The following is a 144179-nucleotide window of genomic DNA, read 5'->3' as shown; positions in this document are numbered from 1 at the left end:
CTATGATTTGCTATGCAGTTGCCACAAGTGCTCTACAAGGTTTGATAGGAGTTGAGAATGAGTTCCTCTGTTTCTAATTAATGAGATCAATGAACTCCATAAATTTAGGCATATGATCATGTGACACTAGGTCATGGGTAGTTCCATCAAATTGCTCATAATCAAGCCTTCAGCTCCATTGAGATGACGTTCATCTTCAATAATCATGTTATGCAATATTATGCATGCCATCATAATGTCTTGTAAGAATTTCAAGTTTGAACAAACGTGCAGCTCCATGAATAATTGCAAAGCGTGCTTGAAGCACCTCAAAAGTAATTTTAACTTGTCAAACACTGCCTCATTCCCCTTCTCTCCTTCCAATCTCTGATCTCTACGACTTTTCAAGATATCATGGGATCAAAAATCACTACTAGTACTTTTTAACAAAGGACTACCAAAATAATATCTATCCTCTTGTCAAAATTTTGTGTAGCACTTACCGACACTTTATAAACAAATATTCATCCAGGAATACCTTATGCATTGACAATTACTATCTAGCAAGCCAAACAAGTAAAAATGATTATAGATATGCTTGACATGACACTCCAATGTCCCATTCTAACACCATCATTACTGCCCCTCCTACACAGGTGGCTGAAATTAGCTTCTACCCTAAGTAGTGGCTTAAAATACTTTTTCCATATGTTGGACTATGAGCAAATATTACATGAACTGAGAATAGCCTTGCACAGGGGTTTGATGCAGGACAAGGTAGAAAAATAAAAATAATCAGGAAATAAAAAAGAACAAGATAAATCCTAGGCTTCTATTGTCTAGGATTTATCTTGTTTTGCAAATTGTTATGCAGGAAATAAAGAGAAGAACAAGATATATCTCTCTAATTAGAAAATTGCAAATCTCTCTGACCAGTACTCTTTATTGTCTACTATATATTTTTGTTAAGTTTGTCAAGAGAGAGCTTAGTTTTAGACAAACTTGAAGTTATGTGGTCTTTATTTATAACTAGTCAATAACTCATGCGATGCACGAGAATAACTATTGGATAAGTTTAAAAATATATATATATATATATATATCAAAAGGTGCCTATTGAAAGGTTATAACCCTTCATATTGGATATATATTAAAGGTACCTATTAATTGAAATGTACCTATTGAACGAAAAGTTGCCTATTGACTGAAAATGTGCGTATTGAATGAAAAAGTGTCTATTGACCGAAAATGTGCCTATTGAACGAAAATGTTTTTGTTGACCGAAAATGTGCTTATTAAATGAAAATGTGCCTATTGACCGAAAATATGTATATTAAACGAAAAGATGCCTATTAACCAAAAAAGGTACCTATTGAATGAAAATGTGTCTAACCGAAAAAAGTGTCTATTGAATTAAAAAGGTGCCTATTAACTGAAAAAATGTCTATTGAATGAAAAGATGCCTGTTGAAGGGTCATAATCATTTGGGTATAAATAATGGTTCATATTCATTTAGTAATTTCTTATCTTTCATCTTTTTTAGAAACACAAAAATTTAGATTAAGATCTTATAAAGTTTTTAGGGTACTCTACTACATAGAGTTATTAAAATCTTGGTCTTTTATTTTGTAATAGATGGTTCAGATTATGCCATATTATTATTCCACTAACAAAATTATTAAAATAATGGTGCCATTGACACATAAGATTTTTTTTTTTTTGGATAGAATTGACACATAAGATTTTATTAATTCATTATAGTATTTTTAAAACTTAGAAAACCCAGATTTAAAGTTATGCATGCAATTCCCTCAACACTAGAGGGTATTTGAATTTTTTTTTGTACATAATTCTTGATCCAATCTTGGATTTTTTGATCGAAAGCCTAGATTTGCAAATTAAAAAAAAAGCCAGGCAAGGGGTCGGATCAAGCAATAAAGAATTGTTTTTTCTTTCAGAGATCTAATAACTAATATTTGATAAATATCCAAATTTAAAACATTGAGTCCTTATAATTTTTTAAAAGATTCTCATCATAATATTTTATAAATGGATTGTCCATTATTTTTCTTCTATTACTGTGGAGATCAACATTGATTTGCTTACTAAATCTTCAGGGAATCAAAGGGATATAGCAATGTAGGATGAATCTTAGCATTTGGTGTTGCCGTAGTTCAATTTGAAAGCAAATCAACTTTGTTTGTACCTCCGCAAATGGCCACCGATTTTTTAGATCTAAAACCTAAAAAACCCATAATTTACAAAACTTGAATGTCTTCTCCTCTGTTCTCATTGCCATGACATCACCGACCAACCTCTGCATATGTTTACACATCAACCCTTGCTCTCCTCCTTTGTTCTCACTGCTGGTGGAAATCTCTAGAAACCTTCTCATAGTAAGTGAAACTGCACATTTAGCAATTTTTGAAACTTAGGCTGTGTTTGTTTCGCCTGAAAAGCATTTCAGGAAATCATTTTACATCCTACAATGTGTTTGGTTGCTTATGAAATTTGGTCAAATGGAAAATCATTTCCATTGATTGTAAAATATGGCTGGCTGAAGTGTAAAATAGATTTCACCAATCCACAAACACCTAAGACCCACCTCTCCAATCGCCAGCCATGCACTGACGAGTACAGGTTGAGCTCCGATCTTGACAATTGACCGCAAGCCATGCTCCAATGTCGCCACCATCTAGATCGGAGCCTTGCATCTCGTTCTTGCCGTCACCACTCAAGACTGATCTCGTTCTCAACCCACCCAAGACTGATCTCGTCACTGCCGTTGAAGATCATCGCCGCCGCTGAACACCGATCTCTCTTTCCCAATCAATCTCTCTTTCCCTCAATCTCTCAATCTTTCTCTCTTTGATCTCTTATTTTTTTGTTGTTATTGTGGTGGTGTGGGTGGTGTTTTGTTGGTTTTTGTGTTGTGTGGTGGTGGGTTTTGTGTGGATAGTGGTGGATTTTCTGTGGGTGTTGGTATGTGAGTGGTGGTGGATTTTCTGATATAAAATTTGTTTAGAAACTAAGAAAATGTTAAAAATTTGTAGGAAAATAGCATTTTCAGAATGTTACCAAACACTGGAAATTATTTTCCGGACTATTTTCCATTGTACACCCAAACGCCTGGATTTTAATTTCCTTACGGGAATTCATTTTCCCCTACATTCATTTTACACTCAGAATTCGATTTATAGTGAACCAAACGCAGCCTTAACAAGAAAAAATGAAAAGACACAATTATTTAGTGTTTTTAAATGTATATGTGGCATAAATTTATATAACCACATGGTGCAATAAGGAGTGATTAACAAAAAGTCAAAAGTTTCGCTTTTATATTATATATAGATATAGATATAAATTGATTTATATAACTATGTGTTGTAATAAGGAGCGGTTAACAAAAAGTTAAAATGGTTAACGAAAAGGTGCCTATTGGCCAAAAAGGTGTCTATTGGATGAAAATGTGCTTATGAACTGAAAAGGCGCCTATTGAAAAATGAAAAGTCACAACTGTTCGTGTTTTTAAATGTATACGTGACATTAATTTATGTAGCCACATGACGTAATGAGAAGTGGTCAACAAAAAGTCAAACGTTTCGGCTATTAGTTATTATTATTATATAGATCACTAAACTACATTGCACCACACCACACCCAATATTCGATGCAATTCTACTCAGATTTTATTCACAGGAAAATAGTAAGAATGACTGATTGATCATGGGCATATATTATTGAGACATATGACCTTGTGAAAAATCACATCCTTAATTAATACATTAATCCTCTAAGTTATACCCACCACTCCCCTCCCTTCCTTTCTACACATTCAAATCATGCCAAGTTGCTAATTTTACATCCTCTCAGTTACACCATTGTTAACCAGTACTCTTTATTGTCTACTATATATTGTTGGATCTTATATCCAAAAAAAGAACTTCACTGATTTATGATCTTGCTTGCTCAACCTGTATGCCATACTCCTAAACAAACTGAAGAAGTCTGATGTACCATTTGAGCTTTTTTGAATCCTCCTCCCCGCCACTGACCAGACATCTATTGCGAGGGGGCATTCTCATAACACATGGCATGAGGTCTCAGGTTGTTGACAGCAGATTTCGCACATTGGGTCAATTTGTACCTTGCGTCGCTGACAGAAACGCTAAATACATCCATACACAAAGCCTAAAGAGAAAAATCAAACCGAGGCTGCCCTTAGTCTCTCACCGTGAATTTGGAGTCATCCAAAAGGGTGGTGGATCGATCTTCTCCAAATCAGAATCATAAAAATGCGTAATAATTTGATCATCTAAATTGAACAATCCAACATCATGGCCACCATACGAGAACTTCGTATCATACTCATCATTCCATTTATCATCCGTGAAATAAATGGAATTTGGTTTGCACCGATTGAAAACATCAAGACCGGAGAATGATATGGACTGATTTCCACCCAAGAACAGAACCTGATCGTTCAAAGATTTCACCTTTTCCCATCTTTGCTCTCTCAAATTTAACTCGAAGACACAAAACATCTTTGTACTAAATGAACAAACCACAGTCTGTGTGCCGTCTTTGGTACTATGTTCCTTAAAAGATTTTCGAATGAACCGTTCGATGAACAAGAGCTCACTTGAGGTCTTCACCAGATAGATCTGCGTTGAAACACAAATGTCTCTAGAAGACTTTCGAGTACTATCAACATCTTTTAGTAGTGTCAAAGGTGGAATGGTCATGATTTCATTGGCAGAGGGACCTTGAAAACCCCATACTTTCACTGAAAGATTGCCATCCAATGCGTAAAGCTGATTATTGTAGCATATAATGTCACGGTAGACTTGATCAGCTGCACCGCTGAGGTTGGTCCATGTTGTGTCTCCATGCTTAACAAATGCAAGCCTTGACAGAAAACCATAGATCACTACCACCACAAAGTTTTTGCAACGTGATGGGTCTGCCAACAAGACAGCTTTGGTGATGAGTTTCTTCCGCAAAAATTGGATCATGATTGGATTGAATTCATTGGGAAACAATGGGATTATGGGAGTTCAATCTGAACTCTAGAGAAGGGATTAAAGACTAAGTGGGTTGGCTTCATCGTCCAAAATCACCAACCAACTGTGGGAAGAGCCCACACACCAAGGGTCATTACCAAGTCCCTCAAACTCAAATGCATTCTCGAACTTGTAAACTTGTTTTCTGCGAGATGAAGGAAGCAGCGAGATGTATAGTCATCTTCTTGGTCATTGGGAAGCATGAGCCATGGAGTAATTTGAATGGAATGATATTGTAATTGTAATTGTGCAGCTGCGGATCTCCAAGAAGAACAAAGAGCTTTGAAGGGAATAACGTCAACGAAGGAAAGCTTTTTGAGGATAAGTTCCAAGAATTCGGTAGGGAGGTCTGACCATGAAGATGATGAGTACTTTGGTTTCCCTTTGGTCGTAGAAATTCTTCTTCTTTTACTGCTTTCAGCCATGATCCAAATGCCTCTTTGTTTTTCTTGTTTTTTTAGAGAGAGACTGAAACTTGCAAAGTAATCGTTGAGGACCTAAAACCAGCCAAAATGGGAAATTAACCCTGATTTTCAAATATTATAATTAGTAGACCATGTTTTCAAACTATATTTTTTACTAGCATCTCATGGTTAAGAGCCTCGATTCGTGGCGTCCACTTGTAAATCAAGTCTCTAAGACTCGATTTACATCTATATTACATTTACAATAAAAAGAAAAGATTTTGGCCTTTACACCTTCTCACCTTAACAACAAAGAAAATATTATTTTCGACAACAACAACAACAACCACAACAGCCACAACCACAACAGCAATGATTCCATCGACTTCTTCGAGTTCTTCAGCAACCTCAGTTACTCTGAAAATATGTGTTCATGAGAGAGAGAGAGAGAGAGAGAGAGAGAGAGAGAGAGAGAGAGAGAGAGAGAGAGAGGAAAAATAAAACAGAAACATGGGTTGCAATGAGAGAGGCTTGGGTTGCGCTACGGCCTAGGTCGCACTGCGACCTGGGTCTGGCGCGGCTTGGGTCGCGCTGCGGCCTGGGTCTCACGCGGTGGTGCGATGGTGGCATGGTACTTTAGTCACCATTCATCCATTTTAAGAGATTAAACAATAAACAAGCATTTGTAGGAAGCAGTAGTGCAAAAGCAACACATAAGATCAAAGCCAAGAGGACTTTGTAAATTACTCTAGCCAAAAATTGCTTTATAAAATTTCAGAACTTATAAATTGAGTCTCTAATATTTGATTTTCAGATGGTCGCCACGTGGAAAAAAGGCCACATCAGACATGATCAAACCATGGAAATCGAGTCTTTGACACTCGATTTATAGACCTTAAATTGAGTCTTTTAGACTCGAGATGGTAGTAAAAAATATAATTTGAAAACGTGGCCTACTAATTATGATGTTTGAAAATCAGGATTAATTTCCCATTTTGACCCTTAAAACCCCACATGATATATATATATATATATATATATATAAAATATTCGTTGTCAACTTAAAAAAGAAAAAGAAAAAAGAAACAAGTATTCGTTAGGGTATGTGAAAACTGACTTCAAGTCGGTTTGGAGTTGAAAAAAGTCCTAGACGACTTCGGATTTGAACTTGAATCCGATATAGGGTCCATTTGGATACAGCTGAAAACTGAAAACTGAAAACACTGTAACAAAATAATTTTTAAATGTGTGAATAGTACTGAGACCCATTTTTAATGAAAAAGTTGCTGAAAAGTGAAATTTGTGGGTCCTGTGAATAGTGCACAGGATTCATTGGTATGTTGAAAGGTGGCTGAAAAGTCAAATATTACAGCTACTGTTCACTCTTTTTTATTATTTATAGTCTTAAAAAAAAAAAAAAAAAAAAAAAAGGGAGAGAAAACGCACAAACGTGAATGCACAAAACGTAAAAACGCTGAATCCAAACCGCACCATAGTGTTAGATTATCCTTGGCGATCTATGTAGTGGACAAACTTTTATCTTTTTATTTTGATTTAATTTCCCCATTTTTATAAATCCTTTTTTTTTTTAATGAGAAAAATCTAATTCCCTTTGATTGTTTATAGTGGATTAAAATTCTTATATTGTTATGTTTTATCATGGTATTATTATCATTATTATATACAAAGGGAAAAAGTCTATTTTTGGCCAATTTTTTTTTTTTTTAAATTTTAATAACAGCCAATTAGTTTCTATTAAAAACCTCTTATTTGTGGGAAATGAAATTGGTTTATTTTAATTTAAATTTTTGAAGTTTTAAATAAAACTAATTGATTTCTTGGTATAATGATAAAGTGCAATCAACTAAAAGAGATCTTTATAAAATTCTTTATGTGCATTTAAATACTTAATGCTCTTTTTCTCAATATATATATATATATATATATACACACTTAATGCTCTGTGCTAATTCAGTTTCTGAAGAATATTTGAATCATTACATGTAATATACCAAGTACTTGCTTCAGGATCAATTGAGTGGATTTTCACTTTAATTAGGATTTCATCTTGTAAGTTTTTAGGTGCAAGTCCATGCCATCTTGCAAGTAGCTGGAAGAAACCCCAATTCAAATTTTTTTTTTTTTTTTTTTGGGTATAATATTAAAGTGTTTTCTCGGGGTGAACAGTGCATATTTATCTGGAAGCAGATTGAGAAGATTCCAATGAATGAGATAAAGAAAGAATTGAAATCTGTTAAAAATTTATACTTATCGGCTGAGGTACTGTTTTTTAGAACTTTTCTACATGCCTTTAATTTGATATTCAAAGCCATTTCTGTGTTTAGCTTGGTCATTTCTTTTCACAGGAACTTTCAATTTCCTTGAAATCCATATAAAAGTACCAAAAAAATATTGCATCGGACGATGGTACTATATTGTATGCAATCTTGCCATCAACTGGCATTGGATCACTTTCTGCTGATGATTATACTATATTGTATGCAATCTTGCCATCAACTGGCTTTTTTTTTTTTTTTTTTTTTTGATAAGCTGCAATTTCATTCAAAACAGAAAAGGATGGGCACTCTGCCTTACAGATAGAGGCTAATTGTCCTTACTGAAATAGAAAAACTCAAGAGAACTAGGGGAAAGCTTTGCTGCTGCATGGGCAGCTGCATTGCAATCCCTTTTGACCCAACAAAAGCGACAAAATGAAAATAAATGCTTAAGACATAACGCATTATTGATAACATTGCTAATGGTCCATGCTGGGGAGATGTTTTCAGAGGTTAGCGGATCAAAACAGCTCTTGGCGTCTCCCTCAAGGATAATACGGTTCCAACCTTCCTCTCGAGCTAGCTGGACACCCCAGAGAATTGCGTGGGCTTCAGCTAGGATAGGGGAACTTTTTCCAAATGTTTTTGCCCAGATTTTTAGCACATCATTGGATCGCTTTCACCATTTTCTATTGTGAAGTGCTGGTATTTATCAGTTCAAGAGAAGACTTTAGTGGTGTGATTTTGATTCTTGAATTGAATATTTTTCCCACTGGATTTCAGGAAGCCCATAAGTTACTTTAACCAGAAGACAAAATTTTAAAGACAATGACCATTCAATTTTCTGAATATCAGGTTAAGTCCAATTTCATCTTACCGGAATGTGATAGAGATTTGATAATAAATTTTACCAACTGATACATATTAGTGGCCATAGTAGCTAGTGAGCATAATTTAACGGGGCTAACTGTTCTTATAATGATGTGTATCAGGCCTGTGCTATTGTATTTATTACTACCCAAAGTTATGTAGACATTGCTTCTATCTCTGTTGGCCCAAGAACTTCTGGAGGACAGGTATCAAAGTATTTCAGGTCCCTGCATTAATCTTTATGTATGTGTGTGTTGTTTGTGTGTGTGTGAGAGAGAGAGAGCTTGATGTGAACCGTTAGCCCTTGCAGTTTCAATTTTCTGTCCTAACAGAAATTTAGGAGCACTTCCTGTTGCATCTCTAAAATCAGAAGATACTGGTGAAGCCACTTGATTTTAAAGTTGGATGGGGTTTGTTTGATGCAACCATAAAGGATTGTATCACATGAAACCATTGAAAAAGTAATATGGATTTGGAAATAAAGTAGAGGAATTTTTTCGTATATTTTTTTCCTTACACCTAAGGTTCTTAATTTGGAGAGGGAAAAAAAAAAAAAAAAAGATGATGAAAATGCTGGTGAGCCAGAGAGGAACATAGTAGACAAAAAAATAAATAAATAAATCTAACATTCACAGTTCCTTTCCTTTTCTATTCCCCTTGACAAATTACAACCATTTCCATGTATATGCATGTAGACAGACCATAACAAGGAACTAAAAGCTAGGCAAAAGCTTTCAGGAATACCATATTCAATCCCTGGGGTCTTGCTCATATTGAACTATTGAAGTCAAAACTATTTAATAGGCTAATTTGTAAGGTATAGCTCTCCATAACTATTACTAAATTAACTACACAATCATTGTTATATGGCTTGTCCCAAAGAGTATCAATTTATCTGTAACTTTAAAACCTTCTGCCATAGTATTTTAGATTTAAATTGAGTTGTAGCATGACTAGTCAGAATATATGCTAGATTGGGTCAAGGAATATAATATCTCAGTGCTTGAGTTTTTCTGAATCTGGTGCTGTTCTTGATCCAAATAAAGTTTCTGCTTGAATTATTCAAAATGGGATTTGACAGCAGGAATATAGAGGTCTACTTGTATAATTTTAATATAATTGGAAGGGTGAGAGGTCAGTTTCAAAAAAAAAGGAAGGGTGAGAACTGAGAACTGAGAACTGAACATTGTATTCTTTACCTGTGATTATTTTTTGTGTATTCATATTTGCACAGTAAGCTACAACGATGCTCTGGTGATTCTATTTCTTGTCCTAACCAACTTCTGGCTAAACTTCAGCTAGAATACTTGCATTTATTTAATGCTGGCTTAAATTAGACACTGGGATCTGCTCCAAGGATGTAATGGCTGAGTCTGATGTTTGTGGGAATTATGGTTTTCCTTCGATAAAGTTACAACTGTAAATATTATTTTGGTTTTTTTTTAATGGAAATTATTTTGGTTTTTCGATTTTGCATGACTAGAAATAAGCAGGAATACATGTATCAACTTCGTAATATACCAACCAAGTATCAACAATTTATAGTTATTGATTCCAAACCCAGTAATTAATTAAGTTGATGTTTCATCATGAATCATGATATTGCCATGTTCTAGAATAGGGACAACATTTCTAACCCCCTCCCCACAATGTAGTTGATAAATAATAACCATAATACTCAAAAGGCATGCTTTTTCTATTCAGTATAATTTACTCTCCCACATCAAAGCAATACTTTCATGTCTACAATAAAAGGTAAGAAGTCTGAAGTCACTGAACACAATAACAGCTTCATTTAACCACAAATTACATAGCGAACACACCTCCTAACAGCTTCATATGATACAAACAACTGTGATACGACAATGTGAATTTCATAGAGATAGGCACCTCATTAGAAACTCCAACCTACTAATCTTCCTATTCGAGTAAAACCAAACTCTCCATAAAATTACTTGTGAAACCTACCCATGTAGGAAATTGAAATCCAAGACTATTCTTTTTCAGACTCTCAGGATCAAATGAAAGAAGGAGCCCATTGCGCTTCTCAATGAGAAGTTCACCATCATCAGTGCAGCCATAGAAGCTGTCAACCCAACCCACAGCTACACTCTTTTGAGTCCAAGACTTAACAACACCATACTCCTTCATCACCCATATGTGACACTTATTACTATTTCGAACTCGAGCCTTACCGAAAACAATCAATGCCAATGATCCCTTAAACACTGTAAGATTTTGAGAAAATCCATCTAAATATCCATCAAGTTCATCTAAGTAATTCTGTGGCAGCATTATCTCTCGAAATTTTTCATCATTGACATCAAATGACAAAATGAATTTGTGAGCACTATATGCTATACAGTGCAGAGCTCCATTAAAAAATACACAGGGTGAATCATCAATACCATCAATAGATCCATTACGTCCCTCCACCGATATGACAACCCTTCTCCATGAATCCGTACTCAATGTATAAACTTCGGCCTCAGCCAGCTCCAATTTTTCTCCAATTCTCAAAATCTTGAAGTCATTGTTTTCAGAATGATATGCAAGTCCAAGAGCAATACGAGTGTAAGAGATGATAGTAGCATCGAGCATCTTAAATTTCCTAATGCTCGGGTTCCACAAATATATTAAATCTTTACAATTGCTCAGATAACTAGCAAAGCAGAACATGCCATTACAGAAGCCCGCTATCCGAGAATGACAAAAGGGTATTTCAATGCTAGAAATTTGGGTCAATTTGCCATCACTATTGCGAACACCAGTAAATAATTTTCTGCAATTGGGAGGACCCATGGGTACTAGGGAGTATAAAAGATAACCATTATGATTGTTACTGTTATAATTGAATAGTGATATTGCTCGGTCGAGGTGCATGTTGATGAAAATGCGGCTGGTGATGGTAGAGTACCAAGATTTGGAAACGCATCTAAATCGGATTAAGGATTTCACAGGCAGCCAAGTGAGGATTTCGTGGATAATGTGGTCAGGGAGAGACTCTGATGGGAATTTAGGCTGAGACATTGGTGATTCATTCATTCGATTATGTTTATGTGGAGGAGTGTTCATTTGAGTTTCTGTCTTTCCAATAGCCTCTCTAAACCCAAAATCCTCGTAAACCCACAAAACGTTTTGCTCTAAACTCAATCGCAATCAAAATACAAACTCAAAACTTGATTTTAAAACTAATCATATCAGAACAAAAAAAAAAGGAAGGAAAAAAAAAAAGAAAAAGAAAAAGAAGACAGAAGCCGATCACTGACCCATGGGGATGAGGAAGACACGGCTTAGCACTGTGAACGCCGATTATCCGCTTGGCACTGTGAGCGATGGTGAAGCGGCGACCTCTCTCTCGTTCTTTCTCTTTCTGCCTTCGGACTTTCAACTTTGTCGTTCTCTCTGTCCCATAACTCCAACCCTTACCCCTAAACCCCAAGCAGCACTTCTTTGTGCATGGAAAGGCGTTAATTCAAACAGTGGTTTGATTTTCACTATTTTGGGTTAATTATTGGGGGTAATGGATTTATTTATTTAAAAAATAAATAAAAGGGATAACGTGTAATTATCTTTTTATTATTATTATAAATTAATGAATATATTTAAAAAAAAAAAACTATTAAGAGACTATAATTTATATATATATATATATATATATATATACATACACATACACATACAAGATAGAAATTCTACTATAATCTAATCTAAATGTATATATATGTGAAGGTCATTCTTGAAAACTTAAATCCCGGTTCTTACCTTTCACACCTTACAAGTACTTGTACTTGTTAAATAACCATTGCACAAAGAGCATTTTAAAAAGAATATTTAGATGGGATAAAGAAAATAGATAATTTGTTAGTTGAGAGGTGTATTTTAAAAAGTAGGTAGATAAAATGTAAAACTAATAGTTTACTCTCCAAACAATGTAAAAGTTTAGGGAGATTAGCTGTGATTCTTAGGTAGGTTTGTCATACATTTTTTGTCCTTTTATGTGAAGAAGTAAGACCTAACTACCTTCTTTTTTTTCTTTTTCTTTTTTTTTTCTTTTTTTAAACCATCAATGATTTCAAACAAATAAATAATTTTTTAGAAAAAAAGTATATTTCATGAGCTGATGGATAAAGACTGATATAATACATCTTTGTTTCCAAAAATTACTTTTATAACCTAGATAGTTCATTAATTCAAAGTGTATTTAATGTATTTCATAAAAATAGAAAAATTTATAAATTATTAATGCACTTTATTTGTCCTCTAATTACTATTATACCATAATAATAGCTCATTGAACCAAATAATATTTAGAAGACATCCTAGAAATAAATAAGTAAATATTTTTATATAAATTTTTCTTTATTTATTTATTTTAATGTTTTTAAAAAATTAGAGATACTGATTTTTTCCCCCTTAGAAGAAACCATAAGGTCACCAAATAGTCAATTACCCACGCCCTGACCCAGTAGCCTAATGGCTCATCGGGCTAATGGGCAGCTTAACCCATTGTTATTAAGGCCCATGGATAGTCTAGTGAGTTAGGCCATGGGCTATTTTTTATGCCCATGAGCGCCTAATAGGTTAGTCCAGTAGCTTAGCCCATTGGCCAACCCGTTACCCAGCCCCATAACTCAGAATTCATAACAAAAATATATTGAAGGAGAATGCAGAATTGATCTTAAGACATTATACAAAGAATTTCTTAAGAAAACTCCCCTAACCACTAAGATATTTAAAATGATTGTATTAAACTTAGTTTACTAAATATATATTTTTCTAGTAGTCTAGCAACTTTGAATTAATTATTTAAATTTTTTTTATTAAAAGATAAAATTAAAAAAAAATTTAAAACTTTAATAATAAAAAAAAAAAAAAACTTAAGTAGATTTGACCATGTGTGAGAGGCCGTGCTCCCAGCTTATTTTTTTGGTGTTGGGCCTAACCCACATGAATGGGTAGAGTCATGTTATTGCCTCTCAAAATGGAGATTCGACTAATTATATTTTCCCCTTTAGATTAAGGGTTTTACAATGGGGTCGCCATTTATTTAATTATTGGAATAAATAAAAAAACTAAAATTGAAAAATTCATCATTTTATTGATTTGCAAAAGAATTTACATTGATCATAAGAAATTACATGGCTTTGGTCTTAGATACAATCTAAGATAAAGTACATGACTTTGTTTCCTAGTTACAATCTAGAAATTGAAAATTACATGGATGAGCATTGATCTATCAACCCTTGATCTAAGCTCAGAAGCTATGTTACAAGATGGGAAGGTGTTAGGCACCCATCTTGCCTGGTAAAACCGGTCTTCTAGACTATGATGGCCAACATTCATATCATATCATCCAATATGTTATCAATCAATTTGCATATTGAATTCAATATGTGTGCATGTGCAAAGTGCTTAGGGGTCTAAGAGGGAAAAGATTCGAGTTGCGGGGTTAATAGTATGTTGTAATTATCTCTAAAAAAAATGTGTGCATGTGATAAATCCTAATTCAATTTATCAAGCGTTGCATTTTGATTAAAATTAATAAATTCTAGTGAATGTGTGTGGATGGTAATATCCTAGATTCAAGAATTTGAAAGAATTATGAAACAAATATATTTTTCATATTTTTTATGTGGATTTAAGATGCATAAACATGTGATGAACCACCAAGAATATATGAAGAACACATATGAACATTTAAGAATATTCAAACATATTCAAGGACTTTAAATAAATACTAGCATGCTCTAATCTTAAATTAACATTATAGCAACATGAAAATCGAGTTAGGGATAGAGATTATACTTGCATGCAAAATCCACACGATGGAGGAGGAGGTTCTTGGTGGAATTTCTAAGGGTGGAGTAGAAAAGAAGAACTAGGAGAGGGAAAGTAAGTCTCACTCAATACCTTGAACCTCAGAAAGACTAAGATATGATAAGACTACTCAATTTCACTAGAACTCAAGAGAGGAGAAGAGAAGATATTTCTCTGTGTGCTCTAGAATGAAGGAGAGAAGGGTTTATATAGTGGTAGTAAAAGATAATTTAATGAAGGTTGACAAAGGATCAAAAAGAATCATGAACTTAGACCTTATTTCAGACTTTGGGGAAAGTTGGTGCATTAAATGTAGAGATTGGTGGGAGTGATGAGCAAGCAAAATTCTGTTTTCCCGTAATTATTGTAACAGCCCGCAGAGACAAATTCAAAAAATCATATCTTACTCAATTCTGATCGGAATTGTCTCGTTCTTGTACTCAATTGAAGCCACATATGTCTAGTTTCTGGAAAAATTAACCTTACTCATAGATTCAAAATATTCTGAGAGATATCAACGAAATAGTGGGCAGAAGTCATTTGTTAAAAAATAATTTCAACACAATTAGCATTAATAGGCCCAAATTAGTTTCCAATTAACATTAATAGGCTCCAATTACTTCCATTTTAGACTTAATTAATTCCAAATTTACCCTAATTAAAAAGATAATTACACAAATTACTCATTAAATAATTAATGTTTGATTATTTATTTAATCAAATACGTGCAACCTTACCATAAGATGTAGTCCTATCCAATCAAATTATAACACATCATTAATCTCAAATTGATTATAATTATAACTAATTGGAATCAATTCTTCATAATCAAATATAGTCGGAGTCAATTTGTGATAATGCATCTCGGCCATTAAAACTTGATTTGATAATAACATTCAATCTAATGGTCTAATTAAGGCTTATGACTAGTCAATCTAATCATTACAACATCAAGGTCATTTTGATGAAATGAAATGAAATGAAGGATATAATGGCCACAATTAAGATGCCTATTTGCAAGGTGAAATTAGCCTTTTACCCTCCATGTGAGATTAAATGCGAGTTGCAAAATGGGATGTCAACACAATGAAATAATTTGGAATAAGTTTTAAATTCTTTAATTCTTACCTTAAAAAAAGATTGATTCTTCCATTATTTAAAAAAAAATGATTCTTTCCTTATAAAAAATAATAATAAGATGCTAACACAAGCTCATGGTAGCCCATTAGGCCTAAACTAGTAGTCCAGCCCGCTAAAGACAAAATAGGCATTACCCATGGGATAAGGTTTTCTCTTTCGACCCAGCCCAACCCAACCTATTAACTTGTTAAACAGTTCGCTATGCCCAGCCCATTTTGCCCATGGGCCAAGTAAAAATGGGTCAGGCCGACCCTACCTAGCCCATTTACAACCCCTCTAGAGTTAAGAATCCTTTCATTTTTATTAATGATATAAATATATATATATATATATTATTCTTTATAGGTTCTAGTTAGCTCAACTGATAAAATCTCTAATGGTAGAATAAGAGATCTAAGGTTCAATCTCCGCTCAGCTAGTAAAATCTCTGATGATTAAATAAAAGATCTTGGGTTCAATCCCCACATACACAAAAAACTAATTAGTGTCTTGGTCTGATAATAAAAATCTATTGTTAGAAGCAGACGACATAGGTTATATATATATATATATATATATATATATAAATTATAGGGGGTGGGCCAAGAACAAAACCGCTATTAGGATAGGCTCAAGGACCACGTAGGCCCAACAGGTGAACTATTAGGCCAAACAAGGGAGATAGCCTTGCATTCTGACAAAGGTGAGATGAGCTACCACCATACCAAGGGACATAGGTCGAAGTTGACAGCAACAAGAAGACCTTAATGGAAAAAAGTGTGAGGTGTGTTGGGGAAGCGTCTATCACCTCCACATTAAATGCCTTGCACCAATCAGAACAGTCGCATTAATGATGGAAGTGATGCTTGAATAATGCCTAGACAACCTGTAACCTACCCAACACTTCCACTAAGGGGGAGGATAGGACAAGTATCTGATGGACGATTACAACCCTACAACTAGAGAGCCAGGATTGAGTGCAGACTGCTATAAAAGAATGGGATTACCCCATTAGATGGGGGAGAACAAAAGAATAGAAGGAGAGAGAGAGAGAGAAAGAGAGAGAGAATTACCCATACTTGTGTGGTTGTTTGCTCTATAACACTTTCCTCGATCAACTGATGGGGCATTAATATCAGACTTCCTTCACGTAATCCTTTTGTGTTCGATTTACTTACCCCATTTTAGTCTATATGGCCAAGAATCCGCAAGCTGGCCTATCTTTCCAATCTCTAAACAATTAGTTGTAGTGGGCTTGTCCATAAGGCCCAATCTTCAAGCCTTTGGGCCTTAAGCGTGTTGGGGAAGTGTCTGTCACCTTTGTATTAAATGTTCTACACCAACCAAGATAGTTGCATTAATGAAGGAAGTATTGCCTGAACAGTGCCTGGATAGTTTGTAGCCTACCTAGCACTTCCACCAGGGGGAGGATGAGACAAGTATCTGATGGACAACCACCACCCTACAATTAGAGGGCCAGGATTGAGCACAAACTATTATAAAAGAAGGGAGAATCCCATTAGATGGGAGAGAACAGAAAAATAGCAGGAGAGAGAGAAAGAGAGAGTTACCCATACTTGTGTGGTTGTTTGCTCTGTAACACCTTCCTCAATCAACCAAAGGGGCATTAATAATAGACTTCATTTGCGTAATCCATATATGTTAGATTCATTTACCCCATTTCAGACAATATGGCCAGGAATCCATAAGTTGGTTTACCTTTCCCATCTCTAAACAATTATTTGTTATGGGCTTGTCCATAAGGCCTAATCTTCAAGCCCTTGGGCCTTAGTGGATCATTTCACGCCCACACAATTGGCACCATATATGGGAAAGACAGCCTTGGATTCCAAAAAAATGTAGTCAAGATCATGGGAAGACGACCTCTAAGGATAGATCCAGAACGCTGGAGCAAAGTGAAGGTATAGAGTTGGTGGGATCTAGGCAAAGGCTAGACTGGGTGAATCAAGAGCCTAGAAGAGAAGTAAGAGATAGGACCCCATCTGTCAAAAGCGATCGGAGTACACCAGCCCGGTTTAATAGGAGAAGCTAAGGGAGCCCAGCACCCTCAAGGCCAGATCCTCAAGACTGTGGGCGCATCGAGTCATTTCGAGGAGAGTACGCCTTGACCGAGTGGACTGGGGTGGAGAAAATAAATTAAGTCACCATCTAGATTAGGTCTAAGAATCATAAATATAGCACCCTTCGTGGAAGGTCTGATCTACTACCAGAGCATGTTTTTGGAGTTTAGGTATGGGGATGGGAAGATGTTAGGCACCCAACCCCACCCGACCCGTGGATTGACTTCCACTCATTATGTCTTATGTCTTAATCTCATTAAAGTCATATTCAACATTCATCATTCTAGACTCTCTCACACATACACTAACATACATTTAGCAATCAACATAGCATTTTCATCCCAAACCCTAACATACATCTATCATGCATCTCATCACATCATATCCAAGGCAGAAACATAGGCATGTTAAAATCAAACAAAAATGTTATCATATCCAAGGCAAAGCATTTGCAAATATCATTCATGCTCATCAAAGTAAGATCAAGATCATATTTCAAACAAATGCATGTTCATATGAATGCATGACTTAACTCACTTACCTTATTGCACCACAACACATATGCATCAATGCATGGTCATATCATATGTATGTTCATGACATATCAAAGTAATAATTGGAAAGATACCCTAATCTAACATATAAAGGATAAACACCAAACGAAACATGGAGGCAGAGACTCATAAGCATAAGACACAACAAAGCAAAGGCATGTTACATAAGAGAAATAAAGAAATAGAAGTAGAAAATTGTCAAATTAGGGTTTCTAGGCATTAGTATGCGTGCGCATACATAAGGCTATGTGTGTAGCCCTATTGTATGTGTACACATACTTCAAGTATGCGTGTGCGTGCTAGAAGCATGTGTATGCATTCACACCCTAAAACCCTAATCTAGAAAACATAGAACACAGTAGAACATAAACTAACAATCTAACATGCATAAAATGGTAAAGCAAAGAAAACCTATGCTAAGCAAACATGTTATAAAATAAACAAACAAGTAGAACAAAGGAAAAGAGGATTAAAACAAAGAAAAGAAAAGGAAAAGGGACTAGAACTTATACTTCAAAACACAAAACTCCTTAACTTGATTTTGACTGTTCCCCTCAGTCAATCTATTCATAATCAAATAAAAGAAGTGATTAGTAAACTTGAACTCGAAGATCAAGGCCAGAAAAGGCCTCAATCAGAAAATATTGACTTAAGGATGTTTTGTGAAAAACTCCCTCTTTGATTCACTATTTCTAGTGAATCTTGTGTTTTCCCTAGGATTTTCTATGTGTTTTGAAAAGGTACCATGTATGGTATTTTATAGTTCGAAAATGGGGTTTAAATAGCTCCTAGATGATGCGTACGCATGCCCTAGGGTTTCTGTGGCCTTTATTTTCCAAAAAATAGCTTATTTAATTAATAAAAAAGTTATATTTTCCAAAAATATTTTCCTCAAGTCAATATCAATCTGATTGGGCCCTAAACCAACCTTGGGCTTTAGAATTCCAACATTGTTGGGAAATAGAGGTCTGAGTTGTAAGGGGTATAAAATACGGTGTCTATAAGGACCAGGAGGTAAATGGTCTCAGGGAGCAAGTCCACCTCCTCCGGAGGCAGGTTCAAGAAGGTATGAACTTGAGGGAAAGGAGAAGAAGCCTTTCCTCCAGCTCTAGATCGGAGGTGGAGCAGAGTCGTCAAAAGAGGAGAACCAAGAGCCTAAGAAGGAGCCCCCACCAGATGTCAGATTCGCTAGGGGAAGGGAGGCGATGGCCACCGTGAAATGGGTGCCACCTAGAAACATGGGGCCGGATGCCATGAGTAAGGCCCTGCAATAGATGTCCCCTAACCTCTTCTCCAACTACATACAGGACGTTGAGCTCCCCTGTCGCTTTACCCAACCCATGTTCATTACATACAATGGAAAAACTGATCTAATGGAACACGTCAACCACTTTAATCAAAGAATGGTCATTCATTCTCAAAATGAGGCCCCCGATATGTAAAATGTACCCCTCAAGCCTCAGTCCAATGGCTATAAGGTGGTTCGATGGTCTAAAAGAAGGTTCCATCAAGATGTTCGAGGAGCTGACTAAAGCCTTTGGAGCCAGGTTCATCGCTTGCAATAAAGTCCCCCAGCCTATCGACTCCTTGCTATCCATGGCAATAAAGGAGGGAGAATCCTTGAGGGCATATACTGACTAGTATCGGGAGCTTTACAATGAGATAAGAGGAGACTATGGCGGTGTGGCTGCCAACACCTTCAAACTAAGGCTACCCATGGACTTCTATCTAAGGAAGTCCCTCACCATGAACCCAGCTTGGGGCATGCACTGCCTGATGGATAGAATTGAAGAGCATAAGCTAGTCGAGGATGACCAAATACAAGGTAAAGGCAAGCTGAAGGTGCAGGCACAAGAGCTCAAAGATCCTTGGCCGGACCAGTATGCGCCACAAGGACCAAGAAGGAATTCTTTGACCAAGCTCCTCGGCAGGCGGTGGGAGTGAACTCAATATTTAAGGAGCCAGTATACAAGGTGTTAGAAAAGATAAAAAGCGAGCTCTATTTCAATTGGCACAATAAGATGAGGGGGACCCCATTAAAAGAAACCAAAATCTCTACTACCACTACCACAAGGACCAAGGGCATACAACTGAAGAGTGCAGAACTCTACAGGACTTCTTAAGCCAGTTGGTCAAGGCCAGAAAGCTAAAGCGATTTCTACACCCGTCGAGTGGGTAGAGCAGCCAACCTACCTGGGCCCCCCGGAGCGAGGCTGCACCTCGACCACCCCTGGGGATAATCGATGTGATTCTCGTTGCACCAACAGGTAGGGGGTCAGGAGAACCCTTGACGAGAGTTCTAACCATTATGCCAAGAAACCCCAGAAAGGAGGAACCCCAGCCCGACAAGAGAAGAAAAAGGGGGGGGGGGGAGATGGTAATGGATTTCTCCGACCAAGACAAAGTCAAGACCACTCAGCCCCACAATGATGCCTTCGTAGTGACCTTGCTAATTGAAGGCTACCAGGTGAAGTGGGTAATGGTGGATTAGGGAAGTGGAGCCGAGATAATGCACCCTAACTTGTACAAGGGGTTGGGGCTGGCCTCCAAAGACCTTTCCAACTATGATACCCTTCTCATCGGATTCGATGAGAAGATGGCGATCCCCAAAGGAATGATCAGGTTGCCCATCCAAACGAATAATGAGGTAGTGTAAGGAGATTTTATAGTTATAGACGCCTACTCCCTTACACTGTGATCCTAGCGAGGCCCTTACTACATTCCATGGGGCCAGTTCCATCTACCCTCTACCAAAAAATAAAGTACCCTTCTAAGGAAATAGTTGCCAAACTGCGAGGATGCCAAACTATGGCTAGACAATGCTTGGTAGCAATAATAAGGCATAAGACCATGCTCCTTAAGGGAACACCTCCTAACAAGCCTTTATAGCAATTATAAGATCTCAGAACCGTGGCAGGAATTTGAGAGGCACTAGAGCCGGGCCACCAGTACGAGAGTGTGGAAAAGGTAACTATTGAATTCGATGAGGAGAAATTCTTCCAATTTGGGACCGATCTCCCAATCGAGGAAAAGGCGAGGCTTGCCAACTTTTTGAGAAAAAATGTGGATGTGTTCGCTTGGAGTGCATACGAGGCACCAAGTGTAGACCCCAACTTTGTCTACCACCACCTGAACATCGATCCATCAACTATCCTGAAAAGGCAGAGACCACAGAAATCCTCGGACCCCCATACTGAGGCCTTGAAGGAAGATTTGACAAGTTCAAAAAGGATAGAGCCATTAAGGAGGTTTTTTACCTAGAATGGCTAGCCAACACAATGGTTTTGAAGAAAATGATGGGCAAGTGGAGGGTGTGCGTAGATTTCACCGACCTAAATAGGGCCTGCTTGAAGTACTCCTTTCTAGTACCAAAGATTGATTAATTGGTGGAAGCCACCTTCAGGCACCCTTGGATGAGTTTCTTGGTTGCAATCCAAGGCTACCGCCAAATACCTTTGCCATTGACCAACCAAGAGAAAACGACTTTCGTCACTCCTACGTGCAACTATCACTACTAAGTAATGTCATTTGAGTTGAAAAACACAAGGTCCACCTATTAAAGAATGGTGTCCTGAATGTTTGAAGCCTAGTTGGGTCAGAACGTGGAGGCATACATAGACGATATAGTGGTCAAGAGAAAGAGGGTAACTAATCATCTGACTGATTTGAGTGAGGTCTTCACCATTCTGAGGAAATTTAAATTGCAGTTGGACGCTTGAAAGTGTGCCTTCGGGGTGGGATTTGGGAAATTCTTGGGATACATGATCACTCACTGAGGGATAAAGGTAAACCCTGAATAGATTAAGGCCATCCAAGACCTCCATCCCCCTAGGAATCCTAAAGAGGTGCAGCGTCTGACCTGGATGGCAACTGCCCTGAATTGTTTTATTTTAAGGTCGACGGACCGATGCAGGCCGTTCTTTCAGCTATTGCTCAAGTGGAAGGATTTCTCCTAAACCAAGGAATGCAATAAGGCATTTGAGGAGCTCAAAGCCTATCTAGCCAACCCACCTATATTGTTTCAGTCAAAGAAGGAAGAGGTCATGTATGCATACAAAGCAGTCTCCGACCACATGGTGAGCTTGGTCTTGATTCGTATGGCCAAAGGCGTCCAACGACCAATTTATTATGTGAGTGAATCTCTCCTAGAGGCTGAGGCGCAATACCTACCCTTGGAAAAGGCCATCCTGGCCATCATCCATGCTACAAAGAAGCTCTCCCACTATTTCCAAGCTCACATAGTGATAGTTCTAACCCAACTGCCACTTCAAGCCTTACTTCGAAAGTCGGACTTTACGGGGAGGGTGGCAAAATAAGGGACCATCCTAGGGTCATTTGAAATCAAGTACCTCCCTCAAATAGCAATCAAGGGACAAGTACTTGCAAACCTCTTGGCAAAGTTTACTAAGGGTGAAGAAAGAGGCAGAGCCGATGAGGCTCTCTATTAAGAATTTAGAATTTTTAGCATCGCGGTCCCTCTACCTTACTCTTGGAAGTTGTACGTTGACGGGGCTTCCAATCAAAGGGGTTCCAAAGTGGGTGTAGCTATGATATCACCAAAGAAGTTCATCATAGAGAAATCTCTAAGATTAGGCTTTCCAGCTACCAATAATGAGGCTGAGTACAAGGCACTACTAGCAGGCTTAAACGTAGTGCAGAGGTTGGGATGCAAATCGGTGGATGTTTTTTGCAACTCAAGGTTAGTGACGAGCCAAGTCTAGGGAGAATTTAAGGCCAAGGACTAGAGAATGCTGTGGTTAGGGGTGTTCGCAGTGTGGTGCGGTGCGGTTTTAGGCCATTTTTAGCACCTCATTTTGCGATGCAATTTAGCTAAAATCATAACTGCACCGCACCTTATTTTTGCGGTCACATGTGCGATGTGGTGCGGTTTAAAGTTTAACCAAAATCATAACCGCACCGCACCTCATTTTTGCGGTTACATGTGCGGTGCTATATATAAGATGAGGTTTGAAGTTGGTATATTTTTCAAATTTTGGGCATTTCCTACCCATCCCAAAATGAATTTTTCCCCTTTTTTGGCCAAGTTTTAAATTATTTAGCTAGTTTTTCTTTATTTTGGGTTGGCTTTTCTAGTTAACACTTGCTAGGATTATCAAACTTTTTTTTTTTTTTGGAAAACTAAGGTTATTAAACTATTAATAATATATTTAATATTAAAAATAAATAAATATATTAATATATAGAGAGGGTGTGGTGCAGTGCGGTTTGTGTGGTTTTCTTATTATAAAACCGCAAACCGCACTGCACCATGTGGTGCGGTGCGGTGTATTGTTACTTGCGGTGCAGTGCAGTGCAGTTATGCTATTTTGTAGGCGGTTTTGGTGCGGTTCATGCAATTTGGTGAACACCCCTAACTGTGGTACTTGGGCAAGGTAAGGAGTTGCAAGCCCTTTTTGACTATTTCACAATCAATCAAATCTCCCGTGGGCAGAATAGACATGCTAATAGGGATGGCAAAATGTACCCGACCCGACCCTAATATGTGGGGTTTTACTCGACCCATTTAATGTCAGGTCTGGGTTTTCATTAAAAAACTCAAAGCGGGTTTGAGTTGGGTCCGGGTATTAGGCATACCCAGCCCAAACCCGACCTATATATGTATTAATATATAATTTTTTTTTAAACCCTAAGTTCCTAGTATAAATATTGTGGGGGCCCAAGAATCTACGGGCCCGGCTCGCTCACTTATAGGGAATCCACAGGCCCCCAAACTAAAGGAGGCCAGGTCCCAAGCCCGAAAGTAGTGAGCTCGATATGGCCAAAAGACACGTCCGAGGACCACTCCGTCCTCGGAAAGCCCAGGACCCCACTGACGAAAATGGGATACAGGCGAGCTTGAGAGGTCAGAAAATATCTCATGGAAATAGTCCTTAATACCCTTCCTTGACATAACACTGCCCCTAACAAAGCCGGGATCTTAGGCTTTATGGATCATCTACAGCAAATTTGGGACTAGACTGATGGGACATATATCTGTCCCGGAAAGATCGACCCTACACGTGGACGAAGGACAACTAACGTAGGCTAGTATAAAAGAGAATGTTATGTGACCAAGGAGGGGGGCTCCCATCTGGCTTCTTGAGAAAGACTTGATGAAAGTGAGTGTCTGGATAAGACACGCCGGACATCACCTAAAATCCCACCGATGGGTGACCGGGAACAGCGCCCTCACGCCTCGGATCATATCCGAGGAGCCAAATCCTCCTAGATACAAGATTGAAGGGCCTGAATATCCAGCCCGAAGCTCTTCCTCATGTCGGTATGCCTGTAGTCCGGCCCGAGATGCCGCCCCGCGACCCAACGCTGGCCTTTTTTAAGCCCACTCTCTACAAATATCATTGTGAGGGATTTTCCTTGCGCGAGCCCAACAACGTTGATGGGCCGCTGAAGATTTTGTGTCCCTACAATTGGCGCCGTCTGTGGGAAAGGGCTTGCGCGTTGGCACGGGTGGCGCACGAGTCAGCTCTCCAGCAAACAGAGGCTCACGGGTTTTTCCCATTCCCGGCGACGTACGGTTGTTACTCCGCCATGAGCCACCGCTAGGAGCTGCGCCGTGCACTGCCAACGGAGTGGACAGCTCTAGGGGCTTGCGGCCTCGAGCCAACTCTTCCCTCTCTGGTCTAGGGGCTGACCTTCAAGGAATAAGTCAGTATAGAGAAAAGACTATCAACAACGAAGAACTCTTATAAGTAATGGACAGAACCAAGGCCTTGCATGGTCCTCGGACCCAAGCCTGTGGGGAAACCAAGTACAAAGAGGACATCTTATAAGTAATGGACAGAACCAAGGCCTTGCATGGTCCTCGGACCCAAGCCTGTGGGGAAACCAAGTACAACGAAGAACTCTTATAAGTAATGGACAGAACCAAGGCCTTGCATGGTCCTCGGACCCAAGCCTGTGGGGAAACCAAGTACAAAGAGGACATCTTATAAGTAATGGACAGAACCAAGGCCTTGCATGGTCCTCGGACCCAAGCCTGTGGGGAAACCAAGTACAACGAAGAACTCTTATAAGTAATGGACAGAACCAAGGCCTTGCATGGTCCTCGGACCCAAGCCTGTGGGGAAACCAAGTACAAAGAGGACATCTTATAAGTAATGGACAGAACCAAGGCCTTGCATGGTCCTCGGACCCAAGCCTGTGGGGAAACCAAGTACAACGAAGAACTCTTATAAGTAATGGACAGAACCAAGGCCTTGCATGGTCCTCGGACCCAAGCCTGTGGGGAAACCAAGTACAAAGAGGACATCTTATAAGTAATGGACAGAACCAAGGCCTTGCATGGTCCTCGGACCCAAGCCTGTGGGGAAACCAAGTACAACGAAGAACTCTTACAAGTAACGGACAGAACCAAGGCCTTGCATGGTCCTCGGACCCAAGCCTGTGGGGAAACCAAGTACAACGAAGAACTCTTACAAGTAACGGACAGAACCAGGGCCTTGCATGGTCCTCGGACCGAAGCCTATGGGGAAACCGAATACAAGAAAGCGTCATCGGAGTCCCCTATGTCCCAGTCAATTGCTCAGATGGATTGCTTAGAAATCATCAGCCTTGGACGATATTCATGCGCTCATCACAGAATATACAACTGATATCTCGGTCAGTTTCCTAAGTTCGATTTATTACAAATTATCGATATAATGCCTGATAGTGCTGGTAGATGAGAGTTGGTTAGATTATACTTCAAAATAGCTTTGTTACAAATATTTTCAAAACAACACATACATAGAGCACATTCGTTCACAAAGTGGTATTGCCCAATAGATCAACGCTTAAAACATGTAAGTCAATTTCCATTTTTATTACAACGAAGAAATAGTACAGAGTACAATGAAAAGCTGGAATCAGCCTACGTCAAAGCTTACTACAGAAGCAAGAAAAAGAAAAATACAAGAAAGCTGGAGAAAGCCGAGGAGGTATGTCGGAGGAAAGGTTGGCTACAGCTCCGAGACCTTATTCTTCCCCCGCGCTCCTACATGCCCATAACTCAGGCAGCCAAAGAAACCCAACTTGAGCCTGGCACCGTTGAAGGAAAGATGCAGGGAGTGGGAAACTGAGGGGCTTTCTCTAAATATTCGCCTGCTGCTAAGCAGAGGCGCTGATGGCGGAGAATCTTTCTTCTGACATACCGAAGTGCTGGCATGAACAGAGCCTGCTTCGGATTTTGACTAAAAGAGGGAGAGACGCCGTTCCCCCTCGGTGGAGATGGAGTACTCTTCTGAACTTGTGCTTCCTGTGCCCATACCTTACTGTTATAAGCCTCATGAGGACACGGCGCTTCTGCGGCGGAGAAGGTTCTTTCTTCCCAACCCTCGCTTTCCACATGTTATGCCAAGAAAGGAGAGCTACGGATATGGGGAGCGTGATACGAGAGAAAAATAAAAGGATGGGTGTATATATAAAGCAACCCTCTCTCCCTCCTATTTATTTGAAAAGACAAGATGATGGCAGTCAACTCACGCGGTGTCCCAAGGAACACTACAGACAAAGTGGCTTTGGCTCAACTTCCAACGTCAACTGCAGTCTAGAGACTCAAGAAGCCTCGTGAAGGCGCGCCTCGATCCCTGGGGCGTCAGAGAAGTACTGCGTGGCCAGAGTTTGCAGAAATGTATCTTGATCCGCGGGTTCTTGGCGTGAAGGCCTAGGGACACCCTGTTTGGCACCTCGGGAAATGCTCAATGAAAGGGAAGATCTGAACTCAAAGTCTTGGACAGAACCTAAGGCTTGCATGGTCCTCGGACTCAAGCTAAAAGGGAAAACCAAGTACTGATGCAGACATCGGTCTCGGACAGAACCTAAGGCTTGCATGGTCCTCGGACTCAAGCTAAAAGGGAAAACCAAGTACTGATGCAGACATTGGTCTCGGACAGAACCTAAGGCTTGCATGGTCCTCGGACTCAAGCTAAAAGGGAAAACCAAGTGCTGATGCAGACATTGGTCTCGGACAGAACCTAAGGCTTGCATGTTCCTCGGACTCAAGCTAAAAGGGAAAACCAAGTGCTGATGCAGACATTGGTCTCGGACAGAATCTAAGGCTTGCATGGTCCTCGGACTCAAGCTAAAAGGGAAAACCAAGTACCGATAAAGACACAAGTATCGGACTCAAGCTAAAGGGAAAAATCAAGCACATAAGATAAAACGCATAAGTCATGGACAAAACCCAGGTCTTGCAAAGTCCTCGGACTCAGGCTTCGCGGGAAATCGACTGCCCGAATGAAGAAATTTCTCGGTTTAAACACTGGAAAAGGTTAAGGCTCGCATGTCAGGAAGATGGCAGGCCAACCTAATGATCGTCAACCTAAGGGGGCCATTCATCCGATGGGTAACATGTCCTCGGAAAAATACTTCTCACACTTTATCGAGCATTCAACACCCATCACTGCTAACTTTAAGATAAGTCTCATTCTTCGCTGGTTGGATTGTTATGATGAATAGTAATCTCTTTAAAGTTATCGTGGCATCTTTTTATCAAGGATTGCTTTGGCCTTAGTTATTATAGATTGAAATGCTATACTATTATGCCGAGCAGCGCTTTCACACTTGTTAAAATATACAAATAAGACATAAGAAATAGAGTAACACTAACTTTTATTACTATGAAAATTTGTTACAACGTACAAAGAAGGGCTCAAACAAGCCTATATAAAAAATTTTTTACTGTTAAAACAGTAACAATATCCGTAATACAAATAAGTAAACCATCAGGTGCCTTCTGCATTCGTCTTCAAAGTCTTTCTGAAATCTATGCCTCGGTACTGCTCCTATCAGGGGAAGATCCTTATACAAAAATAATGAAGGAGAAGGAAGAAGAATTGGAACACATGGAAGCACTTCAGCAAGCTCTTGTTACTGAAGAATGCAAGGGCAAAAGAAAATGGAGGATATGAGCGGGAAGGAGGAGAAGAAGAGTGAAGCAATGAAAAGAAAATAAAAGGAGCAAAAGAGGGAGAAGGGGAGCCTTATTAGGTATGCTCGTGAGAGAGCAGATGGAGATGACAAGGGAAGTTTTCGACTCAGTCACACCAGAACTGGGGTGTGACGAGTCCCTGCTTCGGATTTTGGCTAAAAGAATAGGGAAGCCAGTCTTAAGCCTCCGCCATCCTTGCCCAGACCGAGCCATCTCGAGTTTTGTTGGGATATGGCGTTTCTGGGAAAAGAAGGATTTGTTCATGGTGGATTACTGAGAAATAAGTATTATAGAAGAGGGAGCAACCAGAAGGAGGAAATGGACTCTGGGAAGAACGTGAGGGATTCTGATATGAAAAGGTCACCCCCTGTTTTCTCTCTTTATATAGAGGACGAAGAAGAGGGTATGTGACACATTCGGACCCTCAAGGAAATCCAGAGCACGACGCGTCGCTTCGTTCTCCCACACCATCAGTAACCGTTACATCTGGAAGGTCTCGTAAATGGCAAGGGATTAAAGGCACGTTGCGGATAACCACGCGGCATAACGGCAGCGTACGTAAATCTAGGAAAAACGACTCGTAGACCGGCGCATTCCTCGGGGAGGTGAAGAGTCACCAACGTTGATCAAGGGCCGAAATTAAATGAGCCGCAGTTAAGGCTCGGAATTACCGAAACCCACCTCTCCAACCAGGACGTTGGACAGCAGGGTTTCGAGGGGCTATTGTGGGGGCCCAAGAATCTACGGGCCCGGCTCGCTCACTTATAGGGAATCCACAGGCCCCCAAACTAAAGGAGGCCAGGTCCCAAGCCCGAAAGTAGTGAGCTCGATATGGCCAAAAGACACGTCCGAGGACCACTCCGTCCTCGGAAAGCCCAGGACCCCACTGACGAAAATGGGATACAGGCGAGCTTGAGAGGTCAGAAAATATCTCATGGAAATAGTCCTTAATACCCTTCCTTGACATAACACTGCCCCTAACAAAGCCGGGATCTTAGGCTTTATGGATCATCTACAGCAAATTTGGGACTAGACTGATGGGACATATATCTGTCCCGGAAAGATCGACCCTACACGTGGACGAAGGACAACTAACGTAGGCTAGTATAAAAGAGAATGTTATGTGACCAAGGAGGGGGGCTCCCATCTGGCTTCTTGAGAAAGACTTGATGAAAGTGAGTGTCTGGATAAGACACGCCGGACATCACCTAAAATCCCACCGATGGGTGACCGGGAACAGCGCCCTCACGCCTCGGATCATATCCGAGGAGCCAAATCCTCCTAGATACAAGATTGAAGGGCCTGAATATCCAGCCCGAAGCTCTTCCTCATGTCGGTATGCCTGTAGTCCGGCCCGAGATGCCGCCCCGCGACCCAGCGCTGGCCTTTTTTAAGCCCACTCTCTACAAATATCATTGTGAGGGATTTTCCTTGCGCGAGCCCAACAACGTTGATGGGCCGCTGAAGATTTTGTGTCCCTACAAATATCTTATTTTCTCTCAAACCCTAATCTCACCTCTCTATCTGCCTCTCCCTTACTCTTCACACTCACAACCACACTCTCACTCTCACTCTCACTCTCAGCTGCTGAGTCAGCCCAACTCTTCCTTGCCGTCAACGTCACACACTGCTCCTCCCCCTTTCACGCCCTGACTTGGTTATTTCCCTTTATCCTTTATTTTTTTACTTTTTTTTTTTTTTGGGTTTCATTTCTCTCTTATTGCAAAAATATTTAGGATTTTGAATTGCGAACTTGTGTAGTTGTGTTTGTGGTTGAAAATCAAAAAAATAATATCTTATTTGCTAAAATTACTTGGTTTTCTTATTGTGTTTGTGTTTTTCTTATTATCAAATGTGATATTATTTAGGGTTTTAATTTTTTATTTATTATTTCATCCTGAAAATTATTTAGGATTTTTGTATTGTGGTTTTTATTTTGAAAGGGAAATCTGAAATTATGTTCTATTTGTGTGATATAAATATTATTAGGATTTTAAAGTTTGGTATCAAAAGTGGAAATTATGGGTAAAAGCATGAACTTGATTTTCTTGATATTAAATCCTATAAAATGACATGTTTCATTTTTGAGTTTGCCGGTAGCCGTGAGAAAATAATCTAATATTATGGGAGTGATGTGTTAACATAAAAAGGGTATGTGGGAAAATTGCAATCTGTTTCTTTGAAATCATATGATGAGGTGTGAAGATGCAGAAATGATGGAATTTTTCTGATGGTAGAGTCTAGAGCAGCTATATTGAAAGTTTGAATGATGTATGTTAATATAATTATACTGGTTTTTAATTGATTAGATTACCATCGAGAATAAATCTTGTTTGACAAAATTTTATGTCTAGTGTAATGTTTCATAATATTTTTGGCCTTATTTGTCAATAATCTATGACTGTTAAGTGTTTCTTACAGGTAAAGCCTGCATAAAAATAGTACTGCTAATTAACTGTCTTCAAGAACTGATGGAGCTACACCAAGTAGATTTTGTTTGTCCTAAGCTTCTTGTTTCATAACTGAACTATCTCTATTACATAGACATTATGTGTGCCTTTTATGTTTAGTTCCGTATCTATTTTTGGTGAGAAATTGGAAATTGAACCATCTCTATTACATGATATAATGCAAGCAAGCTGCATTGACGTTTTCATTATTCTTTCATGTTGATTAATATAAACAGAAATTCTTCCTGGATAATTTCTTTTTGTTTCTGGAGAAGAAGTATATACATGAGCTAGAAGTGTGCTGAACCACGTTTTAGTTCCCTTAGACATTGATTTGAAATTGAAGCTGATTATATCTTCTTAAATTTTACCAATTTTAGGAAAGTGAGGAAGAAGTCACTAACACTGAACAAGCTGAAAACTGGTTCTCTTAGCAATTGTATAATTTTTATTTATAAAATGAAATCAAAATTGTATTTTTATATTTGCTAGTTATAATTTGATGAAGTTTATTCCATTTTTTAATCCATTGTTGTTATAGGTTCTTCAATTATGCTAGGAGATTGTACACTTCAATCAATTCTTGATGATAGGGAGACTAATGAAGAGGATGGGAGTTGTGTCATAGCTGTGGAGGATTAGACTTGTTGTATTAATTTTGTAGCTTTTTAATTTCTTGGACTTGTTGGACTTGTGATACTTATTTCTTGGACTTGTTGGACTTATTTCTTGGACTTGTTGGATTTATTTTATTTTTATGTTTAGCATGTGATCTTAGCTATGATTTATTGATTTATGATTAAATTGTTATCTTAGCTAGGTGATTTATTGATTTATGATCTTAGCTATGATTTATTGATTTATAGATTTATAATTAATAGGTGATTTATTGATTTATGATATTAGTTATGATTTATTGATTTATAGATTTATAATTAACAGGTGATTTATTGATTTATGATTAATAGATTTGCAATGGCCCTATGATTTGGACTGATTTGGCATTTGGGCCACGTTATATGGGCTTGAATCTGAAAGTTATAGGCTTGAATATAGGCAAAAATGAATTATTATTTTTTTCTGCATAAGCCACAGGGCTTCAAATTTTTTTTTTTTTTTTTTTTTTTTTTTTTTTTTTTTTTTTGGGATTGGGCCACGAATTGGGCCCAAATTTGGCATGGCTAAACAGGGCCCGACTGGGTAGGCATAAAAAAAACTTGTTTATTAAACAGGCCGAGTATGGGCCCGTGGGGTGGGTTCAGGCATAAAGAAACCTGGCCCGAACCTGGCCCTTTGCCATTCCTAAATGCTAATTCTTTTGCCACCCTAACTATCTTGATAACAAGGAGCCTGCCACAGATCATCCTAGTTGAGACTCTCACCTTCCCCGTTCATGATTGCGGGATACCCATCGGGGTTTGCAACATACACATCGAGCCTAGTTGGATGGACCCCACCATATCCTTTATCAAAAGTGGCACCCTTCCCACTAACAAAACGAATGCTAAAAAAATCCAAAGGAAGGCCCCGAGATACCAGCTATCTGGGGAGCTCAAGTTGTATAAACATTTATACTCGGGGCCATACTTATTGTGTGTACACCCTAAGGTAGGGGAGCCTTTCCTAGAAGAGATTCATGAGGGAATCTGCAATAATCATACTGGTGGAAGGTCCCTCATAGAGCCCTAATCTAGAGATACTAGTGGCCCAGCATGCAAAAAGAGGCCCAAGACTACGTCAGGAAGTGCAATCAATGCCAGAGATGGGGAGTCCTTAACCACATAAGCAACTCGTGACCTTTTGCTCAATGGAGGCTAGACATAGTTGGGCCATTTCCGAAGGCCACGGGGAACCAAAGGTGGCTCATTATGGGAACTGACGACATCATGAAATGGCTGGAAGCGGAGTCCTTCTCCAACATCCAGGATCAAGACATTAAGTACTTCATGTGAAGAAATATAGTCACAAGTTTCGGTATCCTTCACACCCTCATCTCGAACAATGGCCTTCAATTTGATAGCAAAGCCTTCCAAAGATACTACAGTGAGTTGGGAATAAGGAATAGGTACTCCACACCTGCTTACCTCTAGAGCAACAACCAGGCCGAAGCAACCAACAAGGTTATATAGATGGTTTGAAGTAAAGGCTGGACAAAGCCAAAGGGAGATGGATAGATGAACAACCCAATGTTCTATGGGCATACGGAACCAACCAACACAAGGAGGTCAACCGGGGAAACCCCATTTTCCATGACATATGGGTCTGAGACAGTTATCCCATTAGAGTCTAGCTTCACAAGAACTAGCCTTTTGGGCAGTTCGAGAAACGAACAATTGTTATCCAAGGCTTTGGATATGATCGAAGATAGGAGGGAAGTAGCCGCAGCCAGGTTAGCCGATTACTAACAAAAGCTCAGTCAGAGGTACAATAAAGGCATCAAACCAAGGTAAATTAGTCCGACCCATTAGGTCCTAGGTAAACAGAAATAAAGTCTCGATATGCTACCTGGGTAAATTTGAAAAGAAACAGAGTAATGATAGAGCCTACGCACATCCCAGATAAGGTTTATATTGAATCATAGCACGAGAATAAAATTGACATACGAGCAAAAATGTGGTGCCAGAAAACAAAAATTGTTCTATTTCATAGTTAGGCCCTACTATAAAGGTAAGGGACCCCAAAAGTTTAAAATATAAAAAATTAAAAAAATAAATTTAAAATTAAAAGGAGAAAAATGGGGGAAAACGGAAGCAAGGCCCTATTGTAAGTCTAGCTTGGCTCTTCAGAGTGATTAGAATGTGCCTTGGCCGGCTCGGCATGCCTTTTAGCTTGGATGCTGGCCTCTGCCTCATTGGCATTTTTTTGTAGGATAAATGCTTTAGTCAGTGTCTTCCCTATTATTTTGAGGGACAGGACCATGCTCAAGGGATCCTTTAAAGTAGAGGAAGGCTTCACCTCAACAACGTCAAGAGCCCAGCCCCAAACTTGCATGTAGTACTCCAGGCAGAGCCCTCGAAATTGAGCCTGCAGCTTTTCAGAAGCTTCATCCTTCCCTAGCTCGTATGCTGCCTACTCGGCCTCGTCTTGCTCTTTCTCCTTGCTAACTAGAGAGTCCTCGAGAAGGCTAAACACCTCTTTAATTGTCTTTAGTTGGTCTTTAGCCTCGGCCAAGCGCCTCGTTTGCTCTAGGGCTAGCCTCTCAAAACCGGCCAAGGCCACTTCAGCATTCTTCTTGCCCCTCTTAAACTTGGTCAGTCTTTTGAGGGTCTCTTAGGCCTTCTTTTCGGCTTGGTTTTGGGCTTTGAGGGATCTGTTCTTCGGTTCATTTCTTACCGAGCTTGGGCCAGTGCATGGTCCACATGATCTACATAAGATGCTTGGAGGGCCTAGAGAAGGAAGCAAAGGGAAAAACCAAAGAAACTGGGTCAAGCACGATAAACTGAATGATGCATCAACAAACGAAGGACACTTACCATGGCCAAGTTCCTTTGCATGGTGAGGAAGATCTTGTGTTTCCCATAGCTCCTCCACTTCGCCATGTCTTCATGCAAAAGCAAGGCCTACCTTAGGCTATTAGATGCTCGAGCCCCTCTCTCTTTTTGTTAGCTCAAGATGGAGGCATCCGAAGTCAGAGGGGCCCCATCTAGTAGGAGCTCGGGACTCCATTAAGAAGGCCTCGGCCGACTCCCTTGAGCAAGCTCTGAAGCCACCACCTTCTTGGAAGTGGATTCAGCCCCAGGTCTTTTAGGCTACGCAAGCCCCAGCCTTTGCTAGCGGTCTCAAGCTAGGAGATTTCCTTGAGTTCCCCCTCTTCAACCTCTCTTTCATCTTTCTTCCTCCTCTTTCTCTTCTTTTCCACCTGCCCTTTGGAGGAAACCAGTTGCGCTTGGGAAGAGGGACGAGGAACAGGAGGCTTGGTAGGCACATCTGCCCCAGATAGGTTGACTCCTATGGAGGCTTGAAGCATGGCCTTAAGGTTCAAAAGTTTGCTTTTCTTGATTACCATCCCCTTGGGTACATCAGAGATTTCTTGGATGGCAGTGGCAGTGGCAGTTGAAGGACCCCCTTTCGGGATGACAAAGTTGCTTCCTACGGTGAGGTCAGGAAGGTCGACAACTTCGAAATACAAGTCTAAGTCTAAGTCCTCAGACACAGTTCTCTCAGACCAACACCCCTCTTCTTCCTCGGAATGTGATACGTCTTCCTTGTCCTCGACCTGATCAAACTCCTCCTCACCCCTGGGTGATTTATCTTTCGAATGAAGGTATCAACGAGCTGGTGGGCACAAGGCTTTGTTTAAAGGGTGCCGGAGGGAGGAGGAGCGATAAAACCTTCAACCAGAACATTAATTCGAGCAAGAAGAGGGTCCCTGGCCTTAATAATGTGTTTCGGGCCCTGAAAATGGTTGTAAATGAGTGTGAAGTCGAGAATCACGTGGGCAGCCCAAAGTTGATCATCACTATAAACAAAAATTTCTAACTGAAGTATCTTGTTCAAATCATAGGCATTCACTAGGTTCTCGTTAGAGGCAGTTGCCCTCTTGTCTGCCAGTAAGAAAAAGAGCATGAGTAAGAGAAACAAATCAAACAGGTTTGATCGAAGTCTCATTTAGATGAATTCATAGAAACAAAGAAAAAGGAAGGGGTGGGGGGGGGGGGGGGCAACATCAGAAGCAAAATAGGATAGCGGGCTAGAAGCCCCTTTCACTAAACTTAAGAAAAATAGAAGTTTCTAGGACTACCCTCCCTCCCTGGCTCCCCATCTCAGATAGGGCATTGGATCCCGTTGTGCCAGTCCCTCAAGAAGATCAAAAAATTATTGCCGAGACCTTTGTTGTTCTCGAGAAGACAAGAGATAAGTCTGACTGGCGTGTTCCTTATCTGCAGATAGTAGCTGGTGACCTTGCTATCATGACAACTAGAAATCCAATTGATATCGTGGTGGGTTAGGTCCGTGTTAATTTTTTTTCATTTATACGGGTTACACTATTGACTATCTTAAAGAGGTTGATGGAACATTGGGAAAGACTTATTCTAAAATATAGGAGGAAGTCACACATCACCCCTATCCATGGGTATCCTCATCCCTCCTTTGATGAAGGCTATCATGGGGATGGCTACAATGCCTATTGGTCTTCTAGTGTAGTGCTCACCTATCTCACAATGCTCTATGGTGACCCCAACCAAGATGCCATATTTGCCTTCGCATAATCCTTTTGTATTGGATTCATTTACCCCATTTTAGACTATATGGCCAAGAATCCACAAGCTGGTCCATAAGGCCCAATCTTCAAGCCCTTCGGCCCGATGGATCATTTCACAGCCACACATAAATAATAGTAACAAAGGACTGATATGTAAATAGAGTTCATGATCTTTTCATCAAATTATATATCAACATATTTCTCCATAATTTCTTATATATTCATCATGGATAATCTTTGAAAGTTGATCTTTATTATTACATTCGAGTGTTAGCTATGACGTATTTTTGTATATATAATTGGACCATCATGTTAGTAGTTGATCGTGTTTCTATTTTCAACTGCTTAAGTTCTTTGTATGTTCATGTGATCGGTTACCTAACCTAGGGCACTCTCTAAATCCCCACAATTGTATTAAAATAAATGGTTAAGATGATTTTTTATTATTATAGAGAATGGTTAAGATGTTGTCACATCATCAATTGGCAAATAAAATTCTAAATGAATCCTTCTTTATATAAAAAAATGATATATATTTTGAAGATATAACCGTTAGATTACTTGTGTTTTATGTTCTTAATACACATATCAAATTTCATGTCAATCTCGTGTCAATCGAATGTTATTTACTATTTAATCCATAAACTTATTTTTATACAAAATTTTAGACTACAAAATCTTGAAATTTAAATATTTGATTGATGAAATAGCTAATGGTTTTTTTATTTTTAAAAATTTTGCAAGCATAAAGGTTATAGGAAAAAAAAAATATAATCCAATGGTAGATTTGTTAAAATTCATATCTAATAAAAAGATATTAAATGTAGTTGTAGCCATTGGTTACAACCAAATTTGTAACCAAATTTTGTCCTAGTTTTAGTCACATAAATTTTTGAATGAGTCATATTACTTGTTTAAATAATACACACTGATAGTTTTATAAATCACTACAAAAATTACTCCATACTAGTTTAAAGCTAATATATATATATATATATATGTATGTAACTCTATATTATAATATATTCTAGAAACTTTAGAGAATCTAAATCTTAAATATTGTTAGTCACCAAGTTTTTTTATAAATATCTTTGTGGAATTCTACTAGAGAATCAAAGATTTACCTTTTGGTTTTTTTTTTTTTTTTTTTTTTTTTTTTTTTTTTTTTTTGAGTAAATCAAATATTGACCTTTGTATAAAGATAGAGAATCAGATATTTACCTTCCCTTTTTTTTCTTTTTCTTTTTTAAGTAAATCAAAGATTGACCTTTGTGTAAATACTAAATATTGATGGGCTAGAATTTATATCATAGAATATGATCTACAAACAATAGGGAAAAAAAAAACAAAAAACAAAAACCATACATAACATTTATTGACCTAAAACCATCCACAAGAATTAAAGATCTATTAGTATATATGTTAGACTGGCCCGTTGGGCTTAGTTCCTTTGTACTTTTGTACTTGCAATGCACAAGACTCATATATACGCCTTGTACTTCACGCATAGTGTATCATATAAAGGTTCTCCCTTGTACAATGACATACACAATAATATATACTTATTACTCTCTCTCTCTCTTAATATGGTATCAGTAATGCCTAAACAATAGACCATCAAAAGCAAGTATCGCCATCAAACCCACAACTATTGGAACTCTCAAATTCAGTCCTTTCATTCATCAACTTGATGAATCATACTTACAACTTGATAAATCAAACAATCACGAGAAAAACCCAATCATAAACAGCCCAATTTGTTGTTGCACACACCACACGCGATACTAAATCTTTCAGGCTTTCGAAACATGTACCCACGCATTGGCAAGATCTCACACCACTTCCATGCGCCTTCATGCACTAGACACACAGTAGCTACACGCACTTCACCATATGACAGTCTTTTTGTTTGCCACATAAGCCCGAGTGCCACATCAGCATATTAGACATTCAGTGTCATATTAGCATGAGACATCATCAAGCCATGTTAGTGCCACACATCATCAAGCCACGTCATCACTTCAACCACATCAACAAATCCAACTTGGGTTTAACCCCTTGACCAAAATATTTGACCGTGATGTTTCTAAACTCCAGTTAGCTTCCTCCACACCACCTTGAGTCTCAGGAGGATTTTAGCCCACTGAGCATAAGCCCATTATATTATTATATTTGCCCTACACTCATATTGTTGGGCTCTCTCCTGTACCATGAAATACTTTTTTGGTAATATATGTACATATTATTCTCTCTCTCTCAACAAGCTCGAAGTGCTAGGAGGGTTTCTCTTCGTGGGAAGGGCTGGAGGCTTCCAACCTTCGAGGCAGTAGAATTACATTGTCTCCTCTACGAGAGGGAAATCTTGTTCCCTCTAGTAGCAAGACTACTTGTAGGGCTTGGTGGGTTTTTTTTTTTTTTCATTGGGTTAGGGAAACAGTTGAGTGTGTAAGAGATGGAAGATATCCATCGAGAATGGAATAAACTTACGTTATCTGAGAGAGAAGAAAAAGATATCGATCATTTAGGCAAACAGAAAACAGAACGAGAATATATCTTGGCAGCCAAATTCTTGAGTAGAAGAGTGCTGAATATTGAAAATGTGTCAAGAGCTTTCAGGCCACTATGGAGAACACAAAAGGGTTTTCGGATAAGAAAAGCAGGAGAGCATAAACTACTTTTTGTATTTGACTCCAAGAATGATGCAGAGAATGTGGTAATGTGTGAACCATGGAGCTTCGACAACCATTTGGTCCTGTTTCAGCGCTATGATGATGATATACCACTCAATAATCTGAAGTTCAACACAGCAACATTCTGGGTTCAGATTCATAACTTGCCGGTGCGTTATATGAACTATGAGGTAGCAGAGGGAATTGGAGAAACTCTAGGTACAGTGGTTAAATTGGAAGACAAGACAAAGATGGAGGGGGGAAGTTTCATGAGAGTAAGAGTGGTCATTGACATCTCACAACCGTTGTGCAGATGTAGAAAAATCATACTGAGTGAAGGCAGTGTTTGGTGGGTATCTTTGAAGTATGAAAGATTACGCAGTATCTGTTATTGGTGTGGTCTTGTTTCCCATGAGAATAAAGATTGTGAGCTTTGGATCAAAAGCAAAGGAACATTGACTGTAGACAAACAGCAATTTGGCCCGTGGATTTGTGCACCTCAATTCAATCCTTCAAGGAAAACTTTCGTGGAGGTCCGAGGCTATTATGACGAAATTGAGGAGAACAAAGAGATGAAACCGCTTATTACTAATGGAGATGGGGTTGACGTGGTGGCTCCGGCGGCAGTAAGGGATGCCGATGCAGCAGGGATTGTGGTGGCGGCGGCTGGCTCTAATGTTCCAGTGATGGAAAACACGGAAATATCGGGTCTCACCAATCAATTTCAAAAATTATCGGCTAATTTGGAGGAAATGGATACAGCAATACCGGGAGAATTTATTGTGGCGGATTCAAAGGCTGGGTTTTCGAATTTGAATTCAGTGGGAGTGGACATCCAACGTGTTGCTGCTGAGGATGGAAAGGAGATAATTAAGGATGGTTTTCAACTAGGATGGTGGAATATTGAAACCAAAAAGGCAACTGACTCTCTCCGAATTGCTGGGAAAGGCAAGTCAGTCACTAAGCAGAATAATTATAAAAGAAGGCACAGGGTCAACTGGACTCCATGCACTAAAAATTAAACAGACACCAAGGTGACAAATTGCAGTCGGCCGAATAAAAGCTTTTGGAAGAGAATCTCTAAATGAGAGAGTGAGTTTGGAAGAGGTTCAAATTTTTTTTTTTTTTTAGAATCAGAGAAAGATTTTTTTTTTCTTCCCTTTTTTGGATAAATGAGTCTGGCATTGTTGCTTCATGCTTGTATTCAAGTACTGATTGTAATTTGGTTTAGTTACCATCTTCTACCATTCGGTTTTAATCATCATGTATTGTTCGGTTTTAATCATCTTGTAGCGTAAGCAAAACCTATTATCAGTAAGTTACAAACATGGCCAGTGAGAATCACCATGCTATGGGCACATCAGTTACTCTCATGAGAAAGTCGCATTCCATATATTCCAAACCTAGATCATCTTCAACATTCTCGGACAGCTTCCTGCTGAATTTCTAAACAACTTTGGAATGACAGCTTGCAAGAATTTTACTGCAACATTAAGTGATCCAACTCTTGTGAGAGAAATTTTATATCCATAACATTTTTACAAGACTTTCATAACAAATTTTAAGTGCTAAGCGGTTATTGATGGGATAAAAAGTAATTTTAGTAATAGATTCAAATTAAAACTAATAATAACTAATTACTTATGATTTGTTATGAAAATGTTGTGAAAATATTGTGAACGTAACACTTCTCCTCTTATAAATGGGGCATTTAAATGCCCATCTGTAGGCAGTACAGCCAATATGAATCATCTTGTGACCTGTTCCTCAAGGAACCAAAAAAAAAAAATGTTCATCTGTGCCTAGATCCAGCCAAGATGACTATAGTTGAGATTTTTACTCTTTTAAAAGCAACCATTTTGGCTTTGAATCTACTTTCTTCTGTTGTGCCCACAAATGTCTACTTCGAAAAAGACATGATCATTTAAAGTAAGACCAACCCGATGTATTGGTATTATTTAGGGGAAATGTCTAGTGTACATAATTTAATACACACAGTGCACACACGTTCCAAAAACAAGTTAAGTCACGAGTCACGATCAGTTTTTGGGCAGTGTGTGTACTGCAAATGTGTGTGTAATAGACACTCCCCATTATTTAATGACTATAGTTCTAAAACTGATTCAATAGAACTCTTATTGGATTGATTTTCTGCACAAATTGCCTGATAACATCTAAATTATACATTCAAACTGATGGAAGGTACATGTACAACCTTGCTGCCAGCCTCGAGTTATCACAACATTCTTAGCTAATTGATAAACTATCTTGTTGATCGGATCGCAAACTCGCAACTGGTTGGTAATTCGATCTTACATGCTGAAGGAGAAAAAGAAAAAGAAATTCAAGCCATTTAAAACTCGGTAACAAAAACTGAAAACTAGAGAAGGCACAAACAACTTGAAGAAATATGATCTATTAATCTAATGAATCAACAATTTCCCAACAGCACTGATCAGCTTTGCTTTAATTGCCTTAGCAACCGTGAAGATAACTATAAAAAGAAGTACATATAAAACCTATGATTATTCATATAAATGAACATACCTCTAGCAATGAGATGTAATAAAAATCCTCCATATGCTGCATAAGTGCACTCCCATCTCTAATCGAACGGAATATATTTATTTCAGTCTGTAAAATCTTTTCAATAAGTTCTTTCTCACCCTTCATCTGTACAAAAGGTTTCCCAATCAGAATTGAGTTCAAAAATCAAAATGGTACATCTGGGATGAGTATGAAGTTATTAAATAGGGTTTCAGGATTGTAGAAATTGTTAGCAAAGAGTATAAGTTTATGTATTGAATGAGTAGGTAAATGATTTTACATTTGACGAAAGTCTCAACTACACATTGAATTCCTAATTTGACCTCAATTAAGCCTCCTTAGATATCAGAGTTTGTGCTGAACAAAATTACATAATTTAAAAGATTTAATTGCAGTGTCATCTAATTGAGAGTCCGGATGTACCTACTACCTAGCATATGGTAATTAGCATTCCATGAATCATTTTATTTTATCAACTCCAAAAGCATAATGGAAATTTAGAGCGAAAATCATTCTTCATGCAGATAAAATGGAACAATAATAAAATAGAATTATGCATACCTGCATCTAGAATAAAACTTAATCTTAAAAGCCAGATTAAATGCTGACCATAGTTTCACCAAATTCATACAAATATACATAACTGATTTTAGTAAAAAAAACAGATACACTAATAATTTTTTAGGGCTCACGTCCATGTAATGCTAAATATCTAGTAATTATTTAAAAAAAAAAACTGCAAGAAAACTGTGTCCCTTCAAGGTACCCAATAATAAGTCTTTTAATACAAAGATCAAATTGTCATATTCATTAATTAGGCATCAATTTTTAGACACTCTTTGCAGTTGATTAATGTGACCCAAACCTGAGTCACATTAGCATTAAACTTTTGAATCACTATTTCTGATTCCGCAAGTTAAAATGTAGAAACTAGAAACACATCTTTTTTTGATAATTTTTTTTTTTTTTAATTCACAAGAGGAGAGCGTTCAATTACACAATGTGTGCATTTAACCACTTCTTAAAAAGTTAGGATATGATATTCTAAAGATTTATAAACTCCAGATATGAGGATTTATCACCCCCCCCCCCCCCCCCCCAAAAAAAAAAAAAAAAAAACCCTCCGGATATGAGGATGAAAGGACACTACCCAAGGTAGTCATCAAATTGTACACAGATCATAGACAAAATTTGTTTATTAACATGATTATAGCACTCAATTAGAAGCAAAGTTTGTTGAATGATATGGGTAGCAATCACACCACTTTCTTTTTCTTTTTTTGATAGGTAACATAATTTTTTTTTTTTGATAAGTAATAACTTCATTGAAAAAAGAAGAGAAAATACAGAGGGAAAAAAAGCACATAGGCTGTGTGCTAGAAGCAACAGGGGAAAAAAAACTAACAATGAAAGTACAAAAATCAAGCATATCAAGTAAATAGATAAAAGTAAAAACACCCATAGCATTTGCCCAATCAAACAAAGTCTGAAAAAGGAAAAGCTTCAACTCATGAATCGATCTTTCATTCCCGTCAAAAGTACGTATATTCCTTCCTCCAAATGACTCACATAAGACAATGAGGCATCATTCTCCAAAGCACCTTAGATTTGAGTCTGTTGAACTAGTTTGACAACATGCCAAAAGTTCCACAACACTACGCAGCATGACCCAATGAACCCCAAATAGTGAACACACCATATTCCACAACTCTTGAGATACTGGACAGCGTAGGAGTAAATGGTCAGTAGTCTCCTCATTCCTCTTGCACATACAACACCAATTCACCACCACCACTTTTCGCCTCCTTAAATTATCAATGGTTAAAATTTTCCCCAATGCCACTGTCCAAATGAAGAAACTAACCTTTGGAGGCACTTTTGGTTTCCACAACAGTTTCCATGGAAAAGAATCTGGATTTGGGGGTTATAAGGCCATATAATAAGAACGAACATCAAAAACACCCCTAGTAGAGAGTTTCCAACAAATTTTATCCACCCCATTCCTTCTCCAAGATCCAAAATAAATAAGGTCCATAAATGATACAACTGACTTCAGCTCCCAAACTTGAACCAGTCGAGTAAATCGGATATTCCAATGGTAGTTTGTCTCTGAGGACAACAACTCAGCCACTAAAGCATCCTTGTTACTAGCAATATTGTAAAGGCTGGGAAGATATTTTTCAAGGGAAGCCCCTCACACCATGGATCACACCAAAACTTAGGCTGCGTTTGAATCGACTTCAAAGTGATTCCGGAAATGATTTTCCGGAAAATAGGTGTGTTTGGTTGGTCCGGAAAATTCTATTTTCTGGAAATTGAAATCCGTTGACCGAAAAAAAAGGCCTTTGACCACGGAAATCAATTACCGGCTCTATTTTCACTTCAAAGGATTTCTGGAAAAGAGAGAGAGAGAGAGAGAGCGCGCGCGCGCGAGGGAGAAGACCAGTCCGCGCCGATCTCCAGTCCTAAGACCAGTCCGACGACGGCGATCGACGCTTCGCGAGATCGCGCCGTCGCGAGATCGCGACGTTGATCGCGATCTCGCCTTCGCGAGATCGCGCCGGCGAGATCGCGATCGCGCGATCTGGATTTGTGTTTTCTGGGTTGTGCTTGTGTCTAGATTTGTGTTTTCCTTTCTTCTTTTCCAAACACTAGAAAATGTTTTCCGGAAAATTTTTTGAAATGCAACCAAACACACAGAAATATTTTCCTTTTCAGAAATTAGCATTTCCGGAAAATATGTATTTTCCGGAAAACGTTTTACGGCAACCAAACACAGCCTTAAAACAAGAACCATCCCCCACCTTAAAGATGATAAAAGGATAAAAGTCATCCCACCCCTTTCTGATATAATTCCATAAACCAACCCTATAAGGCCCCTGCTACAAGAACACCAACCCCCACCCCCAAAAAAAACATGCTACCATATTTGTTTCTATCACCCTTCTCCACAAGGCAGTCCTTTCTATAGCCAACCCAAGTACATTGGGGATGTACTGTGGGGGCTCACACCACTTTGTACTCATTCTTGAAAAAGATTACAATTTCACTCTATATGCTTAGTCCACTCATGAAACACAGGATTAGAAGCAATATGAACAGTTGCTTGGTTGTCTCAATACATAGTCATCGCCAACTACACATCAAACCTTAATTTGTTAGGAAGGTGTTTAATCCACACAAGTTCACTTGACATATGGCCCTATGCTTGGCCTTTGTACTAGATTGGGATACAACACCTTGTTTCTTATTTTCCCAAGTGATCAAGTTTACCCCTAGAAAATTACAATACCCAGTAGTACATCTTCTATCTGAAGGTGATCATACCTCATCTAAACATGTAAAAGCTTCAACTCATAAGTGACCAATGTGAGTGAAGACTCACATTGGATAAGAATGACAAGAAGGAGTGGTTAATATAACATAGTTGAGACCAAACTTAGAGGCTTAAGTCTTTTGGGTTAGGTGGTGTCCCTATATATTATATTAACTACTCAAAGAGATTCCCCTAGGTGTTCTCTCTCCAATAGACACCTTCTTATACTAACTCAGAAGTAACTGCAAAAGATATATCTAGAAAAATAATGATAAGATAGTTCAACTTGGCAACTAGGTGATGTTATCCCCCAGAACTAGACAATCCACAAATAGTTTGACAATAGGATCCATAAGAGTGTCTACTGGTTTAGAGCTTAACATGTTTGATTCTTCCAAAACAATTTCTTTGCAGCAAACTAATTCCTTCTTTAAATCAAGTTACCTAAAATACCCAAGAAATAACAAAAAATTTCCTAGATCCTTCATTTGAAATGTGTTTTGAAGGAATTCCTAGAACGAGTTTTGAAGGAATTCCTATTCATCAATCTCCTTCTTAATGTCATCCCCAGTAATAATTACATCATCAACATAACTATAAACAAGATCTTCCCTTTCTAAGAGGTAAAAGAGAGAGAAGAATATTTAAATTGACACAATGTAGCCCAAATTCAACTACAGCTTCACTGAAATTGTCATATGAAGTCCTGGGAGATTGCTTAAGGCCATAAATGGCTTTACGAAGCCTACACACCTTACCAATCTCCTCCTAAGCAAAAAACCCTAGTGATTGTTCCAAATAGTCTCCATTCCTGAGGAAGAATATTGTCACCTAGTGTCTATGCAATCAAATTCCACCGCATCATCTTCCATGGTTAATTAATTGTGGAACACACTTCCAATACAGCTCACACACATGCATATTATTTATATAAGGTTAATATGTTAATTACATTGATATTTCATTTTTGCCCCAAACACTAATACATACTAGGGATGGCAATTTTTATCCATATCCATGAACCCGTCCATTACCCACCTTATTTGGATAAGTCTTAACCCAACTCATTTGAGTATTTGGGTTAAATGGATAAATACCCATTTGGTTATTTAATTAGATGGGTCTAAATGAATAAATTCACTAATACCCACTAATCCCACCTAAAATTTAAAATTAAACCCACTAATACCCACTAAACCTTCTAAAATCTAAAACTTAAATAAATAGTATGACCTCAGTCTCACTCTCCCTTAGATTTTCTCAGTAACCAAACACTTTCCCAAACACTTTAACCTCTAGATTTCTCAACATTTTCTCAGAGAGAGAGAGAGAGAGAGAGAGAGAGAATTCAATTCTTTCAAGCCCTAGAAATTTTCAAAGAATGAAGAGAAACCCTAGCTTTTTCAGAGTCAGCCATGGACAACAAGAATCGAGCAACAACGTTGTCTTCTTCTTCGTCAAATTCAAGCGCGTTCTCCTTCATATCCAAAGGTCGGCAAGAGGTTCATGACTCAACGGACGCAGATATCCAACTCATGGGCCACCAAGCCAACTCGTTCAAGAAAAGCAGACTCCGAGGTCGCAGCTTCAGATCGATCTGTCGGCAATAAGGAACGCAATTGGGGCAGAGGTGGAGGATGGGGATGGGGTTGTTGATTTCGATAGGGTTAGGAAGAGGAACGTGGTGAGTTTCAGAGAGTTTTGGGGGAGTGGAAGAGTGAGGTTGAAGGAGACAAAGCAGCACAGAGAAGAAAAAAGTCATTTTTTTTCTCTCTGTGGCTTTGTTTGGTTGCTGAGAAATGAATTTTGTGAAGGGAAAATGAAAGGAAATAACAAGAAAAGTGATTTTTGATCTTTTTAATTTTTGTTTTTAAAGTTTTTAACAAGTTATTTATTTATTTGGATCATATTGGGTTAAATGAGCGGGTTACTAATTAAATGGGTTGGGCAGATAATAGATAAATAATTTATATATAAATGGGTCATAAATGGATAAATGGGTAATTGCACACCCAACCCATTTATGACCCAACCCGTCCATTTGCCACCCCTATTACATACACATAACAAGAATTATAAAACTGCATTGTAACTCAATGTTGTCTTTGGGCAATAGTCCTTCCTTACCTTTTGTGATATCATTTTTTAAATTAAAATTAGGTATTAGTAGTTTTCTACTTTTCGCTTTTTCATTTTTTAGTGCTCCTGTACTTTCCATGTTTGGCTGATTCACCGGTTCAAACACTGGCTCAACCAATTTTATCACAAAACATAATAATTAAATATATAACACAATAAGATAATATAGTACAATTTACACACTAATTAACTATGTATTAAATAATTTAAACCTTACATTTAGATTCAAAAAATACAAGATTTATGGAGTATTTCAGGGAGAAAAGGTATAAAATGTGAATTTTATTCTTTTTTTAAAATTTACTGAATTGATAAAATTTCACTGGATATCGCAGTTCATTAGCTGGCTCAATCTGGTTAAACCAGTCAATCAGATTGAGTCCAATTCAACTGTCAAGAGTAGTTTATAGAGGTTAAACCAGACTAGAAATGAGAACAGTTCACGGTTTAGCCAGTTGAACTGACCAATATACTCTGTTTTTGAACCATTTTTTCCTCTAGCTGCAGCTAATGGATGTCATGGTGATGTCAATAAATATATCATGGTGATGCAAGTTGATACATTAATGATACTGTTTTTTTTCTTTTTTTCTCTTTCTTTTCTGTATTGATAATACTGTCAGTAATTTATAAATTTTATGTTAGTGTTTACAAATATATAGGCAAATATCATGATATGTTAGTATATATGTATTGCAAATTCAAAACTTTAATGTGCACATACTCTATATACCAAATTTAATATATTGATAGATATAAAAGAATAGGCATTCAAACATGATAATTACAAAGGAAGAAGAAAATGAATAAGTAGAAACGTACAAATTCAATGACAAGAACATCTGGTGTGGACTCCCCAAGCACATCACCTTGGTAACCATCTCCTGAAAGCTCCATATTTTCCTGGGATAGCATGTACTAGACTAATTAACTTATCATTCAGCTATCAAACTAATTTTTATATAATGCGAAACTAATTTTCAGCATTGATACTGCCAAGTACATAAGTTGGTAAAAAGCGGATTTACTATACTAAAAGAATTACAGTTGCTGACCACATAAAATTGGCATATGCTTTTGATTTCTTATGTTTTTCTCGAGAAAATAGCTTTAAGTGGTCACGGTTTGGACTTGAAAGTAAACTATACACTCATTGGAAAAAAAAAAAAAAAGGAGAGGGGGCTTAATTAAATAAATCAAAAATTATATAATCAATCATAAGGGTGCTAAATGAGTAAAGAAATGCTTTACCACTGAAAACAGAATAACCCAATAAGCTATAATAGGGGTAAAAAAAGAATTTTTTAATTTCAAAGAGGCAAAAACATAAAAAACCTGAAACAACACTAGAGCTGTTAGCAGGCTAAGTAAGCTGAACAAATTTACTGAAGTTAAAATTTTCCAATCTAGCAACATGGCAGCTCTCTGGAGGTGTTCTAAGCTCTAACTATATGGAAAAAAAAGTAATGTAAAGATATTGATTCTTTATGGTTCCTTAATTTCTTCATAATTAATGTCTCTAATGTATGGATGAGGTCATTAGAAAGAAAGCAGGCAGGAAGTGCCAAATCCACAACATCCATATACAAGGTCATTTAAGTTATATTCTCAAAATGACAGTTACATATAATGTTGCTAACGCTCCTCTGGAATCAAATCAATGTTTCGACCTTGCAAGTCACAATCTAGTGAGGGCACCATTTAATCCATTCCATCCATAAGAATAAAATTAAATATATACAGCGCATGCCAAAAAATATTTATGAAGATAACAAATTATAGAGCCTGTCATACGTTCTATATGTTATGAGCTTGGGGATTCACTTCTAGTGATTCCATTCCGTTGTTTATAGATTCTCTTTTCTCTTGTACATAATTTCCTTTTCTTCATTATTTGTAAATATTTTTATTGCCTACTTCACTCTTTTTGTATATAGTAGTCCTTTCTCAATAAAAATTTTCTTACTTATAAAAAAGTATATATATTAAATTTTGAGAAAGGAAAAAAAGGACCAGGGCATAGACCAAACAAACTACACACCAAGGCATCTCTTAGATCTCCAGCTGCCAGATAAACAGGTTGAGCTACATGGCAATAACCCATCAGGCGAGGGACGGTTGGTATAATATCTCTGTGGTTTACAACTCGCCAGCTATCTTTAACTTTCTGCAATGTAAGTATTGAAGGTTGTGTAAGCATTCCCAAACGTGCAATCAGGGCATGATATAAGAGAAGCAGATGCATGAAGAATCAACAGTAAAATCAATGTGTACGTGAGTCTCTTAAGCCATTTTACTAGTCAACTCAGTGGTTAAGTTTGCCCATCATATCATTAACCAGAACTTAAGGGTTCTGGATCCAGACAGCTTCTGATAATGTAAATGAATGACTCCTTTGTCCAGAACATAATAAGTCGCAGCAATGTGCAAGAAAATACTAAGATTTCGAACCTGAGATCTGGCCATAACTCCAACAGTCAGATTCTTGAAACCAACAGTTAGATTCTTGAAACCCTAGTAAAACTATGAAGTATAGGGGAATGATAAGACAAGAAGGAAATGGAAGAAGGATTGAAAATGTGAGAAGAGAATGAAATGAGAAATAAACATGATAAAGATCAACCAATATTTTTAATAGTATGTTACATAAGATAAGATCAGCAGCATAAGTGAAAAGAGGAAGAGAAAATGACGCAGGACAGAAGCCTGAATGGGCTCTAGTATCAATTTTGATGTAGGATCTTAGGAGTTCAACACTAAATTAGATTTCTTGATAAGATCTTGAGGGGTTCTTGAATATAGTGATGTTTAAGGGCTTGAGTATGTTTAGGTTAATAAAAGTTGGGTTATGAATATTTTTAGAGTTTAATGGAGTGAGAATAAAGAAGAATGAACACTAGGCAATCAGACCTAGGTTTTCCTTAACAATTACACTTAGGTAGGAGAAGGAAATCACACCCTCAGAGCTTCAAATAAACCGATGGAGTTTTATTCAAATCAATCTCACCATCAATCTCTATCAAAAAAAAAAAAAAAAAAGCTCACTATCAATCATATTCACTTCAAAAAAGCCTTTATCAAGGACATAATAAATTCTTTCCTAGAAGGACTAAAGCTAGAAATAAGCTATTTCTTGAAAGACTACAATTACTAATAACATTTTTTTTTTTTTTTTAAAAATTAAAAACCTACTGAAGAACTTCTAAACCAAATGGGAAAGGACTCAAAACACAAAATAACAAAATTCGAACCTAAAGAAACTTAATATTAAAACTCAATAATAACTAAAGTAGCTTACAAAAGATGCCAAGAAAGCCTTGCATCAAAACTAGACCATAATTCTTGAATATTTTTTATTTAATCTTGCTTTCCTCAAGCTCTTTACTATCTGCATAATAATAAAAAAAGAGCTCTAGGAAAATGGGAAAATTTCCAAGAACCTTGACCCTAACTTAACCTCCCACACACCTTATTACTAATAAAAGAAGCTTTTCCAGGTTGTCTAGGTGGGAGGGTCCCCCCAATCCCTTCAAAGATTCAAACCAATTGTAGTAATCAAACCCTTTTTAAAGATTTTCTGCCTCCGGCAAGCATAGGTGCTTTGGGTTCGTTAGCAAGTAATTAGGTATGAGTAAAGCAAATACATCCTAGTAGGCGCACTCCATATAGAGCAAGCAAGTCTTGGAGATGAGAAGCCTACGTAAAGACCTCAATTCTCATTAGGAGGTCAAACCAAGGACCTATGGAAGTAGGGGGCTAGCCCCATCCGGCCAAACTCAGAAAAATACCAAAGAAATTAGAAAGGTATGCAAGATCTTTATCCTCAACAAACTAGTCAAGGTCAACCACATGTATTCTTTTCCATCATTCTATCCTATTAGAAGTTGTATTCTCTATTACCTCCTTTATTGACATGTCCTTTTCTTACTACTTCTACTAATGTCATTTTAGATCTTCGTCTAACTATTTTCGATCCCAAAACTTGAATCAACTCACTCTTACCCTCTCTAGTGCATTAATTTCTCACCTCAGCACAAGTCCAAACCATCTTTTCAAAAAGAGTTAGACTGGAAGAAGCAGACAAACAAAGACTAAATAAGCAGGAATAGTTTTCACACACCAGTAGCATATTTTGATGAGGTAGTTTTGTACTTTTCATTTTATTCTATTTAAGTTAAGACACAGGGTTTGAAGGTTTAGATTACTTATATTAATGTTTTGTAAGTTTCTCATATAGCTAAATTGTTGACTTTGCAGCAGCAGACATGTTATTGAATTTATTTTGAAATTATATTAAGGTCATCCCTTAGAACTGACAGTTGGGGTTTCTTCGCTGATTATTATAGCCTTGAAATCAGGCTTGCTTTTCTTTCATTTCCGCCCTAGCTAATATGCAAAATTCTATCAAATAAGAAAGAATTATGAGTAACAATTGAAGATAATAAGTACAGTTTTTTTTTTTTTTTTTTTTTTTTTTTTTTTTTTTTGCAAGGTAGATAATAAGGATAATAAGTACAATTTTTTATTACCTCATTATAATATTCTGCAAATTTTTTGTTACCAACTCTAGGAGATCCAAAGTTATACATAGTCACAGAGATTGTCCCATGCCTGGTACACACAAAAGAAGATGTTTTTATGATAAGCTCCACGCCAATGGTCTTAAACACATTATAAAAGAAAAAGTAAAATGAATCAAATTTCTAAGGTTACTAGGGTGTAGTAAGTTCTATCAACATTTTTGTTTGTAGAAAATAATAATTTTATTGACAACAGGTATCTTCCAAGATAAAAGTTACCATGAGCACCAACAAGTCCAACACTAACCTTCCACCCAAATGATACAACCACAACTCGCTCAAGTAACACCCAGTGAACCCCAAACATCCACAACTATATCATAAAATAAATCTAATTAGATTTCTATAGTTACTAAATATTATTTCAGAAAAACCTGAAAAGTCAATAGATCCAATTTTCTAATATACCACCAATGGCATTTATTGGGATGAGTCCACAGATAACCACCATATTTTGAAGAACTTAATATTATCAACTTCCTAGAAGGCAAACTACATTTCTTGAAAACATAGACATAGTTCTTTATTTCCCCTACCTCTAGTAAGCTTCTGTGCATTTTTCTACATATTTTAAGCTATGATGACACTATGTTCCCACATGTCACTTGCAAGAATACGTGATAAGCTTTACAATCCATTACAACTTGTAAGTCATGCTTCCAAATTTTGTAAATCATGAGGAAAAGAATCATGAAGTGTGTTCCACTTTCCATAAAAATCTTCAGCTAAATTATAAATAACCACCCTAATCTATCACGCAAGTTGCAATGTTCCCCCTGAAGTTTAAAACCAACCAATCACCTCGCAATGTTGCTCAATATTCCAAATAGCCCCATACTGTTCCACTTGCAACAAATAACAGTAGGAGTAATATATCGGTGGACCATGGAAAGTTAGCAAGCCATGTTAAATTAGCAAAATATTTAGATGTTTAACAAGCATACCAGAGTGCTAAGGTCATTGAATTCAAGCAAGGAAAGGGCTCAAACAGGGTGCTGGTTGTAAGGTGACCTGTTTGAGCCCTTCCTTCCTGAATACAACAGCCTTAGCATGCTGGCATGATTGCGAAACATTCCAAATATCTTGCTCGTTTAACACATCTTGCACACTGTCCAACCCACCAACACACCATGCCATTTTTTGCTCCTCAGTATCATCTTCCTTTGCAAACATAACTCATATTATAAACAATGAGTCACAAACATTATTGTCCTCATTCTGAATTTAAATTCCTAAGAAAATAAAACATCAACTTACAAGAAATTATGCAAAGATAACTATAAATACACACATGCAAACACTGGTTTTCAATTTCAATATGGATAGAAGCCAAAAATTATCATTGTTATACTCAAAAAAATACTTTTCCCCTCCACCTCCATGTATCATGTCATCCTTTCTGCCTTCTATAATATTGTAAATGATTAGTGCCCACCATTTTATGTTGAATAGTGATGCCATGTATCCTATGTTGTTACATATAAATGCACTATAGGTATATGTGCAATTTACACAAGTGTGCACAAGATTATAGGACAAATTATGTCAAGCTCTGGCAGGTTACCATCATTATATTATTAAATTCTTCTCATCATCCCAACCAACTAAACCTCTCAAACTAAGAAGCTATAGAGACTAGAATCTTCACAATTGGTTTTTTTTTTTTTTTTAAATAATAAAAAGAATAAAAATTTTAAAAAACAGGGCTAACATGTGAAGGTTGGATTGACCTCAAGGAAACATCAAAACTCTCCAAAAGCATTGTATAGTAAATCTTTCCTACCCAAATTTTTGCATGTAAAGACACGCACATGCATATTTAATGTAATGTACTGAAGAATGAAAAAGAATGACTTCATAAGTAGAAAGATAAAGAACCCACATAGCTAACTGACTAGAGGAAAGCTCAAGAGCGAGAAGGGTAGCCAATGCACCACCTAAACTATGACCAGTCACATACACATGCCATTTGAATGGTGGCTCAGCAAGATCATCTCTGTCAAAAAAACAAAATTTCACTTATATTTTGTCATCTAACAAAATCAAACATATTTCTCATGCAACATTAAGATGTTAGCTCCACACTTAGAATAAAATTGAACAAATGAACAACTTACATATAACCAATTGCAAGTTTGATGAGAGACATAATCCTTGCCCTGACGGAATCATATGCACTTAGAAAACCACTGTGGACCTGAAATAATTACTGCTCCATTACTGATACTACATTAAACAGATATTGTTTAACACTTCGCGCATCTCATGAATACTCTTAAACACAATTCAATCTACCATTTCATTTACATACTTGAACTTCTTGCTTGAAATCTCCACCTATCCTTTCAGGATTTAGCCTGTATATGATATATATATATATAAGAATCAGAACTAGAACAAAAATATAATGTGTAACACTTAATGGAACCACCTCAAAATTATGAAGATGTTAGATAAAGCAATAAGAATCCCTAGGGCTAGTTAACATTATGCAGAAATTTTTTTTTTTTTTAACAAGTATTATTATCCAGGACATATTAGAAAATAAAAGCATCTATTTTTTTTTTTTAATTTTAAATGTGATGTGACACCAAACAAATAATTCTAGTAAGAATGATCACAATGAACTGCTGCCCAAAATTTAGGATTGTATTAGATAACAGGTTGCAAAAGCCATAATAAAATTACTTCCTTGCATTCTGATTAGCTGGAAGGTCATTTATGAAATTAAAATGTTTTTTGATCTAAATATAACAAAGCATTATTCAGCTAATGACAAATCAATACTGCAATCAAGCTGCACATGGGCAATCTCTCCATTGAAATCCACATCCACCAAATCAGTAAGTGTGCTGTTTTTGACAAATGCAGCTAAACCAGACTTAATAGCAGAAGGTCTTAAAAGAATTAAAAATTTACAAATCACTAAAAAATTCGTAGCTTGGATAGATATTATATTACCCAGCAGGAACTAGCATTAGATCAGTTATCAAGTCCTTCCATTGTGTCTGAAAAGATAAATGTATGAACAATTTGAACTGAAGCCAAATAACCCAATTGCACTGAGAACAACGTGATATAACCTACTTGTTCTGTTCCTCTAAAAGCAACAACTAATCTTCTCCTTGCTATATCGCGCCAAATTGCAACCTGCAGCTCCCCATAATTTAGTGATTTACAAAACACAATTCCCAAAATCAAATTATGACATTTCTCCACTTATATGGTTAAGAAACACATTCCATTCCATTGAACTCAGAGAAATATAACAAGGAAAATGATTTCCTGGTTGAGGAATAAAAGCTCACCTGTGTGTCAGTGGATGCATTATCTAAGAAACATATTTTCTCAAATTCAGATTTAATAAAAGTAGAATGACCCAGTGAAGAGGCAAGCATCGCCCAGGCTTCAATGGCACTTTCTGCAGTTGAGAACAGTGCTTTCATCTCCTCAGCTCTCTTTTTATCCAATGCTAAGCCATTCTCTGAGCTGACAAGTTTCTCACTTGGGGAATATCCTACAACATTATCATCTTCCAGTTTGGTAGAAGCCTGTTCTTTTGTTTCATCCTTTCCTACAGAATTTCCATCCTTTTGTTGAGAAAATGTTGCATTCAGAAGCATTAATGCTCCTAAAACAGAATCAGTTTGCCCCATTATATCCTGTGTTATTTTTTTAATATCTGGTATTGAAGACTTATTTGAGCTAATGCCCGAGCCACTTATTTTATCAATTTCATCATCCAAACTTTCTGGAGTTGCAAGCCCTGATTCAACATAACCTGCCTCTGCAATTTTTCGTGACTGTGAGCCAATTCTATTTAATAAGTCAAATCCATCCCACTTTAATTTCTCAGGAACAGAGAGCCCAAGTTTCTGAACAACATTTTGACTGATGACATCAGTCAAATTCTTCCAAAAAATTTTATCTGATTGCTCAGAGTTACCAACTGGTTCCAATGGTTCAAAGGGAAGCCCATTCTCCATACCACCATTATCGACATGAAAATCCTCTATTTTTCTCTCTCTGACGTAGCCTGTGTCACTAGAAGAGGCTTCCAGGTCTTCATCCATTGGTGACGGCATGTCCGTATCATACTTGTCATCATTTGGAAACTGACCCTTCCAAAGATTTGCATCATTGAATGCCTTTAGCTGCCCAAAAGCATACTTTACAAACTGACGCGCTTGCACAGACTCTGTGCCCACAACCATTTTCAGAGCAGACTCAAAACCATTTTTCCGAAGAAATTCTATAACAAAGGGGACCCTCCACCATTTTTTGTCTTCTTCAATTTCATCAAAACTTTTGTACTTAACCTGAAACCTCACCACTAGAAAGAATAAGCCATAGACTTATTAAAGAAAATACTAGTTCATGTTGATAAATAAAGCCTGCAGGATTACAAATTAAAAAAACAGCACATGAAGCCTTAAGAGTAACATAAATGAATTAGATATTCATACCAGCTTGAAGTTATGGTACCTAAAAAAAGTGAGATTTTAGAGCTTGAAAATAAGCTCCAAAATCTAATCACATTGCCCTTGAAACTCTCAGTAATTTTCTACCTATATGGATAAAGGAGAAAAAATACACCCAAAATATAGAAACTTTACTCTTTTCCCCTCTAAAAATCTAAGAAGAAGCTTCATGGATTCCAATCTCCACCTAATGAGACACTTGTGAATTTTATAATTCAAAAACAGAGATAAAAGAAAGAACACGCTAGGAACAAGACCCAATTAAAAAAAAAGTACTCCATAAGTTTGTTCTTAGAGGATCCACAACTTTTTTTTTTAATAAGTAATAAAATTTAGGCGAAAAGCCACTTTTAGTCCCTACATTTTAGGCGATTTCCATTTTAGTCCCTAAGTTTTATTTTTACCGCTTTTAGTCCCTATTCTGGAAAACGCCTCCATTTTAGTCCCTGTCGTTACATCAGAAACGGAGGAAGCTGACGTGGCAAACGGCAGGAATAAATAATATTAAATTAATGTCCACATGGCCTAAATTAATAATAAAAAAATGTCACGTCAGCATTTAAATTAAAAAAATTAATTTATTAATTTTAACTAAATAAAAAAAATAAAAACAGATTTAAAAACTAAAAATAATGTGAATTGAGATCTAAGTGTGTCTTGAACAAGAACAACAACAACACAAACCTAGATCCAAGAACACAAACCCAGAAATTAAATAAATAAATAAAATCACATCAACATTTTAATAGATAAAAAAAGAAAGAAAAACACTGAAGTAAAAAAGCGAAAGAAAATTTTTTTTTTTAAGAAAATGGTTCAAGAACACATAAGATGAATGTACCAGAACACAAAAAATTCAAACACAGCCCAGAAAATTACAACTTTAAAATCACATTTTCTTTTCTTTTCTTTGACAACCAAACACAATAGAAACATCAAGCGACCTCCTATTCCATCAGCTTCAAAATCCAAAACCCAGTTCCATTGTATAAAATTCCTATGATCTAATTCATAAACTGCCACTTCATCAAAAATTTCCAGAACGAGATTCTTGAAATCTCATTTCCCATTTGGTTTCAGACCAAGCAGAGGATAATCAAAACAAATCTAAAGAGCTCAAACTTTGAGCAATTTGAATACACCAATGAAGAAAAAAACACTAATTAAGATCAGGTACATCTCCAACATAACAACCCCAACAATAAAAATACAAACTTTGGGAAATACAAATTTATTTTCATAACATACCATTCCATAAACCCATCAAACATATTCCAAATAAAAAAATACCCAAAAAAAAAGCCTCCAATTTTTTCATATCTGAATAGTAACAGTGGCAATGGACTCCGAAAACCCACACCACCTCCAACCCCACCATCATTCTCACCTTGCATATCAAGCTTCAAAATCCATCATCATATCTAAAACCACCAAACCCAAACGACATCAACGCCAGCCATAGAAGGTGGTGGTTGTGACAAGATCGTCTTCATCATCCAAACAACCTAACAGAGATAGTGGTGGAGGAGATCTCAGAGAGAGAAAGACGTGGTGGGTTAGAGGAGATTGGCTTCTTTGAGATCAGCCAAACGTCAGCCGTGGAAGGCGGTGTGTTATGGATCTTAGTGGCAGTCAGAGAGAGATAGTGGTGGAGGATATTGCATGTGGTGGCTTGGATGTGTAGAGACAGAGAGAGAGAGAAGACTTGGGTTTGGGTTTTGAAGAATTCAGTTTCAATTATTATTATTTTAAAAAAAAAAAAAAATCAAACCCAGCCAATGTTTTTGATCTGATCTCAATTCATATGATTATTTTTTTTATTTAGTCAAAATTAATAAATTTTTTTTTTATTTAGAGCTGACGTGGCATTTTTAATGCCAAAAAACATTTTTTATTATTAATTTAAGCCACGTGGACATTAATTTAATATTATTTATTCCTGCCGTTTGCCACGTCAGCTTCCTCCGTTTCTAATGTAACGGCAGGGACTAAAATGGAGGCGTTTTCCAGAATAGGGACTAAAAGCGGTAAAATAAAACTTAGGGACTAAAATGGAAATCGCCTAAAAATGTAGGGACTAAAAGTGGCTTTTCACCTAAAATTTATATTAGAAAGTAAAAGAATAGATACAGGGGATTTGTATACTATATCCTCTCTCAATTTAAGAATCAAATAGCAATGAAATCCAAGAAATATCAAATGTATATTGCCCAAAGTACATAGCCAATTAAACAATGAACGTAGAAAATAGCTTTAAGCAATTTTTCATTCAGCTATTTCCTTTCAGCTCTATGTTGTGAAAAGTACAGTTATTTCCCTCCCTCCAAGTTGCCAAGGTAATAAATAGGAATAGCCTCCTAACAACTAAATCTCCTTTTCAACTGCAAAACAGTTCGAGCAGAATCCAAGGCATCACCTAAAGGCCTCAAACAAAGACAAAGCTAAAGACTACAATTCTCCTTTTCTTTTTTTTTTATGGTAATAAGAGTTTTATTGATAGGAAAAGTACAATGTGTTTACGATGGAAAACTCACTGTACTTGAAACAAATACAATCAAATCAAAAGGAAAATCTACAATTCTCTTGCCACAACAACATATAAGAGGAGTTGATCTACCATTTCGCCACAAATCATATCAATGCAACATCTATCCTCAATTATTTTCTCCGTTTTCTCATATTATCAATTGTTAAAATCTTGCTCTCAAGCAATTGCCAATCTGAAAAATGTGACTTCCCTAGGTAATTTTGCACCCTAGATATTCCCCCAAGGAAATTTGACCACTAAAAGTCCTCTAAGACCATCATAGAATGAAAAACCCTCAAGTTTCCTTTCTTAAAAGGTCTCCAACATTTTTTTTTCATAAGAAGGCCTCCGAGATATTATATTTTCACCATCACTTGATGAGAGATTAGATTACAATAAATAAATGAATAAAAAGTATCAACAGCCTCTAATTCCTAATTTTGCTAGGATCTCACAGATCTAAAATTCCAATGATGAACATTTTCACCAAACATTCCTAATTACAATGGAACTAAACCATCTTATTCATTGAGATTAAGAATTAGTCCAGAAATTTATTCTTCAATGCAGCATCACAACACCCAATATCATGCCAAAACTGAACCCTACCAACATCCTGTCTTGAAACAAAAAACCCAAGAAAATATTTCCCATTGCTCCAATTACTCCTTCATAAACTCATACCATAGTGTCCTCTCACCTCTTACTGAAGACCCCATTCCCTAGAAGATTAAGCTATTGGGAATGAAGAATTTAATCAATTAACCATTATTCTAACACTCCTCCTCACATGTTGGCCCTGCATTCCCCTTAATAAGTGAGGCCCAACACATGGAATTTTTAACTTTTTAAATGGGAGGTTGATTGGAGACAAGGTTCGATTTAGGACCACCTTCTCTGATATCATATTAAATTACTACCTATTCCAAAAGCTTAAGTTGTTGAGAATCTACTTGAGATTGATGAATTTAATTATTTAACTATTATTCCAACACTACTGAAACGGGAAAATTAAGAGAGAAAATAAGTAGGGATGCTGGACAAAGTGCTTCAAATCAGCATTAGTCTCCCACCTTTTGAATAATTCAATATTTTCCAACATGCTAATCTCTTCTCCACCTTCACAATAGTAGCATCCCACGCACTTTGTGCCTAAATCAATGACCCCAAAGGTAAACCCAAGCAAGCTACAGGTACTGTACCTACCTCACACCACGACACCTCTACCAGTTCCAATCATCCAATGACTGAAACAACTTGTAAGATGTGAACAAGCTTGATGCAGGTTAAATCAGGAGCAAACCAAATTTCCAGGACCATTGAACATTTTAGGTTTATAAGAACATTTTCAGCAGTTATTTTCACCTACAGCTGATTTTCTTGTGTACCATGGAAACTTACCTCTAGCTTTACTTTTCCACCACCACCAATTCCTTCCAACTCCACCGTTACTTCATGCAAATTTCCTAGCAAATGACATGTTTGTTATTAGATTGTATTGAAAAAAAAATTGCAGCCCTGCATCCAAGTAATCTGTTAAACATTGGTAAGCTTGTCATTAAAGAAATCAAGTAGTTTAGTTCCTGTAAAATTTTAACCCTAACAAAAAAGAAAAAAAGAAATTATAGATATATATTAAATCTATTGACGGTCCAAGTTCCCAGGGCAATAGGAACACAATACATTCACTAAATATTTGGATGCACAAACCCAATCTAAATTAGTTAAGACAGTTGGGCAACATGCTATTATACTAATTCTAACATCAAACACCATGCAATTTGTTTTAGATTCTCACCATCACAGAGACAATCCAGACTAATGCCTGCGTTACCCATGCGCTTATGTGGGGTTACAAGGTTTGCATCCCAAGCTGCTACCTAAAGTTTAACACCAGAAGTTAGAAACAAGAGGTAAAGTTGTTAAGCAACTATACAAATAACTCTTTCACCACATCAAAGTCTAAACTATAATTCACTATTCGTAAAACACATTGATATTGTTTCTGTGAATGCGATTAACGTATTTATAAGGTGATTCATCATTATTACTACAATAACAAGAATTACAAGATGTAGAATTGCAGAATTTTTATTAATTAGATATAGCTACTAACAGGCTTTTTTTTTTTGGGGGGTGCGGGTGGGGGGGGGGGGGGGGGAAGTGAGGGGGGGACAAGATAGAGATTCTCTTCACCCAATTAATGTGTAGGAGGCAGAGCTACCTAATAAGATTAACTGCATTAAAATTTATACCATTGCTGTCAAAATTCTAATTATAGCCTTCTGCCTCTCATACTTTGCAATTCCAGTTTTCTTTTTTGATTGGTAAGTTACACACACCCCATGATTACAGTCTCCATTCTTGATATTATGTAACATAGGAGATCAAGATCTATTAACAAGCATTATAAGTCTACACTCAAAAGGTGACTGGAGATACGTTTATGGATTAGTAGTCTACACTTTTCAGGAATGTTTACTCTATTTAAGCTTTATTCATTTTTTGTGAACAATATACAACATACTATGGCAACAACAACATTGAAGACACCTACACTCTTGTGTTTTCACTCCAGCATTTTTTAAACCACTAGAAACTCAACCTAAGCCAATCAACAAAACAGCCCGATAAAAATGATAAACAGAGCATGGAAAAAAGAAGGGGGAAAAAACTAAGATAGTAGAAAACGGTAGTCCTACTCTGATACCATGTTAGAGGAGTATTTAGAAGAGAATTAAAGGAGGAGCTGAAAATCTGATTTAGTCCTCAGCCACTATATTCCATATATGTTCAAGAGTTGGTTCCAAGGAATAGAGATTATTCTTGATAATGACAACTAGTGATGAACACACCTCATCAATGACACCTCACCACTAGGACATTCTAGACTCTTCTAGAAGAGCACAATACATTTCTTCTAAAATTCTACAAGGCCATATAATCAATTCACACTTGATTTGGTTTCCCCATTTTGCAGTAGATGCTATCAATCCTACATTCCCCTAGCTACCTGTGCTACGATCATAGCTTCATTCATTCATTGAACATTTGGGATAACCATTAGCATTAAGGTCAATCACCACACCACCTCTATCATGCATAAGACATTACATTACGTAAGAGTGCATGGTCAACACACACCAAAAGTGCCTATGTTCCGCTTGCAACCAATTCAATGCAATGGTACCACTAAAAAAATATTAGCTCTCTATCAATACCAAAAGACATTCCTTGCATCCCTCTGAAGTTATACATGATTTTAAACAACATAATTTAACAGCATCAAATAGAAGACTTGATCCCCTCAAATTAAAGATGATGGTACGAATAGGATATTTCATTAAGCACAAACAGGAATTGTATAAAAAAGTTCTATTATTAGGCTACTCATATTAAGAAATGCTGAAACAATCTATCATTTCATAACTGTGATGTAACTGTCTCTTTTTATAAGGAATAGATTTGCAGAGTTACTTCCTACATGATTCATTTCCATTATTTAGTCATCGTTTTTTGACTTGAACAACTATCCATTTTTAAGACAACAGCCAAAAAATGAGTAAGCCAATCTTCTTTGCAGATTTTGTTAATGTACAATTCATTTCCATAATTCTATCTTCCTATTTCAGACAACAGCTTAAAAGAAAGGAGCACTGTCAGTTCTTATATTGTGTCAACATATGATTCATTCCTCTAATACTCTCCTTTTTTGTTATTCAAGACAACAGCTAAAAAAGAAATGGAAAATATAAGAAAAAAGAAGAATGAAATGGTGCAACTTCAAATATGTACAGCGCTCATTATATTGGAAAATAAAATTTATAAATTAGAAAGAATGCATATAAACCTGGAGAAGCTTGGTTGGAGGCTGCTTGATATTAAAGGTAAATTCCTCATTCCATGTCGGCTCTTTTGTCCTATAATCAGGTAATTGTACATAAAATAAAAAAACAAACATAAACTTCAAACTTTTCTACATCCATGAATTATGGTAGTTATGTAAACTGCTGATTTGAATTCTATTATAAACCTTATTGATTCTCTTTGTATGTAATGATTGGTGTTTGAATTATTTAGGAGTATCTTGTGTACACACCGTGCGCATAAAGTATCTGCCTTTCTCAATAAAATCTTATTACTTACAGCACAAAAAAAAATACTCTCTCTCTCTCTCTCTCTCTCTCTCTCTCTCTCTCTCTCTCTCTATACGATAGGATACGAAAATTAATTAATTAATTTACGTATATTTTAAGTTAATTAATTAATTAGTTTACATATATTTTATGTTAATTTTAGGTTAAAAAGTAAATAAAAATATCAAAACTAATTTCAAAACATATCTATAACTAATTTCAAAACAATGGGATCATATACGTGCAAAGTTAATTACTTTATTCTTTTGGCTTCCAAGCTAACATTATTGCTAACTAGGAATAAACAATAAAGTTCAAGACTACAACACTTCAGCCTCACAGGCCCAAGGATAACAAGCCCACCACATCCACTTCATGACGCTGGCCAAAATAAATAAATAAATAACAGGAAAATAAAGAATAGGAACCTAGGAGTTTGCACTTAGGCTTGCTTGTAGTCAGCATCTAGGCTTGCTTGGAGTCAACACCAAGCGAGGAAAACCACTAGGAGTCAACACCTACCATTGGCTGAAGTCGGCACTAAACCAAAAATCAAAAGAAACTTTTCCTCTATCAAAATCATCTCTAAATAATCTCCAAAATAAGTATAGTTTGCTTATATAGAAAAACTAAATCACAATTCTAATTGGGGTAGGAAAACGTAATTTTCTTATTACAAAAATAACCTTGCTTCCAAATATTAAAATACTAATAGCCTAATAAACTACTAGGACCTAAAAAATAAAAATACAATTGTCTTGCAAAAGTAAATAACACTTTTTTTTTTTTGATAAATAAGTAATGTAATTTTATTGAAAATCAAATATACTCTATGTTCACAATGATGAACACAAAGTGTCAAAAAGTACTGAAGTCTCAAAGGGAAAATCTAAGAGAAACTTGAAACTCTAAAATAGAAGAACATTGTGTAAAACCCCAAAACCAGGACCAATTAAAAATAGTATTAGAAAAAAAAGTTTTCAGCTAGTCCAAGGAGTTCTTCATGTCTTCAAAAGTATGTCTATACCACTCCTTCCATACAAGCCACATCAAACAAGCCAACACCATATTCCAAACATTCGAGCCATGTTTACCAAACCAATTTCTGTAGCTAAATAACAAAGAAGAAACATTCCCCAGCATAACCCACTGAATCTGAAAAATCTAAAATGCAACTCCCCACAAAGCATAAGCAACATCGCAATGAATTAAAAGGTGATCCACCAATTCCCCATTACTTCAACACATATAACACCAACTCACCAATGACATACCCGTCTTAGTGAGATTGTCCAAAGTAAGAATCTTTCCCAATGCTGTTGTCCACAAAAAGAATGAAACCCTCTTGGGAACCTTAACTGACCAAATGCCTTTCCAAGGGAAAGGGACTGTAGAGGCACCCCGAATCTCCCCTGTAAAAGGTAGATTGTTCAAGAGTGGGCTGAGGAAAAGAAATTGTATGACATTCATCCTATTTTCTTTAAGGAGTGCAATTGGTTGGTTGTTCCATTGCCTCACAACTACTGCTTCAATCTTGAAAATTACCATACTGACGGGAAAATATTTAGGATGAAAGTATTGTGCTAAATATTCATCTCGTAGTTTCTCTTTCATGTCTTCCCAACCAGTAATCACAGGTTTATGCTTTATAAAGTGGAGACATTCAAGGTTCTCCAAGAAAATTTTTACTCCACCTATTAACTTCAATTTTGCAAACCTGACCTTCTTGCTATCTGCAAAACTTATTCACAAAAAGAATTGCTCCATCTCATTTAACCAATTGACGAAATCCTGTGGACGTCTTCGGTCTTTACGACCATCAAAATAAAGTATCTATGAGGTTACCATTGTTCACTAGAAGACGAAAATTCAAGAGCCTAGACTGCTTAATTTGTTGCTGAAAGTGCATGTTGTGCTTCACGGATTGGGGTCTGGCCCGTCTGGGCTTCAATTTTTTAATATATATGTGTGTGTGTGTGTGTGTGTGTGTGTGTGTGTGGTGTGTGTGCATTGTAATTAGGTCAAGTTAAGATTTTGGATAATGGGCTTTTTTATATAAATAATAAAAAATTTATTCAAACATAAAAAAGAGTCACCCAAGTATACATGACGTATACAACTAGGGATCAATACAATCAAGAACACAAATTACAATCATCCATCAAATCAAAAATCGAAAAAATAGAATGGATTTCTACGATAGACATTCAATCCAATAGTGTTCTAAAAAATAAAAGTTTTAAATCGATTACTGTCCTTTCAAAATCCTCAAAACACCGGTTTACTACATGCCGGTTCAAGTTGGGCCAATGGTCTAGAATGGAACAATCTTGGATCAACTAGGATAAGTTAAAGGAAGGTGGGTTAGGGGAGGGAACTCAGATGGGACCATCGGGTTACCTCTAAGATCAAATCGGTGGAGGCTTGGCGTCGCAGGTGGATAGGTGGCGACGCTTGAGACGGCTTCTTAGTGGATTTCCGGTGGCGGACATGGAGGCAAGGGTTTGTGTTTTGCAATGTCTTCAGGTTGTTTTGACGAACTTTGGGGTGTTTGGGAAGTTTTGGCTTTGATTGATGGTTTGTGGTGGGTGGATTCATGGCAGATTGATGCTGGCAACTTGGGTTTTTTTAGGCTTCGATGAAGGCTGAGATCTTTTAGTTTTCACAGGTTAGTTCTAGTGGTGGAAAACATATTGGGCTTTTTTTTTTTTGGGATAAATTTTTTTTTTTCTTCTGGTTCTGGATTGATTGTAATGATGCTTCAAAATTCAAATGGACCAGGATTTGCTCTGATACCAAAACTGTCACAACAATCCAATTAGAAATTAAACAAGAAGAAAATAAAGGATAGGAACCAAGGAGTCAACACCAAGTGAGGAAGACCACTAGGAGTCAACACCTAGGATTGACTGACATATCAAAAAAAAATTAGGATTGACTGGAGTCGGCAAAAACTAAAAATTTAAAATAGTATAAAATAAAATAAAAAAACGTTTTATTTATCAAAATCATCTCTAAATCATATGCAAAATGAGTACAATAATTTGCTTATATAGGAAAACTAAATCCTAATTCTGATTGGCATAGTTTGCTTCCAAAAATTAAAATACAGATAACCTATTTTACTAATGGGACCTAAAAAATAAAAATACAATTGTCCTGCAAAAGTAAACAATACTAAACTAAAATAAAAATCTCCTTGTGTCTCATGCATCACTGTGGTCTCAAACCTCACATATGCAGCCACACCTTCCAAAGACTTAGGTAAAACAACACCAGATGACAAACAGAAAATATTTTAATTAAATCTCAAGCACCAACTCACATGGCCTAACCAACAACCGACATAAGTGGCACAAATTTGGAGAGTTTGTCAACAATAAACTTGTAAAATGAACATATCTTCACAATCCCTAGCACACCTTCATCTCCCTCACTCATCTTCAATCTCCGATATCTCCTCTTATCCATTCCCCCTATTGCCCACCATCAAATCCCTCGTCCTTAAGATATCATCTGTGTAAGAGTGATGGGGAATCGGTGGATCACCTACTCCTTCATTGCTCATATGCCTATAACTTGTGGTCGTTTGTGTTCAGCTTTTTGAGTGTATCTTGGTTTATGCCTAGACGGGTGGGTGAGTTGCTAGCTTGTTGGTATGGAGGTGTCTGGTGTCATACAACTGCTTCTATTTGGAGTGCTATTCCGCATTGTATTATGTGGACTATATGGAGGGAGTGGAACAACCGAACTTTTGAAGGGGAGCAATCTATCACTGAGTTGAAGCACATTTTCATTTTATCTCTGTTTGAGTGGATAACTGCTTTGAGTGGTCTTCCCATATCCTCTTTGCTGGATTTTTTAGATTTATGTAGTTTTTTATGGCACTTTGTTTCCCTTTGTACACTCCCCGTGTACCAGGGTAGCTGTTTTTGCTGTACCACTATTTTTTTTTTCAATAAAGTTTTTTATTTACTAATCAAAAATAAATAAAAATCTGTGTCCCTGCTTCCTTCATCAACATTTCCAGAGTTTTTAAGCAAGGTACTGCCATGATCCATAAAGAATTTTTTACATTTACTAATTTTCCAAGAAGCTCTACGAAATTAAAATAACTTACCCCCATTTAACCTTGCTTTTGACAACATGTCCATCCAACTGCATGACCACATACGGATCACTTGTTCCCTGGAAAGCACACAAAAGGTTGAAACAGTAACACTAAAACAGAAAACAAAAGGAAAATACAACTACTGTGATATTTAACTAACTGGAAGCACAAATGGAATTAAACGTAGGTGATAAAAATGAGTAGCAATACTCGTGCCTTGTGGGAGTAACAATTTACAGTTATCCCTCTATACAAGAAAGATTAGAGAAGATAACCCACCCAAGGATCCATGGCAGGTAAATCCAAACCCTTTTTTAACTTTATGAACAATTGGCCATCATATATCTCACGTACAAATGATCTGCATGTATAAAAGTCAAATTTCTGAGTCATAAATGGCCCATTTTATTTTTTTTTTGATAGGTAATTAGAAAACTTATATTAAAGAGGAAAAAAAAAGAAAAGAGAAGTACAAGATGTTCATGATGATGAACAACAACACAACACAACAGCAATAAAACAGCAACACAGCACAACATTACACAACACAATAGCAAGAGAGAAGTCAGGAAACTAAGCTAAGGCAAGGCATAAACTCAGAGAGGGAAGAACACTCCGTAAAACCCCAGCAATGAGACCACTCCATTAGACTGCGTTGGCATAAAATCTTTAACTCCTCCAACGTTTTCTCTTTATCTTCAAAAGATCGACGATTTCGCTCCAGCCACACAATCCACATTAAGCACCCTGGAACCAAGTTCCAAATTTCCGAATTATGCTTCCCAAGCCATTGATGCCAACTAGATAACAAACCCGCCACCGAACCCGGCATAACCCAATGAATACCAAAAGCCTGAAGCATGAAAACCCATAGGGAATGAATAATAGGACAATGAAGAAGAAGGTGGTCTACCGACTCTCCATCAGAGCAACACATACAACACCAATTAGCTAGAGGACGACCCTTAAGCAAAAATGGCCCATTTTATATTTGCTCATGACTAAACCCGAATTACTACATGGACAAAAATTTATAAACATACCTCAACAAAAGTAAAGAAAAACTGTTTATGGTCAATTAATCAAGCTTTTTTATAATAAGGATATATTATTGGTACGAGTAGAAAAATACAAGGGAAGCATATCAAGCTACTCCTAAAAATTACCATCTAAAAATTCTATCCCATAACTTCAGCACAAATGGACTCATAAAAAACGTAAAAAAGTTTGGCTCAAATGGCACTTCCTATTCCCACAAGAATAAATGGAGGGTTAGATCATGACTTCAAAACCTACTATGTGAGGTGTAACTAACCAACAAAAAAAATTCTAAAAGATCTAAAAAACATGGAAAGGGGACAGCCTAGGGCAGACATCCAACCATACAAGGATCTAAAAATAAAATTGCTTTATGACATGCAGGGGAAATTCAACACCTTCAAACATCTTACCATCCCTCTCTCTGCATATCATCCACAAGACGCAAAAGGGAACAACATTCCAAATTGATATTCATATGCTCTCATGTCAACCAAATCTTCCTTTCCAGCATTCAACCATCTAAATCACATTCTTTGGCATCATCCAAGACACACTAACTTAAGAAAACACAAATAACCAAATGTATCTTGCCACTAAGCAATGATATATAAGACGGTCAACTACCCCACTGCATTTTCACATACAGAATCAGTTACATCCTTCCCAAAGGTACTATCCATGTAAAAAAGCTACTTTCCAAGCCACCTTGATACCCCAAATACCGTCCCAAAGGAACTTCACTGTTCTAGACCCTTTCAACACATAATAAAATGACCAAACCTTGAAATATCTAGATCATGTTAATTTCCAAAGCATTTAATCTATACCCCACAGAACAAAAGTGAGAATATAATGATTCCCATTCCCAAGCATGGAAAGTACGAGTAAAACAAAGATTCCAAGATCACATTCCCATGTCTATTGAATTGCCTAAATAAGAAGCAACCAAAGCGTTATTGTCTACAAAGCAAAATGATCAAGGAACAGGTCCTTTATGGAAGACTCACCACACCATAGACTGTGCCAACAAAGGATCTGCAAACCATTGCTCACTAGAATTTTGATTTGTTCAGAAAATACGTCCTAATTTCTTATGAGAAGATGGAATGGAAGAAAGTAATGAAACCCACAATGGCTATGGATATTGAATAACCTCCTTTTACTTTCTCAATCCCTTTAATGCTCTTCCATAAACCAACCACATGCAACCTAAGTTGCACGGACACGGACACGGACACGGACACGACACGGACACGGACACGGGGATACGGCAATTTTTGAAAAATAAGGACACGACACGGCGGCGACACGGCGGTTAAATAATTAATTAAATTTTATATTTAGACACATTTTTTAATATTTTTAGACATAAAATACATTTATATCTAGAATTCAAATTATGTAGAACTACAAATAAGTAAACTAACACCCAAAGTAGTACAATAATACACATAAAATGTTTAGAGTACAAACCATAAAAGGATAACAAGTTCAACATCAAACTAAAAACATAAAAGGATAATAAGTTCAACATCAAACTAAAAACATAAAAGGATAACAAGTTCAACATCAAACTAAAAACATAAAAAGATAACAAGTTTTAAACTACAAGATTATCAAAGAACAACAACATCATCATCATCAACATAATCATTATTCTCAACAATACTTGTCTCCATCTCTGGCTCATCTAGTGTGAGATAAGCAATCTCAAGCAACCCAGGTCCTCCAAATGGTTCATCCCAATTATCTCCACCAATGTCCCACTTCTTAGATTCTCCACTATTGTACTCGGGCCTCCTCCTTGAAAGAAGTCGAAGATTAGAATGAATAAACACTAAATCTTCAGCACGTTTAGGAGTAATTCTATTCCTCCTCATAGAATGGATGAAGCCATAGGTACTCCAATTCCTCTCAGCACATGATGATGAGCAAGGCTGTTCAAGAAGTTTGAAAGCTAAAGTTTGAAGTAGTGGTAAAGTAGACCCATAAGTTGACCACCAAAGCATTGGATTGTAGCTCCACCTATCCTCCATGTTATCCTCATCATAAGCCTGTAATGAGTTAAACAAACCAAACTCCACATTAACTTTTTGCCTATCATCAGGATCAGGAAAGATCCTTTTGAGGCACTTGTTTCTCTCCACTGAAATTTCAGCATCCTTATGTGGTGCAACACGGCCTCTAACTTCCTCAATCCATTTAATAGTATAATACCTAGTTAAAAACAAATAAACAAGTACAACTAATAAGTTTAGTTTATTTATTTAGAAATACCTAAAGAATATAAACGAAAAGATTAAAGAGATAGAAAAATTACTTTGGATTCAAGGAGTGGGCTAGGCAATGAAGTGGTGTGCAATTTTTAGTCCACCGTTCAATAAGTATATTGTGTACCACATTATAGAATGGAGACTCCTCATAGTCTTCCTTGCCTTCATGTTGGTATATTTCTTTCTTCACATTTTCTATCATGGAATCCCACATTTCATACACCTTATGGAGAATAGGTGCATCCGTGTCAGCCACTCGAAGCATCTCATAAATAGGTTCTGTGAATCTTAGAATGTATTCAACCTTGTCCCACCACAAATCATTCAAAATATAATCCCTCACAGTTTGAGCTTTTCCTACATCATCTTCTCTATATGACATCCATTCCTCACTAACAACCATATTTCGAAGATTTTGTTTTACTTGAAACAATCTTTTAAGCATGATAATTATTGAAGCAAATCGTGTTTCAGCAACAGCAAGCAACTTCAAAGGAGAATATGAATTAAAAATTGCTAATCTCATAGAATGATTTGTGATGAAAATACGAATGAAAGTTGCCTCATCTGAAACTTGTGCAATCCAGTTACATTCATTATATGCATCCTCATTCTGCAAAGAGTACTTAGGTGCACATATATTCTTCAAAGCCAAATTGAGAGTATGCACAACACAAGGTGACCAAAATATATGAGGATATTCAGCTTCAACAATAGATCCTGCAGCCTTCATAACAGACGCATTATCAGTAATAATTTGAACAACATGTTGAGGCCCAACCTCACCAACGACCTTTAAAAACAAGTCAGCAATGAAGTGCTTGTCTTTGTACTCTTTGGTACCATCAATGGATTTGATAAAAATTGGCCCTTTCTGTGATGTAGCCATAAAATTGATAAGTGGCCTTTTTTGTACATCTGTCCACCCATCACTTACAATGCTTAAACCCTTTTCTTTCCAAGTGTCTTTAATTGCCCTCAACAACTTCTCAATATGTGCCTTCTCTTTTTGCAACAAAGTTGTTCTTAATTTATTGTAACCCGGAGGAACATAGCCCGCTAAATTATTATTAGCTGCAAACTTAATCATCTCAATCCAATACGGGTTTTTAGCAAAGTGAAAGGGTAAGCCAGCAGAGTAAAATGTCCTAGCAATAAGACAATCTAATTGCTCTCGACATTGATTGTTAAAAGCCTTCTCCAAAGGAGAATTCCCAATCCCAACCCCTTTTCTTTTTTGGAAAAATGGATGACTTGTAGCTGTACTACTCTCCCTACTATCCAAATTAGGACTAGTAAGAGAATCAGTTGGTAAAGACACTAACTTAGGCTTCTTCAATCTACGCGAAGATTCCTCAAATGCATCTTCTAATTTCTGCATTTCATTTTGATACTCATCTCCAACCTTGGCACATGCTTGTATTCCAAACTTAGGCAATTTTAACAAGTGTGCCTTCACCCTTGAATAAGACCCCTTGAAAATTTTTTCACAATAGTTACATCTAAAAGAAACATTCCCACCACCAACACTTGCTTTTTCTAATCTAGTAACATATTTCCATAGAGGAGCAGCATTCTCAGAAGATGATTTCTCATTCTCACTTTCATTTTCAGGATTCATTTTAATAATTCACCTACAATATTTAACTTCAATAAATAAATAAAACTATAGCAGGACACAAAAACAAATTTATAAATGATAAGTTATAACTAAAAAAAAAAAAAAAAAAAAGACAGTTCACGGCACCACAACAGCAGTAAAAAAAAAAAAAAAAAAAAAAAAATCAAACAAAACACGATATATATATATATATATAAGTGCTTAACAGATAACATTACACCCACCCACACTTTAACACTTGAAAGAAAGAAAGAAAAAAAAAAAAAAAAGCAGAGAGAACAGAGAAGAGGTGAATCGGACCTGTTGCCGAGAGAGATGGAGATCGGAAGGGACGGATGGAACGCCGTCGACGTCAGAGCTCGCCGATCGGCAAGAGCTAACTCCGGCGAAGAACAGACAGCAGCGGCAGCGAAGTGGGTTTCAGCAACAGAGAAGAAGTGAAGAACTTGAGTTTTGTGGTTTGATGACTTTGATCTTCCAATTTTCAGATTCTAAAAATGTTTTATGGTTTTAGGGTTGTCACAGATCAACGGTAATGGTAAGTCCATCTGTCAAAATCTGTGCTTTTTTCCTTTTTTTTTTTTTTTTTTTTTACTGCTGGCGTGTCGGACGCGTCGAAACCGCGTCGGCGCCGTGTCGGCGCCGCGTCGGCGCCGTGTCGGAGCCGTGTCGGAGAAGCGAAAAAAAAAAAAAAGAGGGACACCGCCGGACACCGGAAACTGGCGCGTCGTCCCCGTTCCGGTGTCCGACACGTGTCGGACACGGACACGACGCCAAAAATGGCGTGTCCGTGCAACCTAGCATGCAACCCTCTAACTATCTATGTTGTCCACCCTTCCTCCCCTATGCTTCTCCATATTTCACACTAGTGACACACCTCCATAATATAAATAACATACTTTCTTTTTCTTTTTTAACATGAGGGTGTCCAGCTCTTCGAGTATCTGACCATTCCCTCACGTGTATGCAATCCCTCCGTCCCACACACACTAGGTTATTACAGGGAGAAATCTCATGAGATGGCCGCAAGATGCTGGCAAGAGGTTTTGAACCCAAGATCTCATGGATATCATGAGGCCTTAGGAACCACTAAGCCAACCCCTTGCGGTTACATACTTTTAATAATAACAACAGATACACTAAGCCTTTAACTATTAATACAGAAAATTAACACATACTCTGAAAGATACACTGCCTTACAACCTGCAGCATCAACTTCACACCTTCCAACATTTTCCTGAACAAAAATTAAAATCAACACATAAGATCGCACCAGAATTGATCAAAACCAAACACTTCTTTAAGTAATTCTCTACTGAGTAATTTCCCAAGAAAGCCAATAATAAGTAAATTTTTAACTTTTTTTTTCTCTTGCATTATGTTATCTGTATTCCAATAAATAAATAAATAAATAATTTGCGCAATTTTATATAACTCAGATACAATTAAAGTACAAGGCCTAGTTAAGTTGAATTTTTAGTGTAGCGTTTAATATGCTTCTGTACTTAATTTTCTACTGATCGCCTAGCACTGAAACATTTTTTTCAAAATCCAATAGTCATTTTTTCAATCTCGTATCTCTTGAAGCAAATTAAGAAAAATTAAAACAATAAATTTTCAAAAAACAAATTTCAATATCCAATACTCAAATTTTCAATCCCGTAATTCTTTACTCTTATTAGTTATTCTTCGTATTTCTATTTGTTTCAAACAATATATATATATATATATATATATGAATTCTGAAACAATTTGAAAAGAAAAAAAGCATTTACAGGGGGGCTAGTGTAGGCTTCGAATGCGAAACCAGCAAGAACGACGGCGAGATTAAGATCAAACGGAGGCCGCTCATTCTCGTTCTCGTCAACCGAAATTGCTTCGATTTCGGAATTGTTTTTACGGAAGCAACAAACGGAGTAGTACACTCGGTCTCGGCCTCTGAACTTTTCCCGGAACGTGAGAACCCTAACTTTCCTGGGAAAAAGAGACGAGAATCGAGGAGTAAGGTTAGGGTTTCGGAGATAAGGGAACTTGGGAGAGACGCAGTGATGGGATTGGAGGAGCGTGGCCGTGGCCGTGGCCGTGGCCATGAGAGAGTGAGGGTGAGGTTGTGATTGTTTTGGTATTGTGTGGTAGTGGCAGTTTTTGTAATTTTGTATAATAAAGGCGGGGGAGGGGGAGGGGGAGGGGGGGGGGGGTTGTTTATGTGGAAATGGGCTTACTGTGCACGTCCACGTAAGTGAGAATGGAAGCTCTGAGAATGAAGTAGAGTGTAGAGCCAACGAGCCACGTGGCCAACGGTCGTCCTAGATACTTTGAGATCATACTATGCGTCCTGCCAAATTTCACTGCGTTTTGGGAATTCGCTTTTTTTTTTTTGAAAAAAAGAATAATAGATATTTCGAACTAAAATATTCTTGGGTTTTATTAATGAGTGGCAATTATTAATAAATTATTTTAAAAAAAATTTGATACAAAATATGAAAGTTTGTCAAAAAAAAATAATAAATTTTTTCTTTCCTTATAAAAAATTTCTAAAAAGTTTCTTAAAATCAATGTTCTTAAAACATTTATTAACTTTTATCAATATTGTTTTCCAAAATGTCACAATTTTTTCTTTGAATTTTAAAAAGAACTTGAAAAATCTCTTCTTTTTTTTCCTTAAATTTAAAAAATAATAATAATAAACTTTTGTATCTACTTGTGACCAATAGTTTCATGCTACTTGCTTGTCTCATATGTATTCTTTCTTTTTGGCCTTTTTTCAAATGTAATAGTCCACGTCGAACTCTCTAATACTAAAATTAGTGACACCTATTTAGATAGATACGTTAAAATACTTGAGCATGGAAGGAAAATTAAAAAATGTACCATTTTAAATAATTTAAGGATTAAAAAAAAAAAAAACTTCATACAAATTTTAGGGTAGAAAACAAATATTTTTTATCAAGATGTTTTGTCTTTGTGCTATTCATATTGATATTGTTCCGAATCAGTAAGGTGGAATGGCCTGGCTTCGGTGGGCTGTTCAAACGGTTGATGGCCTGCAAGGAAGAAAACGCGATCAAAGAGGAGACCGGCGAAGACCGGTCTAACCCCCTCCGATGGAGAAGTTAGACTCGTAGAGAAAGAAGTTCCAAGTGTTTTGGAAATTTGTCTGAGAGAAAATCTTACCTCTGTCGGGTTCAGACCGGTCCCTTATATAGGGAGCCTGGGGCGGTTATTTGTCCAATAACCTCTCCAGGATTTGTGGAAACCAACAACTCCGGAGTTAACTACCTCAACGGATATAAAATGGTAACTGCTAATGGAAGTTAACTCATTCGAAGGGTCTGTTGAGATAGTTGAGGGTTGCTGAAAGTCTAAGTGTTGAGGTCTCGTCCGTCTGGTGTAGGGTGGTTTAGTCGTCCAAGGATATTTAACGGTTTCTCATGGACGATCCTCATGGACGATCCTCATGGACAATCCTCATGGACGATCCTGTTGTCCATGGGAGACTTAAACTTATGGAGTGGTGCTATTATTCTTGGACGTTTCTCCTTCTTCTGGATAAACTATTGGATCAACCCGCGCTGTAGGCTCTGGACGAACTGTTTGGACGATCTGGAGATTATTGTTTTCCGCTTCTCTATCAGTTGCCCCTTTGTTCAAAGGGTCGTCTAGGACATTGTCGTGATTTTAACAAAATTTCGCTTTTTCGTACGCCACGTGTTGCGAAACTGTTGGTTGGCTAGTTGTGTCGATCTCGTTTCCCAAAGGGATCGCCACGTGTCAACTTCTGAGTGGCGAGTGTCGTTTCGTTGACCCTGTTGCTGGGGCCTATAAATAGCGCATTCTCTTTCATGCCCCTCACTTTTTTCCTCATTCTCTCTTTTGCCAACTCGTCCAAGATTCTCGTCTAGCTCTCGTCCTAGTTTCATCAGGTATTTCCTCTTTTCTTTTAGGCTCTCATTTTAAGTCCTCTACATTTCAAACATGTCTTCATCTTCTAGTTTTGAGAGAGAGATAGATGACTATCAAGACGGCTCTGAGAGTGAGGGTAGTGTAGATAGTTCGTCCTGTAGTGATTCCTCAGATGAGCATTACTCGTCTGGGGTTCCTGGCATTCCCTTAGAGGAATTTCAGGAACAACGACGTAGGGCGGCTTCTGGATCTGGGGCTAGTTCGTCCAGGCAGCCGTCCAGTCCTCCTCAGGACGAGGAAGAGGACGAAGAAGATGTAATCTATAGTTGTGCCCCAGAAGTAGCATCCACCTTAGACGATGCTAAGTTAAAAACTCTTGTAGATAGATATCAAATCCCTAAAGAGCTTAATCCTCGTCTACCCCAGCCTAGAGAATGGTGTTGTTCCCCTTCCTTTGGCTTAGGGGTATACGCTTCTTACCTATTAGCTGGCCTTAGGTTTCCCTTAAACTCTTTCTGCAGAGACCTCTTCCAAAGGTTGGGTATTGGGCCAAACCAGCTCAACCCCAATGGCTGGAGGACGATAGTTGCCATGCAAGTATTATGGCGTGAGGCATTGGAAGGGAACCGTCCAATTACAGTGGACGAGTTCCTTTACTGCTATAAGCCCTCAGAGATCAAAAAATCTGCTGGGTTCTACCAATTTTCGTCCAGAGGTTCATATTACAATTTAATAACGGGCCGTAGTTCGTCTGACCGGCTTTGGAAAAAAGAATTTTTTATTATTTCTGGAAATTGGGCTGGGGACCCAGCTGATGTGGGTATTCCCCTCTTCCCACCTTTTACCAGCCCTCTAGGTCGTCTTCGTCCTGAGGGTATGTCTTTCTTTCCATTTTACCTTGTTTGTCCTTTAAAATTTCTTATCTGTTACTCGTCTAACCCTTTATCTTGGTGATGCAGCTGTTGTTCGTCCATGCTTGGACAAGTTTTTCTTGGACCGGATAGACGTGGTTCGCACCTTTCCAGGAAGGACTTTCCACGACTTAGTTACCCTTAGTCGTCTAGCTACTTGGGGACTTGGTCCAGTCCCAACTGCTGAAAACTTAAGTCACGAAGAGCTCACTCGTCGAAGTAAGTGTCGTCCATTATATTCTATTATTTCAGCTCTCTTTCCTTTTGGTTTTCTTTTTTAATTTTTCTGATTAATTTTTCTCGTCATAGGGATAAGCACAATGAGGGAAAACAAGGAGAAAACAGTGGCTAGCGGGGACGAGGATGTTGCTGCCCCTACTGCTAAAGTGGCTTCCGTCCAGGCTGGGAAGAGGAAGTCTAAATCAATCTCGAGTACTGTGGACCTGGACGACCTCCCCAGTCGTCGTGGCCACAAAAAACAAAAGCCAAGGACTTCCCTTCCAAAGGTTCCCAAGTTCGTGCCACCAACAGTGAACTTGGACGAGCCTGTGGTGGATGTGGAGCCCGTCCAAACGGTTCATCCTGTTCCGTCTGATCCTCCCCTTACTCCCAAAACTTCTCACAAGCCTAGCCCGTCTGAGTCCTCTGATCGTCCCTCTAATTTGGTTCTGGACGAGGGTTATGCATGGAGGACGTTCAAAGGGATCGTCACTGATCATGAAGTTAACGAATGTTACAACATGTCAGTGAAGGAGTTTGAGCGTTCTGGCATCCATGACCTTTTCAAGGTAAGTTTCTTCCTCGTCCTTGTGTGTAAACATTTAATTTTGAATGAAATGTCTAACTCCTTTTCGTCCAAATGCAGGCCATGTCAAAGTTCTATACAGCGACCTGCCAAGCCAAGGAGCTTGCTTCAAAGGCCAAGACAGCCAAAGATAAGGCTAAGGAGCTGGGCCATGAGGTTTTGCTCAAGAAGGGGGAGGTTATTAGGTTGACAGAGGATTTCAATCGTCTGCTGGGAAGCGAGACGAAGTTGAAGAACGAAGTGGAGGAGCTCAAAGCTGACAACTTAGAGAAGGATACTCGCATCGTCTATCTCGAGGGACAAGTTTCAGAGCTTACCTCGTCCTTGGAGAAGGCACGTGAGGAAGCAATTGCTGCCTTTAAGAAGTCTGACGAGTATAAGAATCGTCTAGACAGTCATTATGCAGCTGGGTATGAAGACTTCCGTGCTGATGCCAAAGAGGCGTATCCTGATTTGGACTTCAACTCGTTCAAGCTTCCTCTTGCTACAGAGAGTTCTGTGTTGCAGACGAGTTCCGAGGACGTCAACATCATGGACGATGCTAACACTGAAGTCACTCAGGACGACCCCAAGACGAGCTTGCCCAAGTGAAATCTATTTCCTTAGAAAATTTATTTTTATTTGCTTTTTCATGGAAGTGCCCGTTGTTTTGGGCCTTTTACTTCTTTTTCTTTTATTTTAAAGCTCATGCAAGTACAATCATCTCGTCCAGGATTATGGACGAGTTTTATATACATTTTCATATTCACAACTAAAGGGGTTTTTGGACGTTGGTCGTCCACCCTTTGAATTTCATGAAAGAAATGAATACTTCTATTTTTACTTCCATTGTGTTTGAATATATACGTTTCCAGCTTTATGTATGAAATTTTTATTTTCATATCAGCAGTGTGGTTCGTCCATCTAGGAATTCCGTTTACCTCGTCTTGGGCATGGGGGATGAATTTTATTACATCACCAAGATAAAGTAAATTGATTCCTTTTGGCTAGATTTTTCATCATTCCAAAATTATGGACGATTATTTTGTCGTCCTTGATGATTAGACTTTTTAGCAATTTCTCGTCCAATGTAGTGGATTGTTAAGCTAGTTTTGAAGTCTTTGCTCGTCCGCGTCTCGGACGAACACTTTTGGGAATTCATCTCGTCTTGGGGTCTAGACGAGTATCCCCTTTTCATCTCGTCCCATGTTCTGGACGGATGAAACATAGCTTTATTTTTAGCTTGGGTTTTATCTCGTCCTATGTTCTGGACGGATGGACCTTGGTTTTATTTTCAGGTTAGGTTTTATTTTCAGGTTAGGTTTCATCTCATCCTATTTCTGGACGGATGGACCTTAGCTTAATTTTCAGTTTAGGTTTCATCTCGTCTCTTGCTTTGGACGGATGTACCTTTTCATCTTTCCTTTGGAGGAAGGCATATGGACGACATATCCTTGCGTCCAAGGATTTCATTCGTCCATACTTGCTTTCTTTTTGCGGATCAATCTGAATGAACATATAAGGATTCCAATAATATACTTGAAAACAATATATATATATATATATTTGAAAATCCAAACTTATGTAAACATTCGTCCACAGGCATGGCACATGCTTATTAGCCAGTGCCTTATTGAATTAAAAATACAAACCAACTCATCCATGAATAGCACAAAAGTGAAAACACTAATGTACTTTCTAGGGGATTATTAAAATACTTAAAAACACTTGACAGTAGTAAAACACTTCTGCTCGTCCATATATCTCGTCCAAGGACACTGGTGAAGAGTCAGTACTTATTGATGGTACTTCCTGAGGTGCTCAACATTTCAAGGGTGTTCCAGCCTCCGCCCATCCAAAGCTTCCAAATAGTAGGATCCTTGCCTTTTGCAGTTAATAACCCTATAAGGTCCTTCCCAATTTGGGCCAAGTTTCCCGTAGGCCGGGTTTCTTGTTGCCAAGGTAACCTTCTTCAGGACGAGATCTCCGATGTTGAAACGCCTAGGCTTCACCATAGCGTCATATTGTCTTGCCATGAGATTTTTGTACCTTGCTGTCCTCTGTTCTGTATCCATCCTGACCTCATCCATAAGGTCAAGGTTAAGACGGAGTTGTTCCTCATTTTCTTCAGTTTGATACTTCCTCACCCTGTGGCTCGTCATATGTACTTCTGCTGGTATAACTGCCTCGCTTCCATAGGCTAGTTTAAAAGGAGTTTCTCCTGTTGGAGTTCTCGCTGTCGTTCTATAAGCTCATAAAACACTTGGTAATTCATCCGGCCATATTCCCTTTGCCCTTTCGAGCCGAGTCTTGATAATCTTCAGCAAGGATCGGTTCGCTACTTCTGCCTGGCCATTGGCCTGTGGGTGGGAGGGTGAGGAGTAATGGTTCTTCATTCCAAGCTGTTCACAAAATTCCCTGAAAGGTGTGTTGTCAAACTGTCGTCCATTGTCAAACACTAGCACCCTAGGTACTCCGAATCTGCATACAATGTTCTTCCAGACGAAGTTCTTGACATTCTGCTGCGTAATTTTGGCCAAGGGTTCGACTTCCACCCATTTTGTGAAGTAATCTATTCCCACCACCAGAAACTTCATTTGCCGGGTTCCAGTCGGAAAAGGCCCCAAAATGTCGAGTCCCCATTGTGCGAAAGGCCAAGGGGCCATCATTGGCGTGAGATATTCTGCTGGCTGTCTGGGAATGTTGCTAAAGCGTTGACATTGATCACATACTTTGACATATGCTTTAGCGTCAGCTTGGATGGTTGGCCAATTAAATTCGCTTCGGATGACTTTATGGACGAGTGATCTGGCTCCCGAATGGTTCCCGCATGCTCCTTCGTGAACCTCCCTCAACATGTAATTTGCCTCGTCCGGAGCCAAACATCTTAAGAGAGGCTGGGAAAAACCTCTCTTATATAACACCTCATCCATAAGCACATACCTGGCTGACTTGACCCTGAGCTTCCTAGCTTCTTCCTTCTCTTCTGGAAGCCTTCCGTCCTTTAAGTATGACACTATCGGGGTCATCCAATTTCCTTCTCCCTCTATCTGCATCAGTTCTGGAAGGTCTATGCTTGGCATGTAGTGTACATCATTCATTTCGTCCAAGGCCTCATTCGCAGATGCTTCCTTCGCCAAAATATCTGCCTCCACATTCTCTTCCCTTGGGATTTGAACAAAATCTACTTTTTTGAATTTCTTCACAAGGCGTACTACCTTCCTTAGATATTTCTTCATTCTGTCTTCCTTGGCTTCACATGTCCCATTGACTTGGCCTATGACCAATTGAGAATCTCCTAGGACAAGTATTGAGTCTGCTTCTACGGACTTGGCCAGTTCCAACCCCTTTAAAAGGGCTTCATACTCCGCTTCATTGTTAGTAGTCTGGTATTGCAGATGGGCCTTGTATTTCAATTTGTCCCCCTCTGGCGACTGCAAAACAACTCCTATTCCTCCAGCATATAATGTAGACGATCCATCAACATGGACGACCCATTTGTTGTTGTACTCGCCTTCCCCCAGGTCTTCGTAACATGGAGTGAACTCCGCAATGAAATCTGCCAGGGCTTGAGCCTTTATTGCATTTCTCGGTTGATACCGAATGTTGAATTCACTAAGTTCAACTGCCCACTGAACGAGTCGTCCTGCGGCTTCCAGCTTGTTCATTGCCTTCTTAAGCGGATGGTCCGTCATGACATTAATGATATGAACTTGGAAGTAATGTCTTAACTTCCTAGAAGCCGTTATTAGTGCGAAAGCCAATTTCTCCATGAGCGGATATCTTCCCTCTGCTCCTCTGAGTGCCCGGCTAGTGTAGTACACCGGCTTTTGTATTTTCCCTTCTTCTCTGATTAAAGCTGAACTTACGGCATGTGGGGACACCGCTAAGTATAGGTACAGTTCTTCTCCTTGCACGAATGGACTTAATAATGGGGCAGTTGTGAGATAGTCTTTCAGGTCTTGGAAGGCCCTTTGGCATTCGTCCGTCCACTCAAATGCCTTCCTGAGGACTTTAAAGAAAGGTAAACACTTATCTGTGGCTTTCGAAACAAACCTGTTCAAAGCGGCAACTCGTCCTGTGAGGGATTGGACTTCCTTGATACTCTTCGGTGACTCCATGTTCAATATAGCCTGGATCTTGTCCGGATTTGCTTCAATTCCTCTTTGCGAGACCATGAACCCCAGAAACTTTCCCAACGACACTCCGAATGCACACTTGCTTGGGTTCAACTTCATCTTATATCGCCGAAGTGTTTCAAAGGTTTCCTGTAAGTCGTCTAGATGGCTTCCCTCGTCTATGCTCTTCACAAGCATGTCGTCGACATAAACCTCCACATTCCGTCCTATCTGTGGACGAAACATGTGATTCACTAACCTCTGATAAGTTGCCCCTGCGTTCTTCAAGCCGAAGGGCATCACTTTGTAGCAAAACAAGCCTTGGCTGGTAATGAAGGAAGTTTTCTCCTGATCAGCTTCATCCATCTTGATCTGATTATATCCTGAGAAGGCATCCATGAAGCTCAGCAACTGATGGCCAGCAGTAGAGTCCACCAATTGATCAATGCGTGGCAGAGGATAACTATCCTTGGGACATGCTTTGTTCAAGTCAGTGAAGTCTACACACATTCTCCACTTTCCATTAGCTTTCTTCACCATCACCACATTGGCTAACCAATCCGGGTAATAGACTTCCTTAATGAACTTTGCCGTGGTCAGTTTTTGAACCTCTTCCTTGATTGCTTTGTCCCTCTTAGGAGCGAATACCCTCTTCTTCTGACGGATAGGCTTAAAAAAGGGGTATACATTCAATCGATGAGTGATCACACTTGGGTCGATTCCCGGCATGTCGTCATGACTCCATGCAAAAACGTCGATACTTTTTCTCAGGAACTGGATGAGGTCTTCTCTTGCCTTCTCCTTCATACATGTTCCAATTCTGGTAAATTTCTCTGGATCATCTTCTTGCAAAAGAACATCTTCCAACACTTCTGTGGGCTCTGCAATAACTCTTCTTTCCTCGATGCTCATTGTCTGCACCTATTCGTCCAAAGCCATCATGGCTAAGTAGCATTCTCTAGCTGCCAACTGATCTCCTTGTGCTTGTCCTATCCCGTACTCCGTAGGGAATTTGACTGATAGATGGTAGGTCGAAGTTATCGCCTTCCAACTATTAAGAGTGGGTCTTCCAATAATGGCGTTGTATGAAGATGTACAATCTACCACAAGGAAATTGACTTCCTTGGTTATCTGTTGCGGGTATGACCCTACCACAACTGGTAATGTAATGGTACCCACAGGCTGCACCTTCATTCCTCCAAATCCTATCAGTGGCAAGCATACTGGACGAAGTTGATCTCGTCCAAGCCTCATTTGTTGGAAGGCGGGGTAGTATAATATGTCTGCTGAACTTCCATTGTCAACTAACACTCTCCTGGTTGTATAATCTGCAATGAGCAGTGTAATGACGATCGCATCATCATGCGGGTAATGGATCCTCTCAGCATCTTCGTCGGTGAAGGAAATGGTTGGCTCGTCCATTGATCTCGTCCTTGGTGATCGTCCAGAGAGCTGGACGTTTTGTACCGCTTTAAGATACGTCTTCTTCAACTTGGAAGATTACCTCATCGAGTTCCCTCCAACGATAATCCTTATCTCTCCTAGTGGGGGCCGGGATGATTCCTCTATTTTGCCTTTCAACTTCTCATCTGTACGATCCCTTCCAACGAAGTGCTTCAGCTTTCCTTGTCTGATTAGGTTCTCAATTTGCTGTTTTAGGTCATAACACTCATCCGTGTCATGCCCATGGTCCCTGTGAAAGCGACAATATTTGTTCTTATTGCGCTTGTTGGGATCCCCTTTCATCTTCTCTGGCCATTTTAAAGAAGGATCGTCTTTGATTTGCATGAGCACCTGATTAAGTGGAGCGTTCAGGGGCGTATAGTTCTGGCTTCTTCCCAAGGGACCTGTCTTCCTGCTATCTCGTTCCTTCCTATCTTCCGTCCGTCCCTTCTTTGGACGAGGGGCTTGTTCTGAGTGTCGAGCTGGGTGCGCTTCCATCCTCTCAGCTCTTTTCCTCTTCTTGGCTATGATCGCATCTTCTGCATTCATGAAGTTCTGAGCCGAATGGACGAGCTCGGCCATGGTTTGAGGCTCCTTCTCATATAGCTTGTGGATAAACAAATCTGAATTAATCCCATTGTGGAAGGCTGCCAGTAGAAGCTTGTCGTCCACCTCGTCCACACTAAGGGCTTCTCTGTTGAAGCGAGTGATGAATGACCGCAGGCTTTCATTCTCCCCTTGTTCTATGGCCAGTAAGCTGGACGAAGAGCGCTTGTGCCTCTGTCCCCCGATGAAATTGTTAACAAACAATTTGCTTAACTCTTCGAAAGAACTTACGGAACTTGGGGGGATTTTACTGAACCAAACTCGTGCCGGGCCTTTAAGGGTAGTAGGGAAGGCTCGACACATGATTTCATCAGGGACCCCTTGAAGGTGCATTGTTGTCTTGAATGTTGCAATGTGATCAAAGGGGTCACGCGTCCCATCATACGAGTCCAGGGAAGGTAATTTGAACTTTGATGGTAGAGGGTGACCATTGATGGAAGCCGTAAAAGGAGAGTCAGTCCTGTGGACCAAATCCTCTATAGGATTCGTTCTCCTCATGTTCTCCTTCATCTCCTCCATGACTTTCTTCATTTAGTCCATCTCCTCTTTCAAGTGTGGCACTGTCCGTGAAGTGGTGCCTCTAAACTGACTTCCAATCTCAGTATTCTGTGTGTCACCATGGCCTTGTGTCTGCCCTGCGTGTTCCTCTCGTGTCTGTCTCCTCTGAGTGATCTCCATCCTTAACTCCTGGTTTTGGCGAGTCAATTCCGCCATTGCAGCCGCCATGGATTGCATATTCTGAACGGATGACGTCTGCATGACTGGTGCAGATTGGCGATCACGCTGGGGATCACTTGAAGCACCTCTGCTTCCCTGACGGCCAGGGCTAGTAGCCCTCGACCTGGTCCTGACCATCCTAACCCTTTGTCGCGGAAAAGAAAGTCGCAAAACAACCTTCGTTCCCCACAAACGGCGCCAACTGATATTGTTCCGAATCAGTAAGGTGGAATGGCCTGGCTTCGGTGGGCTGTTCAAACGGTTGATGGCCTGCAAGGAAGAAAACGCGATCAAAGAGGAGACCGGCGAAGACCGGTTGAACCCCCTCCGATGGAGAAGTTAGACTCGTAGAGAAAGAAGTTCCAAGTGTTTTGGAAATTTGTCTGAGAGAAAATCTTACCTCTGTCGGGTTCAGACCGGTCCCTTATATAGGGAGCCTGGGGCGGTTATTTGTCCAATAACCTCTCCAGGATTTGTGGAAACCAACAACTCCGGAGTTAACTACCTCAACGGATATAAAATAGTAACTGCTAATGGAAGTTAACTCATTCGAAGGGTCTGTTGAGATAGTTGAGGGTTGCTGAAAGTCTAAGTGTTGAGGTCTCGTCCGTCTGGTGTAGGGTGGTTTAGTCGTCCAAGGATATTTAACGGTTTCTCATGGACGATCCTCATGGACGATCCTCATGGACGATTCTGTTGTCCATGGGAGACTTAAACTTATGGAGTGGTGCTATTATTCTTGGACGTTTCTCCTTCTTCTGGATAAACTATTGGATCAACCCGCGCTGTAGGCTCTGGACGAACCGTTTGGACGATCTGGAGATTATTGTTTTCCACTTCTCTATCACATATCTTTCTTTATTTTTTTAAGTTCAAAAAAAAATTTCATAGTTGTCCTCCTATCCTCCTTGTGACAAATTATATTCTTACTTTTTAATTTTTGGTCATTTTTAATTTATACTTTATAAGTCATGATAATTTAATCTTTCTCTATTTCTATTACAAACCACTAAAAGAGACGTCCAATAGGATTAGAACATTTTTTAGCAACTATTATATACAAACGAAACTACTTTGCCCACTCTACCATATCAGATCTCTCTCCCTCATCCATACTCTGTCCTGTTTTTGTATTGTGTCTTACCCTCTTTAATACGTAGAAAATGACAAACCATCCAAGACAAAATGGTACTATTTAGGTGTAATGAAGGATAATATAAAATTTTCTCCCATCAAATAGGTTACTCCATTAGTAGTTTTCAATAAATATAGATGGAGGAGTTAGATTGTCCTAATTTATAAAGTTTAGGGCTTAAAATGATAATATTAAAACGTATAAATTTAACTTGTCACAAGGGAAAATCTTTAAGATTTATTTTGGATTTTCTCCCCTTTTTTTTTCTTATTTTTATTAGAATCAAGATAGATATCTTTGCCTTCCTGGATGAGAAATAGAGCTATATTTTTGCATTCTTGGATGAGAAATAGAGATATTTGTTTACTTTTTAAGTTGGTACTCTCGTTTTTTATTTCCTTTTAAGAAACATGTCAGAAGGAGGTGAAGAGAAATAATTTCTTTTTATACCTAAAACTTTTATATATGGATAAATCTCCTTCTAATACTATATAAACACTGCTCACACTCTCCTTATGTCGAACTACAGGTACCTTTTAGGATCAATTCCAAAGGTGAAGGTTAATTACTTTTACAAAGAAGCTAATCAATGTGCAGACATATTAGCTAAGAATGGGGCATATCAACAAGAAGATTTTACTAGTTTTGTTTGTTCGCCTTCAAATATTGTAATGCTTTCATACTTTGATGCCATTAGCATGTATCGTAAGAAGCTCTGCCCAAACTTTATTGTTTTAAATTAATATAGTCTCTGGTTTACCAAAAAACTTATTCCATTACACGAGTTATTACACCATACCAAACATACCATTACTTTTTAAATACAACCTTCCTTTATCCAAAATTATTTTTTAAACATAATAAATTAATGAAAATAAGTTCTCTAAACAAAGAAGAAGATAAAATATTAAAATTGTTAGGTTTTGAGTTTGTAATGTTGGCAAACCGTGACAAAAAGTAAGTCTCATTGGTTTAGAATAGTGTACTTTCAAGTCCAAGACAAAAAACTCAAGTTCAGGATGAAAAAAAAAATGAGTTACAATCTGTTTCGTTCGATTGGTACTCAATCGATCGAAAGTCGCATATTAGCAAAAAATCAACAAACGTAAAAAGCCTATAACTTGATCGTTTGAAGCCCAAATCGCAAGCTGTTTTTCCCAGTATTTAAAGGACATTATAAGCTAACCCTAGAGGGACTTTTCAGAGTTTTTTTAGAGAGATTTGAGTGCATCTTGTGCCTCTTTTGTAGATCTAGAGTTTTGTACCCAAAAGCTCTCTAAAGTCTTCTACTGGTGTTATTCCTTGAAGAATCTCAAGATCCGATGTTGTAGAAGTTGCTGCATACAAGATTAACGTGTAAGGAGATCCAAAACCTTTGAATGGAGTCTCAAAGTCACAAGCAGGTGAGCTTGTGTTGGTGTAAAGGCCTAATAGAGGACGAGTCTGTGGATTCAGAGCTTGCACGTAGTCGTGTCAGTAAGTTCTACATGTGGTAGTAATAGGATGTTAGTGGTCTAAGTCTTATTGTAAACTTCAATTCTCTATAGTAGATTTGCTTTTTACCTTGAGGATAGCTAGGTTAAATCCTCCCCAGGTTTTTTACCGGTTTAGTTTTCCTAGATGATTATATCATTGTGTTCTTTATTTTTCGTTGCTTTACATGATATGACTTTATTGTTTTAACCTAGATCTGAATAATAAACCTAAGTATTCACTTGGTTAATTAATTAGGTTAAACAATCTAGTTTACAAGGGTCGAAAACCTAACAGAAATATACCACTTAAATTGGTTCTGTATGGCAAATTGGCTATACATCCTTAGAAACATTAACAAAAAATGGGAAATTTTACATAAAGATATATATATATATATATGTATGTATGTATGTATATATTGAGAAGATGCATAAAGATATTGAAGAAGATGAAACAAATCAGCTTTACATATGTATTATTGTTAAGCCTTTATTACATCTCATATTATAATGAAAAGGGAAAAATCAAAATAATGAAAAGCAAATGTCTTTATTACAACCGAGAGGAGTTTTCTTAAAAGAAATCTCACTTCAACGGCAATGTTGCTTGTCCTTGTTAGTCAGGAAGAGCAAAAACCTAGGTGAAAAAACCAACAAAAAAAGAGCCTAAATCCATTAATGTAGCATCATAATATGAGAGACAAATAAGTCTTTTCTTTCATTTCTTAGCGTTATTTTCAGCCATTCCAATCGTGTTCTTCACACTGTCTATAGCGTTCTGAGCAATGTTATTTACCTGTTCTCCAGTCTGTTACAGGAACAAATTAACAATGTTGCACCGTGAATATCCTCCTAAAATCCAAGACATAAACATTTAAATGTATTTTTTTTTTCTATATATAAGCTAAAACTAGAAGTCTAATAAATTATAAATCTCTCATTTTGATATAGCATATGATGCAAAAAAAGTCCATAGTTGAGTGTAAACATATGTGTGTGGGTTTTTGTTTTTTCCTTTGTTAGGAAATAACTCAGATACCCTACAAGACCTAAAACAAGTAAAACCCAAACCAACCCATATATGTTTATGAAGTGCAAATATTATTAATAAAACTCCGAATGAATGTAAATTTTCTAAACTCTATCGTAGTTTTGATGATCCACTTTATACTCAATTAATTGAAGTAATCATGCGTTTGAGGTTTTTTTTTTTTTTTTTTTTTTTTTTTCATTTTTTAACTTTGATTACTTTATTATAAGAAGATATATTAGAGGATTTTTATTTGTCTAGAGATTGTTGAATTTGGTAACATCCCTTGAAAAATAAAAAAAAATGAGGGAGAACCTGCTGGAGGAAGCCGGCACTTTGATCCTTTCCATGTTGGGCAAACTCCTGAGCTGATTGAGCTGCACTGGCTGTCCTGTCTTTAGCAGATTCAGCTGCACTAGTTGTCCTATCTTTGGTTGCATTGGTTGTGTCCTTTGTGGATTGAACCCACTCTTCAGTCTTGGCCTGCCCAAACACAAAAATAAATGGTTAGTTATTGTTATATGGGTTGTGTTAATGGGCATCTTAAAGTGCCCGTTAACACACCACTTTATGTCAGAATTTACCACTTTATATCAAAATTTTGTCAGCCACTTAGCTTTATGTCAGTATTTTGTTAACTTTATAAGTTTTAGGGTCAACTTTATACAATTTCTCCCATTTATCCAATTTGTTTTATTAAATATGACCCACATTATTTTAACATTTGCCATGTTGTATTACAAATAACATGTATACTGTATACACATGTAATAATCATTACGCAAAATGAACAGTCAACAATCAATATCTTCGTGCATTAGCATTCAAGATTGCAAAAAATGTTCTATTTTACCATCTAAAAAACTACTTTATTTATTATATCATTCTACTTTACAATACACCCAATACCCAACGTCCTAGTTTATATTTTCCTATATTAAAATAATATATCTACACAATAAAATAATATAACCCAAAAGAGGTGAGAGAGAATAAAAAAACATATTTAAAAAGAGGTGAGAGATAATAATGTGAGAGAGAGAGAGAGAGAGAGAGAGAGAGAGAGAGAGAGATTAGAAGAATTAGAAATAATATAAAATATGTGAGAGACCAGAAAAAATTATTTTAAAAAAAATATCATCTTGCTACTGCTTGGTTGCAAAATATTGCTGTAGCTTGGTTGCAAATTTTTTTAAAAATAACATCCCAAGTAATGCTTTTGATTTTTTGGTTTGATGGTATAAAATTGCATATTGGGAGTTTTACAACTCCTAAAACTAATGCTCTTACAAATATGGTGCTAAGTGCTAACATGGTTAAATTATAAAAGTCCCATAAAATAAGTAAAAAACATGATTAATTAAAAGAATATAATTTAATCCCCATTGGAAAATTTTCCTACCTGGCCCTGTCCATGGGCTTGACCTGATTTGTAATTTTGCTTTGCGCTGGCCATCTTTGCTCAGAAAATGTTATATAACCAAGTTTTCAACTTTTTCAATTTCTTGATCTCAATGTTATTCTGCCTTGTTTTCTGAAGTATTTATAGCAGTTAGAGGTCCATAGAGAAGTGACACATGGAAGTCAGGAATTATGCTATACATAAGTACGTGTTTGTTGATGTAAGGAGCAGGCTTGTATTTCTGCTTTGAAATAGGCATTGGGTGGCTGAAATTGGCAACGCCTATGAAAAAGGACTTTGGATCACCGAGAGTTGAACTAGCATTAGCAGCAGTGAAACTAAATAGCTATATAACTATTTTAGCTTCACCAAAACACAAAAATGCATGCTGTAGTAGTGATATTATAGGTAAAAAATTTTAGTTTTTTGTTACAGTGCACAACTCTTTATGGCTGTGCACGGTAGCAAAAAGCTAAAAAAATAATAATATTTTATTAAACTTTTCTCTTTTTTCTCATTAAAAAATCATTTTCTCTTTTCTCTCTCTCTCTCTCTCTCTCTCTCTCCGGCTTCTCTTCTTTCTTCTTTTTTTCCTTCTCATTTTTTTTTTCTCTTTCACTATTTTCTCTTCTCATCAGATACCCCTTTACCACCAAATTCATCTATTAGTCTCAGTTTTTGTTATCTTTCTCAATTCTTTCCAACAAAGATGAAGAAATGTGGGCTAGCTGAGAATCATGAACAAGAAGAACGACTTTTGGGAGTTGATCTGCACAAAGCACTAGGTTAACATCGGCTGCCCAAACCAGCAGCTCCAATTTATGGTCTTTGCTGCCTAGCTTTCTTTATTTTTTTTCTTTTTGATAGAAACGTTTGCAACTTGATTTTGAAGAAGAAGACATAGTGCCAGGATTTATATTATATTATATTATAATATACTTTAATAATACTGTGTGGTTTTAAACTTTTATTTTTAAACCATTTAATGAACTTGTGCAGGGATATTTGGGTTCTAGCATAGTAAGGAGATAGAATATAGTAAGTTAACACGCGTTTGAAAGATAGTTGGAAACTAGCATCTCGAGTTTTAGAAACTCAAGTTCCTTATGAAACTCGAGGCCTAAAGACTCGATTCCTACTTGCTGAGTTGGACAGTATTATGCACTATTATGCCACATAGATCTCAAGTCTTAAAGACTCAAGTTCTACAAAGCAAAACTGAGTCTTTAAGACTCGATTTTCATCGAGAAATGCCACTGATCTCAAGCTTACAAGACTCGATTTCTACTAGAATAAAACTCCAAGTGTTTTATGTATCTAGTTTGGGGTTATGTGGAAATGAGGGAAAAACAAAATTTCCAGTGGATTGATGTGGTTTGATAACGAATAAATGGGAGTAGTGATAGAGCTGAGTGCGAGACAGTGACCTCAGTGCGAGATAGTGAGAGAGCTGAGTGAGGTGATCATATTCCAGAACACTTAAGTGTCCGCCAATGGGTTTTTTGCTGCCGATAGGTTTCTACTGCTGATGAGATGCGCTTGTCTCCGGTAGAGAGAGGGTTTGCAAATGGGTTTTCTACCATCGATGAATTTTTTGTTGCCGATGAGATGCACTTGTCTCCGATAGAGTGAGATGCGCTTGTTTTAGGTTTAGGGTTTGTATGTTTGGGTGTGAAGGAAAGTTCTCGTGTTCTGGAGTTTGGACGCTTAAGTGCCATTATGATCACAAAGTTTTATTGTCTACAAAGTAAAATGATCAAGGAACAGGTCCTTTATGGAAGACTCACCACACCATAGATTGTGCCAACAAAGGATTTGCAAACCATTGCTCACTAGAATTTTGATTTGTTCAGAAAATACGTCCTAATTTCTTATGAGAGGATGGAATGGAAGAAAGTAATGAAACCCACAATGGCTATGGATATTGAATAACCTCCTTTTACTTTCTCAATCCCTTTAATGCTCTTCCATAAACCAACCCCATGCAACCCTCTAACTATCCATGTTGTCCACCCTTCCTCCCCTATGCTTCTCCATATTTCACACTAGTGACACACCTCCATAATATAAATAACATACTTTTTTTTTTTTTTTTTTACAAATGAGGGTGTCCAACTCTTCAAGTATCTGACCATTCCCTCGCATGTATGCAATCCCTCCGTCTCACACACACTAGGTTATTACAGGAAGGAATCTTATGAGATGGCCACAAGATACTGGCAAGAGGTTTTGAACCCAAGATCTCATGGATATCATGAGGCCTTAGGAACCACTAAGCCAACCCCTTGCGGTTACATACTTTTAATAATAACAACAGATACACTAAGCCTTTAACTATTAATACAGAAAATTAACACATACTCCGAAAGATACACTGCCTTACAACCTGCAGCATCAACTTCACACCTTCCAACATTTTCCTGAACAAAAATTAAAATCAACACATAAGATCGCACCAGAATTGATCAAAACCAAACACTTCTTTAAGTAATTCTCTACTGTCTAATTTCCCAAGAAAGCCAATAATAAGTAAATTTTTAACTTTTTTTTTTTTTTCCCTTGCATTATGTTATCCGTATTCCAATAAATAAATAATTTGCGCAATTATATATAACTCAGATACAATTAAAGTACAAGGCCTAGTTAAGTTGAATTTTTAGTGTAGCGTTTAATATGCTTCTGTACTTAATTTTCTACTGATCGCCTAGCACTGAAACATTTTTTTCAAAATCCAATAGTCATTTTTTCAATCTCGTATCTCTTGAAGCATATTAAGAAAAATTAAAATAATAAATTTTCAAAAAACAAAATTCAATATCCAATACTCAAATTTTTAATCTCGTAATTCTTTACTCTTGTTAGTTATTCTTCGTATTTCTATTTGTTTCAAACAATATATATATATATATATATATATGAATTCTTAAACAATTTGAAAAGAAAAAAACATTTACAGGGGAACTAGTGTAGGCTTCGAATGCGAAACCAGCAAGAACGACGGCGAGATTAAGATCAAACGGAGGCCGCTCATTCTCGTTCTCGTCAACCGAAATTGCTTCGATTTCGGAATTGTTTTTACGGAAGCAACAAACGGAGTAGTACACTCGGTCTCGGCCTCTGAACTTTTCCCGGAAAGTGAGAACCCTAACTTTCCTGGGAAAAAGAGATGAGAATCGAGGAGTGAGGTTAGGGATTTGGAGATAAGGGAACTTGGGGGAGACGCAGTGATGGGATTGGAGGAGCGTGGCCGTGGCCGTGGCCATGAGAGAGTGAGAGTGAGGTTGTGATTGTTTTGGTTTTTGAAGTGGTAGTGTGTGGTAGTGGCAGTTTGTGTAATTCTGTATAATAAAGGGGGGAGGGCGGGTTGTTTATGTGGAAATGGGCTTATTGTGCACGTCCACGTAAGTGAGAATGGAAGCTCTGAGAATGAAGTAGAGTGCAGAGCCAAAGAGCCACGTGGCCAACGGTCGTCCTAGATACTTTGAGATCATACTTTGCGTCCTGCCAAATTTCACTGCGTTTTGGGAATTCGTTTTTTTTTTTTGGAAAAAAAGAATAATAGACATTTCGAACTAAAATATTCTTGGGTTTTATTAATGAGTGGCAATTATTAATAAATTATTTTAGAAAATTTTTGATACAAATTATGAAAGTTTGTCAAAAAAAATTTAATAAATTTTTTCTTTTCATATAAAAAATTTCTAAAAGGTTTCTTAAATCAATGTTCTTAAAGCATTTATTAACTTTTATCAATATTGTTTTCCAAAATGTCACAATTTTTTCTTTGAATTTTAAAAAGAACTTGAAAAATCTCTTTTTTTTTTCCTTAAATTTAAAAAATAATAATAATAAACTTTTGTATTTACTTGTGACCAATAGTTTCATGCTACTTGCTCGTCTCATATGTATTCTTTCTTTTTGGCCTTTTTTCAAATGTAATAGTCCACGTCGAACTCTCTAATACTAAAATTAGTGACACCTATTTAGATAGATACGTTAAAATACTTGAACATGGAAGGAAAAATAAAATATGTACCATTTTGAATAGTTTAAGGATTAAACAAAAAAAAAAACTTCATACAAATTTTAGGGTAGAAAACAAATATTTTTTATCAAGATGTTTTTGTCTTTGTGCTATTCATATCTTTCTTTATTTTTTAAGTTCAAAAAAAAAAATTCATAGTTGTCCTCCTATCCTCCTTGTGACAAATTATATTCTTACTTTTTAATTTTTGGTCGTTTTTAATTTATACTTTATAAGTTGTGATAATTTAATCTTTCTCTATTTCTATTACAAACCACTAAAAGAGACGTCCAATATGATCAGAACATTTTTTAGCAACTATTATATCCAAACGAAACTACTTTGCCCACTCTACCATATCAGATCTCTCTCTCTCTCATCCATACTCTGTCTTGTTTCTGTATTGTGTTTTACCCTCTTTAATATGTAGAAAATGACAAACCATCCAAGACAAAATGGTACTATTTAGGTGTAATAAAGGATAATATAAATTTTTCTCCCATCAAATAGGTTACTCCATTAGTAGTTTTCAATAAATATAGATGGAGGAGTTAGATTGTCCTAATTTATAAAGTTTAGGGCTTAAAATGATAATATTAAAACGTCTAAATTTAACTTGTCACAAGGAAAAATCTTTAAGATTTATTTTGGATTTTCTCCCCTTTTTTTTTCTTTTTTTTATTAGAATCAAGATAGATATCTTTGCCTTCCTGGATGAGAAATAGAGCTATATTTTTGCATTCTTGGATGAGAAATAGAGATATTTGTTTACTTTTTAAGTTGGCACTCTCGATTTTTATTTCCTTTTAAGAAACATGTCAGAAGGGGGTAAAGAGAAATAATTTCTTTTTATACCTAAAACTTATATATATATATATATATATATAAATCTCCTTCTAATACTATATAAACACTGCTCACACTCTCCTTATGTCGAACTGCAGGTACCTTTTGGGATCAATTCCAAAGGTGAAGGTTAATTACTTTTACTAGGAAGCTAATCAGTGTGCATACATATTAGCTAAGAATGGGGAATATCAACAAGAAGATTTTACTAGTTTTGTTTGTTCGCCTTCAAATATTGTAAGGCTTTCATACTTTGATGCCATTAGCATGTATCGTAAGAAGCTCTACCCAAACTTTATTGCTTTAAATTAATATAGTCTCTGGTTTACCAAAAAACTTATTCCATTACAAGAGTTATTACACCATCCCAAACATACCATTACTTTTTAAATACAACCTTCTTTTATCCAAAATTATTTTTTAAACATAATAAATTAATGAAAATATGTTCTCTAAACAAAGAAGAAGATAAAACATTAAAATTGTTAGGTTTTGAGTTCGTAATGTTGGCAAACCGTGACAAAAAGTAAGTCTCATTAGTTTAGAATAGTGTACTTTCAAGTCCAACACAAAAAACTCAAGTTTAGGATGAAAAAAAAAATGAGTTACAATCTGTTTCGTTCGATTGGTACTCCATCGATCGAAAGTTGCATATCAGCAAAAAATCAACAAACGTAAAAAGCCTATAACTTGATCGTTTGAAGCCCAAATCGCAAGCTGTTTGTTCCAATATTTAAAGGACATTATAAGCTAACCCTAGAGGGGCTTTTCAGAGTTTTTTTAGAGAGATTTGAGTGCATCTTGTGCCTCTTTTGTAGATCTAGAGTTCTGTACCCAAAAGCTCTCAAAAGTCTTCTACTGGTGTTATTCCTTGAAGAATCTCAAGATCCGATGTTGTAGAAGTTGCTGCATACAAGATTAACGTGTAAGGAGATCCAAAACCTTTGAATGGAGTCTCAAAGTCACAAGCAAGTGAGCTTGTGTTGGTTTAAAGGCCTAATAGAGGACGAGTCTGTGGATTCGGAGTTTGCACGTGGTCGTGTCAGTAAATTCTACATGTGGTAGCAATAGGATGTTAGTGGTCTAAATCTTATTGTAAACTTCAATTCTTTATAGTAGATTTGCTTTTTAGCTTGAGGATAGCTAGGTTAAATCCTCCCCAGGTTTTTTACTGGTTTAGTTTTCCTGGGTGATTATATCATTGTGTTCTTGATTTTCCACTGCTTTACATGATATGACATTATTGTTTTAACCTAGATCTGAATAATAAACCTAAGTATTCACTTGGTTAATTAATTAGGTTAAACAATCTAGTTTACAGGGGTCTAAAACCTAACACAAATATACCACTTAAATTGGTTCTATATGGCAAATTGGCTATACATCCTTAGAAACATTAACAAAAAATGGGAAATTTTACATAAAGATATATACATATATATATATATATATATGTATGTATGTATGTATATATTGAGAAGATGCATAAAGATATTGAAGAAGATGAAACAAATCAGCTTTACATATGTATTATTGTTAAGCCTTTATTACATCTCAAATTATAATGAAAAGCAAATGTCTTTATTACAACCGAGGGGAGTTTTCTTAAAAGAAATCTCACTTCAATGGCAATGTTGCTTGTCCTTGTTAGTCAGGAAGAGCAAAAACCTAGGTGAAAAAACCAACAAAAAAAGAGCCTAAATCCATTAATGTAGCATCATAATATGAGAGACAAATAAGTTTTTTCTTTCATTTCTTAGCGTTATTTTCAGCCATTCCAATCGTGTTCTTCACACTGTCTACAGCGTTCTGAGCAATGTTCTTTACCTGTTCTCCGGTCTGTTATAGGAACAAATTAACAATGTTGCACCGTGAATATCCTCCTAAAATCCAAGACATAAACATTTAAATGTATTTTTTTTCTATATATACGCTAAAACTAGAAGTCTAATAAATTATAAATCTCTCATTCTGATATAGCATATGATGCAAAAAAGTCCATAGTTGAGTGTAAACATATGTGTGTGGGTTTTTGTTTTTTTCTTTGTTAGGAAATAACTCAAATACCCAACAAGACCTAAAACAAGTAAAACCCAAACCAACCCATATATGTTTATGAGGTGTGAATATTATTAATAAAACTCCGAATGAATGTAAATTTTCTAAACTCTATCGTAGTTTTGATGATCCACTTTATACTCAATTAATTGAAGCAATCATGCGTTTGAGTTTTTTTTTTTTTTTTTTTTTCATTTTTTAACTTTGATTACTTTATTATAAGAAGATATATTAGAGGATTTTTATTTGTCTAGAGATTGTTGAATTTGGTAACATCCCTTGAAAAATAAAATAAAATGAGGGAGAACCTGCTGGAGGAAGCCGGCACTTTGATCCTTTCCATGTTGGGCAAACTCCTGAGTTGATTGAGTTGCACTGGCTGTCCTGTCTTTAGCAAATTGAGCTGCACTAGCTGTCCTGTCTTTGGTTGCATTGGTTGTGTCCTTTGTGGATTGAACCCACTCTTCAGTCTTGGCCTGCCCAAACACAAAAATAAATGGTTAGTTATTGTTATATGGGTTGTGTTAATGGGCATCTTAAAGTGCCCGTTAACACACCACTTTATGTCAGAATTTACCACTCTATATCAGAATTTTGTCAGCCACTTAGCTTTATGTCAGTATTTTGTTAATTTTATAAGCTTTAGGGTCAACTTTATACAATTTCTCCCATTTATCCAATTTTTTTTATTAAATATTACCCACATTATTCTAACATTTGCCATGTTGTATTACAAATAACATGTATACTGTATACACATGTTTACGCAAAATGAATAGTCAATAATCAATATCTTCAAGCATTAGCATTCAAGATTGCAAAAAATGTTCTATTTTACCATCTAAAAAACTACTTTATTTATTATATCATTCCACTTTACAATACACCCAATACCAAGGTTGTCAAAATCGGGATCCTACATAGGATCGTGGGAGGTAGGTGGGATCGTGGATCGTAGGATCGGATCGTGGATCGTAAGATCCTACATTATTTGAGAAAAAAACAAAAAATACATATTGGTATGTTAAATAATCACATAAATTATACATTCATTAATATAATTACCATACATTACTACATTCATTTGTAGCATTATTTAAAGATGCCAAAAATCTCAAAATGTGACACTTTATTGAAATATTTTTTATTTGAGTCTAACTGATACTCTCTCTATATTAGAGTGGAAAAACTTGATCTATTGGGATTTATTTTTCATTTGGGTCCAACTGAGCCTTCTATCAAGTTAAAGAAGATTACAAGAAACCAAGGTTGTTTGGGATTGTCAAAATCGTACGATCTTACCAATCCTGAACGATCGCAAAGATCCTTGAAAGATTTAGATCGTTTTGGGTAGGTGAGATCGTAAAATCGTAGGATCGTAAAATCCAGAACGGGATTTTGACAACCATGCCCAATACCCAACGTCCTAGTTTATATTTTCCTATATTAAAATAATATATCTACACAATAAAATAATATAACCCAAAAGAGGTGAGAGACAATAAAAAAAATATTTAAAAAGAGGTGAGAGACAATAATATGAGAGAGAGAGAGAGAGAGAGAGAGAGAGAGAGAGATTAGAAGAATTAGAAATAATATAAAATATGTGAGAGACTATAAAAAATTATTTTAAAAAAAAAATACCATCTTGCTACTGCTTGGTTGCAAAATATTGTTGTAGCTTGGTTGCAAATTTTTTAAAAAATAACATCCCAAGTAATGCTTTTGATTTTGTGGTTTGATGGTATAAAATTGCATATTGGGAGTTTTACAATTCCTAAAACTAATGCTCTTCAAATATGGTGCTAAGTGTTGACATGGTTAAATTATAAAAGTCCCATAAAAAAAAACATGGTTAATTAAAAGAATATAATTTAATCCCCATTGGAAAATTTTCCTACCTGGCTCTGTCCATGGGCTTGACCTGATTTGTAATTTTGCTTTGCGCTGGCCATCTTTGCTCAGAAAATGTTATATAACCAAGTTTTCAACTTTTTCAATTTCTTAATCTCAATGTTATTCTGCCTTGTTTTCTGAAGTATTTATAGCAGTTAGAGGTCCATAGAGAAGTGACACATGGAAGTCAAGAATTATGCTATACATAAGTACGTGTTTGTTGATGTAAGGGGCAAGCTTGTATTTCTGCTTTGAAATAGGCATTGGGTGGCTGAAATTGGCAACGCCTATGAAAAAGGACTTTGGATCACCGAGAGTTGAACTAGCATTAGCAGCAGTGAAGCTAAATAGCTATATAGTTATTTTAGCTTCACCAAAACCCAAAAATGCATGCTGCAGTAGTGGTATTATAGGTAAAAAATTTTAGTTTTTTGCTATAGTGCACAACTCTTTATGGCTGTGCACGGTAGCAAAAAGCTAAAAAAATAATAATATTTTATTAAAGTTTTCTCTTTTTTCTCATTAAAAAATCATTTTCTCTTTTCTTTCTCTCTCTCTCTCTCCGGCTTCTCTTCTTTCTTCTTTTTTTCCTTCTCATTTTTTTTTTCTCTTTCGCTATTTTCTCTTCTCATTAGATACCCCTTTACCACCAAATTCATCTATTAGTCTCAGTTTTTGTTATCTTTCTCAATTCTTTCCAACAAAGATGAAGAAATGTGGGCTAGCTGAGAATCATGAACAAGAAGAACGACTTTTGGGAGCTGATCTGCACAAAGCACTAGGTTAACATCGGCTGCCCAAACCAGCAGCTCCAATTTATGGTCTTTGCTGCCTAGCTTTCTTTATTTTTTTTCTTTTCGATAGAAACGTTTGCAACTTGATTTTGAAGAAGAAGACATAGTGCCAGGATTTATATTATATTATATTATAATATACTTTAATAATATTGTGTGGTTTTAAACTTTTATTTTTAAACCATTTAATGAACTTGTGCAGGGATATTTGGGTTCTAGCATAGTAAGGGGATAGAATATAGTAAGTTAACACGCGTTTGAAAGATAGTTGGAAACTAGCATCTCGAGTTTTAGAAACTCAAGTTCCTTTTGAAACTCGAGGCTTAAAGACTCGATTCCTACTTGCTGAGTTGGACAGTATTATGCACTATTATGCCACATAGATCTCAAGTCTTAAAGACTCAAGTTCTACAAAGCAAAACTGAGTCTTTAAGACTCGATTTTCAATGAGAAATGCCACTGATCTCAAGTTTGCAAGACTCGATTTCTACTGGAATAAAACTCCAAGTGTTTTATGTATCTGGTTTGGGGTTATGTGGAAATGAGGGAAAAACAAAATTTCCAGTGGATTGATGTGGTTTGATAATGAATAAATGGGAGTAGTGATAGAGCTGAGTGCGAGACAGTGACCTCAGTGCGAGACAGTGACCTCAGTGCGAGATAGTGAGAGAGCTGAGAGAGGTGATCATATTCCAGAACACTTAAGTGTCCGCCAATGGGTTTTTTGCTGCGGATAGGTTTCTACTGTCGATGAGATGCGCTTGTCTCAGGTAGAGTGAGGGTTTGCAAATGGGTTTTCTACCATCGATGAATTTTCTACTGCCGATGAGATGCACCTGTCTCCGGTAGAGTGAGATGTGCTTGTTTCAGGTTTGGGGTTTGTATGTTTGGGTGTGAAGGAGAGTTCTCGTGTTCTGGAGTTTGGACGCTTAAGTGCCAATATGATCACAAAGTTTTATTGTCTACAAAGTAAAATGATCAAGGAACAGGTCCTTTATGGAAGACTCACCACACCATAGATTGTGCCAACAAAGGATTTGCAAACCATTGCTCACTAGAATTTTGATTTGTTCAGAAAATACGTCCTAATTTCTTATGAGAGGATGGAATGGAAGAAAGTAATAAAACCCACAATGGCTATGGATATTGAATAACCTCCTTTTACTTTCTCAATCCCTTTAATGCTCTTCCATAAACCAACCCCATGCAACCCTCTAACTATCCATGTTGTCCACCCTTCCTCCCCTATGCTTCTCCATATTTCACACTAGTGACACACCTCCATAATATAAATAACATACTTTTTTTTTTTTTTTTTTTACAAATGAGGGTGTCCAACTCTTCAAGTATCTGACCATTCCCTCGCATGTATGCAATCCCTCTGTCTCACACACACTAGGTTATTACAGGAAGGAATCTTATGAGATGGCCACAAGATACTGGCAAGAGGTTTTGAACCCAAGATCTCATGGATATCATGAGGCCTTAGGAACCACTAAGCCAACCCCTTGCGGTTACATACTTTTAATAATAACAACAGATACACTAAGCCTTTAACTATTAATACAGAAAATTAACACATACTCCGAAAGATACACTGCCTTACAACCTGCAGCATCAACTTCACACCTTCCAACATTTTCCTGAACAAAAATTAAAATCAACACATAAGATCGCACCAGAATTGATCAAAACCAAACACTTCTTTAAGTAATTCTCTACTGACTAATTTCCCAAGAATGCCAATAATAAGTAAATTTTTAACTTTTTTTTTTCTCTTGCATTATGTTATCTGTATTCCAATAAATAAATAATTTGCGCAATTTTATATAACTCAGATAAAATTAAAGTACAAGGCCTAGTTAAGTTGAATTTTTAGTGTAGCGTTTAATATGCTTCTGTACTTAATTTTCTACTGATCGCCTAGCACTGAAACATTTTTTTCAAAATCCAATAGTCATTTTTTCAATCTTGTATCTCTTGAAGCATATTAAGAAAAATTAAAATAATAAATTTTCAAAAAACAAAATTCAATATCCAATACTCTAATTTTCAATCTCGTAATTCTTTACTCTTATTAGTTATTCTTCGAATTTCTATTTGTTTCAAACGCTATATATATATATATATATATATGAATTCTTAAACAATTTGAAAAGAAAAAAGCATTTACAGGGGGGCTAGTGTAGGCTTCGAATGCGTAACCAGCAAGAACGACGACAAGATTAAGATCAAAAGGAGGCCGCTCATTCTCGTTCTCGTCATCCGAAATTGTTTCGATTTCGGAATTGTTTTTACGGAAGCAACAAACGAAGTAGAACACTCGGTCTCGGCTTCTGAACTTTTCCCGGAACATGAGAACCCTAACTTTCCTGGGAAAAAGAGACGAGAATCGAGGAGTGAGGTTAGTGTTTCGGAGATAAGGGAACTTGGGGGAGACGCAGTGATGGGATTGGAGGTGCGTGGCCATGGCCGTGGCCATGAAAGAGTGAGTGAGAGTGAGGTTTTGATTGTTTTGGTTTTCAAGAGAGGATAGATAGGTTCTTTGTGAATCCTAAGTGGTGCTTGCTTTACCCGTATGCAATAATTACCCATCTTCCTAGGTATCATTCTGATCACTGCCCTATTCTGTTAGAGATGCAACTAGGTTCAAGTGGTGGTAAGAAGAGGCCGTTTAGGTTCCAAACGTGCTGGTTGTTAGACCCTACTTTCCCTGATGTTGTTTCTCAAGCATGGGGAGGGGCAAATAATCTTATTGAGGCCGTTGATAGCTTCACTAGGAATGTTATGGCTTGGAATAAAAATTAGTTCGGGAATATTTTTACTAGGAAAAAATTTTTGATGGCTAGGATCAATGGTATTCAGAGGGCTATTGCTATCAAACCTTCTAGTTTTCTTCTTGAGTTGGAAGAGGATCTCCTTAGGGATCTTGATCTTGTTCTCAATCAAGAGGAGGAGTTATGGGCGTTAAAGTCTCGGGTTAATTGGATGGTTCAGGGTGATCGTAATATAGCTTTCTATCATGTTTCGACGTTGGTTAGGAGGAAAAGGAATCAGATCATGGCAATCAAAAATGCAATGGGGGAGTGGATTCATGAGGAAAGTGACGTTAAAGAGTTTATTAGAAGTGGTTTCAATGGGATATACTCGACGTCTCATGAGAGTGCTTTAAGGGAAGACCCTATCATGTTGCAAGGTCAGATTAGACTCTCGGATGGGGATAGAGAGAGCATAGGTGGAGAGGTGACTAAGGAAGAAATTAAGGCTGCCTTGTGGTCCTTAAAACCTTTCAAAGCGCCGGGTCCGGATGGACTTCATGCTGGTTTTTTCCAAAAATTTTGGCCGCTTGTGGGAGACTCTTTGGTTGAGGAAGTTATTCAGATTTTTAGGAGTGGGACAATGCCTGAGCATTTGAAATAAAACTCTTATTGCTTTGATTCCTAAGATCCAAGGTCCTGAGACTTTAGGTAATTATAGACCTATTAGCCTTTGTAACACGGTGTATAAAGTGGTGACCAAGATTATTGTGGCAAGGTTGAGACCTTTCTTGGATAAGCTTATATCCCCCTTACAGACGACGTTTGTCCCGGGTAGAAAAGGTATTGACAATGTCATCATTGCTCAAGAGATAATTCATTCCCTGGGGAAAAAGAGAGGGAAGACGGGGTACATGGCTTTGAAGATAGATTTGGAGATGGCTTATGACAAACTTGAGTGGGGTTTTATTCGAAACTTGCTTCTTAGGATTAATATTCCCACAAAGCTCATAGATGTCATAATGAGTTGTGTATCGACGGTCTCCACTTCCATCTTGTTTAATGGAGAAGCCTTAGATCCGATTTTTCCTTCTAGAGGAATAAGGCAAGGTGACCCGCTTTCCCCATATCTTTTCATCATTTGTATGGACTTTCTTGGTCAGTTAATAGAAGAGAAGTGTAATACGAAGACGTGGCAGCCAGTTAGAGCCTCTCAAAGTGGTCCTGAATTCTCTTACTTGCTCTTTGCAGATGATCTCATCTTCTTTGCTAAAGCGGATTGGGTAAATTGTTCCGCCATTAGAGATGTTCTTGATGAGTTTTTTGAATTATCTGGGCAATCAGTAAGTGAAGCTAAGTTGAGAGTTTATTTCTCTCCAAATGTAGACAAAGATACTAGGGAATCCCTTTGTGACATTCTTGGTTTTGCCTCCACACCTTTCTTGGGGAAGTATCTTGGCTTTTCTCTAAAGCATCCTGGCTCTTCAACTCAGGAGTACAATTTCATTCTTGATAGAGTGAAACAAAAACTCTCGGGTTGGAAGGCTAACATGCTCTCTTTGGCGGGGCAGACTGTTCTTGTACAAGCCTCCTTGGCTGCAATACCTTCATACGTTATGGAATGTACTTATTTGCCTGGCAGAATTTTGGATGGGTTAGATAGAATTAACCGGAATTTCCTTTGGGGATCGACGGAGGCAGCCAAGAAGATTCATTCGGTTGGTTGGGAGAAGGTGACAAAGTCTAAGGAGGAAGGGGGGCTTGGGCTGCATTCAGCGAAGGGCAAGAATATAGCGCTATTATCTAAGCTTAATTGGAGGTTCCACACTGAAAATGAGGCCCCTTGGGCTAGAGTTTTGAAGCTGAAATATTATAATCAGAGAAGAAGAATTGTTGTTAATGCCAATAAGCTTCCTTGTTCTCACATATGGGCTGCAATGAAAAAAGGTATGGATACTTTCAACAAGGGGAGCAGGTGGTTGGTTGGTAGGGATAGTGGGCTAAATGTGTGGCATAATAAGTGGACAAATGGAGGTTCTCTTAGAAGGTTGATTCAGGGTCCTATCACAAGGGAGGCTAGCCATCTAGAAGTTAAAGACCTTATGACGGATACGGGTTGGGATTGGGGGAAGATTCCTTTTGAGCTTCCTTTAGAAGTTAAAAGGGTGATTCAAGCAACCCTAGTGACGATTTTGAGTAGAGGTGTTGACAAGTTGGCATGGTCGGGGTCTCCTAAAGGCACCTTTGATTTGAAGAGTGCCTATAGGATTGCCATGGGGGCTGATTGTACAGAGTCATTCTCAGCTTATTGGATTTGGAAAGTGAATACTCTTCTAAGGATTAGAACTTTTCTGTGGAAATGCATTCATAATAGCATTGGAGTAAAGGTGTGCCTTGAGAGGAGGGGTGTTAGTCTTGATACTATTTGCCCCTTATGCCAGGAAGGAGCAGAAAGCATTTTGCATGCCCTTAGGGACTGCCCACTGCTTAGAGGCTTATGGAACCAGCTGGGGGTGTTACCCTCTAATCATGCCTTTTGGAGGAGCAACCTTCAAGATTGGTTGATGTTAAATAGTAAATTGAAGCACAACTTAGGTGCTACTCATCCGCCTTGGAAAGTTGTTTTTCCCTTTGTTGTGTGGAATGTTTGGAAGAGTAGAAACAACTTGGTTTTCAATGGCAAAAGCAAGAACCCGAAGCTTGCTTTGGTGATTGTTAATCAAGCTGAAGAATTCTTTCATTGCCTTTCCTCTCCAAGGGTGCTGACCCGAAATGTCATGATGAGGATTAGATGGGAGAAGCCGATTCAAGGGTGGTGGAAACTTAACACAGATGGCTCCTTTGTGGCAGTACCGGTTTGGCAGGTTATGGAGGGGTGGTTAGGGATGATGCAGGTAGGTGGATTATTGGGTTTTGTAGGAGTATTGGCTTGACAAACAGCTTTGCGGCTGAGCTGTGGGGATTATGGGAGGGCCTTCTTCTATGCAGCAACCTCAACGTTACTTCTCTTGAAATTGAGCTTGATGCCAAGTCTATTATGGATGCCTTAGGAAATCCTTCATATATTAATAACATCATATCACCTTTATTGGATGATTGCAGGCTCTTGATATCTCGCATACCTCAAGTTTGTATTAAGCATTGCTTCCGTCAGGCGAACAAATGTGCGGATAGTCTTGCTAGGATGAGTTATTGTCTAGATTCTGATTTTGCTACCTTTGATAGTCCGCCTGTGGACTTAATAGATGTTGTTGAGGATGACCTCAATGGGATGTTTGTGAATAGGATCTGTACTGAGAATGTTGTTGTTTCCTAGTTTTTAATGAATCATATTTTCATCAAAAAAGTGGTAGTGTGTGGTAGTGGCAGTTTGTGTAATTTTGTATAATAAAGGGGGGAGGGGGGGTTGTTTATGAGGAAATGGGCTTATTGTGCACATCCACGTAAGTGAGAATGGAAGCTCTGAGAATGAAGTAGAGTGCAGAGCCAAAGAGCCACGTGGCCAACGGTCGTCCTAGATACTTTGAGATCATACTATATGCGTCCTGCCAAATTTCACTGCGTTTTGGGAATTCGTTTTTTTTTTTGAAAGAAAGAATAATAGATATTTCGAACTAAAATATTCTTGGGTTTTATTAATGAGTGGCAATTATTAATAAATTATTTTAGAAAATTTTTGATACAAAATATGAAAGTTTGTCAAAAAAAATTAATAAATTTTTTCTTTTCATATAAAAAATTTCTAAAAAGTTTCTTAAATCAATGTTCTTAAAGCATTTATTAACTTTTATCAATATTGTTTTCCAAAATGTCACAATTTTTTCTTTGAATTTTAAAAAGAACTTGAAAAATCTCTTTTTTTTTCCTTAAATTTAAAAAATAATAATAATAAACTTTTGTATCTACTTGTGACCAATAGTTTCATGCTACTTGCTCGTCTCCTATGTATTCTTTCTTTTTGGCCTTTTTATCAAATGTAATAGTCCACGTCGAACTCTCTAATACTAAAATTAGTGAGACCCATTTAGATAGATAGGATAAAATAAATGAGAATGGAAGGAAAAATAAAATATGTACCATTTTGAATAGTTTAAGGATTAAACAAAAAAAAAAAATTCATGCAAATTTTAGGGTAGAAAACAATATTTTTTGTCAAGATGTTTTGTCTTTGTGCTATTCATATCTTTCTTTATTTGTTTAAGTTCAAAAAAAAATTTCATAGTTGTCCTCCTATCCTCCTTGTGACAAATTATATTCTTACTTTTTAATTTTTGGTCATTTTTAATTTATACTTTATAAGTCGTGATAATTTAATCTTTCTCTATTTCTATTACAAACCACTAAAAGAGACGTCTAGAACATTTTTTAGCAACTATTATATCCAAATGAAACTATTTTGCCCACTCTACCATATCATCTCTCTCTCTCATCCATACTCTGTCCTATTTCTGTATTGTGTTTTACCCTCTTAATTCTTAAATATGTAGAAAATGACAAACCATCCAAGACAAAATGGTACTATTTAGCTGTAATAAAGGGTAATATAAAATTTTCTCCCATCAAATAGGTTACTCCATTAGTAGTTTTCAATAAATATAGATGGAGGAGTTAGATTGTCCTAATTTATAAAGTTTAGGGCTTAAAATGATAATATTAAAAAGTCTAAATTTAACTTGTCACAAGGGAAAATCTTTATGATTTATTTTGGATTTTCTCCCCTTTTTTTGTCTTATTTTTATCAGAATCGAGATAGATATCTTTGCTTTCGTGGATGAGAAATATAGCTATATTTTTGCATTCTTGGATGAGAAATAGAGATATTTGTTTACTTTTTAAGTTGGCACTCTCGCTTTTTATTTCCTTTTAAGAAACATGTCAAATGGGGTGAAGAGAAATAATTTCTTTTTATACCTAAAACTTTTTTTTTTTAATAAATCTTCTTCTAATACTATATAAACACTGCTCACACTCTCCTTATGTCAAACTACAGCTACCTTTTGGGATCAATTCCAAAGGTGAAGGTTAATTACTATTACTAGAAGCTAATCAGTGTGCAAACATATTAGCTAGGAATGGGGCATATCAACAAGAAGATTTTACTAGCTTTGTTTGTCCGCCTTCAGATATTGTAATGCTTTTATACTTTGATGCCATTAGCATGTATCATACGAAGCTCTGCCCAAACTTTATTGCTTTAAATTAATATAGTCTCTGGTTTACCAAAAAACTTATTCCATTACAAGAGTTATTACATCATACCAAACATACCATTACTTTCTAAATACAACCTTCTTTTATCCAAAATTATTTTTTAAACATAATAAATTAATGAAAATAAGTTCTCTAAACAAAGAAGAAGATAAAAACATTGAAATTGTTAGGTTTTGAGTTTGTAATGTTGGTAAACCATGACAAAAAATAAGTCTCATTGGTTTAAAATAGTGTAATTTCAAGTCCAAGACAAAAAACTCAAATTCAGGATGAAAAAAAATGAGTTACAATCTATTTCGTTCGATTGGTACTTGATTGGTACTCGATCAATCGAAAGTCGTTCGATTGGTACTCAGTCAATCGAAAATCGCATATCAGCAAAAAATCAGCAAACGTAAAAAGCCCATAACTTGACCGTTTGAAGCCCAAATTGCAAGCCATTTTTTCCCATTATTTAAAGGACATTATAAGCTAACCCTAGAGGGGCTTTTTAGAGTTTTTTAGTGAGATTAGAGTGCATCTTGAGCCTCTTTTGTAGATCTAGGGTTTTGTACCCAAAAGCTCTCTAAAGTCTTCTACCGGTGTTATTCCTTAAAGAATCTCAAGATCCGATGTTGTAGAAGTTGCTGCATACAAGATCAATGTGTAAGAAGATCCAAAACCTTTGAGTGGAGTCTCAAAGTCACAAGCAGGTGAGCTTGTGTTGGTGTAAAGGCCTAACAAAGAACAAGTCTGTGGATTCGAAGCTTGCACGTGGTCGTGTCAGTAAGTTCTACATGTGGTAGTAATAGGATGTTAGTGGTCTAAATCTTATTGTAAACTTCAATTCTCTATAGTGGATCTGCTTTTTACCTTAAGGATAGCTAGGTTAAATTCTCCCCAGGTTTTTTACCAGTTTGGTTTTCCTAGATGATCATATCATTGTGTTCTTTATTTTCCGCTACTTTACATGATATGACTTTATTGTTTTAACCTAGATCTGAATAATAAATCTAAGTATTCACTTAGTTAATTAATTAGGTTAAACAATCTAGTTTACAGGGGTCTAAAACCTAACAGAAATATACCACTTAAATTGGTTATGTATGGCAAATTGGCTATACATCCTTAGAAACATTAACAAAAAATGGAAAATTCTACATAAAGATATATATATATATATATATATATGAATGTATATATTTAGAAGATGCATAAAGATATTGAAGAAGGTGAAACAAATCAACTTTACATATGTATTATTGTTAAGCCTTTATTACATCTCATATTATAATGAAAAGGGAAAAATCAAAATAATGAAAAGCAAATGTCTTTATTACAACCGAGAGGAGTTTTCTGAAAAGAAATCTCACTTCAACGGCGATGTTGCTTGTCCCTGTTAGTTAGGAAGAGCAAAAACCTAGGTGAAAAAACCAACAAAAAAACAGCCTAAATCCATTAATGTAGCATCATAATATGAGAGACAAATAAGTGTTTTCTCTCATTTCTTAGCGTTATTTTCAGCCATTCCAATCGTGTTCTTCACACTGTCTACAGCGTTTTGAGCCATGTTCTTCACCTGTTCTTCGGTCTGTTACAGGAACAAATTAACAATGTTGCACCGTGAATATCCTCCTAAAATCCAAGGCATAAACATTTAAATATATAATTTTTTTACATATAAGCTAAAACTAGAAGTCTAATAAATTATAAATCTCTCATTCTGATATAGCATATGATGCAAAAAAGTCCATAGTTGAGTGTAAACATATGTGTGTGGGTTTTTGTTTTTTTCTTTGTTAGGAAATAACTCAGATACCCAACAAGACCTAAAACGGGTAAAACCCAAACCAACCCATATATGTTTATGAAGTGCAAATGTTATTAATAAAACTCCGAATGAATGTAAATTTTCTAGACTTTATTGTAGTTTTGATGATCCACTTTATACTCAATTAATTGAAGCAATCATGCGTTTGAGTTTTTTTTTTTTTTTTTTTTTTTTTTTTTCATTTTTTAACTTTGATTACTTTATTATAAGAAGATATATTAGAGGATTTTTATTTGTCTAGAGACTATTGAATTTGGTAACATCCCTTGAAAAATAAAATAAAATAAGGGAGAACCTGCTGGAGGAAGCCAGCACTTTGATCCTTTCCATGTTGGGCAGACTCTTGAGTTGATTGAGCTGCACTCGTTGTCTTGTCTTTAGCAGATTGAGCTGCACTAGCTGTCTTGTCTTTGGTTGCATTGGCTGTGTCCTTTGTGGATTGAACCCACTCTTCAGTCTTGGCCTGCCCAAACACAAAAATAAATGGTTAGTTATTGTTATATGGGTTGTGTTAATGGGCATCTTAAAGTGCCCGTTAACACACCACTTTATGTCAGAATTTACCACTTTATATCAGAATTTTGTCAGCTACTTAGCTTTACGTCAGTATTTTGTTAACTTTATAAATTTTAGGGTCAACTTTATACAATTTCCCCATTTATCCAATTTTTTTTATTAAATATGACCCACATTATTTTAACATCTGCCTTGTTGTTTTACAAATAACATGTATACTCTATACACATGTAATAATCATTACTCAAAATGAATGGTCAATAATCAATATCTTTAAGCATTAGCATTCAGGATTGCAAAAAATATTCTATTTTACCATTTAAAAAGCTACTTTATGTATTATATAATCCCTCTTTACAATATACCCAATATCCAATATCCAATATCCAACATCCTAATTTCTATTTTCCTATATTAAAATAATATATCTACACAATAAAATAATATAACCCAAAAGAGGTGAGAGACAATAATATGAGAGAGAGAGAGAGAGAGAGAGAGAGAGAGAGAGAGAGAGAGAGAGAGAGAGAGAGATTAGAAGAATTGGAAATAATATAAAATATGTGAGAGACAATAAAAAACTACTTAAAAAAAAAAAAAAAAAAAAAAACCATCTTGCTACTGCTTGTTTGCAAAATATTGTTGTAGCTTGGTTGCAAATTTTTTTAAAAATAACATCCCAAGTAATGCTTTTGATTTTGTGTTTTGATGGTATAAAATTGCATATCGGGAGTTTTACAACTCCTAATCCTAATGCTCTTACAAATATGGTGCTAAGTGCTAACATGGTTAAATTATAAAAGTCCCAATAAAAAATAAAAAAAAAAAAAAACATGGTTAATTAAAAGAATATAACTTAATCCATTCTCAAAAAAAAAAAAATATATATATATATATATATATAACTTAATCCCCATTGGAAAATTTTCCTACCTGGCCCTGCCCATGGGCTTGACCTGATTTGTAATTTTGCTTTGCGCTGGCCATGTTTGCTCAGAAAATGTTATATAACCAAGTTTTCAACTTTTTCAATTTCTTGATCTCAATGTTATTCTGCCTTGTTTTCTGAAGTATTTATAGCAGTTAGAGGTCCATAGAGAAGTGACACATGGAAGTCAGGAATTATGCTATACATAAGTACGTGTTTGTTGATGTAAGGAGTAGGCTTGTATTTCTGCTTTGAAATAGGCATTGGGTGGCTGAAATTGGCAACTAGATATGGGCTTTGAAAAAGGACTTTGGATCACCAAGAGTTGAACCAGTAAGCGCATTAGCAACAATGAAGCTAAATCAAAACACAAAAATCTATGCAAAAAACTGTAGCAAAAAGCTAAAAAAAAAATATATATATTAAATTTCTCTTTCTTTTCTTATTAAAAAATCATTTTCTCTTTTCTTTCTTTCTATCTCTCTCTCCGGCTTCTCTTCTTTCTTCTTTTTTTTCCTTCTCATTTTTTTTTTCTCTTTCGCTATTTTCTCTTCTCATCAGATGCCCTTTTACCACCAAATTCATCTATTAGTCTTAGTTTTTGAAGAAGAAGACATACTGCCAAGATTTATATTATATTATAATATAATATACTTTAATAATATTGTGTGGTTTTAAACTTTTATTTTTAAACCATTTAATGAACTTGCGCCTAGCTTTCTTTATTTTTTAAACGGTAGCGTTTTAGACTTTTTTTTTTTTTTTAATATACTCAACTCAATTATCATGGCTTTTGAGTGGAGGAGTTGTGGTGTGCCTTTGTGTTATAACCCTTTTCCTTCTCTTTTGTGTGTGTTTGTTTCTAAAAAAAAAAAAGATAAATTTGTATATATATAATTTGGGGTTAAAACAAAAACATGAAACGGCTTTCTAAAGCTAAATTCGTTGCCACTAGATGATTATTTGCTACCATGATGATTGAGAATTTGTTTTAGTAAAAAAAAAAATGTATAAGTATAATTTGGGGTTAAAAAATCACTTGTTAACACTAAACGATTATTTGCTATCATGTGGTGGCGGTGGCGGTGGTGATGGTGGAGGCAGTGGAAGAGTTGGTTGCAGCGACGGTGGGGGTGAAAAACGGCTTTCTAAAGCTAAATTCGTTGCCACTAGATGATTATTTGATACCATGATGATTGAGAATTTGTTTTAGTAAAAAAAAAAAATGTATAAGTATAATTTGAGGTTAAAAAATCACTTGTTAACACTAAAGGATTATTTGCTATCATGTGGCGGCGGTGGCAATGGTGGTGGCGGTGGCAGTGGAAGAGTCGGTTGCAACGACGGTGGGGGCGGCTGTGGTGGCAACGGTAGCGGTTGCGATGGTTGTGATTATTGTTTATTGTAGTGGATATATTATTTTGTTATGATGTTTATATTATTTTATTATATTAAAAGCTAAAATAGATCCACTGCTGCTGGATGTTTTGTAAAGTGAGTAGGTAAAATAGATAAAGTAATTTTTTGTAGTGACAAATAGCTAAATTTTTAGCTCCACTGTTGTGGATGCTCTAATACCGAAAAGGAATAAAAACCATGACTAATTGGAAGCAATGGTATTAATTAGAACAGAGGGTGGAAAAAGATAGATAAAAACCTGTGTAGACAACTTTTGTGTCATAATTTTTACCACAATTTTGATGTGATAGTGGTAGAGAAAAATTAGTAAGTACATCTAAAAATGATAGACAATCACTCACCCATTTGCTACATTAGAATTGAGACAAAAGTTATGATTCTAGTTTGAGAAGAAAAAAATTGAAATGTCGAAGGCCAAAGGCTTTTTTTAGCCACGTGGCACCTCTCATTTTGTCAATAAATACAAATCTCACATAACATAAAAATTGGACTAAACATGTGCAAGGCCTAAGGCGAAAAGCCCAATTAATTGTCTATACGATTACTAGTTGGTGTTTTACTCTACTTCTTGTCATGCAAATGGGTCACTTTTCAAATCATATGGGCTACACAGACTTCACTTCACAGATCGGACTTTGCAACTGTTGTGAACTGGAAAATCAAAAAGATAACTTAGTCGATTCGGGGTGACTAGCCTCCTGAACTTGAGAGGGATAATAGAGTTTTTGGTTTAATTTCTGCTTGCTTCATTCATAATTCCTACGTACATAAATACTAGTGAGGAGATAATCCTCATCACCACAAATTCCTAAAACATAGGACCCAACTCCTATTTGAATTGAAATACAAATATTAATCCTAATGCTATTCCTAATTCTAATTTATTGCAGAAATTCTCATTCTAATCTACTACAGATCTACTGCAGAAGCTCATTTGAATTCAACTTGAAAACCATCATCCTTATCTTCTTATATTGTTATCCACATGCAATGCAATCTCCTTTTGGTGTTGTCTGAACCATAGCATTCCCTTCCCCTTGAAGGCAAATCTTGTCCTCAAGATTCTAGTGAGGGAATAGTGTTTTTCGTCCATACACTTCTGCTTCATCTAGAGTATCAAGTAGGAAGACTTGTGGGGTGGTCTTACAATGGTGTCTAGGTTCGAATTTTTCATCATAGTTATAGCAAAGTCCCTTCTCACGTCTGCCTTGCATCTCAGACCATGATAATTTTTTGAATGTTGCTGAAGTTAATATTTATGAGTTACGTGTTGGATTTGGACTGGATCTTGTCTGGGGTAAAGGAATGAGACCGGTTTTGGGTGGCGGTTCACTAGTGCGTTGGAGTTTCTCCTCTTGTAATCGAGCTAGGTTGGTAGCATGAACAAGTGTTGTAGGACGAAACAACTTCACCTCTGATCGTATTTCATCCTTTAATCCTCCTATGTAACTCCCTATCAAAGCTTTCTCTGGCCATTCTTGCACTCAAGATGCTATTCGCTCAAATTGGGCTTGATATTCTCTAACTATTCCTGTTTGGCAAAGTTTGGCTAAAGCCTCTTCAAAGTCCTCATAATCAGAGGGTCCAAAACAAACACACAAGGCATGTGTAAATTCTTCCCATGAAACATTCGTTTGTGTTTTCTCAAACCACTGGTACCATTGGAGAGCGTCGTCCTATTGGTGGAAGGAAGTGAGTGTTATCTTTTCCTCATCTACATTTTTCTGGTACTTGAAAAAAATTTCTGCCTTGTAAATCCACCCAGTGGGATCTTCACCATTAAATTGAGGAAAGTCTACTCGGAAAATTCGGGTTTGTACTCCCCCAATTGTCCCTCCTTGAGTTCCCTCTGAGCCGCTATTACGATTGTGTGAACTTCCTTCATGATTATGATTCCGGTTGGTTGAGCCTTCTTCATGACGGCTGTTGTGAGGAGTAGTATTATTTTGGATGTCCATTCCTTCAATTCTTCGTCCCATTTGAGCAATAGCACTAGAGAGAGCCTCCATGGTTTTCTTTATATTAGTAAACTCTTTAACAAACTCTTCCCTTTGGGCTTCAACCTGCCTCCGAATAGAGTGATTACTAACTTCCAAGGCTGATATGCGGTCGTCATTGGTTGTGGAACGTGTGGGTGGTGGATTCGGGTTCTTTGTCATCTGGCTCTGATACCAAATGTTGTGAACTGGAAAATCAAAAAGATAACTTAATCGATTCGAGGTGACTAGCCTCTTCAACTTGAGAGGGATAATAGAGTTTTTGGTTTAATTTCTACTCGCTTCATTCATAATTCCTACGTACATAAATACTAGTGAGGAGATAATCCTCATCACCACAAATTCCTAAAACATAGGACCCAACTCCTATTTGAATTGAAATACAAATATTAATCCTAATCCTAACCCTAATCCTAATTTATTGCAGAAATCCTCATCCTAATCTACTACAGATCCACTGCAAAAGCTTATTTGAATTCAACTTGAAAACCATCATCCTTATCTTCTTATATTGTTATCCACATGCAATGCAATCTCCTTTTGGTGTTGTCTGAACCATAGCAACAACCCATATTTTCCTCACCTCAAAATGAGTTTGTTAAGTTTTTACTCTTTACTACACCAGTAGGGTTCATACTTCATGGTCAATACTCTCTCTCTATGGGGTGGGCCTCACAACCAATTGCTTTAATTGATGTAAAAAGTAGTGATAGTTATAGATCGTGTTTACAGGACACAAATGAAATTGTGTTTTGAAAACACAATTTGAGCTAAATGTGTATGACAGTGTGTAACTCAATGTGTGCAACAATAATTAACGTTACAAAAATATGATATGGGGTGGACAATAACTAAATTTGCTTGGTTTCTCAAGAAAATCCAACATCTATGTCAAACCAAAATAGCTTGTCTCTTCAAATTTCAAAATCATAAACCAAACTCATGTACTTTCATAGGGTTAGTTAAGCTCTATGGTTTGGAAGGCATGAGTATAGTTTAGCTATACTCATTAGTAAGTTCATGGAGACACCACGTGTATGAGATTAACATACCTTTGTTCCCCCTTGAAAGGGTATGAGCACAGCCTCTTCATTAGTCTAATTCTTAATCATCAACAAGTCTAAAAGAAATTGGGTCTCATAATTTTCTCTTGTTTAATCAACATGCATTCATGTTTACTCTCATTTAACTAGAAATTTTACTGTTGAACTCATGTTCCACCAGTTGCGAGCAGGTTGGTGGGCAATCCGACCAAACCCAATTTGTGGACACTCCTAATCATTATATTGCTTAAGCAAAGGTCAAGCAAACTTTATATTTTGAGTTTGCTCGAGTGAAAATAAAATTACCCAAGCAAGTCTTTTGAAACTTGATCTCTCCAAGCTATTTTTGACTCAACTTATACATAACCAAGTTATTTGAATATAATCTTCTTAAACACTTGTTGACATAGGAATTAGCCAATAATTTTACATTACTATTGATTAATAATAAATAAATAAATTATACCAATATATATTATAAAATTTTTAGATCTATGGAGGATTAGACTGGTCCAGCATTATGATATCCCATTGATCTCATGGACATGCAATTCCTATATAAACACTGCTCACACTCTCCTTATGTCAAACTGCAGCTACCTTTTGGGATCAATTCCAAAGGTGAAGTTTAATTACTGTTACTAGGAAGCTAATCAGCGTGCAGACATATTGGCTAAGAATGGCGCATCAACAAGAAGATTTTACTAGCTTTGTTTGTCTACCTTCAGACATTGTAATGCTTTTATACTTTGATGCCATTAGCATGTACCCTAAGAAGCTATGCCCAAACTTTATTGCTTTAAATTAATATAGTCTCTGGTTTACCAAAAAACTTATTCCATTTCAAGAGTTATTACACCATACCTTCTTTTAGCCAATATTATTTTTTAAACATAATAAATTAATGAAAATAAGTTCTCTAAACAAAGAAGAAGATAAAAACATTGAATATACAACTTAAATTGGTTCTGTATGGCAAATTGGCTATACATCCTTAGAAATATTAACAAAAAATGGGAAATTCTACACACACACACACATATATTGAGAAGATGCATAAAGATATTGAAGAAGGTGAAACAAATCAACTTTACATATGTATTATTGTTAAGCCTTTATTACATCTCATATTATAATGAAAAGGGAAAAATCAAAATAATGAAAAGCAAATGTCTTTATTACATCCGAGAGGAGTTTTCTTAAAAAAAATCTCACTTCAACTGCGATGTTGCTTTTCCCTGTTAGTCAGGTTGAGCAAAAACCTAGGTGAAAAAACAAACAAAAAAAAAAACAACCTAAATCCATTAATGTAACATCATAATATGAGAGACACATAAGTGTTTTCTTTCATTTCTTAGCATTATTTTCAGCCATTCCAATCGTGTTCTTCACACTGTCTACAGCGTTTTGAGCCATGTTCTTCACCTGTTCTCCGGTCTATTACAGGAACAAATTAACAATGTTGCACCGTGAATATACTCCTAAAATCCAAGGCATAAACATTTAAATGTATTTTTTTTTCTATATATAAGCTCAACTAGAAGTCTAATAAATTATAAATCTCTCATTCTAATATAGCATGTGATGCAAAAAAGTCCATGGTTGAGTGTAAACATATGTGTGTGGGTTTTTGTATTTTTAACTCAGATACCCTACAAGACCTAAAACGGGTAAAACCCAAACCAACCCATATATGTTTATGAAGTGCAAATGTTATTAACAAAACTTCAAATGAATGTAAATTTTCTAAACTCTATCGTAGTTTTGATGATCCACTTTATACTCAATTAATTGAAGCAATCATGCGTTTGATTTTTTTTTTTTTTTTTTTTTCATTTTTTAACTTTAATAACTTTATTATAAGAAGATATATTAGAGGATTTTTATTTGTCTAGAGACTATTGAATTTGGTAACATCCCTTGAAAAATAAAATAAAATAAGGGAGAACCTGCTGGAGGAAGCCAGCACTTTGATCCTTTCCATGTTGGGCAGACTCCTGAGCTGATTGAGCTACACTGGCTGTCCTATCTTTAGCAGATTGAGCTGCACTAGCTGTCCTGTCTTTGGCTGTATTGGCTGTGTCCTTTGTGGATTGAACCCACTCTTCAGTCTTGGCCTGCCCAACCACAAAAATAAATCGTTAGTTATTGTTATATGGGTTGTGTGAATGGGCACTATAAAGTGCCCGTTAACACACCACTTTATGTTATAATTTACCACTTTATATCAGAATTTTGTCAACCACTTAGTTTTATGTCAGTATTTTGTTAACTTTATAAGCTTTAGGGTCAACTTTATACAATTTCTCCCATTTATCCAATTTTTTTTTTATTAAATATGACCCACATTATTTTAACATTTGCCTTGTTGTATTACAAATAACATATATACTATATACACATGTAATAATCATTACTCAAAATGAATAGTCAATAATCAATATCTTCAAGCATTAGCATTCAAGATTGCAAAAAAATGTTCTATTTTACCATCTAAAAAGCTACTTTATTTATTATATCATCCAACTTTACAATACACCCAATACCCAATGTCCTAGTTTATATTTTCCTATATTAAAATAATATATCTACACAATAAAATAATATAACCCAAAAGAGGTGAGAGACAATAAAAAAAAAAAACTATTTAAAAAGAGGTGAGAGACAATAATGTGAGAGAGAGAGAGATTAGGAGAATTAGAAATAATATAAAATATGTGAGAGACAATAAAAAACTATTTAAAAGAAAATACCATCTTGCTACTGCTTGGTTGCAAAATATTGCTATAGCTTGGTTGCAATTTTTTATTTTAAATAACATCCCAAGTAATGCTTTTGATTTTGTGGTTTGATGGTATAAAATTGCATATTGGGAGTTTTACAACTCCTAAAACTAATGCTCTTACAAATATGGTGCTAAGTGCTAACATGGTTAAATTATAAAAGTCCCATAAAAAAAACATGGTTAATTAAAAGAATATAATTTAATCCCCATTGGAAAATTTTCCTACCTGGCCTTGTCCATGGGCTTGACCTGATTTGTAATTTTGCTTTGCGCTGGCCATCTTTGCTCAAAAAATGTTATATAACCAAGTTTTCAACTTTTTCAATTTCTTGATCTCAATGTTATTCTGCCTTGTTTTTAGAAGTATTTATAGCAGTTAAAGGTCCATAGAGAAGTGACACATGGAAGTCAGGAATTATGCTATACATAAGTACGTGTTTGTTGATGTAAGGAGTAGGCTTGTATTTCTGCTTTGAAATAGGCATTAGGTGGTTGAAATTGGCAACGCCTATGAAAAAGGACTTTGGATCACCGAGAGTTGAACCAGCATTAGTAGCAGTGAAGCTAAATAGCTATATAGCTATTTTAGCTTCACCAAAACACAAAAATGCATGCTGCAGTAATGGTATTATAGGTAAAAAATTTTAGTTTTTTGCTACAGTGCACAACTCTTTATGGTTGTGCACGGTAGCAAAAAGCTAAAAAAAATAATATTTTACTAAAATTTTCTCTTTTTTCTCATTAAAAAATCATTCTCTCTCTCTCTCTCTCTACTTTCTTCTTTTTTTCCTTCTCATTTTTTTTCTCTTCTCATCAGATACCCCTTTACCACCAAATTCATCTATTAGTCTCAGTTTTTGTTATCTTTCTCAATTTTTCCCAACAAAGATGAAGAAACGTGGGCTAGCTGAGAATCATGAACAAGAAGAACGGCTTCGGGAGCTGATCTGCACAAAGCACTAGGCTAACATCGCCTGCCCAAACTAGCAACTCCGATCTATGGTCTTTGCTGCCTAGCTTTCTTTATTTTTTTTCTTTTCAATAGAAACGTCTGCAGCTTGATTTCGAAGAAGAAGACATAGTGCCAAGATTTATATTATATTATATTATAATATACTTTAATAATACTATGTGGTTTTAAACTATTATTTTAAACCATTTAATGAACTCATGCGAGGATATTTGGGTTCTAGCATAGTAAAGGGATAGAATATAGCAAGTTAACACACGTTTGAAAGATAGTTAGAAACTAGCATCTTGAGTTTTAGAAACTAGCATCTCTAGTTTTAGAAACTTGAGTTCCTTATGAAACTTGAAGCTTAAAGACTCGCTTCCTACTTGTTGAGTTGGACACTATTATGCACTATTATGCCACATAGATCTCGAGTCTTATAGACTCAAGTTTTACAAAGCAAAACCAAGTCTTTAAGACTCGATTTTCAATGAGAAATGCCACTGATCTCGAGTCTGCAAGACTCGATTTCTACCGGAATAAAACTCCAAGTGTTTTATGTATCTGGTTTGGGGTTATGTGGAAATAGGGGAAAAACAAAATTTCTAGGGGATAGATGTGGTTTGATAATGAATAAATAGGAGTAGTGATAGAGCTGAGTGCGAGACAGTGACCTCAGTGCGAGATAGTGAGAGAGCAGAGTGAGGTGATCATATTCTAGAACACTTAAGCGTCCGCCAATGGGTTTTCTACTGCCGATGAGATGCACTTGTCTCTGGTAGAGTGAGGGTTTGCCAATGGGTTTTCTACCACCGATGAATTTTTTGCCGCCGATGAGATGCGCTTGTTTCAGGTTTGGGGTTTGTATGTTTGGGTGTGAAGGAGAGTTCTTGTGTTTTGGAGTCTGGATGCTTAAGTGCCAATATGATCACAAATCGAGTATTAGAAACTCGATTTCAACGTGGCTCCACGTGGAAAAAAGTCCATGTCAGATGCTTGTAGCTCAGGATCTCGAGTATTAGAAACACGATTTCTACCCTGAACTCGAGTTTTAAAAACTCGAGATGCTACTTTTCCACTTTGTTTTGAAACTGGGCAACTAACGAAATTCTTAGCAATTTAATGTTAAATGAAAAAAAAAATTCAACTTGTACCTAGCTTTCTTTATTTTTTAAACGGTGGCGTTTTAGACTTTTTTTTTTTTTTTTAATATACTCAACTCAACTATCATGGCTTTTGAGTGGATGAGTTGTGATGTGCCTTTGTGTTATAACTCTTTTCCCTCTCTTTTGTGTGTGTTTGTTTCTCAAAAAAGATTTTAAAAAAAAGAAGATAAATTTTGTATATATATAATTTGGGGTTAAAACAAAATATTATTGTTACACTAGATAATTATTTGCTATTATGATGATTGAGAAATTGTTTTAGTAAAAAAAAAAATGTATAAGTATAATTTCGGGTTAAAAAATCACTTGTTAACACTAAACGATTATTTGCTATCATGTGGCGGTGGCAGTGGAAGAGTTGGTGGCGGTAGCAATGGGGGCGGCGATAGTGGCAGCAGTAGCGGTTATGGTAGTTGTGATTGTTGTTTATTATAGTGGATATATTATTTTATTGTAGTAGATATATTATTTTATTGTGTTAAAAGCTAAAATAGATCCACCGCTACTGGGTGTTTTGTAAAGTGAGTAAGTAAAATAGATAAAGTAACTTTTTGTGGTGCCAAATAGCTAAATTATTAGCTCCACTGCTATGGATGCTTTAATACCAAAAAGGAATAAAAACCACGACTAATTGGAAGCAATGGTATTAATTAGAACGAATGGAGGAAAAGATAGATAAAAAACCTGTGGAGACAACTTTTGCATCATAATTTTTACCACAATTTTGATGTGATAGTGGTAGAGAAAAATTAGTAAATACATGTAAAAATAATAGACAATCACTCACCCATTTGTTACATTAGAATTGAGACAAAAGTTATGATTCTAGTTTGAGAAGAAAAAAAATTGAAATGTCGAAGGTCAAAGGCTTTTTTAGCCACGTGGCACCTCTCATTTTGTCAATAAATACAAATCTCACATAACATAAAAATTGGACCAAACATGTGCAAGGCCTAAGGCGAAGTGCCCAATTAATTGTCTATATGATTACAAGTTGGTGTTTTACTCTACTTCTTGTCATGCAAATGGGTCACTTTTCAAATCATATGGGCGACACAGACTTCACGGATCGGATCAAACTTTGCGACCCATATTTTCCTCACCTCAAAATGAGCTTATTAAGTTTTTACTCTTTACTACACCAGTAGGGTTCATACTTCATACTTCATGGTCAATACTCTCTCTCGGCCTCACAACCAATAGCTTTAATTGATGTAAAGAGTAGTGATAGTTGTAGACCGTGTGTACAAGACACAGAGATGAAATTGTGTTTTGAAAACACAATTTCAGCTAAATGTGTATGACAGTGTGTAACTCAATATGTGCAACAATAATTAACGTTACAAAAATATGATATGGGGTGGACAATAACTAAATTTGCTTGGTTTCGCAAGAAAATCCAACATCTATGTCAAACCAAAATAGCTTGTCTCTTCAAATTTCAAAATCATAAACCAAACTCATGTACTTTCATTGGGTTAGTTGAGCTCTATGGTTTGGAAGGCATGAGTATAGTTTAGCTATACTCATTAGTAAGTTCATGGAGACACCACATGTGTGAGATTAACATACCTTTGTTCCCCATGTGAACACTTGAAAGGGTATGAGCACAACCTCTTCATTAGTCTAATTCTTAATCATCAACAAGTCTAAAAGAAATTGGGACTCATAATTTTCTCTTGTTTAATCAGCATGCATTCATGTTTACTCTCATTTAACTAGAAATTTTACTGTTAAAAATTGTGTTTTGAAAACACAATTTCAGCTAAATGTGTATGACAGTGTGTAACTCAATGTGTGCAACAATAATTAACGTTACAAAAATATGATATGGGGTAGACAATAACTAAATTTTCTTGGTTTCACAAGAAAATCCAACATCTATGTCAAACCAAAATAGCTTGTCTCTTCAAATTTCAAAATCATAAACCAAACTCATGTACTTTCATTGGGTTAGTTGAGCTCTATGGTTTGGAAGGCATGAGTATAGTTTAGCTATACTCATTAGTAAGTTCATGGAGACACCATGTGTATGAGATTAACATACCTTTGTTCCCCATGCGAACACTTGAAAGAGTATGAGCACAGCCTCTTCATCAGTCTAATTCTTAATCATCAAGAAGTCTAAAAGAAATCGGGACTCATAATTTTCTCTTTTTTTAATCAACATGCATTCATGTTTACTCTCATTTAATTAGAAATTTTACTGTTGAACTCATGTTCCACCAGTTGCGAGCAGGTTGGTGGGCAATCCGACCAAACCCAATTTGTGGACACTCCTAATCATTATATTGCTTATGCAAAGGTCAAGTAAACTTTGTATTTTGAGTTTGCTCAAGTGAGAATAAAATTTCCCAAGCAAGTTTTTTGAAACTAGATCTTTCCAAGCTATTTCTTGACTCAACTTATACATAACCAAGTTATTTGAATACAATCTTCTTAAACACTTGTTGACATAGGAATTAGCCAACCTATAACTAACAATTGTCATCTGTAATTTTACATTACAATTGATTAATAATAAATAAATAAATTATACCGATATATATTAAAAATTTTTAGATCTATGGAGGATTAGACTGGTCGAGCATTATGATATCCCATTGATCTCATGGACATGCAATTCCTATATAAACACTGCTCACACTCCTTATGTCAAACTACAGCTACCTTTTGGGATCAATTCCAAAGGTGAAGGTTAATTACTGTTACTAGGAAGCTAATCAATGTGCAGACATATTGGCTAAGAATGGCGCATCAACAAGAAGATGTTACTAGCTTTGTTTGTCCGCCTTCAGACATTGTAATGCTTTTATACTTTGATGCCATTAGCATGTATCCTAAGAAGCTCTGCCCAAACTTTATTGCTTTAAATTAATATAGTCTCTTGTTTACCAAAAAACTTATTCCACTACAAGAGTTATTACACCATACCAAACATACCATTACTTTCTAAATACGGCCTTCTTTTAGCCAATATTATTTTTTAGACATAATAAATTAATGAAAATAAGTTCTCTAAACAAAGAAGAAGATAAAAACATTGAATATGCCACTTAAATTGGTTTTGTATGGCAAATTGGCTATACATCCTTAGAAACATTAACAAAAAATGGGAAATTCTACACACACACACACACACATATATATTGAGAGGATGCATAAAAATATTAAAGAAGGTGAAACAAATCAACTTTACATATGTATTATTGTTAAGCATTTATTACATCTCATATTATAATGAAAAGGGAAAAATAAAAATAATGAAAAGCACATGTCTTTATTACAACCGAGAGGAGTTTTTTTAAAAGAAATCTCACTTCAACGGCTATGTTGCTTGTCCCAATTAGTCAGGAAGAGCAAAAACCTAGGTGAAAAATCAAACAAAAAAAACAACCTAAATCATTAATGTAGCATCATAATATGAGAGACACATAAGTGTTTTCTTTCACTTCTTAGCGTTATTTTCAACCATTCCAATCGTGTTCTTCACACTGTCTACAGCGTTCTGAGCCATGTTCTTCACCTGTTCTCCGGTCTGTTATAGGAACAAATTAACAATGTTGCACCATGAATATCTTCCTAAAATCCAAGGCATAAACATTTAAATGTATTTTTTTCTATATATAAGCTACACTAGAAGTCTAATAAATTATAAATCTCTCATTCTAATATAGCATGTGATGCAAAAAAGTCCATAGTTGAGTGTAAACATATATGTGTGGGTTTTTGTATTTTTAACTCAGATACCCTACAAGACTGACAACGGGTAAAACCCAAACCGACCCATATATGTTTATGAAGTGTAAATGTTATTAATAAAACTACAAATGAATGTAAATTTTCTAAACTCTATCGTACTTTTGATGATCCACTTTATACTCAATTAATTGAAGCAATCATGTGTTTGAGTTTTTTTTTTTTTTTTTTTTTTTTTTCATTTTTTAACTTTGATTACTTTATTATAAGAAGATATATTAGAGGATTTTTATTTGTCTAGAGACTATTGAATTTGGTAACATCCCTTGAAAAATAAAATAAAATAAGGGAGAACCTGCTGGAGGAAACCAGCACTTTGATCCTTTCCATGTTGGGTAGACTCCTGAGCTGATTGAACTGCACTAGCTGTCCTGTCTTTAGTAGATTGAGCTGCACTAGTTGTCTTGTCTTTGGCTACATTGGCTGTGTCCTTTGTGGATTGAACCCACTCTTCAGTCTTGGCCTGCCCAAACACAAAAATAAATGGTTAGTTATTGTTATATGGGTTGTGTGAATGGGCACCATAAAGTGCCCGTTAATACACCACTTTATGTCAGAATTTACCACTTTATATCAGAATTTTGTCAGCCACTTGGCTTTATGTCAGTATTTTGTTAACTTTATAAGCTTTAGGGTCAACTTTATATAATTTCTCCCATTTATCCAATTTTTTTTATTAAATATGACCCACATAATTTTAACATTTGCCTTGTTGTATTACAAATTGCATGTATACTATATACACATGTAAATTTTTTTTTTTTGAGAGGTATATACACATGTAATAATCATTACTCAAAATGAACGGTTAATAATCAATATCATCGAGCATTAGCATTTAGGATTGCAAAAAATATTCTATTTTACCATTTAAAAAGCTACTTTATTTATTATATCATCCAACTTTACAATATACCCAATACCCAACGTCCTAGTTTTTATTTTCCTATATTAAAATATCATATCTACACAATAAAATAATATAAAAGAGGTGAGAGACAATAAATAAATAAATAAACTATTTAAAAAGAGGTGAGAGAGAGAGAGAGAGAGAGAGAGAGAGAGAGAGAGAGAGATTAGAAATAATATAAAATATGTGAGAGAATAAAAAACTATTTAAAAAAAAATACCATCTTGCTACTGCTTGGTTGCAAAATTTTTAAAAAATAACATCCCATGTAATGCTTTTGATTTTGTGGTTTGATGGTATAAAATTGCATATATAACTCCTAATACTAATGCTCTTACAAATATGGTGCTAAGTGCTTACATGGTTAAATTATAAAAGTCCCATAAAAAAAAAAAAAAAAAAAAAGCATGGCTAATTAAAAGAATATAACTTAATCCCCATTGGAAAATTTTCCTACCTGGCCCTGTCCATGGGCTTGACCTGATTTGTAATTTTGCTTTGCGCTGGCCATCTTTGCTCGAAAAATGTTATATAACCAAGTTTTCAACTTTTTCAATTTCTTGATCTCAATGTTATTATGCCTTGTTTTCTTAAGTATTTATAGCAGTTAGAGGTCCATAAAGAAGTGACACGTGGAAGTCTATACATAAGTACGTGTTTGTTGATGTAAGGAGCAGGCTTGTATTTCTGCTTTGAAATAGGCATTGGGTGGCTGAAATTTTCAACTGGATATGGGCCTCTGAAAAAGGATTTCGGATCACCAAGAGTTGAACCACTAATACCGAAAAGGAAGAAAAACCACGACTAATTGGAAGCAATGGTATTAATTAGAATGGAGGGAGGAAAAAGATAGATAAAAAAAAAACCTATAGAGACATCTTTTGTGTCATAATTTTTACTACAATTTTGATGTGATAGTGGTAGAAAAAAATTAGTAAGTACATGTAAAAATGATAGACAGTCACTCACCCATTTGCTACATTAGAATTGAGACAAAAGTTATGATTCTAGTTTGAGAGAAAAAAAAAATTTTGAAATGTCGAAGGTCAAAGGATTTTTTTAGCCACATGGCACCTCTCATTTTGTCAATAAATACAAATCTCACCTAACATAAAAATTGGACCAAACATGTGCAAGGCCTAAGGCAAAGAGCCCAATTAATTGTCTATATGATTACGAGTTGGTGTTTTACTCTACTTCTTGTCATGCAAATGGGTCACTTTTCAAATCAAACGGGCTACACAGACTTCACTTCACAGATTGGACTTTGCAACCCATATTTTCCTCACCTCAAAATGAGCTTATTAAGTTTTTACTCTTTACTATACCAGTAGGGTTCATACTTCATGGTCAATACTTTCTCTCTATGGGGTGGGCCTCACAACCAATAGCTCTAATTGATATAAAGAGTTGTGATAGTTGTAGACCGTGTGTACAGGACACACAAATGAAATTGTGTTTTGAAAACACGATTTCAGCTAAGTGTGTACGACAGTGTGTAACTCAGTGTGTACAACAATAATTGACGTTACAAAAATATGATATTGGGTGGACAATAACTAAATCTGCTTGGTTTCTCAAGAAAATCCAACATCTATGTCAAACCAAAATATCTTGTCTCTTCAAATTTCAAAATCATAAACCAAACAATTGATTATCAAAAAATAAATAAATTATACCAATATATATTATAAAATTTTTAGATCTATGGAGGATTAGACTGGTCCAGCATTATGATATCCCATTGATCTCATGGACATGCAATTCCTATGTGATGGAAAGAAAAAATTGTGTGCAAGTCACACTTTTACCGCATGACAGATCATTTGAAAGATAGAGACCAATGTGGCTATATATGTTGATATTTGATGGTCATCAACTGCAACAAAGTCTGATAGCAACTTTGGGTCGACCAAATATATCAATGTACAAAGAATCACGAGAATTAAATCCATCCGTGTGTCTGAATGTGATTCCACAACTAGTTGGGATCGCATCTCAAAATTGATGAATGTGCACCAAAAACCAGACTTAAAAGGGAGCTTATGAAAATGCATCTTTTGGTGGCCCCCAACTCAATACATGTGACTAGTTATGGCAGAAATAAAAATACATGTGACTTATCACATGACACAGGCAAAACATCACAGCATCTTTTTGGTTTATTAATTGACTCTGTTGGACAATGGAGATACGAGGTGTATCCTCGCCAAATACGTACCTTGAACTGAACCCTACCTCCTTTCTAATTTAAAGATGCATAATTTGAGTTGAACTATAGAGCAAAAAGTTAAATGACAAAATATATTAAGTGAACTAATCTCAACCACTCAATTATATGCAGAGACTTTAATTTGAATCGTTGGAATTAAAATCTCCGTCATGGTCATGCATTTATGATTCCCCAACTTAGTTATGAATGATACATACATGCATGCATGTAGCATGCCATATATGTTGCCAATATTGGTTCCTGCATAATGGTAATATTTTTGATGATTAATTCTTGGCGCTAATCAGATTGACGAGTGCTGGTCGATCCGAGACCTTTACGGTTTACGCACATATCCCTCACTGACAATTGACAATCCATTTATGAAAAAAGAATACCTCAAATTTTCATAAGGCTTTCGAGTCTATTAATTGTTTTGTTAGGTTCTAAAGATTTAGGATTTTATGTATTTAGAACTCTAATGTGTATTATTGGCAAACCATGATCAAAATAAGATGATTAGTCGTGTTTAGACTTGCTCAAAGTTGGTTCATTTATGTAAAGTTCGAATAAGCTGTTGCAGAATTTATTTATGCTTCTCAGCCTGGTTCGATCGATCGAAGCTTAGGCTCGATCAATCGAAAATCGGGTCAGAGGTGTTTTCTACAGAATTCCAACTCAGCCCTAGTTGTGTTTTAAAACGTTTAAGGTTTTCTAATTTGCCCTAGGTATAAAAGGCAAACCCTAGCTACGTTTTAGTGTTGCTCATATTGCTGTTTGTGTAAATCTCTTGTGAGATCTATGAGGAGCTTTCCTTTACACAATCTTAGGATTATCAAGAAGGAGATTTCTTCAAGAGCTTGATGATCGTTCAATTGTTGCCATAAGAACTTAAAGAAACACAAGCGGGTGTGCTTGTACTTGCTGGAGAATCCAAGAAAGAAGGAGTCGTGGTTTCGGAGCTTGCACGTGGTCGTGTTAGTAAGTTTCTACTGGTGGGTAGTAATAGGATGTTAGTGGTCTAAGCCCTGTTAAACAACTTCGATTCTTTCATAGTGGATTCAGGTTTACCTTGAGGATAGCTAGGTTAAATCCTCCTCAGGTTTTTACCGGTTTGATTTCCTAGGTGATTATATCTTTGTGTTATTTATATTTCCGCTACTTTGCATGATATGATTGTTTTGATTGTGATAACCTAGATTTGTTAATTTGGACTAAGTAACAACTTGGCTAATTACCTAGGTTAATCCAATTGTGTTTTTAAGGGATCTAAAAACTATCATGTTTTTCACAAACTGAAGGTCTAATTTATAAAAGTCCAACATAAATACTTGATGTATAAAATTTTACGTTTTCAACTACCAAATTATATGACAAATCAGATATATAGAAAGGAAAAATGTTGGAAACAAATTAAAACAAGGAAGTCAAAAATGAACCTATAAAGCTTTTCAACTTTAAGGTGATCCATGCAATGAATTTGCTATTCTATTAAAATAGCATCGTTAGAGCATTAGCGTTGGAGAATGCTAATGCCAAATATAAAGGAAATTTGGTATTTCAAGATCATTTTAAAATGATTTGCATCAGGAAATGCTAATACTAACTATTGCAAATTTTTTTCAATAATGCTATAGTGCAATTCTACCTTTAGAATTGCACTGTAGCACCATTCTAAAACAAAATAATACTTTTTTATTCATATAGCTGACTCTCTCTCTCTCTCTCTCGTCTCTTCTCTGTTTCTCATCTCCTTTCTCTCTCCACAACGGCCTCTCTCTCTCATCACATCTCTCTCACGGTGGGCTATCCTGGCGTGGGTCGTGGGTCCAGCATGGAGGTGTGATTGGGGAAGTTGAGATCGGCGTGGTATGGTGGCGATTTCTGGGTTTTTTGGGTCCAGATCGGCGTGGTATGATCAGCGGCGTGTTTAAGCCGAGTTGTGATCGGCGTGGTATGATCGGCGATTTCTGGGTTTTTTAGGTCCAGATCGGCGGGTTTTATTGAAGCCGAGTTGTGAAATTTAGGATTTTTTGAGGGATATTTGCAGCTTAACGTTGTGAAGGGACAAAATATAGTAAGTTAATACGGGTTTGAAAGAAAAATGCAAACTAGCATCTCGAGTTTTAGAAACTCAAGTTCCATATCAATCTCGAGCCTTAAAGACTCGCTTCCCACTTGCTGAGTTGGAAATGTATATGCCACATAGATCTCGAATTTTTAACAGTCGAGTTCAAAAAAACATAAATCTTGAGTTTTTTACACTCGATTTCAAACAGATAAAAAAAAACGTACAAACCCCAAAAAAAAAAAAAAAAAAAAAAAGATTTCAAACAGATAACAAAAAATGTACAAACCCAAAGAAAAAAGAAAAAAAAAGAAAGAACCCGAAGAAAGAAAGAACCCCCCAAAAAAAAAAAAAAAAAAAAAAAAACCCAGACCCAAAGAAAGAAAGAACCCAGAAAAAAAAAAAAAAAAAAAAAAAAAATCGAGAAGAAAGAAGGAAACCCAGAAGAAAGAAAGAAAGAAAGAAGAAGATCCACAGCAAAGGGTCTTGTTTTTGTTGTCTTCGGTTGTGGGCATTGCTTGCTTTTTGTTGTCTTGGTTTGTATTGAAAAGGGTCTTGTTGCTTTTTGGGTTTTGAAGGGTTGAACATTTGCTGGAGATTGGTGGCTACTGGGTTGGTTCTTGATTGGAGCTTTTCTTTCTAAAGTCAGGTACGGGTACTGGATTGGTTCTTGATTGGAGCTTTTCTTTCTAAAGTCAGTGTACGCACTGGAACTCGAGTCTTAGAGACTCAAGTTCCACGTGGAATTTTTATGCACGTCAGCTGTCTCAAAAATCTGGAACTTGAGTTTTTAAAACTCAATTTGCTATTGATCTCGAGTTTTAAAAACTCGAGATGCTAGTTTCACACATACTTTCAAAACCGGACAACTAACGAAATTGTTAAAAATCCTTTGTTATTTGGAAAGGGTGTTCGGATTTTTTGTTTGTGGGTTTTGTTGATTGATGCGTTTTTGGTTGATTTATGAAGTTTTGTTTGTGGGTTTTTTGGGTCCAAATCGACGGATTTGTTTTATTGTTGGATTTTGTTTCACCACCTCGCCGGAAATGAAGGCTCCGGCGGAAGTTGCAAATAGAAGAGAGCTAAAAATTAGAGAGAAGAGAGCTAAAAATTAGAGAGGAGAGAGATGGGAGAGAAAAGATATAATTTTGTGATATATTATTTTATTATGTAAATATATTATTTTAATGAGTAGAATAGGAAAATAAAAGTTTAGGATGCTGGTAAAATGATAAAGTGACCTTTTAGGATAAAATAAAGTAGAATTGGAATTGTTGGACGCTGATGCTCTTATAACCTGATGGCCTAGAAACAAAAGCAACTTCATGTTGAAACACGAAGATGTTAAAATTCTAGGACATAAAGCTTGAATGAAATGTGATACTTTATGGAGAAACTAAAATGAATTGATTAGTTCCCATCAAAAAAAAAAAAAAATGAATTGATTAGATATTCAGTTTAACGGAGGCGTTCTACAAGTTCAGTACAACTTTTTGGTTGGATCTTACAGGAAGAAACCTGAATAGAAATTTTTTTTAAAAAAAGGTTTTTGGCTGGATATTTGAATAAGAAAATTAGGAACAACAGAAGGTACATCGTCAGTGACAAGCCCCACAAATTCGATACATCATAATAAGAGACCATATTTGAGAAAATTTTCTTTCACATATCCTTAAATAAACAATTTTTGAGTTTAGGCGAGATGATTAATTACTCGACTTTACCCGTCCTAGTTTTTTTTTTTTTTTTTTTTTTCCCTGGATTGTGGGGTATGTCAAGACACACTAGAATGGCTCAACATAAAAAGATACTGGCTCTCATTGCACCACCATACCCTGCATACTCTAGCTCTCACCGCTGAGAAAGATATTTCATCCAAAATCCAGCTACAAAAGAGTTCTTCTCCAAGCTGGGAGACAAACATAGTATTTGACTGACTATTTGCCACTAGTATAGTTATCCCATTCTAACTGTGCAGGATAGATGATATAGAATTTTCACTTTGGCATTGCCATTAGTTGATAGATCACATTTTAACCAAGATTCGATACAATGAAGATCACTGATTTCATGATTGATATTTTTTAAGATAATAGTTATGGATGATAACCCCTGAGAAATGTACAATTCCAACATAATAATGATTTAACAAACAAGAAGCAAGCAAATTATTTGACATCAATGAGTAAAACGGAAAGAAGAGAGATTGGAGAAATATATGTAAATGTAATCATGTATTATCCTGTCAAGAGGAATGAAGAAGCTTTTGGGTATTGAAACAACCAACACTAGAATCCCCCATCGTACGACACAAGATTATACATTTCCATAGCATATAAAAATAAAGAGCTATAGAAAACGAACAGGGTAGAGACATTATTTTACACTGTATGACTTCTTCTGCCCTAGTCCCCAAAGTCTGAAACCATGGGTGAAACCTAAATTTTTAGCGCATAAGAGCAACAGCAGCTTCGTGCATCGAAGGCTCGGTAATATGCACAAAATGCTCAGCTTCCCGCTCAACCTGTTCCCGACACTTGTTAGCACCCTTACCTTCCTTCATTTTCTTCACAAAACCTACAAACCGGCTCCAGTTATCTGCCTGGAATAATTGTGGGTTCATCCTCAAGTAAGTGAATGCACACATCTCACTTCCACCTGAATTCCCATCGAAATTCAACGATGATGTTTGTAAGATCTGCTCATGCGCACAACCATCATAACGAGGCAATGCATTTTCCCCAGCAAGTGGGACTTTTGCTTTCTGAGTAGCTAAAGCCACTTGCTTGACAAGCTTCTCAGGTGCACAAAGGGCATCCTGTGGTTGCTCATGATCTCTCATCTCAATGCAAGTGAAATTGAATATAGCTCCATGGCGTGCCAACATCTGGGCAATAGGAAGGTAACCATCTCGGAATCGAGTGTTATAATACCCGGCTGTGAGTTCAGGGGCATGAGAACGAGTCCCATAGTGCCAATGGATGCCTGCAATCTTGACCGAAATCTTAACACCCGAATTCTCAAAGATTGACTTGGCTGACATAAGTATTCTGTCGCCATGGTCTAGGAGCATCTGGGAGTACCAGCCTAGGAAGAATTCACCATAAGAACTATTCCAACCTCCACCTTCTTTTCTGAAAAATGGGGTATCTTCTGGCCACTTGTTGTATTCGCCAGCATCAGTAGGGCCTGTGCTGCCCCATTTCGACTTACCAGCAACTTCGGCAGCAGCTTTTAAGCTACTCAGCATATACTGCATCATGTAATAAACATTAGCAAACAAATAGATATCACTAAATCACAGGCTTAAAAGAAAGAACATAGATTATAAATACCTTGTCATAACACTGGAAGGCACCGATTCCTGGGAACCTCCATATCCCATTCTGCTCTGGATATGAAGGGTATCGAAGCTCACCAGCTGGACCCATTCCCACTTGAATTTCCTACATGTAGCAAATTACAAACAGGTTAGCCCACAATCTAGATTCATGGCATATAACAGCATACTCTAATTCAAAGAGAAATTAAATAAATTTAAATCTAGGTCTCTATTATTTTGTATAAAATCCTCCTTTCACATAATAGTGGTCTCACGTCACATGTGACTTCTGTACAGGAACCTACTCTTATGTGAGAGGCCAGTGTAGTACACTCTGCATATCGATCATTTTCAAACCACACCAATTAGACCATTCCAGCTTTTATTGTGAGATTAAAAAACATAGTAGCAATGAACAAATGACAATTGACCATTTTGTACATCCAGTGTATTACATCTTCCTTTCACATAATATTGGGTCTTAATCGCTCACGTGTGACTTCTAAAACCTACTCTTATATATGTGAGAGGACGGTGTAGTACACTGAATATATCAATCCATTTCGAACTGCACCAATTAGACTATTCCAGTTTTTAAATTAAAACTCATAATAGCAATGAATAACAGCTGACAATAGACCCAAAAGGGCCAAAACTAATGCAAACCAAAATGAATTAAACATAGAACGAACAAATATAGGGATGAATCATTACCACGATGGTGTCACCAAGCAAGTGTTTGAAGTTATCTCTGAAGGCACGCATGAAGTCAGCATAACACTGCACAGGTGTCCGTCCCTTGAGAACTGGAATGGTATCACACCCAAGTGATAGATATTCACAATTCCTCCTCCCCCATTGATCAGTGTATGCAAGGTCGGGGTCTTTGTTAATCTCTTCCCCAACCCACTTCGGCAAAGGAATACTGTATATCAAAACCAAAACCGATCAGTCATAATCAGATTCATTTCAATTCCTAGATGTTCTTTTCTAAAACATAATTTGAAAACCAAAATGATTCAAAAAAGTATTTTCAATTTTTTTTTTTTTTTTACTACTTTTCACATATTAGTATTTGAAAAATACAATATATAAAAATATTGAAGTAACTATGTAAAATTATTGTAGTAAAAATATTGTAGTAAAAAGACGCACGAGAAAAGCAAAGTCCCCATGTAAAACGCTCTTCTCAAAAAAAAATTAAAAAAAAAAACGCCAAAAACGCAAACGCTGCTTGGATCCAAACGGTACTACGTCAGCTCAATAAAAAAAACCCAACTCAAAGGCGCGTGTCTCGTACGCTCCTCAAACAAACAAACACAAAAAACACTTTGAAATTTATTTAATTTGCTGATAATAATTATTTATATAAAATAAATAAAAAATAAAAAAAAAAGGAGAGGAAGAGAAGAAACGCACGTGACAGAGTCCCCGACGTTTCCGCCACATTGATGAAAGGACATGACGGCCTGGACTTTGAGTCCGTGCTTCTTAGCCATCTCAAGCAACTCAGCATACCCACCCCAATTGTACGATCCAGCCGCCTCTCTCTCCACCAATCCCCACCACACGTCCATCATGATCCCCTCCACCCCGGCACTCTTCAGCGCCTGCAAACTCGCGTTCATCGCTTTCCTCCTATTCACCGTGTTGTTCATCGTCACGCTGTCCAACGGCATCATCACGTAAACCGGCACCCCCTCTCCCTTCTTATCCTGCGCACTCCCCCTACTGTACTCTACGCCCCTCGCCGGAAGCGCTTCTACTTCCGTCGCGAAGGCTCTGCACGCCACGGAGAGATCGCCTCGCGTCGATCCGAGCACTGGCGATCTGCACGGGCTCATCGGCGGCGATGGAGAGAAATCCACGGCGTCCGTTTTTTGGACCTTGCATCGGAGACTCGACGCCGGAGATTTCCACGCCGACGCTGCGCACACCGTCGCAGTTGTCTCGGTTGAGTTCGTATTACCTGTTTCCAGCGGAACCGGAGTTCCGGCGAGAGCTCCGATCTGGTGCGTCATGCTCAACGCCATGTAGTATCTGAGAAAGTGTGATAAAAAGTGTTTTTTTTTTTTTTTTGGGTACTTTGAAATGGAAAGTATTTGATTCTGTTTTTTCTGTTGGAGTTGTGAGACTTTGAATGTAAGAGGCGGTCTAGGATTTATAGGGCTGAAACGTACTCTTGCGCCACGTGTTTGAGCACTACGTGGCGGTGTGTGAGCGGTTGAGAAGGCGACGGCTACGATGACTGGATGCACGTGAAGATGGACGGTGGGATGGGGCTTGCGCGTGAAGGTTCCAGTAAACGCGCTTTTTAGTTTCCTTATGAGTTGGAGACACGTGTGGGGAAAAGGACAGGTCACCTGCGAGAGGCTGTTTCGGCTTAAGAATTAAGACATTGAAGGGAACAAGGGTGAGTTTGTCTTTTCGTTTTCTAGTCGGTCGGCTGGCTAGGAAGTCCACGACCACGAAAACGAAAACGATGAAGATCTCTAGATGAAGATCTCTAATCTATTTGTAATAAAGTTGACACGTGGAGGCCTGAGGGTGAAGTAGGAGTAGGCTGATGATTATTGCCACGGAATTTACACGTCCGACAAATTTTTGGCTATATTTGCGTAGTATCGATCTGGAGGATTCTACGATTTGATTTTTTTTTTAAGATGAATTTCACAGTCCCACCCCAGCAAATTGTGAAATTGATAATTTATCCCCAAACCAACATACAACAATTTTAATTTCTAAAAAATGAAATATTTTATTTTCAAACCAATTCGTAAGAAAATTTCTCCAAACCAAGTGCAATTGATAAACCATTTCTTGTATTTAGTTACATAACATATTATATTTAATTAATTATATGATTTGTTTAAATAATTGTTAAAAATAATACAAATTTTATTATATAATATTTATAAAAATATAAATTATAATTGCTTTTTTTATAATTAATGATGCATCAATTGGTATTATAAAATTCTTAATGCCCCTAGTACCATCACTATTATTTAGGACAGCAAATTAATGTGCCTGCTGATTCTGAATTAGTTAATCCTCTTAATCTCAAGGATTCTTTTAAAAAGATATATGTCAGAAAATAACATGTTAATCATTTATTTTGTTGAACCAAAATACAATACATATTGGCTCTATGTTTTATGCAAACCATAGGAGTTTCTGACATTTACGCATCTACTAATAATCACATCAGGTTAATCATTTATCATGCATCTAACATTTTTTTTATTTTTTTTATTTGAGAAAGTTTAGTTAGATTAGAAGTTAGCACACAGGGGAGGGGGATGCATCTAAACAATTTGAAAGTAAATAGTGCCCTTCAATTGAATGTTCTCGCTAAACATTGACTAAACAGATCTGTATGCGCCACACAAATCTTTTTTTTTTTTCTTTTTTCTTTTTTTTTGCTGAATATGCCCCCACACAAATCTATGACATGTCATTACAAGTATCATGCATAAAAACAAAAATAACATGTATTCTTTAAACAAACATTAATGTTACTATTAAAGAAGCTCACTATCATACTGTGTTGTTATCCTGACATAATTTCAAAGTGACTCAGTAATGATAGCTCCCTAATCCTTATCTAAAATATTTTTAATGCATTTTGTCTATTCATCTTTTTCTCTTTATTACTTTGTAGTTTACAAAGAAAATACTTGGATATTATTTGTGCAAATATCTTGTCCACTGCGTCATCTTAGGAGTTAAGGAGTTAAGGGGATTAAGTTATCCAAAGATATAGAACCTATAAATTATTTAATCTTTGTAAAAATGATCGTGTCTAGTTCTATGAAGGGTCAGTTAAACTTAAGTCAAGTTAGGTAATTCATTTATAGAAGTCCGAGGCTTATTTTAGTTTTTTTTTTTTTTTTTTTTTTTTTTGAGTGAGGCCTTCTTTTCTTCCAAGTATTTCACCACAATTTTTTCGCAATAAAACAATTTGATTGCATTCATTCTTGGAACACTTTAGAAAAGGGTTTGAGAAAGAATGACTAAAATAATAGGCTCAAATTGGTGACTAGCGGTAATGTATCAAGAAAGAAAATAATAAAGGGTCAAAATTAACAAAGATGACCTAAAATCATCTCTTAAGGATTGGGATAGTTATTCAAAATAATAGTCTCTACATTTTATTTTCAAGATTTTCAAGTCATCTCTATCTCTCAACCAATAAACATGTTCATGTGGCTAAAGTGCATGTGTAAAATAGTTGAGCATGAAAAATAATGGAATTCTTTAGATAGAAGTAGCATAAAGAACTTTGACTTAAAACTCCTGTTAAAGCAACTCTTTTTTTTTTTTTTTTTTTTTTTTGAAAATTGGACTAAAAAAAACAAAAATCACTAAAAACAACCTAAAAAAAAAATTAACATAAAATAAAACCAAATGCAAATCATCTCATGCTACTCCCCCCAACCTAAAACTTACATTGTCCTCAATGTTAACAAGAAAAAACAATAAAGAGTAGAGATTACAGAAAGGCTTATTTTAGTTGTGTTGGTGAAAGTAGCAATATGCCCTCAAGTACTTGGGTTCCAATTCAAAATTTTAGGAAAAAAGAAGTCTTTTTTTCTTTTCTTTTTTCCTTTTTTTTTAGAGGAATTTAAGAGAAGGCTTTCACAAGGTTGCACTCTTCCAAGGGCCTGTTTGGGTTGTGTATATCTCAATTCTCATATCTCATCGCTCATATCTCATCACTCTAAACTTATTTCCAATTCTCATAATTGAAACTTCATAATAGCCGTCACTCAAACCCATTACTGTTTGGTTCAAAATCTCAACAGAGTTTTCACTTTATGAATCTCAAATTTTGTAACATCACATGGGTCCCATTGTACTGACTCAACAGGCATGAGTTCTCTCTCCTCTTACTTTTATTTTTTCGGGTTCCAATTCAAAATTTTAGGAAAAAAGAAGTCTTTTTTCTTTTCTTTTTTCCTTTTTTTTAGAGGAATTTAAGAGAAGGCTTTCACAAGGTTGCACTCTTCCAAGGGCTTGTTTGGGTTGTGTATATCTCAATTCTCATATCTCATCGCTCATATCTCATCACTCTAAACTTATTTCCCAATTCTCATAATTGAAACTTCATAATAGCCGTCACTCAAACCCATTACTGTTTGGTTCAAAATCTCAACAGAGTTTTCACTTTAAGAATCTCAAATTTTGTAACATCACATGGGTCCCACTGTACTGACTCAACAGGCATGAGTTCTCTCTCCTCTTCCTTTTATTTTTTCCTCTCTTTACTTCTCTACCTTCTCCCACACCTCTGGTTAACATATGTAAAATTTGCATGGTTTTTTTTACCCATATATTCCATGTCTTGTTTTAGAATTCTTAACTCTATTGTAAAGAAGCATATGTAAAGTTCCTTAAAAAAAAAAAAAAAGCATATGTAAATATTTGTAATTTTCTTTTGGGCTATGTTTGGTTTGAGGAAAAAGGAGAGAAGTGAAGAGAAATGAATTCTTGTCCTTTGTTTGGTTAGAAGAGAATAGAATGGAGAAATGAAATGTGAAGAGAAAATATTTCTATGGGTTCTACCAATTTTTTATTTTTAACTTTTCATTCAAATCCATAAAATTACACTTATACACTTAACAAAGTTTTGACTTTTATTTGAAATTACATTTATACTTGTACACACAATTTTCTTAAAAGATAAATCACACGGTCACGAAATAGTGTAACAAATAATTAATTTTGTATTGATTTATATATATATGTGAGTACAATCCTTTGTATGAATCTTTACAATGAAAGAGTACAATAAACTCCTCTGATTTGATCTCTAAGAAATTTTACGATCCAAAGGGGCTATAAAGCTTGATCTTGAATCGTGCTTTGATGTCTCCAAGTTGAATGAATAGTTGAACATGCTTGATTTGATGCGAGAGCCGTTGGCTTAATCTCGAACTAAATTAAAGGAGAATCCCCACTTTGGTTTGAAGAAGTAGGAATAAGTCTTGATGAACAATAGAATTCTTGTGAACTTAGAGATGACTCTCTATTTTTTTTTTTTTTTGAGAGTCAGATGACTCTCTATTTTGGCAGAGTGTCAATGGAGTTTTCTCTCTAAATGTCTGTCATCTTTTTCTCATATGAGAAGCCTCTATTTATAGGCAACTCAATAGCATTTGATTTGGAATTTTCTCTCAGCATTTATTGAGAGTTAATTATGAATTTAATTTGGTCTTCCATTTAATAAGAGCTTTCCATATGAGTATTTTCTTTTGACATTGTCACATGGCTTCTTCATTTGATGTTGTCACGTGGCTTGATTTCATTTGCTGATCATCCACGTCATTAATTGGAGATTAATTTGATTACAAATATATGATTATGAACAATTGGACAGTTGTAAATATATCATAAAATTTTGATGTCTACAATACCCTTTTTTTAAAAAAATTAAAAGGATAAAAATGTAAAAATACATTCAATTTCTTTCATTTATATTGAACATGCCCTTTATCTGTGGCCAAAGGCACACGGCCTTTGAGCACATCCTATCAATGACACATCCTATTAGTCACCTAAATGAGGCAATTCCAAGCATATTGAAAGCCCGATTATGAGACATGATTTCCATAAAAATAACCGGTCTCATTTTCTATATAAAATTCACCAGTATAACTTTATAAGGTATGCGATTCTCCCCATAAAAATAAAACATTACTATGAAAGTCAATCACACGGAATTCCAATGTCATTGATTTTGCCATAAATCCCATGTCATTGAATTCCAAGTATAAATCCAAATGAAGTTATCAAATCAACTAGAAGTGTTGCCCAAATTTCAAGCTTGATGAAGGAAGAACATGATACACTCACATCCAAAGCCTCGAGAATATTCAAGGCCATCCTTAAATCCAACAATAAATGCAAGAATAATCCCTTAAATCAAGCTAGGCTACAACTCATATTGGTTTGACATCGAGAAACATGTTTGTGATTGATAATATGGGGTAATTTAAGATCAAGCATGCTATTCTTATATTGGGGTTTCACATGTTCAAAAACCTAATTTTTTCTAAAACCCTAATTTTCACAAAACCTTTTCAAAATTTAAACCTTTCTCTCTATTCTCACATAACAACATGTTTGGATGCTTCGATTGCATGAGGAATCCATGACAATCATATTCTAGAAGACCAGTTCACTGAACGAGGTAGGTGACTAACATCTTCCCACTTCGTAACTTAACATCTAATATTAGATTAATAGTTTCTAGATTCGGCTTTATCATGTCATTTTTATTTTTTTTTAATGTAATTAGGAATCAAAGCCATGTACTTTCTTAATTTGTATCTAGGACCCAAGTCGATGTATTTTCTCTTACCTTTTATATTAAATGTAAATTTTTAGTTCACTCAAAAAAATGTATTATTCATTCTTATTATGGTTTTCTTTTTTTTCCTTAATTTTTTTTTAAAAAAATAGTGACAAATCTAAATGTAAAACTCCGATCTAGGTGGAACGATATCATAAGTTGAATCGTCATTTTGAGAGACAATAACACAATATCACTCATTAACTTGGACCTAATAAAAATAATGAGACACATTCCGTGAAAAATCAAACAAGACTTTAAGGCATACATACCAAATCAATAAAATGATTTTTTTTTGTGCAAAAAATTTAATTCATCCAACCAAAACCATCCCATAAAAATTCAACATGGCATTTCAAAGGAAACTAAAGTAGTTATATATATATATATATATATATATATGCATGTTTCCCAAAAGAATAATAAAATAGGTCATAAATGGATAATTTTCTTATTCTCATGATAATTTGAACAATCAAATTGAAGGGAATTTCTTGATCTTTAATATGGGACCAAAATTAATCCATCAAATTGTCGAATTTTAGTTAAGCTCAACTAGATTTGGTCAACCCAATAAAAATTGGCAAAATAAACAAAAATAAAAAATAAAAATAGGGCTAACTATTAAATCCCTTAATTTAAGACTGAAATTTCTATCAAAATCCAATAGTGAAAAAAATATGGTATTAATAGTACCAAATGTAGCCTATTTGCTATCAACTTAGCTAGGATTTTGTAAAGAACATTATACGTGCTTATTAGCTTGAATTTTGTCACCCATTTTGGAATTTTGACTTTGAGAATTAGTGAGATAAAAGCATAGTTGATTAATTTTAACAGTCTTCTTGAAGTGAGACATGACAATAGGACTCATGTGACATCTTTACCTATTATGTGCCGGTAGCTATGATTAGGCATGTCCACGGGTCAGGCCAGTTCGGGTTTGGGCCTAAACCGAACTCGACTCTCGATTGGGTCAGGTGGTTGGATCTTGGACCCATATTCGATTGAACAGTCAAGTCGGACCCGGTGTTTCGGGTCATCGGTTAGGTGGGTTGGAGTTGTCGATTAGGTGGGTCTAGGCCATAGATTGGGCCAATTTTCTAGACTTTATCGAAATTTATTTTAGTTTAATTTTTTTGGCCCTTTTAGCCCAAATTAAGGAGTTTAGCAATTTTATAAATTACTTGGACATCATATTTTTTGAATTTTTCATATAAAACATATTGGGCCCCTTTTATTTATTTATTTTTATTTAAATGGGCCTTCAAGATAAACTTATATTAAGCAACTATACTACTTATAAATCTATTGGGCCTCCAGGACATAAACATCCTGGACAAAATAGCTTAACACACCACACAAAATAAGCCTATTTTTACCACATGTGATCCGTTAAGCATCCACACATTGACTACAAAAAATAAACACAACAAAATAAATTGTAAAATCTAGACAAAATAGCACAACACAACTAACAAAACACACAAAATCCTATTTTCACTACTTGTGAAGTGTAACTTGTTAAACAGCCACGCATTGACTACCAAAAAATAAACACAACAAAATAGAATGTATTATCTGGACAAAATAGCAAAACACAACAACACACAAACATGCCTATTTTTACCACTTGTGATCTATTAAACATCCATACAATACAAGCACCTAGGCAATAAGCCAGTAACTCAATACAACAAGTCATATATATTCAAGAAAACCTAGAGGCATAAAAGCCAATCTTAACACCTATGTTAAACCTGCCAACCACACAACAAGTAATATTTCTAGCAGCAAATAAGTCAACCACAGCAAGCATAAGCAATTAATAAGTGTATACTGCAATATTTCCATCTATATATATAAATAGATATATACTTAGTAAGCCATAGAGGTAGAGAAGGCGATTAGATTACTGTAAGTTTTTAAAGTAGTAAACCATAAGTTAGTAAGCTTGCTAGCTATACAATGTTCCTAGTAATATAATTAGTTACAGTTATGAAATACCATAGGTATTTCCAAAAAATAGCTTTTCCAAAGCATTGAATGACAAATACTCTATAGTTAATACGTCTATAACTTATAGAAAAGAAAACCTATGGACTAAGATTTACTAAGATTTCTTTTCTATAAATAGTAAGAGTTGAGTATTGTTAGAAAAGCAATATCAAAAAGAGCTTCCAAAATGTTCCCAAAACCTCCTTTACAAAATAAATGATTCCTCCTACAATAGACAAAAATATTTAACAAATAATACATTAGTACCAAATACAAGACCAACTAGAAAGGACAGCAAGTTTATAACAGTGAGGGGCCAAAGGTAGTAACATACCAAGTCAATTATCAATCATCAATACTAATTAAGGGTTGTTTGCCTGAGCTAGAATCCTTACTTGAGCTGGTACTTGCTGCTGCACTTGAGGTTTTGTTTGAATACATGAGACATTCAATAAGAATTAATAGACAATAAGTTTCAAAATTTAAATATATTACCTAAATTATGAAATTCCTCCTCCAACTTCTCTACCTCATCCCTTGATTGGCGTTGAGAAATCGAAACTCTGGCTTGAAGCCAATTTTGTGCACATACAAGGTTTTGAACCATGAGAGGAGAGAGAGAACTTCGAAATGGATCAACAATGTGGCCTCCAGTGCTAAATGCTAACTCAGATGCAACAATAGAAACTGGTATCGTCAGCACACCCTTAGCCACTTTGGACAACACTTGTTACCTACTAAAATTGTCCTTCCACCACACCAATATCTCAAAATTTACATCCTTTCTACCATCACAATTTTCAGCCAAATACTTTTCAACCTCATTACTACAACCTACAGATTGCTCAGCCTCCAAAAAATGCTCATATCGAGAATGAACCATCACATATGGATCACTAGCATCGCCTTCCATTTGTGTCCTCTCACTCTCACTTGGTTCTTGCACATTTGGTGAATGAATAGAAGAGTAAAAATTATAAAACTTAATCAAAAGATCTTTCACCTTATCAACCATCACTTTCCCCATTGCATTCCCATCAATTTCAGAAAAAGAAAATTTCAAAAATCTCAATTTTTTTTTTTATGGTTCAAGAACCATAACCACATACAAAAGAGGATTAATTTTGTCACCTTTTCCCCAATACTTCTCAAATTTTGTTTGCATGTTTGTGGCTATGTTTTTCAAGACGGTGTTTTGGGATTTAACTAAATGAGAAATACTCTCCTGAATAACAAAGATCTCATCAAAGAAGACATTTGAAGTAACATACAAAGAACCAGAAAACTTTTTGTTGCATTGTAAAAAAGCCTCAAGAAAGTCACAAATGCCCTACAATTTTAGAAATCACTCATATAGGGAGATCTCAAACCACCACTATTTTCCTTGGTCCTAAAGTACGACGAATAAACATCATCTTCAAAGTCCATTCTAAGGAACACTTTCTCAAAATTTTCAACAATTTTTAACATGAGATAGGTCGAGTTCCACCTAGTAGGTACATCTAGACAAAGAAGTCTCTTGGACTCCATACCTAACCTCTCCATAAAACTCCTAAAAGTTTGATTTCTATTGGGCGAGAACTTCACGTAGCTCACAGCTTCACGCACCTTATCAACAGATGCATCAATTTTTTTCAAACCCTTCCTCACAATGAGATTTAGGATATGGACACAACACCTCGTGTGCAAGAACTCTCATTCCAATCTTTCATTACTCTTTGCAAAAATTTAATTGTGGTTAAATTTGAGCTAATATTATCCACTGTCAAAGTGAATATGCCATCAATACCCCACTCATGCAAAGACATCTCAATCTTTCTACCTATAGTCTCTCCACTATGGTCTTCAACTTGATAAAAATTTAAAATTATTTTATGCAACTTCCAAGCATCATCACTAAAGTGACATGTGAGACACATATAATTCAAATTTTGAATAGAAGTCCATGTGTCCATAGTAAGACACACCCCACAACCCTTCAAGATTTCCTTAGCTTCTCTCTCTCACTATTATAAATGCCAATCACATCTCTAGTCACAGTTTGACTAGATGGAATATTCTTTAGACGGAGCTTAGGTTGCAAGGTAGTTACATATTTCTTAAAGACTTAAACCCATACCCCTCAACACACCTAAAAGGCAACTCATCAATTATAATTATTTCAGCAAGTGCATTTCTAGAAGCCTCAACTGTAAAGGTTGTTGACACAAGTTGGAACCCTTCTTTTTTATCCTTTTTGGGTTCAAAAGCTAAGGTTTTCTGCACTTTGGCTAGATCTTCTTTATTAGGGTTCTTGAGACAGTTTGGTACATGAGCTAACAAATTACTAGTATCACATCTCTTACTATCAACATGATATGATTTTTGGCAATAATTACATATAGCCTTAAAGACATCCTCTTCTACCTTTATTTTTTTCAAAATGATTCCAAACTATAGATTTTTTCCTACCATTACCAATACCAATCTTACTCACTTTGCTAGCTAGGTGGAACTGGGGGCAACTCAGCATCAGCAGCTTTAGCTTAGGAAGCAGTAGCAACCTCTTGGGTGGTAATAGCACCATTAGCTTGGGTGGTAGTAGAACCATCAACTTGTGTAGCAGCTGATGTTTGGACAGAGGGTGCATCAGTGAAGGGTTCCATTACCTAAAAAAATCAAATATAAATATTAGCAGACTAGAACAACAAGAACAATTAATAATAATAACCAATTTCTCAAAAAAAATAATAATAATAACCACACAAACCAAAAAGGAAAAACAATATCCTACGTATGGAAAAAAGAAAAAAAAAATACACAACACAACACAAAACACGAAACATAAAACACAAAACTAAACAGAACCCAGATACAAACAATATGACACTTGAAATTTTATTAAAATAATAAAAGTAGAAACATTGATGCTCAAAATTTATTAAACAATAATAACAACCACAACAGCATAAGTAACATGCATCAACTCTAACAAAAAAGAAAAAGAAAAAAAAAGAGAACGAAATCCCAACTTTGAACATAAAACACAAAAGGAAATAAAAATCATACCTTAAAGAGACCGTGGGTGTTGGAGTTTCAAATTTGAAGACTAAAAACCCCACTTGGACAACTTTCAATTCCTAAATAAAATTAAAATAGGAACAAAATTAATCAAACAAATGAACAAATGAACAAAGAACAAAAGTAAAATGGTTAGGGTTTCAAATTATAAAATTTTGGGTTTATTTGATTTTAATAGTAGATTTCCATAACAAATAAAATCAATGAAAAAAAAAAGAAGAAGAAGAAGAAGAAGAAGAAGAAGAAGAAGAGAGAGAGAGAGAGAGAGAGAGAGAGATGAGAAAAGGAGAATATTTACCTTAAACAGTTTGAAGTAAGAATTGAGTAAGGTAGAAAAACAAGGATGATCTCTTCAACCCATATTGATTGGCGGCAGGGAGAGGAGTGGGTGATGGCGGCGGCAAAGAGAGGAGTGGGTGTTGGCGGTGGTAGCAGCTAGGTTTGAACTTGTTGTGAGAAGCTAGAGTTTGGACTTTGGAGTAGAGAGCAGTGAAGTGAGAACTAAGAGTTTGAGAGTTTGGTCTGTTCATTGGTGAGAAAACCAAAGCTTAAAGAGAGAAGAGTGAAGAGTGAAGATTTC

General features: G+C 36.4%; 9 protein-coding genes and 1 long non-coding RNA gene across 17 annotated transcripts in view; all 10 read right to left on the bottom strand.

The window, feature by feature from the left end:
• Positions 1–4208: 4208 nt before the first annotated feature.
• LOC126690114 (putative F-box protein At2g04810) lies at positions 4209–4994 on the bottom strand. The gene has a single exon (XM_050385245.1). The coding sequence runs from the start codon at positions 4992–4994 to the stop codon at positions 4209–4211; it is 786 nt and encodes a 261-aa protein (XP_050241202.1).
• A 35345-nt stretch (positions 4995–40339) lies between these two features.
• On the bottom strand, positions 40340–92024 carry LOC126688509 (uncharacterized). Of its 7 annotated transcripts, XM_050383224.1 has the most exons (20): positions 91898–92024; positions 72964–73194; positions 72367–72425; positions 66533–66614; positions 66263–66330; positions 61857–61926; positions 59805–59886; positions 59408–59472; positions 54307–55317; positions 54086–54148; positions 53960–54006; positions 53310–53355; positions 53116–53195; positions 52881–52994; positions 51246–51311; positions 50948–51029; positions 48460–48585; positions 47241–47321; positions 40964–41089; positions 40340–40735 (listed from the first exon to the last, which is right to left on the bottom strand). In XM_050383224.1, exons 1-20 carry the CDS (start codon positions 91973–91975, stop codon positions 40664–40666), a joined length of 2649 nt encoding a protein of 882 aa, XP_050239181.1. In that variant the 5' UTR covers positions 91976–92024; the 3' UTR covers positions 40340–40663. The 7 variants fall into 7 exon arrangements, 5 of the variants coding, with proteins under 5 accessions (XP_050239181.1, XP_050239180.1, XP_050239183.1 ...); XM_050383223.1 differs by lacking the exon at positions 91898–92024 and having other exon boundaries at positions 72964–73362; XM_050383226.1 differs by lacking the exons at positions 48460–48585; positions 91898–92024 and having other exon boundaries at positions 72964–73364.
• Positions 68713–71990, bottom strand: LOC126688510 (uncharacterized). Its single transcript, XM_050383228.1, has 3 exons — positions 71489–71990; positions 69615–71201; positions 68713–69511 (listed from the first exon to the last, which is right to left on the bottom strand). The coding sequence occupies exons 2-3, from the start codon at positions 71186–71188 to the stop codon at positions 68911–68913; spliced, it is 2175 nt and encodes a 724-aa protein (XP_050239185.1). The 5' UTR covers positions 71189–71201; positions 71489–71990; the 3' UTR covers positions 68713–68910.
• On the bottom strand, positions 86731–88821 carry LOC126688512 (late embryogenesis abundant protein 2-like). The gene is made up of 3 exons (XM_050383229.1): positions 88713–88821; positions 87626–87793; positions 86731–87088 (listed from the first exon to the last, which is right to left on the bottom strand). The coding sequence occupies exons 1-3, from the start codon at positions 88764–88766 to the stop codon at positions 86999–87001; spliced, it is 312 nt and encodes a 103-aa protein (XP_050239186.1). The 5' UTR covers positions 88767–88821; the 3' UTR covers positions 86731–86998.
• A 3062-nt stretch (positions 92025–95086) lies between the features above and the next one.
• LOC126690113 (late embryogenesis abundant protein 2-like) lies at positions 95087–96364 on the bottom strand. Its single transcript, XM_050385244.1, has 3 exons — positions 96341–96364; positions 95949–96116; positions 95087–95421 (listed from the first exon to the last, which is right to left on the bottom strand). Exons 1-3 carry the CDS (start codon positions 96362–96364, stop codon positions 95332–95334), a joined length of 282 nt encoding a protein of 93 aa, XP_050241201.1. The 3' UTR covers positions 95087–95331.
• An 11279-nt stretch (positions 96365–107643) lies between these two features.
• Positions 107644–109610, bottom strand: LOC126688508 (late embryogenesis abundant protein 1-like). Its single transcript, XM_050383222.1, has 3 exons — positions 109557–109610; positions 108403–108564; positions 107644–107867 (listed from the first exon to the last, which is right to left on the bottom strand). Exons 1-3 carry the CDS (start codon positions 109608–109610, stop codon positions 107778–107780), a joined length of 306 nt encoding a protein of 101 aa, XP_050239179.1. The 3' UTR covers positions 107644–107777.
• Positions 109611–115229: 5619 nt separating this feature from the next.
• On the bottom strand, positions 115230–117081 carry LOC126688507 (late embryogenesis abundant protein 2-like). Its single transcript, XM_050383220.1, has 3 exons — positions 117022–117081; positions 115960–116121; positions 115230–115447 (listed from the first exon to the last, which is right to left on the bottom strand). The coding sequence occupies exons 1-3, from the start codon at positions 117073–117075 to the stop codon at positions 115358–115360; spliced, it is 306 nt and encodes a 101-aa protein (XP_050239177.1). The 5' UTR covers positions 117076–117081; the 3' UTR covers positions 115230–115357.
• A 5008-nt stretch (positions 117082–122089) lies between these two features.
• LOC126689698 (late embryogenesis abundant protein 2-like) lies at positions 122090–124266 on the bottom strand. The gene is made up of 3 exons (XM_050384898.1): positions 124040–124266; positions 122968–123135; positions 122090–122451 (listed from the first exon to the last, which is right to left on the bottom strand). Exons 1-3 carry the CDS (start codon positions 124091–124093, stop codon positions 122362–122364), a joined length of 312 nt encoding a protein of 103 aa, XP_050240855.1. The 5' UTR covers positions 124094–124266; the 3' UTR covers positions 122090–122361.
• A 5802-nt stretch (positions 124267–130068) lies between these two features.
• LOC126688506 (beta-amylase 1, chloroplastic) lies at positions 130069–133324 on the bottom strand. Its single transcript, XM_050383219.1, has 4 exons — positions 132604–133324; positions 131899–132109; positions 131198–131308; positions 130069–131115 (listed from the first exon to the last, which is right to left on the bottom strand). The coding sequence occupies exons 1-4, from the start codon at positions 133215–133217 to the stop codon at positions 130309–130311; spliced, it is 1743 nt and encodes a 580-aa protein (XP_050239176.1). The 5' UTR covers positions 133218–133324; the 3' UTR covers positions 130069–130308.
• Positions 133325–140659: 7335 nt separating this feature from the next.
• LOC126688505 (uncharacterized) overlaps positions 140660–144179 on the bottom strand; it is a 4192-nt gene continuing 672 nt past the window's right edge. Inside the window, exons 1-4 of one of the 2 annotated variants that reach the window (XR_007644275.1) lie at positions 143898–144179; positions 143588–143658; positions 143016–143187; positions 140660–140765 (exon numbers count right to left, since the gene is read on the bottom strand). The exon at positions 143898–144179 is cut by the window's right edge and continues 672 nt beyond it. This is a non-coding gene — a long non-coding RNA (uncharacterized LOC126688505). Of the gene's footprint in view, positions 140766–142651; positions 143188–143587; positions 143659–143897 lie in introns of those variants that run through there. The other variant, XR_007644274.1, reaches the window with a different exon arrangement.

The sequence above is a fragment of the Quercus robur genome, chromosome 6 (assembly GCF_932294415.1).
Source record: "Quercus robur chromosome 6, dhQueRobu3.1, whole genome shotgun sequence".
NCBI lineage: Eukaryota > Viridiplantae > Streptophyta > Magnoliopsida > Fagales > Fagaceae > Quercus > Quercus robur.
Note: the sequence above shows the minus strand (reverse complement) of the source record. Positions and strands in the feature narration are given on the sequence as shown.

Coding starts and splice junctions, on each gene's coding strand:
- LOC126688507 (XM_050383220.1), bottom strand. CDS start 117,075: ATGGCCAGCGCAAAGCAAAATTACAAATCAGGTCAAGCCCATGGACAA. Junction 116,122..117,021: donor AAGCCCATGGACAAGGCCAG/GTAGGAAAATTT, acceptor GGGCAGGCCAAG/ACTGAAGAGTGGGTTCAATC. Junction 115,448..115,959: donor GTGCTGGCTTCCTCCAGCAG/GTTCTCCCTTAT, acceptor TTCCTGTAATAG/ACCGGAGAACAGGTGAAGAA.
- LOC126688506 (XM_050383219.1), bottom strand. CDS start 133,217: ATGGCGTTGAGCATGACGCACCAGATCGGAGCTCTCGCCGGAACTCCG. Junction 132,110..132,603: donor AACGTCGGGGACTCTGTCAC/GTGCGTTTCTTC, acceptor TTTGATATACAG/TATTCCTTTGCCGAAGTGGG. Junction 131,116..131,197: donor CCTTCCAGTGTTATGACAAG/GTATTTATAATC, acceptor TACATGATGCAG/TATATGCTGAGTAGCTTAAA.
- LOC126688508 (XM_050383222.1), bottom strand. CDS start 109,610: ATGGCCAGCGCAAAGCAAAATTACAAATCAGGTCAAGCCCATGGGCAG. Junction 108,565..109,556: donor AAGCCCATGGGCAGGGCCAG/GTAGGAAAATTT, acceptor GGGCAGGCCAAG/ACTGAAGAGTGGGTTCAATC. Junction 107,868..108,402: donor GTGCTGGCTTCCTCCAGCAG/GTTCTCCCTTAT, acceptor TTCCTGTAACAG/ACCGAAGAACAGGTGAAGAA.
- LOC126688509 (XM_050383223.1), bottom strand. CDS start 73,278: ATGGCCACGGCCACGGCCACGGCCACGCTCCTCCAATCCCATCACTGC. Junction 52,995..53,115: donor AAACTTGCAATTGGTTATAT/GTAAGTTGTTCA, acceptor TTTTTTTGACAG/AGATGATCTTGCTGAGCCAC. Junction 48,586..50,947: donor TTGCAGAATATTATAATGAG/GTAATAAAAAAT, acceptor CTTACATTGCAG/AAAGTTAAAGATAGCTGGCG.
- LOC126688510 (XM_050383228.1), bottom strand. CDS start 71,188: ATGAATCCTGAAAATGAAAGTGAGAATGAGAAATCATCTTCTGAGAAT. Junction 69,512..69,614: donor GCCCACTCCTTGAATCCAAA/GTAATTTTTCTA, acceptor GTTTTTAACTAG/GTATTATACTATTAAATGGA.
- LOC126688512 (XM_050383229.1), bottom strand. CDS start 88,766: ATGGCCAGCGCAAAGCAAAATTACAAATCAGGTCAAGCCCATGGACAG. Junction 87,794..88,712: donor AAGCCCATGGACAGGGCCAG/GTAGGAAAATTT, acceptor GTGTTTGGGCAG/GCCAAGACTGAAGAGTGGGT. Junction 87,089..87,625: donor GTGCCGGCTTCCTCCAGCAG/GTTCTCCCTCAT, acceptor TTCCTGTAACAG/ACTGGAGAACAGGTAAATAA.
- LOC126690113 (XM_050385244.1), bottom strand. CDS start 96,364: ATGGCAAATGTTAGAATAATGTGG. Junction 96,117..96,340: donor CAAATGTTAGAATAATGTGG/GTAATATTTAAT, acceptor GTGTTTGGGCAG/GCCAAGACTGAAGAGTGGGT. Junction 95,422..95,948: donor GTGCCGGCTTCCTCCAGCAG/GTTCTCCCTCAT, acceptor TTCCTATAACAG/ACCGGAGAACAGGTAAAGAA.
- LOC126690114 (XM_050385245.1), bottom strand. CDS start 4,994: ATGATCCAATTTTTGCGGAAGAAACTCATCACCAAAGCTGTCTTGTTG.
- LOC126689698 (XM_050384898.1), bottom strand. CDS start 124,093: ATGGCCAGCGCAAAGCAAAATTACAAATCAGGTCAAGCCCATGGACAG. Junction 123,136..124,039: donor AAGCCCATGGACAGGGCCAG/GTAGGAAAATTT, acceptor GTGTTTGGGCAG/GCCAAGACTGAAGAGTGGGT. Junction 122,452..122,967: donor GTGCTGGTTTCCTCCAGCAG/GTTCTCCCTTAT, acceptor TTCCTATAACAG/ACCGGAGAACAGGTGAAGAA.